At 46.7% G+C, this 144179-nt stretch overlaps 1 protein-coding gene across 1 annotated transcript; it reads left to right on the top strand.

Annotated features, from left to right (window-relative positions):
* The first annotated feature begins 58397 nt into the window (after positions 1 to 58397).
* On the top strand, positions 58398 to 116898 carry LOC138283631 (gamma-crystallin-2-like). The gene is made up of 4 exons (XM_069221570.1): positions 58398 to 58428; positions 112368 to 112418; positions 113889 to 114127; positions 116569 to 116898. The coding sequence occupies exons 1-4, from the start codon at positions 58398 to 58400 to the stop codon at positions 116839 to 116841; spliced, it is 594 nt and encodes a 197-aa protein (XP_069077671.1). The 3' UTR covers positions 116842 to 116898.
* Positions 116899 to 144179: the final 27281 nt, after the last annotated feature.

Raw genomic sequence — 144179 nt, 5'->3', positions numbered from 1 at the left:
TAATATTTTGCTAACCTGGATTGAATGAAATACCTTGATGATTAACTGATGTATTGCTTTTGAATATTCTTATTACACAGTATGTTTAGTGACTATCACATGAATAACCTTTTTGTCGTATTACAGTGCTTCACAACATCCACCGAACTCCCAGGACTCCATGGCTCCAGTGATCGTGGATGTCAGCCAAGCATCAGTCAAACTCTTGAGTCCAGAGAGAAGAGAAAGAAGAGAGCGAGAGAGGGAGAATGATGTGGAGGAATGCTCTAAGATTTAGTGCGAGCAGACAAAGACAATCTATTTCTGAATCATCTTTCGCACGAACACCATTACATTTTTATTCATAGAACGTTGTAAGTTAGTAAAGGTACACCTTGAATAATGCATATCTTCTTATCACAAGCTTAATACAATCACAGGATTTTATGTCTTACTAACTCATTCATGACCCCACCATTCTAATGTTTTGCTAACTTGAACTCATGGCATAGTCCCTGAAATGGAAGTCAAAATACTTCAGCATGGCAATTTCCAGAGATGAAACCCAAGGGCGTCCCTCAAAGCAAGGTGCAGTATTGTTGAGCTCCCAACAAAGCTGTTCTTTGTGGTGCCAAATGCTCATCTTGGAACAGAGCTGAATTCTGTAGATGCTGAGGTCGGTATAGAAGTTGGATAGATTGCACGCTGCTCGTCTGTCTGAGAGGTGTACCATTTTGATGCATTCCCAGGTATGCAACTCTTTGTAAATCTGGGAATGTGCCAAACTCTATGGGTGGTTAGGTGGGACCCCCCACACTCCAACCATAGAACAACTCCCTGCTGACTCCCTGCTGCAAGGTAATGTAAGGGAGCCTAATGCACTATCTTGTGTTACGTTGAATTTACTAAACCACACAGATATACGCAAGGGCTTGTAAATCTGGCTCCCATTCTCTTTCTGGCCAGGTCTCCTGCTGGGCTGAATCCACTGTGGTGAGGTAGACCATCTTGATGTTAAATGTTCTTCTACATTTTGTGTCCATGAAGTAAGCAGATAGGAGGCCAATCACTTGACCATTGGAGAGCAGTTCCAGTCCCTAGGTGTCAGCAGTAGTCCAGAGTCAGGCATGTTTTAGTCCTTGAGTGACTCTTCTTCTTTCAGCAGAATTATAATTCTTCTTTCTTCCAGCAGGTCCTTCTTCTTCATATGTAGTCATTCAGATCCAGAAATGTTCTGAGAAACACAATATAATACAACCACTACTCATTACCAAACTCCCACCAATTTTTTTTTGTGTCAAGCTCCCTCTTGGCGCTAAGATCCTCATTGTACCTAGGCTAGTGTGGCCCAACAAAATGTATTTCCACCGGCCTAATAATGTTCATATTACTGAACAATACCACAATGTTTTCTGGGTGTGTCTTGTAACATATGCTGTCACAGATGATGAAAACCCCTGTCCATGTGTCAGTATTGGTGGGTACTCTGGAATGCCTAGCCATTTCCACTTCTTTAGCTTTGGATGCCTTTTTGCTCTGTGGCTCCCACTACAGCAGTTTTAGTGTGCCTACATACTCACTAGTCCAGATCTTGTCTCTTATGCTTGTCAGCAAGTGGTTCCCAAAGAAGTGGCTGGCCCATCTGTCCATGTCTTCTGTTTGTTTGTATCCTATGTTTTAGCCTGTCCTTTTGTACCTCCTACTTACTGTCCTTGCCACACTGCACTTCGTGACTGCCACTCATCACCATGCACTCCCATCACCCCATCTATGCTGCCCTAGGCTACGTTGTCCTTCCTCACCTGCATTACACCACCTTGATTGCTCCCTTGCTCTGTCTCTGATTCACCTTGTTCGCCAAAGTATTTCCTACCATTCCCACCAATTTATCTCTAATCTGTCAGATGAGAAAGCACCACTGTCTTACTCTTCATAATTCTTCCATTCCTGCTCCCCCTCTTCTCTCTTCTTTTGCCACTCTGCCCACCTTCATATTCACACCTGATGCTCAGCACTTCATAGCTGTAAGAAAATGAGGTATTATTTAAGGGGAGTGTTCACCTGCCTCAAGTAATAATTACAACCCTTGTCAAGGTAAAGCACTAAAGTCACTAAATTAACCTGAAGTCAACTCCATGGTAAGTAAAATGTCACAAAAAAATAAAATAAATAAATAAAAATAGCACCAAAAAAGCATTAAGAGAGACCGTGGTCAGCTGAGCGTGGTAGACAGGGACTTAGGCATGACTTGCTGTCAAACGCAATAGAATGCAGGTTGGCTACTGCAACCAGTTTCAACCTGGTCCGCAGTTTTATCTTGGGACGTAGTTTCAAAAATGGAAGTCCAAAATCTTCAGCCAGGTAAGACAGCAGCTTGTAACTGAGGAGCACTCCACAAGGTCTATTAGTTGTAAGATAAGATTGCAGTGAAGCCATTGTTTTTTGGCAGGAAAGCTCGGACTAGGAGAATTTCGGATTGGGTGCCTAACGAAGGTCCCTCACAGCTTACACTGAGTCAAGATTTGTTCATTCATGCTTAATCACTTAAGTCATTTTTAGGAGCTTGGATTGTTTCAGCTAGAAAATGCTGAAGGCTGTAGCTGATGAGAGCTCCACGAGGCTGGATACTTAGCAAGAGGCACTTGAATCTTCAGGCTCATGACACTGCGCTTTGATCAGATCTGTTTGGAGGGTTTGTCCTAATCCTCTGGAGTTCTGTGAAGCCAAAAATATTCTAAGTCTCAAGTTTTCAGGGTTATAGGATAAATTCAGCCAGACAGCCAAGGATTTCAGGACCGCAGGAAAAGCACTCAGGGGTCACGACTCACTACAGCAGAGGCCACCACCAGTGTCCAGGGCAGGTCCAGTTGGAACTGGTCAGCAAGCAGTGGAAGAAAAGGGGTTTTGTTGTTTCCCTGTAGCTTGGACAGGATTTCATTCTTATGACCCTTGGAATCCACTTATATGTTTTGCGTACAAGAGCAAGCAGGTCCAGTTGTTCAGGTCTCTCAGGTCACAGAAAGCATGTTTGGCCCTCTTCTGATCTTCTACATTTCCAGTTGTGTTAGGAAAAGTGAACATGGGTCAGGGGATGCCATATATATGCCTTCTACCAACTGGTGAGTGGTATGACTTCTGGCTCCTTCCTAAAGAGCGATATAAAGTAACTGGGGCTTACCCAACCCACTATTGTCACATTTCCTGTGTACTGTACTGTAAACAATCATCCCACAATGCCCCTGTCTACCTCTTCCCAGATGGTTAAATCCTCCTCCACTTAATCAGAGCCTTTATGCCTACCCTTGAGGTGTGCTCAGGGAAATGAGAAAAACATCCCCTGTGTTCACTTCAAACTATGGAGGGGGGGAGTCTTCTATTAGGACTGGAACCTGACTGACTGGCGGAACAAAGTAATAGGCCTGTTCAGGTGTCATCTGATATCTACATTTGGTTGGGAAGTTAATTAAGTTCCTGGGCACTACCCAAATAGTCATCCTGCCAGAGGAACTGAAGCACCTCCCCACACCCAGGCCTTTGTCTCTGCTTTGGGAGTATTTTGCACACCTCATTGAGGGTTTTTCATGGCATCAACCTCCTCTAGGGTCTTGGATGTTTCTGCCTGTCCTGTCTCCATCTCCATTTTGGTCTACTCTCTCTATGTTGTGCATGTGCTTTCCTGTCCCACCATGGGCGTTCCCCTGTGCTTGGGGGTCCACCACTGTGGCCCTCCTCCTTCTTTCTTTGGTGCTGTTAAGCTCACCTTACTCATGTTATAAAAACTGTGGTCCCTTGAATCAGGGGCCTAGTCCGCCCCTCATTCCCAGATGTGCACCCCCCAATGAAGACCATTTCCTCTTTGTAGTTTTGCTCACCCTGACCCTCATCAATTTTCCTCCTAGGGGACCTGTTGCTGGTTCTGGAAGTCCACCAGTCCTCCACCTCCTGGGGAGGTGACCGAAAGCAAGCCTGGCATAACAACTGAAGACACTACAACTAATGACACCATCTTGAATCTTGAATCTCCTGACCTACACAGACACCAGGGTGGAGCCACTGCCAATCATTGGCTATCTCCTTGATGCTCTTAGAACTTCCTTGGTGGCCTGAACTGCCTTTTTCAAAGGAATAGAATTTGTGGATGCCACACTCTTCATTGTGAATGAAAGGATTTGTAAATAGGTTCTGTGCATGTGTCCTTTAGCAGTGACAGTGTGACAAAATGGCTACCAATGTCAAACACTTGGCATCTTCCTTTTAGAAACTGCCTAAAACCTGCTCAGAGAGGGTTGTTCCCTTCCTAGAACATACTTGTTGAAACCATATTAGGCCCTACATTTCATCATCCCTCCTTCCTTACCCATGACAATATATTATTGAACAATGGATTTGGAACATTATATACATTTGTTTGAACTTATTTTAATAAAAAAAAACAGTGGACATTTACTGAAAATAGTTTCACTAAACCCAACAAAGGCAAAGCATGGATACATCAAAGTATGGTTGTGATTTAGTTTACCAATTGAACCTTATTTCTGGAAAGTGTGGACTGTTGCAATGTGGATGTGAATGAATGTGTCTGCATTAGTAAACACAGAGATGAGTGAACTGATATTTGATCCTCTTCTGAGTTATTTTGAGGTCTGGGTGGAACTCGCAGAGTTGTGTTCTGCATAGTTACGTGGAGCTCCTTAAAAAACTCTGCAAAAATCTGCCTAACTCCTTGAACGGGTGGAATTTTGCTCAACTGCCCATTCATGCTACTTGGTGCCAGTAGCGCATTCTGTGTTGCAAGGTTAGTACAAATGGCAGTGTCAAATGACTCAGTCATCATAGCTTTGCCCCTTTGTTAAGTTTTTGCTTGCCTACCTGGTTTTTCGAACATTGTCAACGAACAAAATGCCCAAAGTGATATTTGCAATTGAAGAGAAGATACTGTTAACCGAAACCTAGTGAGGGGCCCTCTGCAATCCGTCTCCTCCAGCCTTTATATGGTGGGGCTACCACCATGTAATCACCACTGGAGAAGGGACTTGTAATTAGGGCCACCAGTGGAGGAGAAGTGGTACCTTGAGTGGAGAAGAAGTGGCAGCCCTGGCAGTCTTAAGAACGTCAGAGTCATAATGAGGCCCAAAGTGTGTTCCCCTTCCCTCCCAGTGGCATATCAGTGACCTCTTAGTAGTTCTCTCCTTTATTCTTTCCAAAGTTCTGTCCCAGCCTACCAAAAACAATGAAAAACCCATTCCTGGCATGTGCCATATTTTTATGGCCAAGTGGTTCATATTTTTAATGGCTTTCATAATGGATTCACACCTGTTCAATATTTTCCCTTTTGACTTTTGTCAACTACAGCGGCTGACTAAGCCAAAGCTTAGGCATATGATGATGATCAGTGACACCCCAGATTTCTATAGCAAAACCTCTACCTACCCAGACTAATTCCGCTAAATTACCCTGGAGTAGAGTAAGTTAAGTTTCCTTTCCTTACTGCTAATGAAATATGTTTGTTGAAAATAATTTGTGTTGGAGGGGGAGGCTAGGATTGAGTAAAGTGGAATTAAGTGTCTGATTTCATGTTTTTGCGGATGTGATACTCTGTGACAAACATGTCTAAAAAAAATCGATATATCCTGTTCCTTTACCAGTTTTGCAGTGCATTGTTTTTCCCACTGTCTACTTACAGCAGACACAGTATCCATCATCTGCATGTCATGCAAAACATGTGTGACATATTACTCATGTGCCTCTTTTTATTTAAGGTAGAATTGAAAGGCATTTGTAGAAGATCATGACCATTGGAATTAAAATAGGATAATTGTCCATTTCAGCTGTGACAGCTGCAGACTGCAGAGCGTAGCAAAGTAGTACCTGATGTGCTACCTAGCATGCCTCCATTAATTTAGCACAATAAGAATACCTGTACTCTATAGTGAATGATGCCTTATACATAAATGAGAGTTAATTTAGTTTTATTTTTCCACATAAAGTATCCGTTTGTTTCTTTAGGAAATCCTTGACAAGAAAAAACAATTCACTCTGTTTTTTTTAAATCTTGTGTTATGATGCCTTAGTTCCTTTCAGCCAGTCAATGATTTTATGTTTGGCATGCATAGGTAAAATCATGTCCCTGTAACTCTCCTAATCATCACATAAATAATCCAATGGCCCTAGGGTGCCAGCAATGTACTGCTACTGTGCTACTATATTATTGTAAACAATTGTTTGCACAAAGCATGGTTTACAATTTGTCTTTTTTATTGTTTTCCTCGATATAGTTGCTCCTGCAGGTCCACCGCCACCACTGACACTGCAGGAGATAGCAGCCCAGCTGTTTCAGCATATATGGGAGGACACTCAGGTAGAGTATCAATTGCTGGAGGAAAAGGAATGTGAGGCACATGCACCCCCAGTTCCTCCAGCCACCTGAGCCTCCATCCTTCAGGGCACATCAGCGCCAGCACTACTGGCAGCCACCTGCTCCATTACCACCACTGCTGCCCCTCCTCAGGCTGCCTGTTACATTGCCGCACGCTGCGTGAGCTGGTGCACTTAGACTGACGGATGGCACGTCTCGAGGCTCAGCTACAATAACTGTGGACACTCATGGAGAATGTCCTCTTTTGAGCCCTTTTTTATTTTTTGTTTTGGTGAGAGGGAGTTTGTTGGGAGTGGAGAGGGTGGGCATTGGGCAGGGCAATTACTTTTGGACTTTTCCTTGAACATTTACTTTTGGACATTGGTTGGGGTGATATTGTTTGGGGAGAGGGGTGGGCCTGTAGTGGATGGAAAGGGTGTTATGTACTTTTGTTGTTTGTTGTTTTTGTTGGGTAAAGGGAAAAATGTCTATTATACTTCATGCCTGAAGAAGTTGTTTTGAGTTTTACTTTAACTTTGCACGGATGCCTTTTCGTGCAGCCTGTTTTTTAAAGTTGCTTCTTAAAGTGTATACCAGGTATTATTAATGCTAGACGTCATTATGCCTCTACATGTAACAAAAGCAAACTTGAGTATGAAGAGGGGCTCTGGAGCAATTTACTTGAGGCAGCTACAGTCCACGACTCCAAACGGTTCTGGCTTCTGGTTTCTTGCAGCGATCAGAACCGAGCACCTTATCTGGAGTCTCATATTTGTCCTGACACCTGGCTCTCTCATTTCAAGGAACTGTATGGCCTTCCACCGGCCAGTGATATTCCAACCCTGGGGGAGTCAACAACTCTGGGTGAGCCCATGCCCTCCTTGCCTCCCTTTTCATTGAACGAAACTGTGCTGGCCATCACTGCTCAGAAAGCAGCAAAGGCCCCTGGGTCGGATGGGATTCCTTCCGACATGTTTAAAGTGGACCAGAACATCTGGGGTCCATATATCAATAGGCTCTCCAATGCCATTTTGACTACCAGAATTTATCCTGATTCATGGAAAGAGGCAATTATTGTGCCCATACACAAGAAAGGAGAGAGGAACATCCCGGGAAATTACAGACCTATCAGCCTCCTCGACAACCTTCAAGAAATATTCTGCCATCAGTTGTTGAGCAGGCTGAATAAATGGATAGTAGAAAACCAAATCCTAAATCACCTCCAAGCGGGTTTCAGAGAAAAAACTAGCACAATAGATCAGATATTCCGCTTTATTTCTATTAAATGGAAAGTTGTCGATGTAGACTTAGGTCATCAATATGTAGCATTCGTTGACCTAAAATCGGCCTTTGATCTAGTACCCTGCCACAAACTGTGGGAAGTCTTGTCCAAAATAGGAGTCCCTTGCTCTAATTTAAACATTATCAGAGATCTTTATACTGGCAATTATGGAAGAATCAGATGGGGCTGCCAAGGCGAATTGACTGAAATTTTTTTTACCGCTCGTGGTGTAAGACAAGGCTGCGTGCTTGCCCCTATTTTATTCCTCCTTTTCATAAACGCATGTATCCCTTATCTTATGGAGTGTTCCAACGATGCCCCCAAACTAGGAGGGCAGAAGATTCCCTGCCTCCTATTTGCCGATGACACCCTGCTGATATCCCAAACAGCCACAGGTCTCTCAACTCTGCTTTCGAGGTTCATGGATTTTTGCAATGACCATGGCCTTGAAATTAATCAATCAAAAACCAAGTGTATGGTGTTTGGGGACAAAAAAGGCAGGATGCGACGACCTATCTATCTAGAGGGTGCTACGCTGGAAAGAGTCAGCGACTTTGACTACCTAGGCTTGAAATTAGAAGACTCGCATAAGTGGCACTGTCATATCCAGAAGGCCACCCTTCGATTGAAACAGCGAGCGAGTGGCATTATAATATTCGCAGCTAGATCTCCTAGCTTTGCCATGACGCCCGCTGTTGAAATCTACAAATTACAAGCAAGAGGGGGGGCCATTTATGGAGCCGAACTGTGGGGCCACTGTAGCTTAGATGATCTGACAAAGGTGGAAAACTCCTTTTTAAGGTCGTTGCTAAGAGTTCCTTCCAGCACCCCAATGCTCCCAATACAAATGGATTTAAACCTGCCCCCCATTAGCCAGATCGTCGCACTTAGGCCCTTGTTATATTGGATTTGCTTCTGGTCATTAGATTCTCTCACCCCCTATAGATGTGGGCTAGCTAATGTGATGGCCAACAACACCAGTCCAAAAATTAAGTGGTGTGTATACGTAGCACGGACCTTTTCACTACTTGGCTTGGGGTCTTATTGGAAGGACCCGCTATCTATCCCAAAAAATGCAACACAGATATTAAAGGATGCATTTTGGCTCTATGTCCAACTTTTACAATTGTCTGCTGTCTCGCCATCTTCCATGACGGGCAACTTCCTACAATTCAAAACCCACTATGAATTTGTACAATATATGGACATAGTTTCTTCCCCGTATGCACGTGCATTATATATTAGATTTAGGGTAGGCTCTCTTCCTCTGCGTACCCTTACATATAAATGGTCTAACTCTAGTTGCACTTCTAAGATGTGTCCGATGGGCTGTGCCAGAGAAGAATCTATAACCCACATCCTTTTTCAATGCCCCTCATACCACAAACAAAGAGTCCGCTGGATTATTCCTCTATGCAGGAAAATGGGTTTTAAAAACTGTTCACTGGCTCTGAGAATTTTTAAATCTGACTCATCTGTTTTAGTGGCTTGCTGCCTGGCAAAATATCTAGATTCAATCTGGCACATTAGACTGAATACGCTTAAAAAAATTGAGGAAAAGTTAACAACGGATGTGGGGAGCAGTCATTGATGAACCTATTTTTGTATGCACTTACTATTTTACATTGCCTAGATGCATCTCCTCTCCTCCTTTTTTATTTGTTTTGTTTAGATACTTTTACACTTTTAAACAGAAATGTTTTATTTTATCTGATATGTTTGGCCAGGTCTGTATCAGATTTTTAATACCTACTATGTATGTTTACGTAAATCTATAATAAGGTGTGAATTTCCAGTAGGGAAATGCTTATGTCTAAACACTTTCTTAAATCTTTTACGACCGAAACTGTCTTTTATGCAGTCTGTTGTTTTTTTGTTTTTTTTTAACTATGAAATTGTCAAATGTGATGTGCTTTTATGGTATTTATATTTACCGAAATAAAGCTAATGAATGAATGAATGGTATACCAGTTAATTATAGTTAGCTATACCCTTGTCCTACTACCCTCTGTAGTGATATTGACTGGTAGGGGGATATGCTGCCATTCCCTATATTTCTCACAGCATCCTAGATAAACAAGCACTTATCTGCAGTAGACATTAGTTACTTACTAACTAAACCAGTTCACTTCACTCCTTAGTTTTCTTACCTGAATAGATAAAGTGATGGCCGCTACCACTCTCAATCTTCTAAAATCTTATTTTAAGGTTTCCCATAGTGCCTTCTTAATGTTGGTGATAGTGCGCTAACAGGGAAGGTATCATAAGTGAGGTCCTATTCCCACCTAGGTGAGCTCCAGCTGTAGGATTAACCAAAAGGATTATCCATCACAGACAACTAAATTGAAAGAAAAACACAGAGTTAGTGGTTTATACATTTATATCATAGATTTAGAAAGACTGAGACCAGACTACTACCACCATGACACAGCAATGAATACCAAATATTATAACAAAAACTAGCGTTAGTAAATTATTCTGAGCAATGGGGAGCTTGAAATGTAATAAAAACTGAAGTTACAAAATCCTCAATTCAGGAAAAGTGTACTCTAAGTCGGGTATGGACAAGGTTGAGCATTTATGCAACACAATGCCAGAATGATGTTGTTCTTCTACATCTAAAATATATGGATCACTTTTATGTGTGGTTGGGTAAGTGGGCTGGTGTATAAAAGAAGATCCCACAGTGAATTGGTGCCTCATTTAATCACATCTGTCCCACCAAGTGGGTGATCCATTTGGTGTAAATTAAGTCACACCTCAATAAATCTCACAGCCCGGGAGAAGAGGGTTAAGGTTTGATGAATGGATGGGAAAGTGGATTTGGGGAAAGGAGTGACAAAGACAAACACTATACAACACAGCAATAACATTCGTTAGTGCCATGAGAAGCACATCATCATCAATATGTTGTGTAAGGAAATGAAGGAGTGAGTATGACACAATTCTAATAACTGCATTGCAAACAATCCTTCAACTCCAGAGACCCCAGTAATCATTAGATATCAAAATGTTCTGTCATCTAGGTTTGAAAAATACAAATTATGGAGGAGTGAAGGCAACCCACACAGTTCTAAATATTGTGATTGTCAAAAGAAAAATTATTCGGTATTGACTAAATGGGTGGTGCATCTGCATTTTTCTGGGAATGCCTGTCACTCTTGGGTACCTGGCTGAGCTGGTCAGGTAGGTAAGTAGGAGTGTTGGGCTTTTGCCTTTCATGCAGGAGAGGAGAAGGCCTACTGATTGAAAAACAGAAACAATATTGTAGAAGGTAAGCTTCGTGAGGAGTGTGTCAAGAAGACTCAGAGGCAGAGCAAGAACATAAGAGGAATTTCACATTGAGCCAGAAGTGCAGCATACAGACTCAGCAGCATTTCCAAAATCAGTGCATCTCTCTCCAGTCCATAGAGCTGAGAGGCCTCAGAGATATCATCTTCATGGTTTCCCTTTGAAGTAGATAACTTCCTTACTCTGGCTGTTGGGGTAGTCCCACCCTGAGTCATTTCATCCTTCTCCTGACTCTGAGTAACTTCCTCCCACTCCCAACCCGTACGAGATAGACCTGCAGTGCACTGCTGTTGAAGAACAAGTAGAGAAAAAGAATTTGAGTAGTTTATTTAGATTTTGTTTGTTAACTAAAGTGATTTGTCTGGTCTCTGAAGAACAAGAAAAAAAAGGAGGATCCAGCAGGTAAATTTGAAAGGGCCGGGCACCTTCAGGAAAAATTATCAATCATCAGGCCCCAAGCGTTGCAAATCATCAAAATCAAGTTTACAAAATAGTTGAACACCCCCCCACCCACTGTCTGCTACCACATAGACCATCAATCATCACTCAAAATCACTCAATGATATATCATCACTCATTGGTGCAATAGTTAACTCTTCCAATCAAAGCATGGTGGTAGGTACACAATTGTATCTCCTATTTGATGCAAGCGACACTTTGGAATTTGGTAGGCTTAGAAATCAATGATCTTCTGGGGCAGCCCAGCTAAGCGAGAAAAAAAACTAGGCATGAGAGGAGATAGGTATTGTCTCCGATGCCCTGAATGGAATGGGGAGGCTTTTTCACTGCACACAGGTCCAACTCCAATTTGGCAGTACATGTGCCTAAAAACAGTGGGGCAGCATAAGTCAGATACAAACATATTTTTCCACTAGCTATATCTTTTTTTTCTTTAATATTTGTCAAATAAAGAAGTTTGATGATAAATAAGTAAAAGTACTATGGTAGTCTTCTCAGTCAGGTAGACTCAACTCAAACTGAAGTGGTTGACCCAGACGTTGATCAGCTAAGACATTTGAGCCTGACTTATTCTCCTCTTTCTTCTCCTTTGTTTTTTTAGGAACAGTGTACTTTTGCGGAATGAAGTTTTGGTTCAGTTTTCTAATGGTCAATCTCTCAACTTTGTGAGGTGAGAGACTGGTCCTCCTCATTGCAACAACTGCGCCTCACTGTGACAACTGTGCCAGCTGTGCTGAACACATGCTCAGCAGACCCACTGGCTACCAGACAAGCCAGATACTTTATTGTCACCCTGCTGAACACTGGCAATTTGTGCATCTTCGCATACCAATACATCAATAGGTTTTGATCCACATACAGTATACCTTTTTTGGGTCATCTGGATACTCCTTGAGCATCCTCTCAATGGTCATTTGTGCCACTTGCTGAATCTCTTTTGCCTTCACCTCTGCACTGGACCTAAGACCTGCCACATGATAGCAAGCCAATGCAGACATTTGGGCGAATTCTTCTGTTCCTGTTATTGTGGTTGTTGTCAGTGTTCTTGTTGTTAGTGTTGGCTGCCGTGAGACAAGACTGTACTCCCTGGCATTAGAAGGCGGGATGCTAGAACTTCTGCCTAGGAGTGGGACTTTAATTTCCAGCTGTTCTTCTTTCAGGTCTCTAGCTTCCACAACAATCCACATCTAGTATTTTGAAACATCTCCTTCAGAAAAAGGAATGAAACTGGCAGCAATCTTTTGTACTGTGGATCAAGTAATATGGAACATATATACTTTTGGGCAACATGGTGTCTCTTTGGAGCCTTGTATTAACAGCCAAGTGAAGGATTAAGCTCTCAACCAAGGCATGCACTTGTGCATTTTTGTCCTCACCTGTGAACCTTTCAGACACCTTTTTAAACTGGTCCTGTGGCTGATGCAACAACGGTATAGCTTAGCCCATTGCACTGTCCTGCTTGCTGTATTCCCATGTGAAAACCTCAAAAAGTAAGTAGCATCTATGTCAGGCATTTGACTAGGCCCCATTTGTGCGCATTCATGGTCATGTTTTTCTCAATTGCATTCTTCCCTCTTCTAATGATTATTGATCTTTCTTTACTGCTCAAACAGATGTTGCAACATATAATAGGTTGAGTTCCAATATTTTGGCACCTCCTGTATGAGGGCTTTAACTAGCACTCTATTAGCATGCTGAATGAGCCTCAACTGCATCAGGGCTTTAGAAGAATGGCTGAAATGACTGCAGATTCTTGTGTAGGTGGCCAATATGTTGCTGACCATGTCTTTTTTTTCGAGAATGTCCTGCACAGGTTAATGCAATGTGCCAAATACAGGACCCTGAAATAGCCACTGTGGCCTTAAATATATCACTGCCATTGTCCGTGGCAACAACTTCTGGGTCACAGCCATTCACACACTTTGCTGTTAAAGTCTTCCAAGATGCTTGCAGCTGTTATGGATTTCTCTGTGGTGGACATGGGTATTGTTGCAATCCATTGAACTCCCTTAAAAGTATCTTCAGCACTGAGACCAGTCATTATCTGCTGCCTAACTCTTGCAAAAGAGATTCAGTGTGCAGTTATACACATGTAATCAGTTGCTTGACAAATGGACCACATGTCTTTTGTCAGATGGATTGCATGAAATCGTCAGGTGGATAGTGTGAACAGCACTTAGCTGCAAAGATTGTTCAACCAATTGCAGCATATCATGATGGAGCACTGGAAGAGCAACAAGGGCAAAACCAGTCAGACAGGTAATCTTCCATTTCTGGCAGGTGGCTGCCACAAATTCTAAAAATCCTACTCCTTCCACAAATGAAAAAGGTAGGAGGTCTAGCACTAACATTTTACACAGCTTCTAATTGTACAAATGTTCTGTAGGGTCGATGCCGTCATAGGGCATCTCCTGCTCAAACATATCCATAATAGTAGCTTGGATTTGTTTCTTTTCTGGGGCCACTGATGCAGCCACATTCTGAGAAGCAGGCGGTGGTAGACTGAACGTGCACCTTGGAGCATTCACAGTATGCTGCGCTGTCTCCATTTGGCTCTTCTGCCATTTTGAGGTTGCTAAGTTAGGTGATCCTGGCATACTGTTGGGGTCAGGACTGCTTTGTTTAAAGTTGTTACCCTTTTCTTCCCTATCACCTTCACCTCCTACGTGATCAGAGCTGATTCACACTCTCCTGACCTTCAATTTTTTTAAGCTGCTCCTCCCACCAGCTTGTGTGATGTTTTTTCAAATGGGTTGTTTAGCCTCCAGTACCACAGTGTGAACAATGTTTGGCTTGATGAACATTCGCATGGCAAATGTAGCATATTTTAATGTTATATTCTTACTTGCTAATAATAAAATAGTCCCAAACTGGGGAGTAGAACTGTCTCACTGTGCCAGTGCCAATGACTGAAGAGAAACTGGAGGTAGGTAGGTATTTCGTTGATTGCCTCTCTGCAGAGCATACTTCTACTGAGGTAAGGGTTGATGCAGGTAGCAGTGGGGGCCTTACAAATATGGAAGCTGGTGCTGGTTGTGGTACCAGTGGCACATCCCTCGCAGCACATTGAATCGGAGGGGTAATGTCAGTCTGGGCCAGCTTCCGTGACAATGACTGGCTCCTCCTCCTCCTCAACTACTTCCATAATTCTAAGGCTTTCAGGAACTTTTCTTTTCCATTGACTCTCCTGGCGCGCCTCAGGCTCTGCTGGGCTCCATTCATGTCTAGATCATCAGAAGGGGTGCTTGTAGAAGATGTGGAGTACACTTCCTTTTATTTGCTGGAGCTCTGGGAGCCAATGATTCTAAAATAAGAGATTCTTGCTCGACAGGAAGTGCAACCTCCTATTTTGGTCCTACTTCAGGACGATCTACTGTTGCTGGCTGCGGCTGCTGACCACGTTTCTCAGTTTCATGCAAAGATTGGGTACTACTTTGTGAAACGGACAAATCCAATTTGATGTCACTGCTTGTCAGTGTTGCCACAATTGCAGTGGCTGTCTTCTAACAGGCATGGGCTTGGGCTTAGGTTGGAGTGATGCCGTTGATGTGGGAGTACTGCTCCCAGCTTCCTCCCCAGAGGCTGGTGTGGGTGGCACAAGCTTCCAGAAAAATATTGTGGTCGGAACGCCCGTGGTGTAAAGCCACTTCTTCTTATTGGCCACTTTCTTGGCAGTACCTTTCTTTGGGGCCATCTTGAAGCTGTTAGTTGGCAGTGGCACTGATCTGCACAAGCATAAGAGGTTGGAGTACTCATGTCATGTGTTGTGTGGTCACAAGTCTTTACAGACCCTCTGTTTGGCAGTTCTGTGGGTGATGTCCCTTCTCTTGTGCACCTAAAAGTAAACAAGCAAGAAAAACATTTAGTGTAAATGACATATACAACCATTTTAAAGTCAAACCACAGCACCATAACATAAATTATTTCCAATCAGTATAACAACATACAGATGTTACTCTTTGCTTAGGTGCACCTATTCTAAGGGAGACACCTGTGGCAGTCAGGAAGGTGCATGGGAAAATGGAATAATCCTTACAAAATGAAGGCTGGTGTGTGTCTATGGCAGGCAAGGGAGTCTGTCGAAATGGAATAATCCTTAAAAAACATAATTATACTAGTGTGTGTGTGCAGTGCACCTACTATAGCAGGTAGGGGGTCGAGGGAAAATGGAATAATACCTAAAAATATGAATGCTGTTGTGTGTCAGTGCACCTATGGCAGTCAGGGGGTGGATGGATGGAGGCAAAATGCAAAAAAATAAATGAAATACAAATTTTACAAAAAAATACATAAAAAAAAAAAAAAAAAAAAAATTTAAATTAATCAATAAAATAAAAAAACATGAAAGTGAAAAATGTAACAAATATATAAAAATAATAAAAAATAAAATTAATCGCTTATGACGTAGTACATGTAAAGCATGAGAAACCCTTTGGAGGCAAGGAGGTGCAGGTGAAAATGCAAATAAAGCATGTTCATCATAATCACATCCATAACATACATATACTACAATGATCTCCAAGCGTATTGATAAACTGATATCAGGAAAAAGTAAAAGAATAAACAAAAACAAAAAGGCATAGTCCTCTCCTATAAATATACCTAGAAAATGGCTTTGAAAACTGTAATAAAAGGTGGCTGCACAAAATGGCCACTGTCCACATGGTCAAACCTCAACAGCAAGCAAGGGGGCATGGAGAACAAGGAACACATGCAAGCCTATGGTATAGCATAGTGGCTCACTACACAGAATGGCCACTGACCACAATGTCAAGCAACAAAAGCAAACAAGGCATGTAGAACAAAGATCACATGCAAGCCTACGGCAAAAGCACACTGACTGGCTGAACAGAAGGTTGCACAAAATGGCCTCTGGCCACATGGTCATACAACAACAGCAAGTAAGGAGGCATGGAGAACAAAGATTACATACAATACTATGGCAAAAACAACTGACTGCTTGAACAAAATGACCACCAACCACATGGTCAAACAATAATAGCAAGCAAGGAGGCATGGAGAACGAAGAACACATGCAGGCGTATGGCAAAAACACACTGGCTGGCTACACAAAATGACCACCAGCCACATAGTCAACCAACAAAAAAGGAGGCATGGAAAACTAAGAAAACACTCATGCCTATGGAAACCGACTACACAAAATGGGCCCTGGCCACATGGCATGGAGAACAAAGACTAATGGTGGCCTCTGGCAAACACGCTCACACACTGGCCAGACAAAGAAGACATGGCAACACTGAAGTAATTACTACAATTAATTCAGCAATACCAAACATGAAAATTAACTGAGCTACAAAAAAATTACAACAACACACATCCTACCATGGCGTCAAATAATACCCCACCAACACAATTTCTACAGAAAGAGAATATGAAATACAAACAATAAACCACATTTTTAATTTGATCCAATGCCATTCCTGCCGTAATTTTGTTTTTTTATAAATCACATATACCACAGAAACACAAACTTCATGACTAGTACTGGGCCTACTGGCTGGAAGGCTCATTGGTAGACTAAGCCACATTGTGAAATAAATGAATATTTCAAATGTAACAAACAAGGAGAAAATGTACTGAACTGTGCAGCATTTTCCTTTACAAAAGATGAAAAATGAAATTAAAAACTCCAGCCCACCCACCACAATGAAATTTGAAAATCAAATAAAAGTACAAAGAAGCACTGGTGCATGCCCTATCAAACAAGCAACACCCTTCTACAATAGCTTTTGTACTGCCAGCCATGCGATGGCTATGACCACCACATTACGAGTTAGGCTGGCGGACCCAAATGAAGACCACAGTCCTCGCTAGGTTCATAGATCCTGATGGGGTGACAGCAGTTTTGGTTGTAGTCCGCCAGGACAGCACTAAACTCAACACTTCCTGGCTGATTGCAACCTTGTTCTCTGACAGCCTTTTAATGGCAGAGACCCCACCATGAAGAGGCTGGTGGAGAACAAGTGCTGGAGGCCACGGGGAGGCACCTGCACTGCCTATGGCATGGGCAGTACAGGCTCCCCCCTGCCCAGAACCCTGTTACAGTTTGCATTCCTAGAAGATAGCACTCAGCTACTTTAAGGGAGCCAAATGCTATCTTGTAGCACTGTACCCTTTAGTCTGACTGGGACACAGTGCTTTGAGAACAGTCTATTTCAAGGTTATCGCTGGTCAGACCAGTAGAAACCCTGTAATTGGGCAGGTGCACCACTGCCATAGCAGTGGCGTCCTCCCCACAAGGTTGGCGGTCCTGTGGTGGAACCGCCAAATTCCTAATGAGGCCGAAAGTCTTTAAATCTACTGGTAAATAAGTAGTAGACAAGGAGTATGATCCTTCCACCTCAAAAGCCAAGTGAAAAGTGACCCAGAGATGGACAATGCACTGGGAGGCGCCTAATAGACAGGAACAGGAAGTTGGAGTATCTGGAGCACTTCCTTCCTGTTGAAAAAAAAGTTCTAAAAAGGCTTTGTGTACTAAAATCAACTTGAACAGTCTGCTGGAGTAAAATGTTCTCACAAAAATATCCTTTCTAGTATATTTAGCTGCTTCTCAAGTAGAGAACTGATTTGAGGTGGAACCGTGGTCACTCACAGTCACTTGGTCTTACAGAGGCACGAAAAAGGCACCAGAATCTTGCGCTTGCAAGTAGCCTAAAAGTATTGTTGCGCTCACCAGTGTGCATCAAAACAAGTCTTGCATGCTCCAGAGGGGAAAAAAAAATCCGACACACACTGGATGGGGGACTTTAACGGGAATTCTGCCAACTTTGCAAGCGGAATTATTTTTTCTGCCCATCTCTAGTTATTTTATACTCAAGAATGTAGAATATGAAACATTCAGAGCTTTGTGGTCTATATTCTAACCGTCTTTTAAAAATGAAGGTAGTGATTATTTTCACTCAAGACTCTAAATAGAGCTAAAACTTGGATTTCAGAAATTAATTGGAGCATCCCCATCTACTGATCATTTTCAGTGAGTATCTCCCATCCACAGATCAGTGTCTTGTAAAACTGTGAAAGTAAACCATTGTTATTTTTAATGGGTAATTTGAAACATAAGAAACTGAAACATATTACTTTAGTAAATACTTTATTGATGTCTCAATGGAGCCAACTCTAGCATTCTAATTTTAACTTATTGTTTTGAAGGAGGCTACCTTGGGGCTTTTAGTACACCAGTCGCTATTTCTTTTGTACTCTCCAGCCTCAGTGGGTACTGACGTCTACTGTAATTGGGCTCATCATAAAAAGGTTCTGTGCCCATCATACACATGGCAGGAATCACTATCAATGAAGTGGAATTGGTCATACACTGTTCTGCAGACATTTGTGAAGTCATCATCTAAGTACCAAAATCACATTTCGCCTACAGCCTGATCCTGAAGAGCCACAATGCTAAGAAAAACATCAAGAATGTAATTAAACCTTTGAACAATTTCTGAACTAATACATGGCGTCTATATCAATTTTCACTTATTATATTATTAGTGTCATCTGCATGTTGCCTTCTTCATCTGTTTATCTTACATTCCTGTACATTACATACACACATATGACATATAACATAAAGAGGGTCATTATGAACACAGCTGTGTTTACCGCCGTGTTCAAGCTGGCGGTCATTTCACTGACCGCCAACCCACCTGGGACCCTGCCGGCTGCATAATGAACATTCTGCTGGGCCGGTGGGTGGAAATATTGTTTCCACCCACCGGCCCAGCAGAATGCTTGGCCGGGACATTGCCGGCGGCTCCACATGGAGCCGCCGTCAATGCCTCTGTGCGGCGGCTGCAGCTGCACCTGTCGCGCAGATCACTGCCTGTGAATCAGGCAGTGACTTGCACGATGTGGCACTGCACAGGGGCCCCTGCACTGACCATGCCAAGTGCATGGGCAGTGCAGGGGCCCCAGAGAGGCCCCAGAGCACCCCTTTCGCCAGCCTTTCCCTGGGAGTGGAACCCGCCAGGGAAAGGCTGGTGGCAGAAGGGATCATTATCCATGACGGCAGCCTGGCGGTGGAGGAGGGCCGTATATGGTGGCTCTCCCTGTGCTGATTATATGGCGGTCCAGACCGCCATGCCGGTGGTGGTCTTTTCAGCCGTCACCGGCATGGCGGTGTGAACCGCCATGTACATAATGAGGGCCAAAGATCTGCCAGACAGAAAAACTCTCCAAAGGCCCATCATGGTATGTGAGATAGCCTAAAATGCACTTTTTTCCCTGCTGGTGACATCCTTCCTATTGAGCATGTAAAACCAAGTAGTGAGCATGCCAGGAGCAGTGCAAATCTTGTACTCTCGATCTGCTTATGGGAGCTTTTTGATGCAGTCATATGGACTCTCGCAAAGTAACAAGTCTACTGGAATTGGGGTGGCATCACCTCTGCATTGTAGACAACTGACTCCGTCCTTCACCAGGTGGCAGCTGTTGGCCCAACCCTCTCGGCTCACTTGCAGTACCTCACTGAAGCCCAACCGGCAAACGTAATTGGTAGCAACCTTGCATGGACTCTGCAAACCTCTCAAGGAAATCATGGTAGAAACAAGTCTTACCCTTTTCTCTCCACATACAAGTCTCTTACATACACACAGGTAAAAAACAGATGCAGGACATTTTTCAATACATTCATTGAAAGGACTGCAATCTACGATAAAGTGCATGAGCTGCAATGATTAGGATAATGAGAAGTAACAACATTAGTATTGTGAAAATTAGAGATGTGACTATAAACAACCTCAACATATTTGTAATAACATGAATACACAATCCCTACCTGAAATTCTAGCCCCTATGCAAAATCATGGTGATGTAAGCCAAATATGTCTGTTCAGTGTCCATGAGAAGCACACACCACTCCTGTTACCTTGGTACAAGGTCCAGCCAGCCAGTCTCCAGATCAGGATCTTTGCAGACACAAAGGCTGAGGTCTACCAAAAACCGGCATACAGAATGGATTGAAATCCTGTCGGAAGCCCCTCAAATGCCTTTTGTCTTACAAGATGTTTTCATAGGGGACATGTTTATGTTTATGCACAGAAGCCTGACACGGGTTTGTACCTAAGCGATTGACTGTTTATACAGTCTTGGGGCTGTCAATACAAAATATTATTCTGTGTGCCTCGCATTCTGTTCTTGTAATTTTGAGGAAAGAACATGTTAAATAAAAGCATAGCTAAAAACTTACATAGGAGTCAAATTTCTAAGTTGACAAGCCCAGCAGGCCAACTGACAAATTAAAAAGCAACTTGGTGTCATGTTGTAATTTTGAGAAAAAAAACAATGGTACATTTCTTTTTTTACAATAATTGTGTTCCTGCAAAAAGCCTACAATGTCATCAAGGGAGATCGACGTCAAGAAGGATTCCACTTCGGCAGATGGCAGATCAAAGTATTGGCAGAAGGATCCCCGTAGCTTCAGTGTGCAGGAGCCTCCGGTGCAAGATTGAACTGCAAAGGTAGCACTATCTATTGTGCCAGAAGTCATTGGAGCCAGCAAATCCACAAGAGGTGGCTCAGAGAACGCCTCACGAATCAACCGCAGTCTCAAGGGGCATGTCCTTGAATGAACCCTCATTGTGAACATTAACAGAGCCTTATCCACAGGAGGTACATGCTGCACAGCAAGTACATTGGAACAGTCACCAGATGCAATGGAAAACTGACTGGACACATGTCAAGATCGGTCTGACTGTCAAAGACCAATCTACCTCCAGCTCCCAAGCAAGGAAGCTCCGAAGTATTGCATCATGCTTTCACAATACAGCTGGACTGATGGTAGCTCCATCACTCCATTTCACTGTGAGAGAATAGCCACTGCACATTTAAAATAGCAGCCGCAGAATTCTGCCAATTAATGCCAAAGTTATGGGGAACCCACCAAAGACACTCAAAAAGAGTGTGTATGACTGCAGTTATTACTCCAAACACGATCTGGAAGGTGCTAACAAATCCGAACGCAGCATCCTTAAAAAGTGCACAATCCATGCAGTATTCAATGCATTGAATATTCTGCTGACCAATTCACTAAAATGCTTTGGGAAGTTGGTATTTATTGGGATCATACCTCAGCTGGTGATCTTGCTGTCTGGAGGTCTTACGTCAGTCTGGCCCATGTCAGGGCCACATCTTTTTTTTTATAATAACACCTTTAGTCTGCTGAGCTTGTCAAAGTTTACACTAAAAGTATGAATGTGGGGCCATAAGTCTGCCACTTTTATCTCTTGTGTGTGTGCGTGTGTGTGGGGGGGAATAAAACATGGCTGCAACAAGTTACCATTTGAGTAACTGAAAACACATAAGCAATTCCTGGCCTAATTCCGCAACAGCTTTGATTGTTAAGAACTACATTACTTCCATTAGAATATATCTGAAATACTGTGGAAATCAAAGAGACAGGAGTACCCTTTAGAAATTATGCCAAATTGGCAACCACTGCATTGCACAGGCCATGCAAGGACACCTACTTGCATATCATAAAATGACTAACAGTAGTATCACATTAGCTTCCGCTAAGAAAGACATTTCGTGTATGTAGCTGTCTCCTAGCTGCTCAAATCTGCCTACTGCAAAATGCTTTAAACATTTTGCGAAATGAAATGTGGAAATGGGCAGATTTTTTACTCCATGTATTAGTGATACAGGCGAATGAATTTGTGCTACAGTGAAAGGCAACTTTCTCAGTATTAAGCATGACGTAACTCGCTTCTTTTAAGCCATTATCTGTTGTTGTCTGGACAAATTAAAAGTGAAAAACAATTGTGTAATGTGAACATGCTTCCACGGTACGCAGCCACTTTTGCAAACCTGTAGTGTCCGACTTAATTGCATGATAGAGCGCAGCTGGCTTTGTCCATGTTGTATAAACAGAACGTCATTCTGAATGATATAAATTGTGGATGACACAATATTGTTTGAGGTAAAAATACTGTTGGACAAAGTGTTCATGCCATTATCAACAATAGCTAAAGCCTTTTACATGTTTTACTTATCAATCTGCCTTAAACGTGCAGCAGCTTCTATCTGGGATAGCTTCCGGATCTTGTTATATATGGCATTTAGGAAGAGCTTTGAGCGTGGCTTCCAAGGACCTAACAGGAAATCTTGCAGAAAAATCTTGTAGATTGACTTCCTCGAACAGGAGACTAAGGGGTTCATTTACAGATTTTAAGGTAGAGGAACTCAGCCATCATTGGCAGTGTTGAGTTGAGATAAAGCAAGAATCTGGTTGGCTTTTTAGTGAAATCCTCAGAGGAGTTAGCAAAATGTGCCTGGCACTCATCTGTGTTCACTGGCCACAATAACTACCTGCCAGGACTGGAAAGTGAGGAATTAAAAGTACCATTCTAAACCCAAGCAGTTAGATGTTCTTCAGTGAGATTTACAAATGTTTGCCAATTGTGAAATTTAACAGGTGAGGGGATACTGGGTGTGCTCAATTGTTTTTTTTTTTTTTTAAACCTAACAGGATGTTTGTTGGACAGTGTCATTCAAAAATATCTCTACCCAGTATTTCCAAATCTTTTGTTCCCCATAAGCTTTTTAATTCCATAGTGTTTTCCACTATTCACAGCCTTCCATAGCAAGACGAGAAACAAAGGAATCTGAGTACATTAATTTTGTGTCGGTTAGCAATAACTTCCTCATTCTGGAAGGCAGCAGTTTAAAATAATACGATACAGCATTGCTGGTGTCATGCCCAATAAAGTATGCACACTTATTTGCATATGTTTTGGGACTCCCAACTGCGTTTAATGATAAACTAATCTTGGCATACTGGTTCGGTGCAAAAAGGAATGTCGATAACAGTGGTAACAAAACATTTCCCAGTAATTCACTGTGTTCATATACACATCTTCACTTTCAAAAACAGTGCAATATCCCAGATCAGATAGCATAGAATCAACTGTTTTAACATCCCAGTCATCGGAAACAATATCATGTGTAATTACATCAGTCATTAAAAATGTAAACACATATGGAATTTGAATGACCTCAGTAGGACAGTATTTTTCAAATAGTTATTTGTCCCATACAATCCCATCTGGAATTAGAACTGTTGAAATGTTCACAAGGGACAAGTCTCTTCATACCTTATGGGAAGATAGGTAACGTGTCAAAACCTCATTCACTGGCTCAATGGCAGAGCATCCACAAAGATAATGACCATTTATCAGAAGGAAAACGACAGTGAGAAAACCAATCCAACGCAGAAAGGCAAGCAATGTCAACAGTATCCACAGATAAACACAGGATCCGGTGCAGATGTGGTGGATGGAACCATTTCTGGTGGTTCATAGTAGACAATGTCATCCGTCTTGGTCAAGTTGGAAAATTAGCATTCCACATCTCGGACGGTGCTGACAGAAATCAGCAGAAGCCCATTCTTCACCTTCCCCATGCACGAGGAGGCAACTGTTGCATTGGTTCTGGCAAAGATGTTGTTTACTGCTTGTAGAGGTATATCCTGTTGGGTAGTGAGAGATGAGCAGATGCTACCCAAAGGACCTCTAGGTCTTCTGTGCAGAATCGCCACATGGTGCAATTTGACATTGTCAATAGAAACAAATCTGTTCTCCCTGGAACCAGGCAGCGATGGTATGATGGCAGTTCTGATACCTTGTATCCCAAGGAATGGAACTGGTGCTCTGTAGGATAGGCCACATTCCTTTTTCACAGCAATCTTTTCACATACTTCACATACTAGATCCCCTTCTTTAGGAATCCAGCCTGTAGATGTTGTTGGCAAATCCCTTATTCTCAAGGTGGCTGCACAAATGGATAAATTCTCATCACGAAAATGCTGCAGTTCCTGTAAAACAGTGACACATTCATTTATGTCAAACAGTGTTTCTGCCACCGCCGCGCCAGTACTATCAAGATCAGGGACATACATAGGTATCCCGAAGAGGACCTCATAGGGGGTGCAACCTCCCGAAGACAATCTGGGCCGATTACATTAGTACTCTCTAGACACCATAGAGGTGATAAAGAAACTACGACCTCAACCTATAACTCTCGCTGTTAAGGACTGCTTTAGGTCTTGATTCTTCCTCTCCACTACACTTTTTCCCTTTGGATGATAGAGAGAGGAATAATGAAGCTGAACATCCATTGTTCCCATAGTGTCCCTGAAAGCCCTTGAGGCAAAAGCAGGGATCTGGTGTGAGTGTAATGCTGAAACCGCATATGTACAGATAAAAAACAACACATCTTTAATAACAGTCACAGCGTCAGTCAACCATTGTGGCCATTCCCACAGTAATATAGGACAAGAATCAACAGTGACTAAGATGTATTTGTATGCACAATCAGGTTGTAAGGGACCACAATGGTCCAGGTACACACATTGTAGTGGCTTATTGGAAATTAGGAGGGATGTCTGCAGTGGGCGTTTACCAATGAAACCTTTAATTTGTTGACAAATGTCATAGCAAAGGACATGTTTTGTTTTCTTGAAATTGAATGTCTAGCCCTGGGTGGTGAATCCTAATACAAACCGATCCACCCTGGTCAGATGTATGTTGACATCGTTACCTGTGAGATAATTATCATCCACATCTCATGTAGTATTGATATTACTTGTGCTGAAAATAATCCAGGGCTCTTCTCACACCCCTGAGGTAATCGGTAAAAGTGAGGTTGCAAACCTAAACATCTAAAAGCGCTTAGATCCTGACCTTCATGCCCTTGATTTTGACAGAAGAAAACATTGGAACTATCTAAGGTTGTTTCGTATTTGCTCGCTATGTTGTAAATTAGTGCTGTGTACATTTTGTACTGCATAAGTGCATATGTGACCATTTAAGTGTCTGTAATCTAACACTAATCTGTATGAATGAGCTGGTTTAGCAACAGGAAATAGCAGGTTGTTCATTGCAGAGACAGGGTTTAATTACTGCCTGGTACTCACGTTGTGTGAGAATCTCTCTCTCTGGAGCTTTGGTCTCCTGTTTAATAGGATATTTACTAAGGTTGAGGCTGTGGTGAAGAACTGATTAGTATTACATGGTAGGGGGAACCTTTATCACGTCCCACATGGTTGTGATACAGCACAGGAGCCTGTGTCAAAGCCCAATCGGTGGCATAGGCTTCATTTACCGCGTCTGGAACGAGGACTGAGGAAGAAGGCAAAACGTCATCTTTCTCATGTGGGAGCTTGCAGACAAACTCTGCTGGCCAATCATTTTCTGCCAGTAGAGTATCACAGTTTAAATTTCCCAAAATATTGCTTCAATAGTGCGCTCTATGTCTCCCTCTATTAGGATATTTAATTCATAAACCCTGTCAGGTGGGAAAACGCGCCTTCCGCTGTCTCTTTGATGAGAAAAACATTAATTGCTGTCACATGGTCTATAAGACTCTGACAACAAATTGTGCCTTCTGCTGTGCTGTGTAGCAGAGTTGCTGCCCATATCCTTTTCTTCAGCAATGTACTAAGCATGACTGGCATTTTTGACTGAAATTGCAGCCACCTTTTTCTTTTTGAATTGGGGTTTCTGTTGAGGGGATCTGTTCTCTTTTTTAACATAGGCTTCAGAGGAACATTGTAAGTCCTTCTTTGGCTTTGTGTAGTTACTCCGTGTTTCAGACCATCCCAATGTCTCACTCCGTTTGTCTGGTGTGTCCTGAAAGGAACGAGAGGAATGTGTATCAGTATATTGGTATCTATCAGGGTTTTTTAAAGTTTCTCTATTTTAAAGATTATGGGCCTCATTATGATCTTGGCGGTCTGGGCCGCCATGCCGGCAGTGGAGTTAAATACCGCCATCCGGCATGGCGGCACAGACCGCCATATAATGACCCGCCCAAAACCCCACAGTGGAATACACTGCCAGCGGTAATGCTGGCAGGGGCGGGGCGGTGTACTCCAATCTAACAGGGCAGCGCTGCCCTCCAGATAATGATACCCATTCTGCCAGCCTTTTCCCAGTGGTTCACACTGCCAGGGAAAGGCTGGCGGAATGGATCTCTTAGGGCAATTTGGGGGCCCCATGTGGGCCCCTGCACTGCCCATGCTCCTGGCATGGGCAGTGCTGGGGCCCCTACGCAGTGCCCCATAGCGCAGGTCCCTGCCCGATTTATGGGCAGTGATCTGCCCGACGGATGCAACTGCACCCTCCGCACAGAGGCATTGACGGCGGCTCCATGTGGATCCGCCGGCAATGTCCCGGCCAGACATTATGCTGGGCCGGCAAGTGGCACCAATCTTTCCGCCCGCTGAATGACCGCCAGCCTGAACACGGCAGTAAACACCGCCGTGTTCATAATGAGGGCCTATATCTTCTTGCAGAGGTCTCTGGATGCGGAGAATCTCCTCTCTGAATTTGTCTGTCTTTATTTTGTTTGTGTTTATCCCAGCATTTCTTAGAACCTTGTTGAGCTTGTTTGGTACCTCCTTTAGGAGTGGTACTCTGTAGCTGTGGTTTAGTTGGTCTGACCTCCAGACTATCCCATCCTATACTAGTGTAGATGTCGGAAATAATCTTTGGCAGCTCACATACCTGTTCCTGTTGAGGAACTTCTCAGAGTTGCTGGTGAATAGCAAACACTAGGAAACTGTTAAAAATTATGCATCAGTTTCATCCCAAATTCCAGGGCTGTGGTAGCCCCATGTTTGTTCTTAATTTGTCTCAACACTTCTGGTAAATTGGCAAGCATCGGGGTACCATGTGTGGTAGTCTAAATTGTGGTGAAGACTGAACCCCAAGTTTATTTTTATATCTGTTCATCAATATTCCCCTCATCCTTACAGCTAGTTTCTTAAAGCGGCTCAGATCGCTACTTATAACACTTGCCTAACGCACCACAGGAGCGAAGGTGCATGCAAGCTACCTGGCATTCCCTGTCGTGCCACTGACATTCCAAGCACTTGAATTACTGTACAGGGCCTGGCGCCCCATAGGCTTATCACCGGTTTGTATGCCAGTATGCAGGCATCTGCACCCTTGGCGATCCACACGTCTAGGTCGCAATGGGAGACGGACCTGGGTGAGGTCCTCCCTGACGATGTCTGGAGATATTGTTTTGCACATATGTGAGACCTTTACCCCCATTACAGACTGCGTTTAATCCATTTTCAGTTCCTGAACCACATATACTATTCCCTGAAGCGTCTTTGGAGGATGGGTGTTAGAGCGGATGCAAGTTGCATTAGATTCTTGGCACCGGATGCGTATTTCCTGCACTCGGCGTGAGCTGCGGTGGGTTGAGGAGCTATTGGAAGGAGGTGCTGGGCTCAATTGAGGAAATGACTGACACAAAGTCACCACGCAGCCCCAAATTCGCTGTCCTAGGCTATGTAGAGGAGATTCCGCCTGAGTTCAGGAAGTTAGTGGGCTTGCTGTTGGTACTGGAGAAGCGCAGAGTGGCTATGAGCTGGGGAAGGAGTCAGGCACCTTGCAGGATGGACTGGTTGAGAGATGCAGCGTACTGTCAGGAGCAACTGATGGCTTATTGGGAGATGATACCACCAGGCTCTCATCTAGTTGATGTGTGGGCACCCCTCCAGATATACCTTACGACTCTAACTTAAACCTGTGATTTAGCAATCGGTGCGGAGATGTGCGGTCCGCCATGCTGGATCTTTCCTGAGTGATGGGCTAGTGGTACACCTCTTGTCTGATGTTGCTGGCAGTGTGGAAATCCGTCACACCCCTCCTCCCTTCCCTTAACTTGCTAGATTTATCCCTTTTTATTGCCTTGTGCTATATGGAGTACTGTTGCTGGAGCACCCAGGTTCTGGACTAGATACAGATGTACAATGTCATTTGAAGCATAGGGTGAACTGCTGCAATGTTGTAGATAATGTAAACTTACCTGTGAATATTGGTCATGTGTTGTTGTTTTCTTAGCAAAAAACTCAATAAAAAATAATAAAATAAAGAAAAAAAAGACTGAACCCCAAGTGTTACAGTCCTCTATTGAGGGAAACAGAGAACCATGACAAACGGCTAGCACATGGTGAGAATTCTCTGTTTGTCCTGGGGTCCCACATGGGAAAACACAGCTTCCAACTGATTTGTTTTTTGTACAATCCAGAATGGAATCTTCTCCTGCTCTCTGGGTGCTTTTCCCATTTTTGAGTGTACTGTTAGTGGATTAATTCCTGGGACAGCCAACTGATGAATAGCTGGAGCAGCCCTTGCTGAGGCAGTGTTCAAGGGCACCATTAAATAGGTTTTGATGTTCCTAATGAGAGAGAGGTATCTCCAAGTATTGGTAAGCTCTGTACTGTTGTGGTACATTTGCTATTCTGTATGCAGGAAATGTATATCTATTTGCATCTACTTCAAGAAAGTTAACCAAGGAGTGCAATATTTCTGTCTGATATATGTTTTGGGCATCCACGATTAATGTGACATCCCACCGTCTTCTGTTAAGCCATTGGCAAAAAAAAAAAAAAACTATGTGAACAATTGTCTGCAGTTATCCCTGATATTCACAGGATTTGCAATATTTGAGAATAGCTGTTCGGGATCACCAACGGGGGAAAGACCCTTTTATGGTTCAAGCCTGAACAACCTACAGCCTAGATATATGCTCTCTATTTAGCTGAGGAGGATTACCCATAAAGCCAAGAATGTTTCTGTGTAATGGTACTTAGGGTACTTTTAGTGTGTGGGAGACAGAGATACTCAGGAAACTCGAAAAATTAGTGCTGGCACCATTGTTGGTGGTGCCTTGTCATATGGACTCTCGCAAAGTAACAAGACTGCTGGATTTGGGGCAGCAGCACCTCTGCATTGTAGGCAACTGAGTCACTCCTACACCACATGGCAGCTGTCAGCCCAACCCTCCCAGCTCACTAGCAGTACCTCACCAAAACCCAACCAGTAAAGGTGATTTGTAGCAGCCTTGCATGGACTCTGATAACCTCTCAGGGAAATCGTGGTGGAAACAATTCTTTTCTCTTCACACACATAGGCAAAAAACAGATGGAGGAGAGTTTTCAATAGATTTATTGAAAGGACTACAAATTAAGATAAAATGCATGAGCTGCAATGATTAAGATAATGAGGAGTAACAAAATCAGGATTGTGAAAATCAGATATAGTTGTAATAGCATGAATACACAATCCCTTCCTAAAAGCCTAATCTCTAGCCCATAAGCAAGAGCATGGTGATGTAATGCAAATCTGTCTGTACTGTGACCATGAGAAGCACACCCCACCCCGTTACCTTGGCACAAGGTCAGGCCACTAGTCTCCAGATCAGGATCCGTGGATGCACAACAGCTAAAGTCAACAGAAAACCGGAATGCAGCATGGATGGAAATTCTGACTGGAACCCCCACAATGCCCTTTGCCCTAAAAGATGTTTCTATAGGGGACATGTTTATGTTCATGCACAGAAGCCTAACGCGGCTATGTGCATAAGCGCTGGACTGTTTACGCAGTTTTGTGGCCAGCAGTACAAAACATTATTCTGTGTGTCTTGCATTCTGTTCTTGTAATTCCGAGGAAAGAACATGATGCAAAGTATGTCATCCATAGCACTGATAATGACGCTTTTGCAGAATAGCAGGTGATAATAACATTAAAGCAATGCCATTAAAGAAACAATATTAAAATGCCTAAAATTGAATACAGAAATACAAAGCATGAATACTAGATAAAAAGTCACAGGCCGCACGCCTAAGTTAAGTGAGTAAGTGTGACCGGGAAATATAGGCCCTCATTATGACATTGGTGGTAAATCCCACTTACCGCCATGCTGACTGCCGCCAACATACCGCTGCCGCAGCAGATTACCGCTACCCATATTATGACCCACACATAGCAATCCGTCACTATTTAGCCCCACACATATGTCTGCCAGCCCAAAGGTCAGTGATAAACTAATGGTAGCAAAACACACACCGTTACGCCAACAGAACTACGCCCACGGCATTATGACTCACGAACCACTGCGGCGGACACTCAACCACGGTAAACCATTGGCGGTATATACCGTTGGCTCAAAATACATACACACACATATAAAACAACACCACATTGGACAATTCAAACTACACACACCTGAAACACATACACACACCACACCCACACACCCACACCACTATAAAACACACACCTGCAATACCCACAACTCTTTACGACTAACAAAAATTGCCACTAGAGAGAGATACAGCAAGAGCACCCACACAACCAGAGCCACAGAACACCATCACCCATACATCATCCACGCACCTCACACCCCACACCCCACACCCCACACCCCAACACATCACCCCACACACCCTCACACACACCACTCACACTACACCCATGGCACCACAAAGACACCCCAGGTTCTCAGAGTAGGAGCTAAGGGTCATGGTGGAGGAAATCATCCGGGTAGAGCCACAGCTATTCGTATCACAGGTGCAGCAGACATCCATCCATCCAGAACAAGGGATGACATCAGGAAGAGGTGGAATGACCTATGGGGAAGGTACGTTCCGTGGTGCTGCTGATGGTGGGGCTGATGGCAGAGCAGGTGTTGGTACTGCCAGTGGTGGGGGGAGGCTCCCGCCCCTCGTCTGAAGCCTCGGATGGCTGAACCGCCATGGTTGGTGGTGGGCGCTCACATTCTGTCACAGCACCAGGCCTCCTGTTCCTCCTGCCTGCAGGGGCAGGCCGTTTGCCCTTGCCCTTGCTGTGTTGTGGTGTCTCCTTGCCGTGTGGTGGTACCTCCTTACCCTTGCCGTCTGGTGGTCCCTCCTTGCCCTTGCCGTGTGGTGGTACCTCCTTACCCTTGCCGTCTGGTGGTGCCTCCATGCCCTTGCCGTGTGGTGGTGCCACCTTGCCCTTCCCCTTGTATGCTGGTGGTGCCTCCTTGTTCTTGGCAGCTGGTGGTGTATCCTTGCCCATCCCCTTGGCAGCTGGTGCAGGCACACAGCCAGTGTGCCTGCACCAGCTGACAGAGAGAGAGAGAGACAGAGGGTACACTTGGTCAATGCCAGCAACATCACCCCCTTCGACATACACAACACACAGGGAACAGCCCTATGCACTAGGACATGCACTACCAGTTACAATGCTAGTCACCAGGCCATGGAGAACAATGCCTAACGGCAATAGCAGCACACCTGAAACCCGCAGGACCCTGCCCAGTAGTAGATGCCCACTAGCATGTTTGGGTCTGGAGTGCATCAGACCCTGCACAACATGGAACCTACCCTGCCATGTTCGTCCTGGCCTAGGGTCACCCACAGGCCCACATCCCCCACCCAGATAACAACCCACCACACACAATTTGCTGAATTTGAAACTGTACTCACTGCCTTGTGGCTGCTGTGATGACTTCAAGCGCCCATTCAACTCCGGATAGGCTACCGCCAGTATTCGGAACATCAGGGGGGTTACGGTTCGACGGGCACCCCTTCCTCATTGGGAGGCCATCCCCAGCTGGGCCTCTGCCATCTTCCTTGCCCAGCTGCGCAGGTCCTCCCACCGTTTGCGACAGTGGGATCTCGGCCTGCCATGGACCCCCAGGGTCCCCAGGGTCCCCACGTCCTTGGCGATGGCACGCCAAATACCCTTTTTCTGATGGGAGCTGACCTGCAGAGAAAGATACATAGAAAAAGGTATCAGCTATACTGTCCGGCCTGTTACACTCATGGCCCACCATATCCCTCCCATCCCCTTACGCACATGCATTGACCACCATACATGTAGCACTCTGCCCAGCCACCCTCCCTTACATGAGGCTTACACACACAGCACTCCATGCATTCATGCTCCATGCATCGTGCTCAAAGTGTAATAACCTGTTGGTCTGGAGGACCATAAAGCAAACGGTACTGGGGTAGAACCCCATCTGCTAGTCTCGCCATCTCCTCCGAAGTGAAGGCTGGGTCCCTTTCCCCAGAGACTCGAGCCATGGTCGCTTCCAGACACAGGTCACAGGAGCACTTGCAGTGTAGGTCCTCTCCTGTTGAAGGTCAGGTAGCAAGTGAGTGAACAGATAGAAAATGGTGGTCACATCCGCGGCGGTGCATACCGTCACGCCGGCGTACATCACCATTGCCTACTGTAACCCATAGGGCCCAATGATAACCAATGAGGAGTTGCATGGCGGTCCTCGACCGCCTCCCGCAACGGCGCACGTCAGCGGAATTACCTCATTTCCACTTGTATCTCCACACAGGTTAGGCGGCCGCCATTTCAGGAGGGAGCAGGCTATGGCACCTAACCGCGTCACAGCAGACATAGGCACATTTACGGGACTACACGTTAACATACTGTTTCTGTCACAACATGCAAGGCATTTTACTCTGAGGATATGTTTGAATATGACCAGCTGCTCACCGTTTTTCACCCTGGAGTACAACCACTGAGGATGAATAGGAGATGGAAACATACCCCTGTGTACAGACCCCTGGTGGAATTGGCAACAATGGAGGACAGGCACATTATCCTTGCCTACAGACTTGATAGGGCCACAATCCAAGAGCTGTGTGCCCAATTGGAGCCAGACCTGATCTCAGCTATCCGTCACCCCACTGGGATCCCCCCTCTTGTGCAAGTCCTATCAGTGCTTCATTTCTTGGCAAGTGGCTCCTTCCAAGTGACAGTGGCCATGGCAGCAGGGATGTCACAGCCTATGTTCTCAAACGTGCTGACTAGAGTGTTGTCTGCCCTGATGAACACATGCACAGCTATAACGTTTTCCCCCATGTGGAAGATTTGGCCACAGTGAAGGCTGACTTCTATTCAATGGGACATATCCCCAACATCATTGGTGCTATTGATGCTACACATATTGCCTTTGTCCCCCCCCCCCCCCCCAGATAAATGAACAGGTGTACAGAAATCGAAAGAGCTTTCACTCTATGAATGTAGATAGTGTGCCTAGCGGACCAGTACATCTCCCATGTGAATGCAAAGTATCCTGGATCTGTGCATGATGCCTATATTCTGAGGAATAACAGCATACCATATGTGATGGCTCAACTCCGGAGGAACCAGGTGTGGCTAATAGGTGAGCCCATGGTCCATACCCAGTGTATGTTGGTATATGTGTGTGGGGTTGGCCCTAAGGGTGAGTGTCTGGCTAACAGGTATCCCTCGATATTTGCAGGTGACTCTGGTTACCCCATCCTCTCATGGCTACTGACCCCAGTGAGGAATGCCAGGACAAGGGCAGAGGTATGTTACAATGAGGCACATGGGCGAACAAGGAGGATTATTGAGTGCGCCTTTAGCCTCCTGAAGGCCAGGTTCAGATGCCTCCATCTGACAGGTGGATCCCTGTGCTACTCACCCAAGAAGGTGTGCCAGATCATCCTTGCATGTTGCATGCTGCACAACCTAGCCTTGAGATGCCAGGTGCCTTTTTTGTAGAAGGATGATGCTGGAGATGGGCATGTGGCAGCAGTGAAACCTGTGGACAGTGACAAAGAGGAGGCAGAGGAACAGGATGTGGACAACAGAACAACTATCATACAACCGTACTTCCAGTGACACAGGAAAGACACTGTAACCTCACCTTCCATTGCTGTTTTATGTAGTGAATTGTATCTGGCTGGCTGCTGTTCCCACTACTATGGCCACTTATTGTACCCTTTAACATGTCTATTTGCAGATATTTGTGCCCAACTGTGGATCCTGGTATATTGACTGCAGCACATTACAGGTCATAACTATGTATACATAACTGTACAGTCTATTTGCAGTGTCTACAGATTGTTAAATGACTACATCCTTCAATCATTTGACATACTCCATAGTTGTATTTTCCCAAGGGTGTTTATTTCATTGCAGAGAAGTAATTGGGGATGTACAATGGGCTTAGGTGATGGTGGAGGAAAGTCCAGGATAGAGTCCAGTCTATCTGTATCACAGGTACATTGTCCAATGGGGCGTGGGAAGTGGAGCAATAACAGTTCATGGTGGACAGGGTGAAAGAATGGGACACAAGGGTGACAATCAGGAGAGTCTTAATTCCTGGTGGGGGTCTTGGCAATGTTCTCTGGCTTCTGCCTGGATCGCAGGGACCGTTTGCGGGGTGGTTCTCCTTCTGCAGGGGATGGGGTGCTGGTGGCCTTTTGTTCCTGTGGCAGGGTCTCCTGTCCACTAGCGTCAGTGGAGGTGGAAGGCTGTTCATCAGTGTGGCTAGTGTCACAGGCCCGCTGGTGTGCCACTGCCTCCCTCATGGTGTTGGCCATGTCTGTCATCATCCCTGCAATGGTGACCAGGGTGGTGTGGATGGCCCTCAGGTCCTCCCTGATCCCAAGGTACTGTGTCTCCTGCAGCCGCTGGGTCTCCTGCAACTTGGCCAGTATCTGGCCCATGGTCTCCTGGGAATGGTGGTATGCTCCCAGGATGTTGGTGAGTGCCTTGTGGAGATTCGGTTCCTTGGGCCTGTCCTCCCCCTGTCATACAGCAGTCCTCCCAGCTTCCCTGTTGTCCTGTGCCTCTGTCACCGGAACCGTGTGCCACTGCCACTGACCCCAGGTCCTTGATCGTCCTGTGTTTGTGGGGTTTCCTGGGGTCCCCGGAGTGGTGGGCACACTGCTGATTGACGTGTCCTGGGGACAGTGGTATGGGCCCGCTGGATGGGTGCTGTGCTGGTGTTTCCAGAGGTGGGGAGGCTCTGTGGTGGGATAGGACTGTGCCTGGGTAACCGTCTGTCCAGAGATCCCTGATAGGCCAGGTTGGTCATCCAGATCCAGGTGTACAGAGCTGCTGTCATCACTGTGGGCCTCTTCTGAGGTGGGACTGGATGTTGCTGCCATCTCATCTCCGGTGACGTTGTGTGGGGGTCCTTTGGGAATGTAAATTCAGTGTTATTGTTTCTGCATGTGACATCTTGTGCATGGGTATTTTGCCCTCTAAGATTGTTGTTACCATGGCAGCTTTGCCTTGTGTGTGAGTTGTTATGTGGTTGGCTAAGTGATTGTCTCTAGTGTGCATGCAGTGGTGATGGTTTTCCATGCAGGTCTGTGATAGGTGTCTGTGCATTGGTGCTGCATGCAGGGCTTGGTATTGGGATGAGAGGGTTATGATGGTGCTAACGCGTCCCTTTATGATAATCTATTACACATCAGGACTCGTTTTAGGCCAATGAATCTTTTGACCCAGTTGAGAGACACCGTAGGACAAGATAGCTAATCAATATATCAATCAATACATCAATAATGTCATCAATATTTATCACAACAATGCATTTCACTTCAGTCAAAGTCATTAATCAATTTGAAAACGCTACCATGACCTTTCAGCCATGAATGACCACACCTTGTTTAGTAGATTTTTATGAATTGTATTCCCTATTATTTACAATCTAATAGCAAATGCGTTAATCTCAACACCAAGAAACATAATAGAATAGTCACGATATGGTAACTTTGATATGATTTCATTAAAGCGAGAATCACAAACATCAGAACATAACACGGCGTGAACATAGATCAAGTTTAGCAGAATATCAATATTGCGTCAGTTTCAACAAAGCATAGTCTCGGTCGTTTGTCTAATATTGCGTCAGTTTTGGTGAGCACCTGTCCTAACCACTGATTAGCATTCGCATGTTGGGCGTCATGCAAAACAATTTAGAACACCAATTTGGAAAACATTTAGCTAAGGTCTCTGTCAAAAGCAAGCAGTTGGTACCTAGAAAGGAAAAGCAAACAGACAAATCACAAATGTATTGTCATAATTACCCTCCAAGGATTAGGTCAGCACACAGGCTCAGTCTTCGTCTTCAGGACATCAGTTGAATCGCCATCAGTCAGAACTCAGCTCTGGGGCAAAAGGGCACTTCCCTCATAAGGAGGTAAAGTGTAAAATGGACAATCTAAGAGCGAGGATGGTTTTAAGTAAACCACCAAGTCACCAAACAGAGTGACAGAGTTTCTGGATAAATCAATAGCATTCCCTAACCCACCTAAGTGACCTCCCTGTGACATGGGTTTTTATCCCTTTTTCATAGTACATTCCCCCAAAATTCAATTGGACATTTGCTATACCCCACTATCTTTAACCTATCAAATTGAACATTAGGTATTCCTAATCTTCACCCCATATTGGTTTACAAGTCTTTGATTGGTCTTCATAATTGACGTCTTCAGAGGTGGCACATCCGGTGTGACCTCATCCCTTTGTAATTCTTTGTGCATCTTTTGGTCAGCAGTTCCATTGCCTTCTCCGATTTGAATGACCTTGTACATTATGTTGGAAAATGGGTTATTGGTAGGGCAGGTAGGTACCTACACCTAGCAACAAGCCACTAACCTCCACATAGGTACAGTTAGGTCTCAGTAAATTAATCCCAGCTCAACCCTTGGTAGCTTGGCAACGAGCGTCAAGGCTTAACTTAGGAGACAAAGTGTAAAGCATTCAAATATCACAAAACAGTAATTAAATAAAACACAGGAAACAGTTTAAAAATCCAAAACCAATTTATAAAAATAGTTTATATTTTTATCTTTAAAATGACACAAAAACGAATAAAATCGGATAAAGGGAACCGGAGATATGAATTTTTAAAGAATTATTACTTTTCTAGCGCTTAGAAACAAAAAGCGCCAATCGGGTCATCTGGTTGCACCTCGACTGGGGCAAAGTCAAACTTTCAGGCCGACCGCGATGGAGCCCTGCTCGGCTACAGGTCGCGGGAGGCCTCGGTTAAAAAGTTACCTTCTGACTTAGGTGGTCATTCTGACCTCGGCGGTAAAAGGCGCCTACCGCCGGTCAGAAATCCTCCATAATCCCGCCGCGGTCGCGGAAACCCGCCACGGTCATTCTGACCCGCAGAAGGCAAACCTCCGAAAATCCGACCGCCACAACAGACCGCCAGACCAGCGGTCGGCGGAAAGGTGGAGGTGACCAAACCTCCACCGCCACGCCAACAGAAATACGCCCATGCCATTACGACCCACGAATCCACGCGGCGGTCATTCAAACGCGGTATTCCATTGGCGGGACACACCGGCGCGGTCAGAATACACACAAACGAACAAAACTCACCCACATTGGACGATTTGAATCCCACACACCTGATACACATACACACACCACTCCCACACACACAATACAATATAAAACACCCACCCACATCACCCACAAACCCCTACGCTTAAAAATTCGTAAAGAAGACAAGAGCGAGACACCAGCATCCAAAACATAACAGCCACAGCCACTCAACACCATCACCCACACACTATCCACACACAAAACAACACACACCACCACACTCAACTCACTTAAATACACATACTCCACCCCACACATCATACACACCACCCCATGGCACCCCAAAGACAACCCCGCTTCACAGACGAAGAACTCAGGGTTATGGTGGAGGAAATCGTTCGGGTAGAGCCCCAGCTGTTCGGCACACAGATACAATACACCAGCATTGCCCGGAGGACGGAGCTATGGCAGAGGATTGTCGACAGGGTGAACGCAGTGGGACAGCACCCCAGAAATCGGGAAGACATCAGGAAGCGATGGAACGACCTACGGGGGAAGGTGCGTTCCATGGTATCCAGGCACAACATCGCCGTGCAGAAGACTGGCGGAGGACCCCCACCTCAACCCCCACAATTCACATCATGGGAGGAGGAAGTCTTGAACATCCTGCATCCTGACGGCCTCGCAGGAGTCGGCGGAGGAATGGATACTGGTAAGTTGAAGCTTCAATACTGCTTCCCCCCACCTGCATGCCAAATCAGACCCCAACCCTCACCCCCATCCTCGAACCCCACCCTCACCCCCACCCCCATCCTCACCCCCACCCTCACCCCCACCACCATCCTCACCCCCACCCCCAGCACACCTATTCCCCGCCAATGTCTCACCATCACAACCCACACATCCCAAAACCTAGGCCTGCATGCGTCCACTAAGCATGGACACCCATCACCAAAGCATGCCCAAAGCATATACACATCCCCCCCACAAGCCACCCTCACCAAAGCCCCCACACACGAATGCCAGCACTTGGGGACACGGGAACCCACAGATACACCCATATGCCACACATTGAAACTATAACCATACCTCTATACCCCTGCAGGACCCGACCGTCAACACACCGCGGCGGAGGGGCCAGAATTATCCACACCCCCCACCCAAGAGGCCGTCAGCGATGACAGCAGCTCTGTCGATCTGGACACCGATGACCAGCCCGGACCATCGGGGACCTCTGGACAGTCGGTTCCCCTCACACAGGCACAGGCCACTATAGACCCTAACCCCTCTGGGAACACCAGCACAGCTCCCACCCAGCGGGCCCATGCCTCTGTCTCCAGGGCGCGTCAATCTGCGGTGTGTCTACCACTACAGGGCACCCAGGATAACCCACCACCCCAACAACAACAGGGACCTGGGGGCAGTGGTAGTGGGCACACCGGCCAGGGGGCAGAGGCCCAGGGAAACAGGGCAACTCGGCGGGCAGCTGTGCGACAGGGGGGGGAGGAGAGGCCCAGGGAACCCACTCTCCACGAGGTCCTCACCACCATCATGGGAGCATACAACCGCTCCCAGGAGACGATGGCGACGGTACTGGCCCGGTTCCAGGAGATCCAGGTGCTGCAGGAGGAACACTATCGGGGGTACAGGGAGGACATCAGAGCCATCAACACCACCCTGGTTACCATGGTAGGGCTGCTGCAGGACCTCGTAAACAGCAGGGCGGACACTGAACAACACCCAAGGGCCCCTGCCACTAGCCTGGACCAAGAACAGCCATCCACCTCCGCCGGAGCTAGTGGACAGGAGGCCCCCGCACAGCAGCAGCCCACCAGACCCCCACCTCCTGCAGGAGAAGAACCACCCCGCAAGAGGGCCCTGAGATCTCGCAAGAAGACAGAGTAGGATGTCAAGACCCCCGCCAGCAAAGGATACCACCTGATGTCATCCCACTGTCCCACATTGTCACCCTGTCCATCCTTGAACTGCCCATGCTCCATCTCTCCACAGGCCTCTGGACAATGCACCTGTGTGACTGTTACTCTGGACTCTGCCATGGACATTCCTTCACCATAGCCCCCACCCACTTGAAACCACCCATCCCATTTTGAGCACTTCAATAAACACCTATTTTGCACCAAAATATCAGGAGTCTGGCTGTGATTTCAATAGATTGTAATTGACATGACAGTGCAAATATGTCCTTGTACATGGTGAAGTCAACAAACAGCTGCCACAAAGCTGTAGTCCATGGGGAAACGAAGCACAGGACTCGTAGTGGGGACCCCAGATCTGAAATAGGGAGGGAAAAGCCAAAACTCAGTCATCATACACTGGGGCAAATAGACAGGCAGCAGAGATGCTGCAGAGTAGTTAACATTTACTAAATTATCTTTGAAATGTTACCTGTGTCCTATTGGAAGTACTGTTCAATGATTCTGTCCCTGTTGTCTGTTTCAGCCCCGTCGTCTTCCTCCTCGTCACTCTCCTCAGGTTCCACCGCTGCCACAACACCACCGTCTCGACCATCCTCCTGCAGGAAAGGCACCTGGCGGCGCAAAGCCAGGTTGTGAAGCATGCAGCAGGCCACGATGATGTGACACACCTTCTTAGGTGAGTACATTAGGGATCCACCGGTCATATGCAGGCACCTAAACCTGGCCTTTAGGAGGCCAAAGGTGCGTTCGATCACCCTCCTAGTATGCCCATGGGCCTCATTGTACCGTTCTTCTGCCCTGGTCCGGGGATTCCTTACTGGGGTCAGTAGCCACGACAGGTTGGGGTACCCAGAGTCCCCCACTAGCCATACACGGTGTCTCTGTAGCTGTTCCATCACGTAAGGGATGCTGCTATTCCTGAGGATGTAGGCGTCATGCACTGACCCTGGGAATTTGGCATTTACATGCGAGATGTACTGGTCAGCCAAACACACCACCTGGATGTTCATTGAATGGTAACTTTTTCTGTTCCTGTACACCTGCTCCCTGTCTCTTGGGGGAACCAAAGCCACATGGGTCCCATCAATGGCACCAATTACGTTGGGAATATGTCCAAGGGCGTAGAAATCACCCTTCACTGTAGCCAATTCGCCCACCTCAGGGAAAATGATGTAGTTCCTCACGGATTTCATCAGGGCAGACAACACTCTGGATAACACCTTCGAAAACATGGGCTGAGACATCCCGGAAGCAATTCCCACGGTTGTCTGAAATGACCCACTTGCCAAGAAATGTAGTACTGACATGACCTGCACCAGAGGGGGAATCCCTGTGGGTTGGCGGATGGGGGACATCAGGTCGGGCTCCAGCTGGGCACACAGTTCATGGATAGTGGCACGGTTAAGACGGTAGGTCAGGATAATGTGGCGTTCTTCCATTGTCGACAGGTCCACCAGCGGTCGGTACACGGGAGGATTCATCCGTCTCCTCGCCCAACCCAGCGGACGGTGCCTAGGAAGGACAACATGGAGCACACAGTCAGGCAACCCACAGGTACGTACTCACAGCTAGCACAGTATACGATTCTCTATGCAGTGAATGGCGTGTCTGAGTGGCTATGCAAGGCCTAGGCCTGTGTGACGCAGTTGAAATTGAGCCATGTGGGCCCTGGAAATGGCGGCTGCCTGACCTGTGAAGTGTGACAATGGGATGTGAGGTCAATGCGCTGGCGTGGCACACCGCGGCGGGCGGCGGGCGAAGACCGCGGCGCGAAGCCGCATTGGTTAACATTGAAGCCTATGGGTTTCAGGAGCCAATGGCGAAGGGCGCCGGCGGTGGCGGGACGCACCGCTGCGGTACGCACCGCCGCGGACGTGACCGCCATTTTCTATCTACTTATCCACTTGCGACTTGAACTTTCACAGGAGAGGACCTATACTGCAAGTGTTGCTGTGACCTCGGTCTGGAAGGGACAATGGCTGCTGCGACTGGGGAAAGGGCCCCTGCCTTCACTGGAGAGGAGTTGGAGAAACTTGTGGATGGGGTCCTCCCCCAGTATGCGCTACTCTACGGTCCTCCAGACCAACAAGTGAGTTTAATTCAATATGGATTTGGGGCCACTGGCTGGCTTGGGGGCCTGGCGGGGATGGGGGGCATGTTGGGGCTGGCGGGGGGCCTGGCGGGGGGCCTGGCGGGGATGGGGGGCATGTTGGGCATGGCGGGGGGCCTGGCGGGGATGGGGGGCATGTTGGGCATGGCGGGGGGCCTGGCGGGGGGCCTGGCGGGGATGGGGGGCATGTTGGGGCTGGCGGGGGGCCTGGCGGGGGGCCTGGCGGGGATGGGTGGCATGTTGGTCCTGGCGGGGGGCCTGGCGGGGATGGGGGGGCATGTTGGGCATGGCGGGGGGCCTGGCGGGGGGCCTGGCGGGGATGGGGGGCATGTTGGGCATGGCGGGGGGCCTGGCGGGGATGGGGGGCATGTTGGGCATGGCGGGGGGCATGGCGGGGGGCCTGGCGGGGATGGGGGGCATGTTGGGCATGGTGGGGGGCCTGGCGGGGGGCCTGGCGGGGATGGGGGGCGTTGGGCCACTGGAAAGGAAAATGCTGAGTAACTTGAACGTGGTATTTCTCCCTCCCTGTACGTGTCACATAGGTCCGCGCCCATGAGAAGATCGGGATTTGGCGTGCCATCGCCAAGGAAGTCCGGGCCCTGGGGGTCCACCATCGACGGGGCACCCACTGCCGCAAGAGGTGGGAGGACATCCGCCGCGGGACCAAGAAGACCGCCGAGTCTCTGCTGGGGATGGCCTCCCAACGTAGGCGGGGTGCCTGCCGTCAACTGAGCCCCCTGATGTTCCGGATCCTGGCGGTGGCCTACCCTGATTTGGATGGGCGCGTGAGGGCAGCACAGCAGACACAAGGGGGTGAGTACAAGCATTATCTACTCTGTTGTCGCGCAGTGGAGGTGTCTGGGTGGGGGAGGAGGGCTGGGGGTCCCCCTAGGCCAGGGCGATATCTGTAGGCTGGGCACCCCCGTAAGCCCCTGTGTCCCCAGCCACCACCCTCAGTAGTTTGTCAGTACAGCCATCCCTGGGCCGTGTCATCCATGGGTGCAGTTGTCAACTCTAGGCGTGTAGGGCATGTTCCACGGAATGCGTAGCGTACCCCAAGTGCGCAACTTAGTGCAGGGGGCATCTGTGTCTGTCATGTCCGCTAACTGTACCGGAGATCCATGTACTCAATATCCCTTTATTTCTCTCTCCCCCCCCCTTTTTGTTTGTCTTTCTGTGCTTGTGTGCATCAGCATCATCAGGCGGAGGAGAAGTGGCATCGGGGCAGGAGGGAGCTGCATCTCACATGGCCCAGGAGGGCCATGCCACAGAGTCAGACTGGACCAGTGAGACGGAGGGCGAGGGGAGCTCCACGACGGGGACAACTGGAGCCTGCAGCGACACGGACACGTCCTCGGAAGGGGGCTCCCTTGCGGGGGTGGCACCATCCGTGCCCCCGCCATTACAGGTACAGCCGCCACCCAGCGCACCATCTCCGCCCTCCCAGCAGCCCCTCCGCGTTCGCCCCGTGCCCGCTCTGCCAGGAAGCCGGGCATCTCCTTCGCCCCAGGCACCTCAGGCCCTGCCCCTGTTACCCCCGCTGCCCTCAGTGAGGAGGTCATTGACCTCCTCCGAACGCTCATTGTTGGGCAGACTACCCTTTTGAATGCCATCCAGGGGGTGGAGAGGGAGGTTCATCGCAGCAATGCGTACCTGGAGGGCATTCATTCGGGTCAGGCTGCCCATCAGCGATCGTTCCAGGCTCTGGCCTCAGCACTGACGGCAGCCATTGTCCCTGTCTCCTGCCTGCCTCTACTAACTCCCTCCTCCCAGTCTCCTGTTCCTCTGCCTGTCCCACCCACACCATCAGACCAGCCTGCACACACCTCAACACCCAAGAGAAGCTCATCCAAACATAAGCACCACAGATCACGCAGACATTCACACACGCAACATTCCGATGCAGACATGCCAACAGTCACTACCACCTCTGTGACCCCCACCTCCTCGTCTCCCTCCTCCCTCCCTGTGACGTCTACACTCACACCTCCATTCACCTCACCATCAGCCAGTGTTTCCATCACCAGCACACCCTCCACTCCAGTCCGCACACGTGCAGTCACCACCCCCACTGCCATTTACACGTCCCCTGTGTCCTCTCCCACTGTGTCTGTCACCCCCTCTTCCACACCACACAAACGCAGCCACCCACCCACCCAACAGCCATCCACCTCACGACAGCCTATCCCTCCTGCACCTGCACCCAAAGACAGCAAACGTGACTCACCTACAACCACATCCTCTCCCTCCACTCCCATTCCCACTGTACCTACCACTCTCCATTGTCCCAAGAAGCTCTTCCTCGCCACTACTAACTTCTTTCCTGACCCTGAGCCCCCCCTCCTTCTCGTCGGGGTAAGAAGAGCACCTCAGCCACCACCAGCCCTGCAGCCCCCTTGACAAGGGTGCAGGGGTATTGGAGCCCGCCAGCCCGCATGTCTGGATCTTCGCCCAGCAGCAAGGGGACAGCCAGCCCACCCCCTGGGAAGAGGAGCAGAAGGCGGAAGGGGCGCCGCAGGAGCCCGCCTTCTACATCCCCCCCGGACACCACCCAGAGACAGTCACCAGCCACAGCTCCAAAGGGAGGAAAGGGCCACAGGCCGACGACCAAGGAGGGCAAGGGCAGCAAGTTGGAGAGGTCAGGCAGCAGGCCTGCTGCCCAGGAGGAGCCCACAACCCCCATAGCCGCTGCCCCGGGAGGAACCGGCACAGCTGCCCCGGGAGAGCCCACCAGCCCCATAGCCGCTGCCCAGGGAGGACCCAGCCCAGCTGGCCAGGAGGGCCCCACCACCCACAGCCCAGGTGGGCAGTGAAGGAGCACCATCCCCGCTGCCCAGGAGGGCACCACCAGGCATTTAGCAGTTGGCCATAGACCGTCCGCCGTCTCAAGAACCGCTGAACTGGGCCCTTCAAGGCAAGAACCGATGAACTGGGCCCCGCCGTCTCAAGAACCGCTGAACTGGGCCCTTCAAGGCAAGAACCGCTGAACTGGGCCCTTCAAGGCAAGAACCGCTGAACTGGGCCCCGCCGTCTCAAGAACCGCTGAACTGGGCCCCGCCGTCTCAAGAACCGCTGAACTGGGCCCCGCCGTCTCAAGAACCGCTGAACTGGGCCCCGCCGTCTCAAGAACCGCTGAACTGGGCCCTTCAAGGCAAGAACCGCTGAACTGGGCCCCGCCGTCTCAAGAACCGCTGAACTGGGCCCTTCAAGGCAAGAACCGCTGAACTGGGCCCTTCAAGGCAAGAACCGCTGAACTGGGCCCTTCAAGGCAAGAACCGCTGAACTGGGCCCCGCCGTCTCAAGAACCGCTGAACTGGGCCCTTCAAGGCAAGAACCGCTGAACTGGGCCCTTCAAGGCAAGAACCGCTGAACTGGGCCCCGCCGTCTCAAGAACCGCTGAACTGGGCCCTTCAAGGCAAGAACCGCTGAACTTGGCCCTTCAAGGCAAGAACCGCTGAACTGGGCCCCGCCGTCTCAAGAACCGCTGAACTGGGCCCCGCCGTCTCAAGAACCGCTGAACTGGGCCCTTCAAGGCAAGAACCGCTGAACTGGGCCCTTCAAGGCAAGAACCGCTGAACTGGGCCCCGCCGTCTCAAGAACCGCTGAACTGGGCCCCGCCGTCTCAAGAACCGCTGAACTGGGCCCCGCCGTCTCAAGAACCGCTGAACTGGGCCCCGCCGTCTCATGAACCGCTGAACTGGGCCCTTCAGGGCAAGAACCGCTGGCCCTTTGGCAGACGTGGCAGGGCAGGATCTATCTCGGGCAGGGCTGCAGGATGTCCTCTGGCCAACTTGCCTCCTCCAGTGGCAGTGGGGTCTGTTATGGACTGTATGGACTGTGGCTTTGCTCTCCCCAGGATGGCCCAGTGGGCAGGCCACCCACTGTATGGACTGTTTGGACTGTGGCTTTGCTCTCCCCAGGATGGCCCAGTGGGCAGGCCACCCACTGTATGGACTGTATGGACTGTGGCTTTGCTCTCCCCAGGATGGCCCAGTGGGCAGGCCACCCACTGTATGGACTGTATGGACTGTGGCTTTGCTCTCCCCAGGATGGCCCAGTGGGCAGGCCACCCACTGTATGGACTGTTTGGACTGTGGCTTTGCTCTCCCCAGGATGGCCCAGTGGGCAGGCCACCCACTGTATGGACTGTATGGACTGTGGCTTTGCTCTCCCCAGGATGGCCCAGTGGGCAGGCCACCCACTGTATGGACTGTTTGGACTGTGGCTTTGCTCTCCCCAGGATGGCCCAGTGGGCAGGCCACCCACTGTATGGACTGTGGCTTTGCTCTCCCCAGGATGGCCCAGTGGGCAGGCCACCCACTGTATGGACTGTATGGACTGTGGCTTTGCTCTCCCCAGGATGGCCCAGTGGGCAGGCCACCCACTGTATGGACTGTATGGACTGTGGCTTTGCTCTCCCCAGGATGGCCCAGTGGGCAGGCCACCCACTGTATGGACTGTATGGACTGTGGCTTTGCTCTCCCCAGGATGGCCCAGTGGTCATGGAGTCCCCTCGTGGATCTGGCGTCGTGTACTCAAGTGGCTGAGGTTCCCCCCCTTCCCTTCCCCCTGAGGTGCCTGTCCTATTTTCTTTCTGATGCCCCTGCAGTGTTCTCTCCGTGGAGTTCTTGTCGTGGGACTGGGCCTTGCCCCTTTGCACAGGACCCCTGTGATCCACGGACAGTGGTTGGACTACATTTAGTAGCTGTATATATTTTGTACATAGTTTATTTATTTATTGGGATTAATGGCGTACATATTTCAATATATCTGCCCGTTTATGATCTCTTCTTTTGGTCTTTGCATTATTTCGGAGGGGGGTGGTTTGTGGGTTGTGACAGTGATCTGTGGGAATGCATTGATGTGTGTGTTGTAGTGGGTGTGGGTGGGTGGGTGTGTGCCGGTAATCTTTTCCCTCCCCTGTGTCGTAGGTGCAGTACTCACCGATGTCTTCCGCGCCGCCGGGCGTGCTCCTGGTATATGAGGAGGAATAGGAGTGCGGGGATGACCTGTAACTCTGGCTCCATACTGCCGGAATCTCGCGTGGAGTGCGTAGAGGTGAGCGTTTTCCCGTTCGTAGTCTGTTTCCGCCGTGTTCTTATCGGCGGTGCTCCCGCCCCGGAAAAGGTGGCAGATTGGTGGGTCGTAATAGGGTGGGCGGTACTTTGTCTGCCGCCGGGCTGTTGGCGGGAACCGCCGCGCTGTTTGTTTGTACCGCTGTGGCGGTCGGAGTGTTAAGTTGGCGGGCTGTGTTGGCGGTTCCCGCCAGGGTCAGAATTGCATATTTTAGACCGCCGGCCTGTTGGCGGCTTGGCCGCCGCTTTATCACCGACCGCCAGGGTCAGAATGAGGGCCTTAGTCTTTATTTTGAAGATTTTTCTTCAGCGGGACGAACCTGCCAGTCGAATCCGACCTCCTGGAGCCCTTGTCCGGATACGCGATGTGGGTTTCCTCGGTGGAGACTTTTACCTTCGGACTTAGTCGTTTTTTCGAGATGAAAATCCTTCGACCGGGGTAAACCTGGATCTTGATCCGACGTCCATGGAGCCCTTCTCGGATACGATGGCTGGGAGGTCCCGGTCAACTTTTTACCTTCGGACTTAGTCTCTTTTTCGGAGATTTTTCTTTACCGGGACGAACCACCAAATCAGGCTGGGTCGCGTTGAGGCAAGCCGGCTAGAATTTCCGCGGCGGGTCGGTCCCTCTATGGAGCTTTTTTTCAAAAATTCTCAAATCTTCTCCAAACTTCTGGGGCTTCACCCAGATGTCCTTTTAAGGTTCTTTTGGGGTCCACAGCTCACCCCAAGGGTCCAGAAGTTCTGTGATGGTCCTTGGGGGGTGCGGACTTCAACTCCCAGAATGCACCTGGCGCAAACTCCTTTTTGGCCACTGGACAGTGGTCAGCTGGTCGCTTTCTTCAGGAGTTGGTGCAGGGGACTCTGGTTAGCAATTTTTCACCTGTAGCAAACAGGGAGTCCCTCCTTGAACCAGTTGAAGCCAGGCAAAGTCCTTCTTGTGGTGAAGCCCAAGTGTGCAGCTGGTGCAGTCCTTCTGAGTGCAGGGTCCAGGTGCAGGCCAGGGGTCCAGCAGGGCAGTCCTTCTTCTTCTTTAGTTCCTTTCTTGTTGAATTCTGGAGGGGATCTGAGGTGTGGGTGCAGGTCTGCCAGTTTTATCCTTGCTCCTGGGTGAAAAGCAGGGGGGCCCTGGTTCTCCGATCAGGGACAGGGTCGTCCCCCTGTGATGACCACTTCCTGGGAAGTGTGGCAAAAATCCATCCCAGAAGGCAACAGTCTCCAAAAATCCAACATGGATGAATCTGATTTTTGGAGGTTACATCTGGCTGAGCCCACCCACTGGTGTGGCTGAAAATCATAAACACACCCCTCTCCTGCCCTCTCCTAATCTAATCAAGGGGGCACCTAGCTGTCTGGGGTTGCAGGATGTGGGGGTGTTGCTGGGTGCTGCAAATGTCCTTCTCTGCCTTTGAAGACCAGTTTGGCAGCCCTCCCCCTTCCTGCCTCACCATCTGCTGAGGGGAGATTCTCTCCCCCAAGCACATTCCTTTGTGTGAAGCCTTGCCACTTCACACCTCATCAAGGCAGCCTGGCAGAAGCTGCTGCAGGCTGGCCAATCAGAGCACAGCAGCAAAAACAATGCAGAGCTGAAATTGGCAACTTTTTAGGTAAAGTCTAAACTTTTTACCTGAACTAGTTATATTAAATCCAACAACTGGAAGTTGTGGGATTTATTACAACAATCAATTTGATACCAAATTCTTGGTATGCAACATTTAAGGAGACTTTAAAATTTAAAATAAAGTCTGCCCATTCTAGCCTATGAAGGCCATTTACTTCAATGAGGGAAAAACGAATTTGGCTGTTTTTACCTCACCAGGGCTTATAAATCTATTTTTATAAAGTCCCTGCTTACAGTTACATGGCACCCAGCCCTAGGGGCACATAGGGCACACCTTAGGGGTGACTTATATGTAAAAATAAGGTAGTTTAAGACTTTGGAAGTACCTTTAATTCCAAAGTCGAATTTGCATATAACTTTAATTTAAAAGCAGCCAGCAAGGCAGGCTTGCTTTTAAAATGACACTGGGCACCTCAGCAGTGCACCTAGGTGTGCACCACCTATGCTGTGGTCCCTAAACCTACATGCCCTACCATATACTAGGGACTTATAGGTAGGTTAACTTAGCCAATTATAATTAGCCTAATTTGCATATCCATTTTACACAGAGCACAGGCCCTGGGACTGGTTAGCAGTACCCAGGGCACCATCAAAGTCAGGAAAACACCAGCAAAAAGAGGAAAATGGGGGCAAAAAGTTATGGGGCCTCTGCAATCAGCCCTGTTTTCTCACACATTAGATTAATCTACACTGTTTCAATTCATTTATAACATTTATTTTGCAAGACGATGAGAAGCAGTGGGAAACTGATCTACATGGTTACATTCATCTTCCAAGTTTGAAGAAAAAGAACAAGCAGGGTCATGGCCCCTTGTGAGTCAGCCCACTGAAAAATAGAAAAATGCATTTAATATGAGAGCAAAACAGCTAAGCTGCAGCTCATGCTAACTTAAGGCCTATGAGGTTTTCAATACAAATTTAATAACGCAAATGTTAGTATAAGCTCATTTGAACGCAACATAAACATTTTGATCATCATTATTAGTTTGCGTATACATTGGTGGCCACTCTTTGTGGTCACAATTCAAGCGCACGTCTAAGCAAAATTGCTATTATTATAGTTTTCTATGCAGCAGTATCACACCTTAATTCATAAATATTTCATGTTAATATAGATTATATAAGCTAAGCTCTCTCAATGGTGTGGTATATGGGAGGTGGTGAAGTGATGGGAGTGAGGGTGACGGTGAGGGTGACGGTGGGGGTATGTGATGACCTGCAGGTAGGGGGTTGAAAGTATTAAAGATTTGACTTACCAGAGTCCAGTCCTCTTGCTACTCCTGCCAGGCCCTCAGGATGCAGTATTGCCAAGACTTGTTCCTCCCATGTTGTTAGTTGTGGGGGAGGAGGTGGGAGTCCACCGCCAGTCCTCTGCACAGCTATCTGGTGTCTTGCAACCACGGAACGCACCTTCCCCAGTCAGTAGGTAGTTCCACCTCTTCCTGACGTCATCCCTCATTTTGGGGTGCTGTCCCACGGCATTGACCCTGTCCACGATCCTCCGCCATAGCTCCATCTTCCCTGCAATGGATGTCTGCTGCACCTGTGATCCGAATAGCTGTGGCCCTACCCGGATGATTTCCTCCACCATGACCCTTAGCTCCTGCCCAGAGAACCTGGGGTGTCTTTGTGGTGCCATGGGTGTAGTGTGTGTGGTGTGTGTGAGTGTGTATGGGGGGATGTGTTGGGGTGTGTGCTGTGAGGTGCGTGGATGGTGTATGGGTGATGGTGTTCTGTGGCTCTGGTTCTGTGGGTGCTCTTGGTGTGGCTCTCTCTCTGTTGTACATTTTTTGGAGTTGTAAAGGGTTGAGGGTAATGTGGGTGTGTGTTTTATAGTGGTGTGTGGGTGTGTAGGTGCGGGGTGTGTATGTTTGTCAGGTGTGTGTATTTTGAATTGTCCAATGTGGTGTTGTTTTGTTAGTGTGTGTGTATTTTGATTGCGGCGGTATGTAGCGCCAATGGTTTACCGCAGTTGAATGTCCACCACGATGATTCATGGGTCATAATGCTGTGGGCGTAGTTCTGTTGGCTTAACGGTGGGGGTTTGGATGCCGCCAGTTTATTTTTGGGCTGGTGGACCTGTGTGTGTCTGTATAGTGGCAGATTTCTATGTGTGGGTCATAATACGGGTACCGGTATACCACCACGGTCACGGTATGTTGGCGGCAGTCAGCATGGCGGTAAGCGGCACTTATCACCAATGTCATAATGAGGGCCTAAGTGTCTTTTGATACAAGTGCCTATCACTCACTGAAAAAATACCAAAAAATAGTGTCCCAAGAGAATTGAAACCACTGTGACCTACCAAACCATAATGCTAGTGGCAGTTCAATGACCATCATAAAATGAAAGTAACAGTATTACATTCTGCCTAAATATTCCAAGGTGCACTCAATGCTCTGTGTGTTGTTCAGGTGTTCTAGATTTTTCTTTAACACGCATGTCTGATAAATGATAAATTATGTTGACATAGACAGTGGATAGTCATTGTGCAATGGACATCTCTCTATGGCTATGGACTGTTCCTGACTAATGATCAGGGAATGTATTATCCCCAGACTATTTCTTTTAAAGAACAATGTAAACAACCATCAAGTTGTTGATCCTGACAATATGCCAGTGTTTCCACTGCCACAGTATATTGAGAACCATAGCAACACCAATTTTCACTATGTCTCTGTAAGTGAAGGAATACCCGAGGATAGCTAGTGTCTATGAAGAACTACTATGTAAAGCAGCATAGCCACATCAGTTTTTTTTTAAATGACGCAATAAGCAACAACATTATCAGATGAGTGTCATTTTTCGAACCATTATACCTATTCCTGGATCCATATGGTCCCTGTGAAATAAAATGCCCCTTTTTGCTTGGACTTCCCCTCTATTTTTTCTAAATTTTATTGTTTGTGTTTGGACCTTGCTCACTATGAAACTGCTGTCCAGTTCCCAGTGCATTTGCTTTGACACCTAAAACATGTTGAAAATGGATATACTCCTAATTGGCATATTTAACATACATTCAAGTCACTAGTGTATGGTACAAAGTGTACCCAAGGCATGCAATCTAAATATCCTTAGTGGACTTCAGCACAATAGTGTTATTTATGAAATTGTTGAAATGTGTGCTTTTAGCAGTGGGGAAATGTTTTGGGAGGATAAAAATGAATATATTAATGTATATTTAATGTTCATTATTTTAATGTTATGCAAAATAATACTGTATAGTTAAAAAAAAAGTTTTACATTAATAACTAGTAAAAATAATACATAAACAAAATGTATTACAAATATAATAAACGTAAAAAATATTATTTTATAGTAAATATATAAACAATATTTAAATTAAAAATACAATTACAAATATTTTAAAAGTAATTTAGTGAAGTAAAATATTTTCAATTATTAAAAAATTAAAACTATAATTTGAATAATTTGGCTGAATTTTTAAAAATAGCTAAAATACTTTTAAGCTTTTTATGTAGGAATTTGTAATTTAAAAATGGGTTTTATTTTTTGTTATTTTGTCATTGTTAATTTTGGATTATGATTTCATTTTTTATTTTATGTTTTTAAGTTTAGGAATGATAGTAAATATTTAAAATATATTATTTACTATTACTAATAAAATATACTTTTCTATGTTAATGTTTAATTATGAATATATAACTTTGTATTTATGGTTTGTGACATTTTATGTAAATTTTAGTTTATTTTATAGATAAAAAATTATGTGTGAGTATGCAGTAGTAATTGAGACTGTCACCTTTTAGTGTCCAACACCTTCCCCAACTTTGTATAGATTGGAGTGGGAATAATAAATATTACTGCTTTAGTACCCAACACCGTCTCCAAATTGGTATAGATTGGAGTTCGAATAGTAAATCCCTTTGTTGTCCAAGTGTAATTAGTAATTATCACCCTTTTAGTGTCCAACAACTTCCCCATATAGGTATAGATTTGAGTGGGAATAGTAAATGTCACTCCTTTACTGTCCAACCTTTTCTTCAAATTGGTATAGATAGGAGTGGGAATACTAAGGGTCTCATTCCGAGTTTTGCGGTCCAAGGACTGCCAGCAGGCTGGGGGAGAAGAGTGCCAAATTATGGCATAGTTGATGATGCATACAGAATCTTGACAAAGCACAGCCGACATCGCCAGTGTGGTCAGACTGCCTAGGTTGATTGGAGCAACCATCAGTCCAGTGGAGACCATGTTTCTGCTGGACTCAGTGGGAAGTTGCACACCGTTGAGATTTCTGCCACGGTTGGACTACAACGGCGCACCAGGCAGAAACGAACAGTATAAAAGGAGACACTCACCTCAAGGAAGCAATACTCGTCTGGAGCTGCCATGGAACCACAACTAGACATCATCTCGCTGCTCCTACTTGCAGAGTGACAACGGAATCATCACCGACAAGGATGACAACAACCGTACGAACACATACTCACCTGTTACCTTTGTAAAATAGATAAATTTGAACTGTTACATAACATACCATAGGGAGGGGGGTTCAAGAGCTATACTCACATGTAATAGTAGAGTGACACATATATTCACATACAGCAACAAATACACCCACACAAACACAGCATGCACACTGCACCCAGCACACATACACCAGGCTTCAATAACACACAGTTATGCACAGCATCACAGCAGAAGCCCACCTTCAACAATTTATATACAACATACAAACTCGTAAAAACTACACTCACAACCGACACTGGCCAGGGACTCCACACACATACAACACAATATACAGCCATCTGTGATAAAAACCACACAATTACACCATCATACCTACCAATCGATAATCATATCGCACACACACACACACACACACAGTACCCCAAACCGATTATGCCATGAACAATACACGCAGACTCGAACAGTCTAAACACACAAAGCCACACTGCACTACAACAAACACAAACCAACACTAACACAACACACCACCATGACAACAACATTTCAGATACATACACATAGCCTTCACACAAAACACACCCTATCCCTTTGGGATAAAAGCACTGCACACAACCTCACAGACTGCTCGTACAATACCGGAAGCATCAAGCATCACACGCGCACAAATACTGCCACACAACCAATGTCAGCCAGGGACAACTAGGAAAGGAAAAGCAGGACAAAGTAACCAGAAAACAAACAATTGGTTGGTTTAATTTTTTGAAAATAATGGAATTGAAAAGATTGTCCAATGCCATAGGCCATTCCATTGTGCTGAAATACAGCACCAAAGGCACTAAATGGTGCCCGTGCCTGACTCCTGAATGGCATGTAACATCCGAAAGTAGGGACATCAAGGGAGCAGGCACCTCAGAGATCCGTGAGGGGTGGATTGGGGGATTTTGCTTAGGCTTGGGAGGGAGGGTTTAGGCTTTGCCTTGGAAATGGTTTGGATCTTTTTAGGAGGGGTGGAATTCTTTTTGGTGGAGGGAGGGGCATGGGTATTGCCAGGGTGGTAGGGGAGGCCTTGGAGGTAAAAGGGATGGCGTTGCGGAGGGAAACAGTTCTTTCAGGTGTGTCATGGGGGGAGGATTTGGGAAAAGGTCAAACTGAGAAAGGGAAATTGTTTTATACCCGGGGGTGGTCATCAGAAGGGGGTTTGGGTGAGGAGGGTGAGGGAGTGGTTGTCTGATGTTTATGTGTGGATTTTTTGAGTGCATGTTTGTGGAAGATGTGCTTGTGGGTGAGTGCTGTGGGATGCCATGGAGGGTGGGTGGCTGCCTGTTGAGGTGCTGACTGCGGGTAAGGTGGGTGTGCTGCATATAGATGTGTCAGTGGTTATGGTGTCTGCGGGTGTGGTTACTCGGTGGATGTCTGAGGGTCTGCTGGGGTGCTGTCTGCAGGTAGGATAGGTGTGGTGTGGTGGCTGGATCACTGAATGTTGGTATGGTGTCTGCAGGTGTGTCAGGTGTTGTGTCTATGATGCTGGGGGTAGTGCCAGGGCAAGTTATGACTGTTGCTGTGTCTTCAGGTGGATGTTGACTGTGTGTGTACCGGAGGTGTATCCTGTGATACTTATGTTTGTCTGCGCTACCCTTGGATGTTGAGGTGGATGCTTGCCTGTCTTTTTGTGTGCTTTGGCTGGGACGGGGGGATTCGGGCTGGTAAGAGGAAGGTGGGGGGGGGGCCGTAGACAAGCAGTGACTGACTGCCGTCAGTGTGGAAGCCACATCGTGAAATGATTTCTGTAGGCCAGACAGTGCACCGTGAATGCCCTCCATGAACGCATTGGTCTTTTGGATTTGAGTTGCCAGTCCCTGGATGGCATTCACGATGGTCGACTGACCCACAGACATCAACCTCATGAAGTCAACAGCCTCCTCACTGAGGGCAGCGGGGCTTACAGGGCCTGCGACGAAGGAGACGCCCACCCTCTTGGATGGGTGGGCACTGCCAACTAGGTGGGGAGCTACAGGGCGAGCACTGATGGAATGCGGGGTGGTGGACAGAGATGGTACTGGGTTAGTCCCAGATGGGTCCAACACCACTATGGAGTGGCCACTAGAGAAGGATTCCAAAGAAGAAGTACTGGATCCAGTCTGCCCCGGGGCACACCCCTTGCCCTTCGGGCCACTAGGTCCCTATCTGTCAGTGTTCTTCTGACTGGAGGTCCCGTGGCCAGAAGCCTCCCTACTTGGCTGTGCCCCATCTCCTTTGCCTGCCGGTGCTGATGCTGAAAGGCCGAAAGTCAGGTATGGTCATGACATTCACAAGGTAACACTTCCATCATACAGTACACATAAGTCTCATTACATCCTGTGCACCAATACCCCCAGGTAGTACCAGTAAAGTACCTACATCATGTCATAACAAAATAAGATGTATGTCCCTCAAAATGAACTCTGTTAAACACCAGCTAAGCTACCTAACTTAAACCTTCAATACCATGAATGACGCTGACACATCACACTGGCCATTCCCAAACTTTTTGCCTCCCTCCTCCTACTTGTCCTGACCTTTTTATGTTGGCTTTTGAACTCTGAGCACTTTACCACTGCTAACCAGTGCTAAAGTGCATATGCTCTCTGTGTAAAGTGCACTGTTAATTGATTTATTCATGATTGGCATATTTGATTTACTAGTAAGTCCAGAGTAAAGTGCACTAGATGTGCCCAGGGACTGTAAATCAATTGCTCCTAGTGGGCCTGCAGCACTGGTTGTGCCAACCACATAAATATCCCTGTAATCATGTCTCAGACCTGCCACTGCAGTGTCTGTGTATGCAGTTTTAAACTGTAAATTCGACTTGGCAAGTGTACCCACTTGCAAGGCCTAACCCTTCCCTTTTCCTACATATAAGACACCCCTAAGGTAGGCCCTAGGTAGCCACCTGGGCAGAGTGCAGTGTATTGTTAAGGTAGGACATATACTAATGTGTTTTATATGTCCAGACAGTGAAATACTGCCAAATTCGTTTTTCACTGTTGCAAGGCCTATCTCTCTCATAGGTTAAGCTGGGGGCTGCCTTTAAGCATGATTAAAGCGTAGCTGCCCTTTGGGAGCAGATAAACATGTGGAGTTTGGGACGTCTGAACTCACAATTTAAAAATACATCTTTTAGTAAGGTTGATTAGAAATTGTGTATTTGAAAATGCTGCTTTTAGAAAGTGGGCATTCACTTGCTTGAACCATTCTTGTGACTCCGCCTGTTTGTGGATTCTCTGTCTGGGTTAGTTTGACAGTTGGGCTATTTGCACCTCCCTCCAGACAGTGACACAAAGGGGGCTGGGGTGTAGCCTCCATAGTCCAATGAGCCATCTGTGCTAGGAGGGAGGGGAGGAGTGGTCACTCGCACCTGGATGGGCTGCGCCTCCCCTTACACAATGCAGACTCCAACCCCCTGGTGTGTGTCTGAGGCCTTGCCTGGGCAAGGCAGGATTTCACAATCAAGTGAGACTTTGCTTTGAAGTAAGCCTACTTCAATGGCCAAAATGGGCATAAGAAGAGGGCCCAAAACCACAGACTTTAGACACTTCTTGGGGAAGACACTCTACCTCACAGACACTTCTGGACAAGAAACCTGCTGGTGAAGAATCCCTGAACTAGACCTGCCAAGAGGAACTGCCTGGCTGCCCAAAGGACTCACTGGGACTGCTTTTCTGACAAGGGCTGCTGCCTTGCTTTTGCCCTCTTCCTTGCTGCTCACTGGCTATGCTGAGAAATGCTCTCCAAGGGCTTAGATAGAGCTTGCCTCCTATTCCCTGAAGTCTCAGGACCAAAAAGACTCCACTCCTGCAACTGGACTCCTTGTGCGGTGAAAATTCGACACACAGCGTGCTAAAAAAGATGCACAGCCTGCCCCGTGGTGAGAAATTCACTGCACACCGAACTGGAACGACGCAGCGCTACTTCGCAAGGAGAAATTGACGCGGTGCCTGCATTGCAACCGGAACTTCAACGCATGGCCCACCGGATGGACGCACAGCCAACCTGGGATGACGCAGCCTAACTTCCAGGGAGGAATCGACGCAGCGCTTGCCGTGCGGGGGAAATTTCCACGCAATGCCCACTGGATCGACGCAGCGCTTGTGACATCGCTCCACAAGCCCAGGATTCCACGCACAGTGCCCAGTGCCCCAGTAATCCCCGCAACCCGAAGGGGAACAAAGTCTGCATGCCGGAAATCGACGCAAAGCCTTCCCCGGTGTGGAAAATAACGATGCAAGTCAGTGTGCGAAGGTGCGAAACCGACGCACACCTCCCCGTTTTCCACGCATCACCTCCTTGCGGTCAATTGTGGAGATTTTGAACGTGAACCAGGTACTTTGTGCTTGCAAGAGACCTTTATTGTTTTTTTGAGAGAAAATGATTTGTTTTGCAAAGACTTAAGACACTTTATATCACTTTTACAGTGATATCTCAACATATACTTATTGCATTTTAATCGTTTTGACCTGTATCTTATCAGATAAATATAATATATTTTTCTAAACACTGTGTGGTGTATTTTTGTGGTGCTATATGGTGTTAGTGTAGGATTTATTGCACAAATATTTTACTCATTGCCTTCTAACTTAAGTCTGACTGTTCAGTGCCAAGCTACCAGAGGGTGGGCACAGGATAATTTGGATTGTGTGTGACTTACCCTGACTAGAGTGAGGGTCCTTGCTTGGACAAGGCGTAACCTGACCTCCCACCAAAGACCTCATTTCTAACACTTACCGAATCATGCAATAAGTCCATCAATAGGCCACTGACTGATTGGATATATCACTACGTACACATCAGACATGGCAAGCCTTACATCTGCCTGTGGAGGTTTCTTAGGGCCAAAGCACATGTGTTACTTACACAACAGGTACACCTACTATGATGCAAGCCACAAGCCTCGATACACTTACAATACTACTCACATGTGTACGTGAACTACCAGACCTGCACCACATAGGTGTCATTGCCAACATTAGATTAGGTCTATACTTACTCTCCGTGGCTGCTGTACTGCCTTCAAATGCCCATCCAACTGAGGGTAAGCCACTGCCAAAACGTGGGCCATTAGGGGGGTCGTGGTCTGATGGGCACCCTGTCCTCATTGGAGGGGGTATCCCCAGCTGGGCCTTTGCAGTCTTCCGGGCCCAGTGTCTCAGGTCTTCCCACCTTTTCAGATAGTGGGTGCTCTGCCGGGTGTGGACCCCAAGGGTCTGCACTTTTTTGGCGATGGCACACTAAATCTTCTTCTGATAGGCATTGACCTGCATGGATGACATAGATAACAAAGTATGTCATGTCCACATGTACTCTACTAAAACAGGCAGGGTTACTAACTAGTTAGCACAACAAGCCAAACATGGACTGTCTTGAACATCCCCTCCACTGAAAGATAGGCATATGCAGTCTGGCCAGATGTGAGGTGGAAACAGGCAGACAACATGCATCTCCAGCACCAGCTGTCATGTTATCACATTTGACTAGAGAGCAAACAAATTTGCAAATATGGTATTTCAGGAATGGTCTGCTAAACCAACTCCACTGACCTTGTGCAGCAGTCATAAGGTGGATCAGAGAACATACATCAAACACTTACCACAATGTCTCAGGACTCAAAATCTGTCACCAAACATAGGTGCATGATGAGGAACTCATCCCATTCTATCACAATTTTGGCACTGTACAGACTTTAAGGACACAACCAGAAACATTGGCGAGTATAGTAGAGCTAATGAAATATTTGTGCACATGGTGCACTTACTTGCTCCTCTGGTGCACCATAGAGCTGTGCATACAGGCAAAGGACCTCCTCCACCAGCTTCTCCAGCTCCTCAGGTGAGAAGACAGAGACCCTATCACCTGTAGGAAATGACATGATTGCTCCCAGAGGCAGTACTCAGCAGCTCAAGTAATGGATTACTGGCAGCAGTATCAGGAGTCAAGTGAGAGATGAATTATGAAATCACGGTCATGTCTGCCACGTAAGAGACTACCACCACTGGCAGACATCACCGTTGGCCCAAGACTACCAAAGGCAGCAATGTGTTTCAACAGCAATATCCACTATGGTAGTATCCGCCTACCACCATGACAACTTTCTCCAGTGGATATAGGCCATTTCCTAATGTCCAGTACAGTAGGTCAGGCATCTGCCATTTTGAGGTCCTTAGATGGTCGGAAAGTTAAATTAAAGATGTGGTACGAGGTCAGAAACATATCCACGTCATAGTTTTCAGTGCTGGCTTTGAGCAACCATGTATTTAAAATCCGATTTTATAGACATGTTGTAATATTCATGATATGTGAGTAATGTATCATTAGTGGTATAGCCCGCACTGTCATGGCAATTGGATAGATGGTATTTCTGTCTATTATATGTGAAACATGGTAAGAATGTCATTTTCACTGAGACTTTCAGTGACATGCGTATCCATTTCATAGTCATAATCAAGGTAAGGGGATGACATTACAGCAATTAGCCATTATTTCCATATGTATGTCCTGTGCATCATGTTTAACTATTTCATATGGCATGTCCAAGCATCATGTGTGACATATGCAGTTTCACACTTTCAATGGACACATTAACTGATAGAGATACCTTCTTGTATTCCTTCATCTTGTTACAATGGAATGAGAAGGGTCAGACAACCTCCAGTGTACCGTCCACTAGCAGACCTGCAGACCATGGAGGATCGACATGTCATCCAGATCTACCTCCTGGATAGGTAGAAAATCATGGATCTCTATCTTAAGTTGGAGCCAGATCTGATGCCTGTCATTCGTCATTCCAATAGCATTCCACACATTGTACACATCATGTCAGTGGTGCACTTCCTGGCCACAGGCTCCTTTCAAAATACCGTGGCCCTAACTGCAGGGATGTCACTGCCTATGTTCAGTTTGGTCTTTAAGGATGCCCCCTCAGCACTGTTGAAACACCTGGACAGCTACATCCGATTTTCACACCATGAAGATTTGGCCCATGTGAAGGCTGATTTTTATGCATTGGCATACATTCCACATGTGGTGGGAGCCATTGATGGTACCCATGTAGCATTGGTTCCCCCAAATGGCAAAGAACAGGTGTATCACAAAAGGAAGAACTTCCTTTCGATAAATATCCAAGTAGTCAGTTTGGCGGACTTCTACATCTTCCAAGTATGTGCAAAGTAGCCAGGTTTAGTTCATGATGCCTTCATCATGTGGAACACCAATATCTCACTGCTGATGACACAATAGTACACAGAGAGAGCCTGGCTGGTTGATAAGTCATATATGTGATGTGTCAGTTTCTTATGTTTGCTGGCAAATTTAAGGATGTCCAAGATTCATGTTTGCAAATATGTAGCAATTCCTTAAAGGGTATTCTGTTTACCCATTCCGTCCCTGTTTGTTGAAATCAGTGAACCCAAACACACATGGGGAAGTTCGCTTCAATGAGACCTAGGGAAGGACAAGCCATGTCATGGAGCTTACGTTTGGGCTACTAAAGGCTAGATTTAATTGCATTGATAAGTCTGGTGAAGCCCTCCTCTGTTCACCCACCAAAGTGTGTCAAATCATTGTCTGCTACATGCTCCACAACCTCGCCCTGAGACATCAGATCCTATATATACCAGAAGAGGGGGAGCCAGCAGTTCAAGTGGGTGAGACAACAGAAATGCCAAGTGAGGATGACTGAGATGAGGAAGAAGGAGGAGACATCCGGGCAACTCTCATAAATCAGTACTTCAACTGACTGTAGTTATGTGTTGTTCTGTAAAATACTTGACTCATTGGGTTATTGGGGGGATAAGAGATGTTTGAGAAGTGTCTTTATATGACCATCAGTCAGCTCATTAGTTGCTTAGAAGTAGATAGCTCAGGTGTGCATAATTGTGACTATTGTGATGATCCCCTTTGTTAATGTTTATCACACTGAACAATCAGTGTTTCTATTGTACTTAGGACATGTCTTTATAGGCCTTCAGCACCATTACCTGCTTATACCTTTTGTATTACATTTTTACTTTGCAGATTTCTTCACAAGGTCATCCTCCTGTGGTCAATTCTGAATTGTGTCACAGGGAGGTGGGATTTGCATGTCTGACATGTGAAGTGAACATGGATAGATCCAGGTACTCTAAGGACAGTGGGATGGTAGTGTTCTGTTCGCACAATAGACATGCATGCCATGTTATCTGGTTCCAATGGTGTCATATGTGTAGCCTTCTGTCACTGACACATGTCGTCCTGTGAAAACTATAACTTCAACCTCCTCATTGTATGTAGCTGTCACTGTTTCCTCATTGCGGCCATTGTGCATGTGTGTCAAGACTGACATAGGTGAGTACCATGCCTATAGATACCTGACCATGGTAAGTGGAAAGTTCCATGACTAGGGACAGTTGTACATACCTCTTTCTGTATTATGGGTTAAGGTAATTTGGGAGGTATAGTATGGGTATGTGATAAGGCTTTAGCTGATAACAAATTGAAACAACCTGTTTGCCTATTTGAATAGACAAAGACTGACATGTCCCCAACTTCGTTAGTCTATGGGGTGCTTATTATTCAAACATATGCTGAAGCATTAAATTGTGAAGCTGTACTGCACTGGATGATATTTGGCATTTTGACAACCTATGTGCAAGAAAGTGCAATACCTGGGAATAGGAGTGTGTCCATTTGTATAATTGTACATATATTTGACCCAGATTACACAGTACATGTGAGATGGGACTGAACAGATTTGGTACAAATGTGAATATCATGTGTAAGCTTAATATTTCACAGATAACTTTTCAATACAGCTGAAAAATGAGTTTCAAACATGATATGTGGTTTAGTTGTGTTTATTTACAAGTGCACAGGAAAATTCAAGGAATGGGATCAAACAATACAGTGCAAACAGTGAAGGGTTCAGTCATGAAGAGTGTAATCATCAGGGTAGCTGTTACAACATTTGGAGTCTCAAGTCAAGTGTCCTTGTGCCATTGGAAATTGGAGAGTAGTTGTAAAACAGTCATCAGGGTGTATCTGCGACACACAAGGGGAACCAATGAGTAGGGGATCATTTCCTGGCAGTGGTTGAAGTTTTGGCATCTGCTCCTCCTCGATGTTTCGATAGACGTCCACGTTTGTGGGGGGAGTTCTTCAGCTACAGAGGCTAAAGTTTCAGAGGCATGTCCTTCCCCTTGCAGGGACTCAATTCCACTGGCTGCCACAGATGTAGAAGTGGCTGATGTTACATGGCCAATAAAAGGGATATGCTGTTGTGGACAAAACCTACTCAGGGTGGTATTAATGTCTCTCAGCACCCCTGTTAGGGAGTCCATGTTGGCATTGTGAGTCTCCCGCTTTTGCATGACTTCCTGGTGGTTGTCCCTCTGCAGCTGCTTCATATCCCCGTCATAGTAGGTACCTGGCCCATCACGCCTTAGGACTGTTGCTAAGCTCCCAAGACTTCAAAGATATTAGCCCTCATTACAACCCTTGCGGTTGGTGATAAAGCGGCGGTAATACCGCCAACAGGCCGGCAGTAGAAAAAATTGAATTATGACCACAGGGGAAACCGCCAACACAGACAGTCACTTTAACACACCGACCGCCACGGAGGTAGCAACAAGCACCGCAGCGGTAACAACCAACAGCCAAGCGGAAGACAATGGGCCAGATGTAGGAAACGATTTGCGACTCGCAAACGGCAAAAATTGCCGTTTGCGAGTCGCAAATGTGAGTTTCCTATGCAGAAATGCATTTTGCGAGTCGGGACCGACTCGCAAAATGCATTTCCGACTCGCAAATAGGAAGGGGTGTTCCCTTCCTATTTGCGAGTCGGAGTGGTATGCAATACCATTTGCGACCGCGTACGCGGTCGCAAATGGCATCGCAGTTACCATCCACTTCAAGTGGATGGTAACCCACTCGCAAATTGGAAGGGGTCCCCATGGGACCCCTTCCACTTTGTGACTGGACCCACAAATATTTTTTCAGGGCAGGGAGTGGTCCAAAGGACCACTCCCTGCCCTGAAAAAATACCGAAACTAAAGGTTTCGTTTTTTTTTTAAGTGCAGCTCGTTTTCCTGTAAGGAAAACGGGCTACACTTAAAAAAAAAAAAAAAACTGCTTTATTTAAAAGCAGTCACGAACATGGAGGTCTGCTGACGACAGCAGGCCTCCATGTTTGCGAGTGCCTATACTCGCTATGGGGCCGCAATTTGCGACCCACCTCATGAATATTCATGAGGTTGGTCATTGCGACCCCATAGCGAGTTGCAGTCGGTGTCTGAGACACCGTACTGCATACCAATTTGCGAGGTGCAAAGTGCAAGTCGCATGGACTCGCACTTTGCACCTCCCAAATTTTAAAGTTGCTACATTGGCCCAATGTTCCGCCCACTGTATTATGAGAGGCCAATCCACCACCTTTTCCGGGGCAGTACCAACGGCATCAAAAGCACTGCGAAAACAGTACACAGAAGGAAGAAGAACACTCAAGGATCAACCACGACTCCATGGAGCCCAAACTACAGTTTTTAACGATGCTGGTCTACCTCCTCCTACACCAGGAATACCAACACCGGCGAAGACGACCACAGTGAGTACTGCTACCTAGCACAGCACACAGAGGAGAGGGGAGGAAAAAGAGAGTGACACACACACGCAACACGCAACCCCCCCAACACCATACACACAAACAGATGCAGTAACATTACATTTACACTCCGTAGCCCTCAGGAATAATGCAAGGACAAAATTATTTGAAGAAAGTGAGTGTTATACGTAAAAATACTATGAATAAGTGCATCAAAAAGCAAACGTATATACATATTTACAAATGCGGGGACACTGCCCAGTCCATAATGACCGTGGGCTACAGGGCCATATCACAGAGGCCAAGGCCCCACTTGACTCCTGCCTCAATACGGAGAGAACACTGCTGGGGCATCATGTTGAAAATACACAGGCACCTCAGGGGGAAAGGGAAGAGGGGCACCTCAGCAGGAAGATGGTACAACGCCGCTGCTTCTGGAGGGGGCTACATGCCCTCTGCGATGTCCTGGGGAGTGCAAGGCCACAGTCTCTCAAGTGGGTGGTATGCCCACTGATTGGTCCTGGGGAGTGAAAAGCCACAGTCTCTCAAGTGGGGAGTTTGCCCACTGCTTGGTCCTGGGGAGTGCAAAGCCACAGTCTCTCAAGTGTCATGTTTGCCCACTGCTTGGTCCTGGGGAGTGCAGGGCCACAGTCTCTAAAGTGGGTGGTTTGCCCACTGCTTGGTCCTGGGAGAGCAAGGCTACAGTCTCTCAAGTGGGTGGTTTGCCCACTGCTTGGTCCTGGGCAGTGAAAAGTCACAGTCTCTCTAGTGGGTGGGTAGTTTGCCCGCTGCTTGGTCCTGGGGAGAGCAAGGCCACAGTCTCTCAAGTGGATTCCTTCTTCCACTGGTGCTGGAGGGGGCTTTATGCCCTGTGTGCTTCATCCTGGCAAGGAGGGGATGAGTGGATGCCTTCTTCCACTGGTTCTGGAGGAGGATTTGTGCCCAGTGTGCTTCATCCTGGCAAGGAGGGGGTGAGTGGATACCTTCTTCCACTGGTTCTGGAGGGGGCTTTGTGCCCAGTGTGCTTCATCCTGTTAAGGATGGGGTGAGTGGGTGCCTTCTTCCACGGGTTCTGGAGGGGGCTTTGAGCCCTGTGATGCAGCACTCGGGGAGTGCAAGGTCACAGTCCCTCACCTGGGGGTCAGACCTAAGAGGTTTGCAGTGGGCAGGATGCATGACACTCCATGGAGGCAGGACTACAGTCCATCCGCTGGCGGTGATGGCTGCACATTGGTGGTAGTGCCTGTGCTGGTATTGGTGCTGCCAGTGGTGAGGGGAGGCTCCAGCCCTTACCCTGCAGCCTCGGATGGCTGCCCACTGGGGCGGTTGGAGGTGTTTGTCTGCTGTATTTGGGTGCAGGTGCATGGGCTGGATGTTGTTGTGAGGTGGATGGCTGTTGGGTGTCTGAGTGCTTGCGTTTGTGTACTTTGGGTGAAGTGGCCACAGACACAGTGGAAGAGGACACAGGGGACGTGTGCATGGATGTGGGGGTGGTGACTGCCAGTGTGAGTGGAGATGCTACTGGGAGGGAAGTGGACAATGAGGAGGGCGGGGATACAGTGGAGGCAGTGGATATTGGCATGTCTGATTCTGGATGGTGTTTGTGTGAGTGCCTGTGGGATGATGTGTGGTGCTTGTGTTTGCCTGAGCCACTTTTGTTTGTTTTCTTGGATGCATGCTGGTCTGATGGTGTGCTTGGGACAGGTTGGGGTTGAGTGGAATAGAACTGGGTAGAGGAAGTTGGAGGGGGGAGGCTAGAAACAAGGGACAATGGCTGCCATCAGGGAGAAGGCCAGAGCCTGAAATGCTCTCTGTTGGGCCGCCACGCCAGAGTGAATGCCCTCCAGGAATGCATTTGTTTGTTGCAAATGCCATGCCAGCCCCTGGATGGCATTCACTATGGTTGACTGCCCAACAGAGATGGATCGCAGGAGGTCAATAGACTCCTCACTCAGGGTAGCAGGGCTGACTGGGGCAGGGCCTAAGGTGCCTGGGGTGAAGGAGATGCTCACCCTCCTGGGTGAGCGGGCACAGGAAACTCACTGAGGAGCTGCTGGGAGGGCGGTGCTGGTACAGGTGGTGGCGGCTGTACCTGTAGTTGGGGTGACCACAGAGGTGTCCGCCACCACCAGGGAGCTTCCATTGGAGGAGGTCTCACTGTCCAAACTGTCCCCCTTGTCTCCGCCGTGGTGCTCCCCTCACCCTCCGTTCCACTAGTGCCCTCACCAATGGTGGATTCGGCCTCATGGCCCATGTGGGATTATGCTCCCTCCATCGCCGGTGCCTCTGCTCCTCCGCAAAATGATGCTAATGCACACAAGGACAGGGTGACAAAACAAAAGGGGGGGAGAGAGAGAATACACTTGGCCAATGCCAGCAACAACACCCCCGTTGACATACACAACACACAGGGAACAGCCCTATGCACTAGGCAATGCACTACCAGTCACAATGCTAGTCACCAGGCCATGGAGAACAATGCCTAACGCCAATAGCGGCATACCTGAGACCCACAGATCCCTGCCCAGAAATAGATGCCCACTAGCATGTTTGGGGTGGTGTACATCAGACCCTGCCCAACATAGAACCTACCCTGCAATGTCCGACCTGGCCTAGGGGCACCCACAAGCCCATATCCCACACCCAGAGAACACCCCACCACACGCAATTTGCAGAATTTGAAACTGTACTCACCCCCTTGTGGCTGCTGTGATGCCCTCAAGCGCCCATCCAACTCCGGATAGGCCACCGCTAGTATGCAGAACATCAGGGGGGTCAGGGTTCGATGGGCACCCCTTCCTCGTTGGGAGGCCATCCCCAGCTGGGCCTTCACCATCTTCCTTGCCCAGCGTTTCAGGTCCTCCCACCGTTTGTGACTGTGGGTGCTCTGCCTGCCATAGACCCCCAGGGTCCACACATCCTTGACGATGGCACACCATATAGCCTTTTTCTGATGTGTGCTGACCTGCAGAGATATGAATATAGAAGAAGGGATCAGTCATACCGTCTGGCCTGTTACACCCATGGCCCACCATATCCCTCCCATCCCCTTATGCACATACAATGCCCACAATACATGCAGCACTCTGCCGAGGACCCCTCAATCCCCCCCTTACATGAGGCCTTCACACACAGCACTCCATGCATTCATGCCCCATGCATTGTGCGCACAGTGTACTCACCTGTTGGTCTGGAGGCCCATAAAGTAATCGGTACTGGGGTAGGACCCCATCCACCAGTCTCTCCAACTCGGCAGCGGTGAAGGCAGGGGCTCTTTCCCCAGAGACTTGAGCCATGGCCGCTTCCAGACACAGGTCACAGCAGCACTTGCAGTGTAGGTCCTCTACTGTTGAAGGTCAGCTAGCAAGTGAGTGAACAGATAGAAAATGGCAGTCACGTCTGTGGTGATGTGTACCGTCACCGCCAGCGTACATCACCATTGGCTACTGTACCCCATAGGGCCCAATGATAACCAATAAGGAGTTGCATGGCGGTCGGCGACCACCTCCCGCAACGGTGCACAATGTCAGCGGAATTACCGCATTTCCACATGTCCCTCCACAAAAGACGTGCGTCCGCCGTTTCAGGGGGGGCAGGCCATGGCACCTAACTGCGTCACAGCAGACATAAGCACATTTAGGGACTACACGTAAACATACTGTTTCTGTCACAACATGCAATGCATTTTACTCTGAGGATATGTTTGAAAATGACCATCTGCTCACCGTTTTGCACCCTAGATTACAACCGTGGAGGGATGATTAGGAGATGGAGCCATCCCCTCGTGTACAGGTTCCTGGTGGACTTGGCAACAATGGAGGACAGGCACATTATCGTCACCTACAGACTTGATAGGGCCACAATCCAAGAGCTATGTGCGCAATTGGAGCCCGAACTGATCTCAGCTGTCCATCAGCCCACTGGGATCCCCCCTCTTGTGCAAGTCCTATCAGTGCTACCATTTCTAGGCAACTGACTCCTTCCAAGTGACAGTGGCCATGGCAGCAGGGATGCTCCAGCCAATGTTCTTAATAGTGCTGACCAGAGTGTTGTCTGCCCTGATGAAACACATGCGCAGCTACATCGTTTTCCCCCAGATGGAGGATTTGGCCACAGTGAAAGCTGACTTCTATGCAATGGGAAGTATCCCCAACATCATTGGAGCAATTGATGGTACACATATTCCCTTTGTTCCCCCCAGGAGAAATTAACAGGTGTTCAGAAATCGAAAGAGCTTTCACTCCATGAATGTGCAGATAGTGTGCCTGGCGGACCAGTACATCTCCCATGTCAATGCAAAATATCCTGGGTCTGTGCATGATGCCTATATCCTGAGGAATAGTAGCATCCCATATGTGATGGCTCAACTCCAGAGGCACAGGGTGTGGCTAAAATGTGAGCCCATGGTCCTCACCCAGTGTATGTTGGTATATGGGTGTGGGGTTGGCCCTAAGGGTGAGTGTGTGGCTAACATGCATCCCTCGGTACTTGCAGGTGACTCTGGTTACCCCAACCTCTCATGGCTACTGACCCCAGTGAGGAATGCCAGGACAAGGGCAGAGGAACATTTCACTGAGGTACATGGGCGAACAAGAAGAATTATTGAGCGCACCTTTGGCCTCCTGTAGGCCAGTTTCAGGTGCCTCCATCTGACAGGTGGATCCCTGTGCTACTCACCAAAGAAGGTGTGCCAGATCATCGTGGCATGTTGCATGTTGCACAACCTTGCCTTGAGACTCCAGGTGCCTTTTCTGCACGAGGGTGGTGCTGGAGATGGGCGTGTGGCAGCGGTGGAGCTTGTGGACAGTGATGAAGAGGATGCAGAGGATGATGATGTGGACAACAGAACAACTATCATTCTACAGTACTTCCAGTGACACACAGGTAAGACACTGTAACTTCCATTGCTGTTTTGTGTAGTGAATTTTCCCTGGAAGGCTGCTGTTCCCACTTCTATGGCCCCATACTGTACCCTTTTACATGTCTATTCACAGATATTTGTGCCCTACTCTGGCTCCTGGTGTATTGACTGCAGCACATTACAATTCATACCTATGTATATATAACTGTAACGACTAATTGCAATGTCTACATATTGTTAAGCAAATACATCCTTAAATCATTTGCCATACTCCATACTTTTATTTTTTCAAAGGGTGTATATTTAAGTGCTGAGAAGTAAATGGGGATGTGCAATGGACTTGGGTGATGGTGGAGGAAAGTCCAGGATAGAGTCCAGTCTATTTGTATCACAGGTGCATTGTCCAATGAGGAATAGGAAGGGGAGCAATGGCAGTTCAAGGTAGACAGGGTAACAGAGTGGGACACAAGGGTGACGATCAGGAAAGTCTTATTTCCTGGCGGGGGTCTTGGCAATGTTCTCTGGCTTCTGTCTGGATTGCAGGGACTGTTTGTGGGGTGGTTCTCCTTCTGCAGGGCGTGGGGTGCTGGTTGCCTGATGTTCCTGTGGGGGGGCTCCTGTCCACTAGCTTTGGTGGAGGTGGAGGGCTGTTCATCAGTGTGGCTAGTGTCAGGGGCCCGTTGATGTGCCACTGCCTCCCTCATGGTGTTGGCCATGTCAGCCAGCACCCCTGCAATGGTGAACAGTTTGGTGTTTATGTCCTTCAATTTCTCCCTGATCCCCAGGTACTATCCCTCCTGCAGCCACTGGGTCTCCTGCAAATTGGCCAGTATCTGGCCCATCGTCTCCTGGGAATGGTGGCATGCTCCCAGGATGCTGGTGAGTGCCTTGTGTAGAGTCAGTTCCCTGGGACTGTCCTCCCTCTGGCGCATCAGTCTTTCCAGCTTCCCTGTTGTCCTGTGCCTCTGTCCACTGAACCGTGTGCCCACTGCAACTGTCCCCAGGTCCCTGATTGTCCTGTGTTTGTGGGGTGTCCTTGGGTCCCTGTAGTGATGGACCCACTGCTGATTGACGTGTCCTGGGGACAGAGGTATGGGCCTGCTTGGTGGGTGTTGTGCTGTTGTTTCCTGAGGGGGGATGCTCTGTGGTGGCACGGGACTGTGGCTGGAGAACCAACTGTCCGGAGGTCACTGATGGGCCAGGTTGGTCATCCTGATCCAGGCTGCTGTTATCTTCTGTGGGGGGACTGGATGATGCTGGCACCTCCTATCCGGTGACATTGTATGGGGGACCTGTGGGGATGTAAATGCAGTGTTATAGTTTCTGCGTGTGTCATCTTGTGCATGGGTATGTTGCCCTCTATGGTTAATATTGCCATGGCAGATTAGCCTTAGTGTGAGTAGTTATTTGGTGGGCTAGGTGTTTGTCTCTAGTGTGCATGCAGTGGTGATGATTGTCCATTCAGGTCTGTGAGTGGTGTCCATGCCTTGGTGTTGCATGCAGGGCTTGGGATATGTGGTTGTGATGGTGGTTTGTATGTGAGGTGGTGGAGTTATGGCAGTGATGACATGCAGGTCGGGGTGATAGCAATAGAGAGTTGACTTACCAGAGTCCAGTCCTCCTGCTACTCCTGCTAGGCCCTCAGGATGCAGTACTGCCAAGACTTGCTCCTCCCATGTTGTTACTTGTGGGGGAGGAGGTGGGGGTCCACTGCCAGTCCTCTGTACAGCTATCTGGTGTCTTGCAACCACGGAACGCACCTTCCCCCGTAGGTCATTCCACATCTTCCTGATGTCATCCCTTGTTCTTGGGTGCTTTCCCACTGCGTTGATCCTGACACGATTCTCCGCCATAGCTCCATCTTCCTTGGAATGGATGTCTGCTGCACCTGTGATCCGAATAGCTGTGGCTCTACCCTGATGATTTCCTCCACAGTGACCCTTAGCTCCTCCGCTGAGAACCTTGGGTGTCATTGTGGTGCCATGGTTGTAGTGTGAGTGGTGTGTGTGAGTGTGTGGGGTCATGTTTTGGGGTGTATGCCGTGTGGTACGTGGATGGTGCATGGGTGATGGTGTTGTGTGGCTCTGGTTCTGTGGGTGCTCTTGGTGTCTCTGTCTCTCAGTTGTACATTTTTTTAAAGTCGTAAAGGTTTGTGGGTATTGTGGGTGGGTGTTTTATAGTGGTGTGTGGGTGTGGTGTGTGTATGTATGTCAGGTGTGTGTAGTTTGAATTGTCCAATGTGGTGTTGTTTTGCATGTGTGTGTGTATTTTGAGCGCAGCGGTATGTAGCGCCAATGGTTTACCGCAGTTGAATGGTGTAGTTCTGTTGGCATAACGGTGTGGGTGTTGGTACCGCCAGTTTATTACTGACCGTTGGGCTGGCAGACTTGTGTGTGTATCTGTATAGCGAAGGATTGCTATGTGTGGGTCATAATACGGGTAGCGGTATACCGCTGCGGTTGTGGTATGTTGGCGGCAGTCAGCATGGCGGTAAGAGGGACTTACCGCCAATGTCATAATGAGGGCCATTGTCCTGGTCAATTGTATCCGTGCAGCCTCAATCCGCTGGCCCATACGATCCCCCCCACACACCCTACCTCCATATGCCTGTGCCGTTGGCACAGTTTGCCCACTTCTCTGGTGCCAGGTCCTTCATTGTCAGGGTTGTCTAGTGGTGACTCCGGTACCTGTACTGGGGACACATGATGGGTGTAACTGTCCTTGGAACACAGGTATGGGATAAATGGTTGCTTGGGCTGTAGCTGCAATGGGGCTGAGATGCGTCTATGTGTGCAGGGTGAAGCCGACAGTTGTACACCAGTCAGGTGTCCCAGATGGGCCAGAGTCATCCTAAATGTCCACACATCCAGAGTTGTTCTCCTCATTAAGAGCTTCATCTGGGGGGGAAGTGGCTGTCTCAGGTGTCCTGTCCATGGTCACAATGGGGAGTTGACCTGTTGAAGAAATGGAACAGACTGTTACAGATTGTAATGCAACATGTGGTATCAAACTTTGACAGGTAGATATGGTTTGAGCCATGTACAGAAAGGCTTTACTTTATCCCCTCATATGACAGTGACACTGGCTTTCAAATCTGGGGTACAGCTTTATGAGATACAGGGAATTCCTATATCATAAACCTTGCTATAGGATATCAGATCAGCTTGGCAGTTGGATGTCCGTTGATAGACTCTTAGCTTGTCTGCTGTGTAGCTTTATAATGTTCATGTTACCTCTCAGTTAGCAGTAGTTCAGTATTGAGTCACCAGACATCTGCAGAATGTAAAGTGGAAACTGACCTGTCCATCAGCTTAGGAGTAACCATTCTACCTGGCCATATATATCAGGTTATACATAGTACATCACACCGCAGATATGTGTGTTCCCCCAGTGATGATGGCAGGTAAAGGGCCATTTTATCAGAAGACACAGCTGTACCTGTGTGTTGGTGGCATTGTACTGGAAGATGCCCATAGCATTGATGTCATTACCCTAGACTGTAAAATTGTGGATCATTCAGGTGGGTTTAGTCAATGCAAGGCTACTTTCATTATGGTACACTGTGCTGGTTTTCTTCATAGTAGAAGTGTCTGCTGGGAGATGTAGAGCTGTCAGTCCCTGTACTACCCACGCATAGACAGACTCTGTGCCCCAAGGTGAGTTTAGTTGACATGTGGTATGCCAGAGATGGGTATTTCGACATTTGGACACAGGGGTGGTGAGTGTGTTGGCTGTTAAGATGTCAAAAGGTGATCAATGAACATGCAAGACAGAACTTTAGGGTGACATTTTCAGTGTTGTGACATACTTGACTCCACTCCCCCATTTATTCCTGTCAAGCCCTCAGGATGCAGGATGTCCAAGACCTTCTCCTCCCATGATGTGAACATTGGTGGAGGAGGTGGGGGCCCACTACCAGTCTTGAGGACCACTAGCTGCTGTCTGGCAGCCATGGAATGTACCTTCTCCCTGAGGTTGTTCCGCCTCTTCCTGGTGTCCTCCCTTGTGCGTGAATATTTTCCTACAGAATTTACCCTGTCAACTATATTTTGCCACATCTCCATTTTCCTGGCAATAGAGGTTTATTGGAGTTATGCTCTAAATAGGTGTGGCTCTACTCTGATGATTTCGTCCACCATGACCCTCAATTGATTGTCTGTGAAGCGGGGATGTTTTTGTGGAGACATGTTAGTGGTGGACAACACAATAAGAAGAAAATGGGTAATGGGGTGTGGGTGATGTGTTGTGAGTGGATGACGGGTGGTGTCTGATGAGTGTACCACAGATAGTGTGATATGTATGATGTGCAGGTGTGGGATAAATGGTATTTGGAGTGGTGAGGGTGCCTATTCTATGGTTCCTAATTTCTGTGTGTGGCCTCTATCTTGATATGTATGGTGTTTTTGATGCAAAGGATTGTGGGGTGTTTAATAGTGCAGTTTGTAGGTGTGTAAATGTGTAACAGGTGTTTGGAATTCAAACTATCTAATGTGGTGTAGTGTATTATTGTGTAGACAGCCAACCGCCGACATTCAAACCTCATTGGTTTTTCACCATGCAAGAACCACTATTGTGATTTGAGAATTGTAATTGGTTCAATGGACTATTGACGGGCTGGCGGGGCTAGTAGGGGAACTGCCTCTTTCCCATCCTCCAGAGTCCTGGGGTGTCAGCATTTTAGCTTGGTTTATTTGGTTCTGCCTATGTAACTCGTATTGCGGGGCTCTGTGTGACTGCCATCATGGTGGTCTTTTGGTGGTCGCCACTGCGGCAGTCTTGCCGAATGACCCCCAAATTCGTAATGAGGCCCTAAATGTCATCTCCTCGGTGTCCTCCACCTTCCTCAAACTGATTTCAATTGGAGTGCCAACAGTAAATGTGGACCTTTAATTATGCAACACCTTCCCAATTTGGTATAGTTTGGAGTCAGACTAGTACATTAATTTAACCCCTTTGGTGTGGACACCTCCTCCAAATTGGTATAGATTGGAGTGGGAAAAGTAAATGTCATCCTTTTAGTGTCCAACACATTTCCTAACATGGTATAGACTGGAGTGTGAATGAGAAATGTCACCCCTTCAGTATCCAACATCTTCCCCAAATTGGTATACATTGGAGTGGGATTAATAAATGTCATCCCATTAGTGTCCAGCATCTTCTCCAAAGTGGTATAGATTGGAGTGGGAAAAGTAAATGTCACCTCTATAGTATCCAACACTTTTCCCAAAGGTTAGTTATAGTGTTGTCTGTGGGTTTTTACCCTCTAGTTATATTAATAGTAGTGTTTTTCACTAGTGTGTAGTTTGGGGTTATCATGCACTGTTTTACTAATGTATTGTTATGTTATTTCATGTTACATTGTGTAACATTGCTTATTTTGTGATGGATCAACTGTAACGTAGGTGTATTTTTGGGATTGTAATTTGTTTTTGGGTGCAATTTCCTCGTTTACTTTACAGGTTTTTTAAACAAACGTGTAATGGACATTAATACAACAGGTTGCAAAAATAGACTCTGTAGCAACACACAAGGGGACGTCAGCCTTTTAAATACGGGACTGCTAGCTTCTGCCTCCATACGCATCCACTCAACACATGCGAGTCAGAATCAAACTTGCATGTGTTAACCTGTTTTATTATTTAACAACACTGAGTCCTGATGATGGTCTGATGGACCTCTGACTGCCACCACAGGCCAAAACGTCAACATTGCCTTCTCTTTTGACAAGCTGAATTGAAAGTCCATGATCTTGCTTGAACTGGGACTGAAAACCAGGCAATTATTGTGCAGGATTGTGTCATGAGGAGGGTTATAACCCCTTCCTAGATCATCTGTTGGGATTCTATCCTGGAATCTGGGGGACTATATATAGTGTTGTTGTTTATGAGATGTACATTCGGTGGATTTGTTGTACATTTTTTTTTTAACTTCCTGAGTCCTATTGAGTAATATATTGGATTTTAACAGTATGGAGTTGTATTATTCATTAATTGAAGACTGGATCATATGTATGCATACTATAACTAAACAATTCCTCTGAGAGAATTTATTAGTGAGACATTGTCTGTATCCAGTTCCTAGGGAAATGCTGGGTTGACCCTAAGTGTGTTCACTATCAATTTTAGAAAGTGGACATTTCTCTGCTCTTTCAGCTCTGTGTGCCTGCAGCCTTCTTCCAATACACGTCGGGGGGCTCTGGGACTGATGCATTACTGCCAATGCATGGAGAAGATCAACGCATTGCTTCTACAGTGTGGAGAAACATGGTGTATCGCATTTGGAACCGCTGCACTTCAGAATCAATGCTTCGTTCATAGACCCGTTGCATTATCACAGTTGCGTGGAGAAATTCAATGTAGCACGTCACCTGCACCTGCATGGGTACCAGCGATGCACCTCACTGTTGTGATCAGGATCAAGGTACTTTTGCATCAAGGCCTGCATGGCCTTCGCTCCATTGTAGGTGGCCTGACCCTTGAGCTTGCCCTGGTCCAGTGTGGCCCATTAACTCTTTGAGCGATGTTTGCTTCTAAGTGCCATATTTGCATTTAATATTTAAAAATTCATCTCTCAACTTCTACTGGATGGATTTTTGCCGTCTTGCTCTTGTTTTATTTACATCCTGACTTATTTTTCTAATTTGGTGTGGAGTCTTTTAGTGGTGTTTCCACTGTGTTAATGTTTACGTAGTGCACAAATACTCTACACATTGCCTCTTAAGTTAAGCCTAACTGCTCTGTACCATGCTCTGTGCCAAGCTGCAAGAGGGTGAGCACAGGTTAATTTAGGGTGCGTATCTGACTTACACTGAGTAGAGTGGTTGTCCCTACTTGGACAGAGCATACTGTTATCAACTAGAGGACCCATTTCAAACAATGTTGTACATTCTTTTGGTGTGTTTGCTACATTTAGGTGCAATTTGGGTTACAGATTGTGTCATTCGTAGTTGTTGGTATCTTTTCTCTTTTTGTAATGCCTCTATACATTTGAAGAGTGTAGAATTGGTTCTGGATAGCACCTTGGGACAAGAAGCCAAATCAAGCAATGCAGTGGAAGGATGGCACAATACCTTCCAATTGAAATTCCATTGACAACCCTCAGGATGCAGGATGCCCAAGAACTTTTCGTCCCTTGATGTGACTGTTGATGGAGGAGGTGGGGGCCCACCGCCAGTTTTGAGGACCACCAGCTGCTCCCTGGCAGCCATGGAACGTACATTCCCCCTGAGGTTGTTCCACCTCTTCCTGGTGTCCTCCACTGTTCGTGGATAGCTGCTTACAGAATTTACCCTGTCAACTATATTTTGCCATGCCTCCATTTTCCTGGCAATAGAGGTTTGTTGGACTTATGCTCCAAATAGATGTGGCACTACTCCGATGAGTCCATCCACTATGACCCTCAACTGATTGTCTGTGAAGCTGAGATGTTTTTGTGGGGATATGTTAGTGGTGGACAAAACAATAAGAAAAAAAATGGGTAATGGGATGTGGATGCTGTGTTGTGAGTGGTGTCTGATGTGTGGCAAAAAGACTGTGTGATATATGTGAAGTGCAGGTATGGGATGAGTGGTATTTGGAGTGCAGAGGGCTGCCTTTTCTATGAGTCCTAATTTCTGTGTGCAGCTTCTATCTTGCTGTGGATGGCATTTTTGATGCAAAGGATTGTGTGGTGTGAAGCGGTATGTTTAATAGTGCAGTTTGTTGGTGTGTCAGGTATATCGATGTGTGTCACATGTGTGGAATTCAAACTATCCAATGTGGTGTAGTGTATTGCTATGTAGATCGCCTACCGCCCCTGTTCGCAATGCCATTGGTTTACTGCCATGGAAGAACTGCTATTGTGTTTTGTCGGTCGTAATTGGTTCAGGGGATTTTTGATGGGCTGACGGTGCTTGTGGTGGAGCCGCCTCTTTCCAACCCTCCAGAGTCCCAGTGGTGTCAGAATGTTGTCTGGGTTTAGGCAGTCCTTCCAGTGTATCTCATAATAAGTTGGTCTGTATGACACATAATGAGGAACCTTTCTTTTCAAAGGATAGGCACTAAACAATGATGAACAAATCCATATATTCTCTACAACAGAAAACCAGCTAAAAGTAAGCGAATGTCAAACCTTGATGATGGATGGGACCTTCAAAATGTGTCACAAACCATTCATACAGATATACATCATATGTGGTGAACATCAAAACATGAATATTCCTTTTATATATGCCCTTACTACCAAATAAACAAAGCAGCACTAACTATGACCTATTAAAAATTAAATAAATAAATACTACAGACAAAAAGTAATCATAGATTTTGAACAAGCTAATTCAAAACCATTTTGAAAAATGACCGACATGCAGCCAAACAAGGCTGCTACTAGCCTTTCAAACATAGCATGTGGGGAAACGTCAACAATTTACACTAAGGGCCTTATTATGAGTCTGGCGGTCTGCAGGTCGCCAGACTTGCAGTACTGCTCCCAACCGCCATGGTTTTGACTGTCTGACCATCAAATTAAGAGTTTGGCAGTTGGACCACCAAAAGACCGCTATCTCTGACAGGATCAGTGATCCCAACAGGATGACAGCAGTCGTGGTTGTAATCAGCCACTGAGGCACCGAAGTCAGTGCCACTGTGCTGATTACAGCCTTGTTCTCTGCCAGACTGGCGGTTCACCCACCATGAGAAGGCTGGCGGAGAACAAGTGCCAGGGGCTACAGGGGGGCCGCTGCACTGACCATGCCAAAGGCAATGGCAGTGCAGGGGTCCTCCTGCCCAGCACCCTTGATATGTGCACAGTCTGTGGTGCAGACAGTGTGCATTTCAAGAGTGCTGGTGCACCCTGCATGCAGCAGCATTGCACTGTCTTAATTATGAGCTGGGAACAATGCTGCTGCACCTTTCCCACTTGGCTGACCAGCAGAAACCTTGTTTTCCACAGGTCAGTCCAGTGGGGAAGTTGTAACAGGGCTGGTGGGTAGACCTCAAGCACTGTGACGGTCTCTTCATTGGTAGTTTGGTGGATGGATGTTTCCGTCCGCCAAACTCTTAATGTGCCCCTTAGTGTAGAATATGTTACAAACAGCTAATTTGCCTTTGAAATAAAAAACAATTATAGCAGTAGTCTATGTCCCTGTCACAGAGGTAGCTGACCACTACAATTTACTGATAAAAAGCCCTTTCTATCAGCAAAATGAAAACAAACTAAACCCCCTAAGGAATTGCTTCGAAGACACTTGGATTGGCAGACTGCATTGCTCTGGAAACAGACGCCAACTCAAATCCTGGAATGTCAGTGACAGCACCTTGGCACAAGAAGCCAAACCAAGCAATGCAGTGGAAGGATGGCACAATGCCTTCCAATTGAAATTCCATTGAAAGCCCTCAGGATGCATGTGTCCATTGAAAGCTACTTACCTAGGGGAAGACACATATCTGCTGTGTGCTGTAGGTGTAACCTGATATGTATGGCCTGGTAGAATGGGGACCCCTAAGCTGATGCACAGGTCAGTTTCTACTTTACATCCTGCAGCTGTCTGGTGACTCAATACTGAACTAATGCTAACTGGGAAGTAACATGGACAATATAAAGCTTCACTGCAGACAAGAGATGAGTCTATCAACAGACATCCAACTGCCAAGTTGATCTGATATCCAGTAGCAAGGTGTATTTTATAGGGATCCCTTGTATCCCATATAGCTGTACCCCAGATTTGAAAGCAGGTATCACTGTCATATCAGGGAATCAAGCTAAGCCTTTCTGTACATGGATCAAAGCATATCTACTTGTCAAAGTTTGATACCATATGTTGCCTTAAGCAGCCAATTCCCCCCTGGTTGAAGTCTTCAGTGAGGAGTACACCCCTGGATGTGAGGACATTGAGGATGAGTCTGGCCCATCTGGGATACCTGGTTAGTCTACACCTGTCAGCCTCACCCTGCCTACATGGCCCTCTCGCAGCCCTGTTGCATCTACATCCCAAGCAAACATTCACCCCAAACCTGTGTTCCAAGGATGGTTATAACCATCATGTTCCCCCCAGTACAGGTACTGGAATCACCACAAAAAAAACCCTGACAATGTAGGACCTGGCACCAGTGAGAGCGGGCAAATTGTGCCAAGAGCACAGCCACGTGGGGTAGGGTGCATGGGAGGGATGGTGTAGGCCAGCGGATTGAGACCTTCCGGGTTACAACTGGCCAGGGCACTATCTCACAAGCCTTGGGAGCCCACCAACAGTCCCAAGGTTTGATGGGCCAGGTACTTGCCATGATGGGAAAGATTAAGCAGTTGCCGAGGGACAACCACCAGGAAATCATGCAAAAGTGGGAGGCCCACAATGCCAACATGGCCTCCCTAACAGGGGTGCTGAGAGACATTCATACCCTCAGGAGGTTATGTCCTCAACAGTAGACCCCTTCCATTGGCCCTGTAACATCAGGCCTTCTATACCTGTGGCAGCCAGTGGAATTGAGGCTCTACAAGGGGAAGGACATGCCTCAGACACCCCAGCCTCTGTAGCTGAAGAACCACCCCTGCAAATGTGGATGCCCACCAAAACATCCAGGAGGAGAGATGCAATGAGGAAATACAGTAACAGCTATATACAAGATAAATAGCATCATGATCAAACCATTGAGAAGGTAGAGGTTATGGATTGCACAGGGTGACGTGTGTCAGAGACACAGACCACATGTATGACATCCTTGGACCCAGATAACATTGCATAAAGGTCAAATGTGTGGAACAGTACAATACCATCCCACTGACCTGAGAGTCTGGGCATGGAACTCATATACCACCAATATGATGCCGTATAGTGCCTGGATCTATTCATGTTCACGTCACATGTCAGACCTGCAAATCCCACCTGCCTGCGACACAATTCAGAATTGACTGCATGAGGATAACCTTGTGAAGAAATCTGAAAAGTAAAAATGTAATACAAAAGGTATAGACAGGTAATGGTAATAAAGACCTATAAAGACATGTCCCAAATACAATAGTAACACTGATTGTGCAGTGTGACAAACATTAACAAAGGAGATCATCACTATAATCATACCTCCAAGTACAATTGTGCATACACACCTGAGCTATGTGCTGCTAAGCAACTAGTGAGCTGTCTGCTGTCTGATGGTCATACAAAGACCCTTCTCAAACATCTGTAAGCTTCCCAATAACCCACTGAGTCAAGTATTTAACAGAGCAATACACACCTACAGTCAGTTGAAGTACTGATTTTTTAGATCTGCCCAGCTGTCTCTACCGTCATCCTCATCACAGTCATCCTCACTTGACATTTCTGCCTTCTCACCCGCTGAAACTGCTGGCTCCCCCTCTTCTGGTATATATGGGATCTGACGTCTCAGGGCAAAGTTGTGGAGCATGCAGCAGGGAGCAATGATTTGACACACTTTGGAGGGTGAGTAGAGGAGGGCTCCACCAGACTTATCAGTGCAACAAAATCTAGCCTTTAGGAGCCCAAACGTCTGTTCCATGACACGCCTTGTCCTTCCGTGGGCCTCATTGAAGCGATCTTCCCCTGGCGTGTTTGGTTACCTCACTGGTGTCAACAATCAGGGACAGATTGGGTAGCCCGTGTAAGGTATTGTGACGTGTGCAAACATTAATCTTTGGCATCCTTACATTTGGCAGCAGACATAAGATACTGGCACATATCACATATGTGACTTACCAACCAATCAGGCCCTCTCTGTGTATTGTCATGCAATCAGCAGTGGGATATTGCCATTCCACATGATGATGGCATCATGAACCGATGCTGGGTACTTTGCACATACTTGGAAAATGCAGAGGTCTGCCAAACAGACTTCTTGGACATTTATGGGCTGGAAATTCTTCCTGTTCCGATACACCAGTTCATTGCCATTTGGGGAAAGCAATGCTAGATGGGTACCAGCAGTGGCTCCCACCACATGCGGGATGTGTGCCAAAGCATAAAAATCTGTGTTCACATGGGCTAAATCCTCACTTTCTGGAAATCGGATGCAGCTGTCCTGGTGTTTTAACAATGCAGAGAGTACATCCTAGTACATCCTTCAAGAGTAGAATGAACATATGCTGGGACATACCTACAATTAGGGCCACCATATTTTGAAAGAACTCTATGACTAGGATATGCAGCACTGACATGACTTGTACAATGAGTGGTATGCTATTTGGATGACGAATTGTAGGCATTAGATCTGGCTCCAAATGACGACACAGATCCATAATTGTTTGCCTTTCAAGCCGGGAGATCTGGATGACATATCCATCCTCCATGGTCTGCAGGTCTGCTAGTGGACGGTACACTGGAGGTTCTCTAACCCTTCTCATTCCAGGGTAAGTAGATGAAGGAATACAAGAAGGTATGTCTATCAGTCATTGTGCACATTGTAAGTGTGAAACTACATGAGTCACACATGATGATTGGACATGCCATAGTTAAACATGATACACAGGACATACATAGGGAAATAATGGCTAATTGCTGCAATGTCATTCTCTTACCTTGATTATGACTAGGAAATGGATATGCATGTCACTGAAACTCTCAGTGATAATTACACTCTTGCCATGTTTCTCATATGATAGACAGAAATACCATCTATCCAATTGCCATGAGGGTGCGGGCTATGCCACTAATGATACATTCCTCACATATCATGAATATTACAACATGTCTATTAAATCGGATTTTAAATACATGGTTGCTGAGAGCCAGCACTGAAAACGATGGTGTAGATATGTTTCTGACCTTCTGACGCATCTTTATTTTAACTGTTCCAACCATCTAAGGACCTTAAAATGGCAGCTGTCACACCTACTGTACTGGACATTAGGAAATGACCCACGTCCAACAGTGGAAGTTGTCATGGCGGTAGGCAGATATTTCCGCTATTGATATTGCCATTGGAACACATTGCTGCCTTTAGTGGTCTTGGGCCAATGGCGATGTCGGCCAGCAGTGACGGTGTCATACGTGGTGGACGTGACTGCCATTTCATACTGCATCTCTCACTTGACTCATGATACTGCTCCCAGCAAGACGTCCACGGCTTGAGCTGCTGTGTACTGCCTCTTGGAGCTATCAAGCCATATCCTACAGGTGATAGGCCCCTGCCTTCTCACCCAAGGAGCTGGAGAAGCTGGTGGAGGAGGTCTTACCTCTGTATGCACAGCTCTATGGTGCACCAGAGTAGCAGGTAAGTGCAACATGTGCACAAACATTTCTTTAGCCCAACTATACTTTGTGAAACTAAGCAAAGGCTGATGGGCAACGTTTCTGATTGTGTCCTTAATGTCTGTAGGGTGCTAAAGTTGTGATTGAATAGGATGAGTTTCTGGTCATGTACTTATGTTTGGTAACAGGTTGTGAGTACTGAGACATTGGGAGAGTGTTTGATGTATGTTCCCCAACCCACCTTGTGACTGTTGCGCAAGGTTAGCGAATTTGGTATACCAGACTCCTACTGAAATAGCATATTTGCAAATGTGTTTGCCTTCTGGTCATATGTGATAATAGATGAGATGCATGTTGTCTGCCTGTTTCCATCTCACATCTGGCCTGAAAGCATATGCTCATCTATCTGTGGAGGGGGACTCTGTGTAATGCTTGCTGTACTAACTAGTTAGTAACCCTGCCAATTTTAGTATGGTACATGTGGACATACCATACTTTTTTATCTAGGTCATCCATTCGGGTCAATACCTATCAGAAGAAGGGGATTTGGTGTACCATTGCCAAGAAAGTGTGGACACTGGGGGTCCACAGCCGGTGGAGCACCCACTGTCGGAAGAGGTGGGAGGACTTTTGATGCTGGGCCCAGAAGTCTGCAGAGTCATCCCTACGAGGATGGGTTGCCCGTTGGACCATGACCCCGCTAATGGCCCGCATTTTGGCAGTGGCCTACCCTGAGTTGGATGGGTGTATGAAGGCAGCACAGCAGCCACAAGAGGTAAGTACAGACCTAACTCATGTTTGCCCCTTTACCCGGTGATTGGGTGAGGGAACAGAATGTTGGTTCTGACAATGTGGTAAGTGCAAAGTGTCACAGATCTCCTGTGTGCACATTGCACAGTAGCCATCTATAGCACACAGGTGTGCACATACAAATATATTTAGAGGCATGTTACTCAACTATGTTGTCCCCTCAGTACAATAGCACATAATGGTGCACATATGACTGTCATATGTGTACCACTATACAGCATTTTCTACTCTGGTGATTGCTAATACCCACCAACAGGTCAATCCTCCCAATGTCAACGTGGTAAGGTGTGTAGGTCCTTGATCTCTGTCCTCTGCAATGTCTCAAGATATACTTGTTTATGTCCAACTTAGAGCCGGATACATTCTATTCATCACTAGTTTTCTAATGCGTTCTGATATGTGACAGCAGCATGTGAGGCTGTGAAGTCCATTTGAAATGTCACATGACATAAAAGGTTAACATCTTCACACCTGTTACAAGGTAATCCCCCTTGGTAGGACAGGGATGTACATAGACATGTGTGAAGTCTCATCAGAGTACACAACATGCATGTTGGATACCATTGAGGCGTTCCAACATTTCTCTGGGCAAACATGTATTGTTATCAGCAGCTAGGAATGTTACAACCTTGCTAATGTTCTGTTAGTGGAAAGTGGGCACACAGCATTGTATTTTTCTGAATATGGTTGTAGGCATAACACATAGGCAATGGTAGCCTCTTCACAGTTACATTCTTGACAGATATGTATCAACATCATCTATCAATTGGAAGGTTACATAATGAATCAACACTGCAAATAGTTATGTCTACTGCTGTTGTTATGAAGGATGTGGCAAATGAGTCCTGGCTGTTTTTGAGCCTAGTGTTAGCAATTATACCTATGTGTTGCAGGTATGGTAGTTCACATACATAGGTTAGTAGTAATGTAAGTGTATTTGGGCTTGGGGCTTGCATTATGATAGGTGTACCTGTCATGTTAGCAACACATGTGCTTTGACTCTGAGAATCCTCCACAGACAGATGTAAGGCTTGCCATGTCTGATGTGTGTGTAGTGATATACATACTCAGTCAGTGGTCCATTGATGGACTAATTGCATAATTAGGTAGGTCTGACTCTCATTTTCCTGCACAGTATAGTAGTCCATATTTCAGGTACAACTCTTTGTGACATCTTGAGGTTGTGTGTGGGACATAGGTCAGAGCTAACTTGGCTCTTAATTAACTGATGAAGTTTTTTTTTCAGAAGACCAATGACCTAGATGACTTGGTCCACATTGTACTTCCAATTCTTGATACATAACTATTGGTGCATGTGTGTGACATGTGCTCTGAATCATTTACCTTAAATTGAAATGTATGGCAATTTGAGTTGTTACAGGTTTGCATATGTCCATTGAGTATGGTTATAAGTATGTGAAATGAAGAAATTCTGGCTTGCCTACACTAGGCTTGCTTGCCTTTGCTTTACAAGAGGTGTCATAGCCTGGTACATGACATCAGAGTAAAATATTTGTATGTGTTGAGTTTGTGTTTTTGATTAGTGATAGGCAATTTCACATTCCTAAACCATTGCTTCATTGGTGCTTGACCATGGTATTGTGGATAAGGAATTTGTATAATGTGAAAAATTCACCTTGTAATGATATGGTCAATGTGATTGGTCAACTTCAGGTATTTTAGGTGTCCGTTAGGTACCTGAGCTGGTCTTTAACAATGTTAATATTGAGGGACATACATCATATTTTGTTGTGACATGATATAGACACTTTACTGGCACTATCTGTGGGTGTTGGTGAACAGGATGTAATGAGACTTATGTGTACTGTATAATGGAAGTGTTATCTTGTGAATGTCATGACCATGAATGACTTTCTGCTTTTTAGCATCAGCTCTGGCAGGCGAAAGAGACAGAGCACCGCCGAGTGGGAAAGCTCCTGGCCAAGGGACCTGCAGTCACAAGAACATGGGCAGCAAGGGACCCAGTGGCCCGGAGGCCAAGGGCAGTGCCACAGGGGAGACAGGGTCCAGTACATCTTCTTCGGAATCCTCCTTTAGTGGCCACTCCCAATTGGTGGCGGACCCATCTGGGACCACCCCAGTACCATCTCTGCCCACCCCTCCATTTTATCACCACCCTTACCCATCCAAGAGGGTGGGCATTTCCTTTGCCGCAGGCCTCTCTGCCCCAGCCACTGTTAGCCCTGCTGCCCTCAGTGAGGAGACTATTGACCTCCGGAAGTCAATCTCTGTGGGTCAGTTGACCATTGTGAATGTCATCCAGGGATTGGCAACTTAAATACAACAGAACAATGCGTTCCTGGTGGGAATTCACAGTGCGTTGGATACCCTACAGAGATAATTTCAGGCTCTGTCCTCCACAAATACAGCAGCCAGTCACCCTTTGTCTACCGCCCCCCCTCCACCTTCCTCTACTCAGTCCGAATCCCTCCTTCCCCAACCCAGCCAAAGCACACAAACAGATATTCATCTACCTTAACATACAAGGGTGGCACAGACAAACATAAGCACCACAAGACACACTACCTACACACACACAGATAGCATCCACCTGCAGACACAGCAACAGCCAAGACTTTCCCTGACACCCCACCACCCACAGCATCACAGACACAAAACCTGGCACACCTGCAGATACACACCAACATTCAGTGATTCGGCCACCACACCTATCGAACCCACAGACAGCACACCAGCAGACCCACAGACATCCACCCCAGTCACCACACTTGCAGACACCTCAACCACTGACATGCCTACATGCAGCACATCCACCATATTTGCAGTCACCATCCCAAAAGACAGCCACCCACCAAGTGCACAACCCAGCACCCCCACCCCAGCCCATGACACATAAATGCTCTCACTCACCCACCCAACAGACATCCACCACCCACAAGCACATCTCCCACAAGCATGCACCTAAAACATGCACACCAACACATCAGACAACCACTCACTCACCCTCCACACCGACACCCCTTCAGATGACCATCCCCGAGTGCCCAAAAAAACTTTCCTTGCCGAGTTTGACCTTTTCCCTACTCCCCTGTGATACCCCTAAATGGTCTGTTTCCCTCCCCAAGGCCATCCCTTCCACCTCCAAGGCCTCCCCTACCCCTGGCTACATCCATGTTCCTCCCCTGCCAAATATAAGTCCACCCCTCCCAAAAATATCTGACCCCTTCCCAAGCCAAAGCCTACCCCCCCTCAAGCCTAAGCTGAACCCCCCGCTCTTCCACTCCCCCAAAGGATCCCTGAGGTGCCTGACTGCCCACTTGATTTTCCTTCCTGTGGAGGTTGCATGGCAGTCAGGTGTCAAGTAGGGGCACCATTTAGTGCCTTTGATGCTGTTTTTATCCAGCAAAGGACTGTCCTATGGTCATGGACATTTTTTTATTTAAAGTATTTAACATAACATTTAACCAACAAGTTGATGGCTTTCAGGTTACATCTTTGTCCTGCATTTCTATTCATAGGTTTGAGTTGTCCCTGGCTGACATTGGTTGTGTCGCAGTATTTGTGTATGTGTGTGGCTTGATGCTTCTGGTATTGTCTGAGCAGTCTATGAGGTTGTGTGCAGTTCTTTTATCCCCAAGGGATAGGGTGTGTTTGGTGTAATGGGTATGTGTATGTAGCTGAACTGTTGTTGTCATAGTGGTGTGTTGTGTTAATGTTGATATGTGTTTCTTGTAGTAGTGTGTCTCTTTGTGTGTTTAGACTGTTTGAGTCTGTGTGTATTGTGCATGGCATAATAGGTTTGGTGTACTGTGTATGTCGATTGCTAGGTTGTATCATGGTGTAATTGTGTGTGTTTCATCACAAATGGTTGTATATTGTGTTATATGTGTGTGGAGTCCCTGTCTAGTGTGGGGTGTGATTCTGACATATGTTCATATTTGTGCAGTTGTGTTGTTGTTGTTATGGGTTTGTATGTTCTATGTGAATTTGTCAGACTGGGCCTCTACTCTGTTGCCGTGCACAAGTGTGTGTTCTTGATGTCTGGCGTGTGTTTGTGTGGGCTGGCCACAGTGTGCGTGCTATGTATGTGTTGGTGTATTTCTTGCTGTATTTGAGTGTGTGTGTCACTGTACTATTGCATGTGAGTATAGCCCTTGCACCCCCTCCCTATTGAATGTTATGTACAGTTCAAATTTATACAATTTACAAATGTAACAGGTGAGTGTCGGTACTTACGGTTGTTGTCTTCCTCATTGGTGATGATTCATTGTCTTTCTGTGAGCAGGAGCAGCAGGATGATGTCTAGTTGTGGTTCCATGGTGTCTCTGGATGAGCATGGCTTCTTAGAGGTGAGTGCCTCCTTTTGTTCTGTTGGTTACCACCTGGTATTCTGTGGTGGTCCGACTGCGGCGGTTATGTTGGCGGTGTGCAACCTCGTAATGAGTCCAGCTGAAACATGGTGTCCTCCGGACTGATGGTGGCTCCAATCAACTGCGAAGGTCTGACCGCACTGGAAGTGCCGACTGTGCTTTGGTGTGATTCTGTATGCATCTCCACCAAGATCATCATTTGCCAGTCTTCTCCGTCAGCCTGTTAGTGGTCGGACCGCCATCGCCAACATGGCCACAGGACCGCCAAACTCGTAAGGAGGGCCTATATCTTTTAAGATTTTGGTTTGTGGGTTGTGCTTGCCTCTCTTATATCCTGCAATACATCCTTTACTTCTATTTCTGTCACATTTGGGAGGTGGCTGTGTTCTATTACATGAATTACAACATCATCTTTTGTAGTGATCTTTCCATAGCATGCATTCGAATAGTATTTGGTAGATTTCAAATTCACATTTTCTGTCAATGCATTTTCTTGGTTGTAGGTGTAAACCATGTGACTCAGTAATTGCTTTCCTTTCTAGGATGTATTGTATTTGGCTGTCTCTGTCATTGTAGCTGAAAGTAGACTGATAGTACGAATAAATAAAATGTGTAAATGTTTATACAATTGTTATTATGTATAAGAATATTAACTAGTTTTATTTTTATATACTTACATGTATATTCTTTTTAGATGTATCAACCTGTTTTGTAGCTTTTCCATTGGAGGTGTTCTAATCTAGAGCAGGTGACCTATTTTCTGTTTCATTTTAAATGCTTATTTGTTGGTAGTTTGTAGGCTGCTAGGTTTATTTTTACTATTGAAGTGAGTTGATATTTTTTATGATTTATACCTACATTGTTATATCTTTTTCCAGGTTTGTGATAGGTGTTTTTTCTGCCAGCTTTCCAAAGTCGTAGTGTTTTAATAATTTAGAAAGTATATGTAAAGAGATAGAAGTTGGAGATGTTTTGTTAATTTATTGCTATTTTACTTTTTTAGGTTTATTTGCAAGTAAATTTTAATCTGAATATAAGGATTACTTACTTGGAGACATAGTAAAATTAACAGCAATTCTCTATTATACATCTTTTGGTAAATCTGACATTTTCAAGGTATGATTTTCGATAATTGCACAAATGACACGCCTTCAGCTCACTTTCAACTCTCTTGCCAAGATGAGGCAATTAAATTTTGTCTCATGCGTTTGTTTAGTGCAACAATTCCATGATGTCATTAATGAGCCACTTCAATTACTTGTTGTTGCAGACTTTCTGGTATGACAATGCTTGAACCCCATAAGACAATACCTTCTTGAGTAACACAGTTTATCTTTTACATTTTTGAGCTTCTGATATTCACTGTCACATGTGAGAGGAGAGTATGTTGTGTCCAGGATTGGTGTGCAATAATGTTTTTCAGTCTCAACATGTTGCTGTCTTTATTAGTTGCAATAATAATTTTTTCAAAAAAATAGCAGCAGAGGTGCTGGACTTTATAACGAAGTTAATGTGGGTTTCAGCAGCTTTGGAAGGGGTAACATGACACTGTACCAGCACTCTTAAAATGTAGTCAGCAGGGTTTTTTTATCTTTCACTGGTCGGTGCACATTTGTGGAGTTATATTCCTGTCCTTGTAAACCTTAACTTTAAATTCTGGACAGCATCTTGGCTTTCGAGTGAAAGTTTTTCCATATAAGAGTAGGTGGCAGTGCCGTACTGCATCATAAAAGATATGTCCAAAGAATGTCCAAAGAACTTGAGTTTTGATTTCATTAACTCACATTTCTCAGCATTCAGAGTTATATCTGCATCAGCAAGTAGGCAAGACACTTGGGTAAGAGTTTTATCATGCTCCTTTTGAGCAGCTTCGAAAACCAATATGTCATAATTGTAATTCAAAGTATTCATGACAGGTTGTATGATACATCCAATGAAATCTTGAAAATACAATCTTTGGCAGTTTATCCTGCCCGCACCACCTGTACTTTATCTAAGACACCAACTGGGGTGAAACTACGTCCCCCCCAGCGTTATCAGCATCAAGGAGGGGCCTAGTAGCAGGTGACATGCTTAAAAAATGCAGGACTCTTCCCTCAGCGCGGGATAAATCTTTGGTAGTTTCTCCTGCCCACACGACCTGCACTTTATCTAAGTCACCAGCTAGGGTGGGGCTATACTCCCCAGCTGTCTCTGCACCATGAGAGGGCCAGTAGCAGGACTTTAGAAATGCAGGACTCTTACAACCATGATGGTCACATATGGGATGTGCCTGGGTGTATGCCCGGAGGAAGACCTGGCCAAGAGAGGGCCCACCTGCACGTGTCAGTTGCTGAACAAGGCTGGGCTGGGCCACCCTTGTTGGCTCCTGTGTTTGCTTCCATCTTAACTAGCACTTCGGGCTGGGAAATAATTTGAACTAAAGGTGGGAGCTGATGGAGAAAAGGAAATCCACAATGCTACCTCCAAGGAGAGCCCTTTAACTGCCAGAATCACAAGTTTTCTCACAACTGCAATGGGAGAGCTCAACAGTGAGATTGAATGTGGTCGGGCGAAGAAAAAAGCTCTATTAACGAACCCTACTGTTGGCATCATAGTAGGTTCCCCCCCATCAAGTCCTATCCTGAGTAGTTAGGTCAATCCAGTAGTTTCTATCCCATGTGTATGTAATGTCACCTTAGGGATTGATTGTAATAACACCCAGAATGATTGTAATGAAAATGCAAGCCCTATCACAACAACAAAAAGTTAAAGGTAATACTAAATCTACTGCTACTCATTCTAAAAAACTAGCAAGTGTCATTAAAGCTGCTGTTGCACCAGGGTCCACTATGGCCCCCTTAGATGGTTGTGGTAAGGGTTACTCTGGGCTGGGGAAGAGCCATCATATGTGATGCCTACTAATATCTTGGAGACAGCCTTGAAGAAAATCTTTGACCCAGTACTTGCGGTTCTTAAGAGTATAGACTCCTTATTAAAACTCTGATTGGTCAAGGGAATAAAAAGGGGGTTGATAAGGTTGATAAGGATAAAGACCCAACTCTCTGTCCACAAATGCAAAATTCTGGAACCATCTATGATGGACCTGCTGCTGCGACAGGGGGTGACCATAGGGGCAACATTGTCTACATGGGTCCCACCCACTTTGACGTATTAAGCAAAGATGCCTCAAATATAAATGCAACTACCTCTGCAGCAGCAGATCAACCGAGATCTGATTTCTGCCCTGGAAGCAAAGGCCAAATTAGGACAGATAAAGACGGTAACCAGAAACAGAGATTTGATGCAAGATGGGCTCTTCAGCTACTAACTAAAGCCATTGCGCTGGTGATAGTTCTAAAAAAGGTTCCACCCCTTCAATCCTAACAACTTCTAGTTAAAAAATAAAATAGTTTACTGGTTGGTGAAATCGGCACATTTGTACAGCTGTGAAACCCTATTTGGAAACATAATTAACTTGCAACGTGTTTATTGAGTTGGATCAAGCCCAAAAGAGGGATCAGGAACTGCATTATTATAAACTTCAAGAATTAACTTGTTGCTGGGTCACTGTTGGAAAGGCTGTCCTCTATCTAATGTCCTCCCAGAAGTATTATTGCAGTACCCCTGGGCTATTTCTATAAACCAGTTGCCACAATGATGTCCAAGCACACTTTTTATGAGGTTCCTCTTTTTAGAGCGTATCAAACATCAAAATGTAATTGTTTCCCGCATTTTGAACAAGTTGACTGACTGACTCATACAGGGCTGTCTTTGGGTCATGGTCCATAGTATGGGCATCCCCAGGGAACAGCCACAGTGTTTGACATTAGAGAAGACACCTCTTTTCTCCCCTAAGACCTTGTAGCAGCTCTGAAAAGACAGCAGAGCCCCTGAGAATGTAGAAATTTAGCATAGCCCCTGTTGTGGTTGAACAGCTAGAAATGTTATCTGAGTACACCAACTCTGTCAAAGCTTCTTGCACAGGGTCAATGTAAGATATCACAGTACAACCAATAGAACCCACATATGATTTAATACCAGATCTTGGTGTATAATCTACTGAACCTAAATATGATTTTTAAATGTATGTGTTGGAATGTGGCTGGCCTTCTCAGCAAGATGGAGATTATCGATTGGAATTACTTAATTAAGGATCGTAATATTATCCGTTTACAAGAAACTTGCTACCCTGAAACAGTTCACGTAGATGGGTTTTTATCAATTCATACCCCAGCAGCATTTTCATGAGGAGGGCATCAACGAAGCGGCTTGTTAACTTTGATCTCAACTTCTTTAGACAAGAAGATTATTAAAATGCACCTTGACTCCCCTAATTTCCAGATTATTAGCCATAGGCATAGGGAAATGCTTGTCATTGTCAATTTTTATCATAAATTCACATATTAACCCAAGCAATATAGACATATCTGTTTCCCCAGAAAATACCCTTAATAAGATCTTGAGTGAGCCCAATATGGACTTTATTCTGTTTAAGGGGGTGGGGCGATTTCAATTGTAGGCTATGCCCAATTTCTGAAAATTCTGTCTGTGGGTCGATGGGATGTGACATTGAGAACTAGTATAATCTCTTTGGAAATATTTTTAGTTTTATTTTAAATAAGTTATCTCTCTATCTCACCATTGACTTTATAGCCCACTCTGCAACAGGATATGCTACTTACACAGGAAGAAGAAAGGGCAGTCTTATTGATTTTATTGCACTTTTCCAGCACTATAAGCCTAAGGTCTTGAATTCTCAATCCTGCAAAAAGGCTTAAGTGATCACTATCCCTTAATTATCTCATTTTATATGGGCAATGAGGAGTACCATGATAGATCTGCCATTATGCCAAAAGTATATAATAAGAACAAGGAAGTCCTAAGTGTGGATCCCAGGGCTACATTGGAGGAATTAGAAGAGAGAAGCAGGGAGCAGGTAATGATTTGTTTAGATAGTGAATTAGATCTCAAGAGTATGCTGCAAGCTTTTGCCAAAATCTGTCATACTGTCACTGACATCTTGGCAATCAAGGGAAGAGACAGAAAGCCCATGCTTCAAAGGTAGTCCAATGGGGTTTGCTAGGAAACACATAAAAATCATATTCGAGCAATGAAGCAAGTGCCTCAGGATGTGAGGGTGAGACTCTGTAAGCAAAAATGCAAAAAAAGCCATTTTGCATAGGAAGGAGGGTATTAGGCATGAAGCGTGGGAAAAACTACATGAAGCTACCATAAAGAATAATAAATGCCTTTTCTGAAAAACAGCTAACACCCCTTATTTTTGTGATAATTACTACATACCCATTAATCCTACTGTTTTACCACATAAGTGGGGTAAGCATTTTTCCAATGTGTATGGCAGACATGTTGAACCTGATGACCACCCAGAGACAATACTATGCAAACCGTCCAGGGATGGTACATTGCTAGCACTACCCAATCTTAAAGAGGACAGGCACACATTAGAACAGTGTGCAGGAGACAATGGGGTCCCAGTATTGATCAATGGGCTTTATTACTTATGAATATACTGGGGAGTGCTTGTATTGACAGCCCGCCAAAATCATGGTCAAACTCCATCATAGTCCTCACTTATAAAGGGCAATAGAGCAGACCCCTATGCTACCACCCGATTTCCTTAATCAACACAAAAGTAAACTCATGGGCAAGATAATTTTGGGATCAGTTGGAAACCTGGGTGGTTGAGAAGGGAAGCTTCTCTGATGCACAGTATGGATTCAGAAATGGCACAGGTACTGATGAGCAATGCCTCTATTTCCACTTGGTCATTATTAAATATACAGTGGCAAAGAATGACAGTCTTTCATGGATTTAACCTCAGATTTTGACTGGTTGGATAGAAAGAAAGTCTGGCACAAATTGCTAGAAATGGCATTAGTTCACTTCCTAGCCCAGCTGCACAAATATGTAACCAGGTGCATAAGGTATGGGGCAAATGGCAAATTAACTGCTTATTTTGCCTTTATTAAAATTATTTACGACATTATTTAGATCGTGGTGGAGGGGAGTAATCATCACAAATGTGTCAGATATCCCATCCACTGAATTAGCACCCCATTATATCCTATGAAGATCATAATACAGCGGACGGGATATCTGTCACGTTTGTGACAGAGTATTCCATCCACCGAGATCTAAATCAGGCTCTTAGATAGATGCCTTAACCTTGGGGAGGCAGAACACTGAAGGTGACTCTAGAAAACTTTCTGCCCTGCTTTATGTGAACAACTGTGCCATAATGTCAAGAACTAGTGTCGTATACATACACACACTATAGAGAGAAAGTAGTAGGACTCGAGAGCAAATTCCATGTCTTTCAGCAGATTGAGTACTTCTTTAGTGCCTTTCAAGTAGGTTGTGCTGTGTGCAGTGTTACATGATTTTGGGTGTCTTTCGGGTCCACGGGAAACGTTTTTAACTTAGCAACGTGGAGAATAATCTTGATACAATGATCTTGTCCTTTCTGTTTATGCATAATCCTAAGAGATGCCTAGAGGACCAGGTAGGAATTAGTTGTACCTAGTTGCATGTATAAGTACTCAACATGTAACGGACTGTAGGAAATTAGGCTAAGACTTCTGCCCTGATGAAGGTCACAAGACTTGCTTGAGAAAGGACTCTTCCGAGCAAATACCTGTACAGAGGCCGAAGCATGTTGGCATTTACATAAGATAAGTGATTAGGCTATACTGATTCATTGAGATCATTGTTACACTCCTGGCTTGTTTTTTACCCTGCCTCGTGCCGTCATTAAAAGTAATATCTGTAGACAGGCACAGAGGTATTTTTAATTATCTTCTATAACCCTGGTTCTTACTAACCAGAATAAAAACGTATTCTGTTCTCCCTGTCCCAATAGGAGCAGGCTCTCCTGTGAGGCTACGGTTGAGACCGCTGAGACAGTATCATCTTGGCTTGGCATGGCCTATGATGAACCATCTTAATATTAAGTGGGTGAGGCCTTTCCATCCATAAAAAAAATATCTTTTGGTGAGAACTGAAAACACATGGGTGACTAACTAGTGGCAGCTTTAACCCACTCCACTGTGTGATGGGTTAAGAACTGGTGTGGGCCTACAAAAACTGTTGAACAGGTTTGTTCTATTTCATAGTAACCTGGGCCTAAAAACAAATACAGCTAAATCCCACGTCATGGTAGTAGGTAACACTCATTCAAGCTTGAGGCCACACTACATCAATGGCGAAAAACTTCATTGTGTCACAACATTTACTTACCTAGGCGTATCGTTCGATCAAAAAGGCACATGGGCACACCTCAATTAAGGTCAGGAAGCAACATTTTGACAAACTTTTGAGGCTCTCTTTAGATTTGCAAGGAAGTCGGGCTTCAAACCCTAGGATGTTAAGATTAATATTTATACTGACTGTTGTTGCTCCACCATTAGGGATACTGGGATGCTTCCAGGTTACAAGTGGATGAAAATCTACTTTTGAGAAGGCTTTTATCTGTTCTGAATAGCATACCCACATTTCCGTGTCACACTCAGTTAGGGATGGCAAGTTTAGAGGATGGTATTAAGCTAGCACTTGTCATGTTTTGGCATTCAATCTGGTCTAAACATGAGACCTTTCACAATCAAGAAATTATTAATGACTGTCTAAGCCTTAGTAATGCACACAGCATCCCAGGGCTGAGATGTGTAAAATTCCAAATTGCAATGCTAGGGAGAGCTGGCCGTTTTCATACGTCAGAGCATATTGCCTCATCTCAAAATCCCAGTTGAAAAAAAGATTTCCTAGCTGCATGTAAAAGGCATAGGGAATGTTCAGAGATAGGAAAGAAGAGGCTATCTGGTTACCTCCCTCTAGTAATGGCAGATTTCGTCGAACCATATCTTCTTTTCCCATTCCAACACTCACAAAGATTTTGTCTAAGAAGGTTTAGGTTTAACATAGCTCATTATTTGGTGTGTACACTAGGAATGCATTTCATGATTCTGTACTTGATCTTTGCTCGTGTGACTCCTATTCAAGACAGTCAATATTGCACTTTTTCTTTTTTTGCAAATTATATGCTGCACCAAAAAAATAGTTTTTAATTCTGTTTTTGAGGACTATGAACATTTGAAGCTGCAGGCCAGCATTGTTTTATTTGCAGCTTTTACAGGATGAATATATTTTAATATTGATTTATAAATTCATTGCTGCAGCCATGAAACTGAGGAACCTAGTGGGGAAATAGTAATGAGGCAATATGCAGTAGAGAATGTTGATCACATCTGTCAAACCCAAAATGTTCTATTTGTATCTCATGTTTTTGATGAAGAGATTGGCTGTTTGGTTGAGTTTTGATGATCACAAAACATTGTGACTATATTAGTTATTTTTATGTGCATAAGGCACTTTTTTGGAGGGACGGGTCGGTTGCATTGTTACTGAAATAATTAGGAATAGTATGATCATGTGTCTGTTCATATTTTCACATAGCAGTTTGAGGTCTAAAATACTGAGATGGGCAGGTTGGGGAGATGAAAATGCTGAATTACTTATGCACTATGAATTTAAAAAAGACTGGTGTGGGAGGCTGGCCTGGCTTATAGTGGGTACCTGATGGTACTTACACCTCGTGCCAGGTCCAGTTATCCGTTATTAGTAGATTAGTAGTGTTCTAGCAGCTTAGGCTGATAGAGGTAGCTATAGCAAAGCAGCTTAGGCTGAACTAGGAGACATGCTCCTACTATACTACTTATATCATATAGCACTATATCATAAGAATCACAATACTCAGAGTTACTAAAATTAAGGTACTTTATTTTAGTGACAATGTGTCAGAAATATCTCAGAGGATATACTGCATTAGGAGCTAAGTAAAATACACAAAATATACACACAAACCAAAATCAGGTAAGTAAACAGTTAGAAAAGTAGTGCAAACACTGTAGAATACAATAGGATGCAATAGGCCTAGGGGCAACACAAACCATATACTAAGAAAGTGGAATGCAAACCACTTAGGGACTCCAGGCCTAGTGTAGTGTATAGAGGATCGCTGGGAGTGTAAGAAAACACTAAGGGAGTCCAAGATACACCACCCCAAGACCCTGAAAAGTAGGAGTGAAGTTATCCTACTTCCCCAGAAACGCACTAAAGTCTTAATAGGAGATTCTGCAAAGACCACAACTGACTGAAAAGCACTGAAGATGGATTCCTGGACCTAAGGATCTGTAAAGGAAGGAGACCAAGTCCAAGAGTCACGAAAGTGTCACGAAAGTGTCCAGGGGGGGCAGAAGCCCACTAAATCCCAGATGAAGGTGCAAAATGGCTGCCTCCGGGTAGAAGAAGCTGAAGATTCTGCAACAACGGAAGATGCCAGGAACTTCTGCTTTGCACAAAAGATGTCCCACGGTGTGCTGGAGGATGCAGAGTTGTTTCTATGCAGAAAGACCGCAAACAAACCATGCTAGCTGCAAAGGTCAAAGTTGAAGAAAAAGGGTGCTGCCCGGGCCCAGGAAGGATCAGGAGGTCGCAACTTGGACGAGGAGAAAGAGGGGGCGCTCAGCAACACAGAGAGCCCACGCAGAAGCAGGCAGCACCCACAGAAGTACTTGAACATGGGTTCAAGAAAACTGAGCACGGCGGTTGTCTCAACACTGCAAAAGAGGGTCCCACGAAGCCGGTGGTCAACTCAGCGAGTTGAGCAATGCAGGACGGATGGGCTGTGTTGTGCATGAAGGATTCCTTGCAAAAGTGCACAGAAGCCCTAGCAGCTGCAGTTCACGCAGTACACAGGATTACTGTCTGGCGTGGGAGGCAAGGACTTACCTCCACCTAATTTGGACAGATGGACCACTGCAATGTCGGGGTCACTTGGATCCAGCTCCTGTGTTCCAGGTACCATGGTCGTCACAATGAGAGTGGACCCAGAGGACCGGTGAAGCAGAAGTTTGGTGCCTGCGTTAGCAGGGGGAAGATTCAGTAGACCCACGAGAGAGAGAAGGCAGACGGCCCCAAAAGCATGTACCACCAGGAAACAGTTGAGAAAGCCAGCAGGATTAGGCGCTACAATGTTGCTGGTAGTCTTCTTGATACTTTGTTGCAGTTTTTCAGGCGTCCTGGAGCAGTCAGCGGTTGATCCTTGGCAGAAGTCAAAGAGGGAGATGCAGAGGAACTCTGGTGAGCTCTTGCATTCATTATCTGAAGAGAAGCCCACAGGAGACACCCTAAATAGCCCTCAGAGGAGGATTGGCCACCTAGTCAGGTCAGCACCTATCAGGAGGGGTCTCTGACGTCACCTGCTGGCACTGGCCACTCAGAGGCCTCCATTGTGCCCTCACACCTCTGGATTCAAGATGGCAGAGGTCTGGGCAGACTGGAGGGGCTCTGGCCACCAACCCTGGGGGGTGATGGACAGGGGAGTGGTCACTCCCCTTTCCTTTGTCCAAATTCCCGCCAGAGCAGGGGCTGGGGGGTCCCTGAACCGGTGTAGACTGGTTTATGCAAGGAGGGCACCATCTGTGCCCTTCAAAGCATTTCCAGAGGCCAGGAGAGTCTACTCCTCTCAGGCCCTTAACATCTATTTCCAAAGGGAGAGGGTGTAACACCCTCTCTCAGAGGAAATCCTTTGTTCTGACTTCCTGGGACTGGGCTGCCCAGACCCCAGGAGGGCAGAAGCCTGTCTGTGGGTTGGCAGCAGCAGTAGCTGCAGTGAAAACCCCAGAGAGCTGGTTTGGCAGTACCCGGGGTCCATGCTGGAGCCCCGAGGATGCATGGGATTGGCACCCCAATACCAGATTTGGCATGGGGGCACAATTCCATGATCTTAGACATGTTACATGGCCATATTCGGAGTTACCATTGTGAAGCCAATATAGGTATTGACCTATATGTAGTGCACTCATGTTTTGCACTCACAAAGTCTGGGGAAATTGCCCTGAACTATGTGGGGGCACCTTGGCTAGTGCCAGGGTGCCCTCACACTTAGTAACTTTGCTCCTAACATTCACTAAGTGAGGGTTAGACATATAGGTGACTTATAAGTTACTTAAGTGCAGTGTAAAATGACTGTGAAATAACGTGGACGTTATTTCACTCAGGCTGCAGTGGCAGTCCTGTGTAATATTGGTCTGAGCTCCCTATGGGCAGCAAACGAAATGCTGCAGCCCATAGGGAGCTCCTGGAACCCCAATACCCTGTGTACCTGGGTACCATATACTAGGGGATTATAAGGGTGTTCCAGTGTGCCAATTAGAATTGGTTACAATGATCACTAGCCTGCAGAGACAATTGTAAAGGCAGAGAGAGCATAAGCACTGAGGTTCTGATTAGCAGAGCCTCAGTGACACAGTTAGACACTACACAGGGAACACACATTCAGGCCACAACTATGAGCACTGGGGTCCTGGCTAGCAGGATCCCAGTGAGACAGGCAAAAACTAACTGCCAAACAAGTCAAAATGGGGGTAACATGCCAGGCAAGATGGTGCTTTCCTACAACTGGCATATGGATTTGTTATTTTAGCATGAAATAATTTGTTGTGATGTAATTTTACTGCTGAATAAAGATTGCTTGATGATGATGATGATGATGATTATGACATCTTCAAAAAGTTCTGCAGCCGATGGCCCACTGAAACTTAAATGTTTATATCTTAACAAACCAATATGAGTAGAAAAGGTAGTAATATAGCTGAAATTTTCACTGAGTTCTAATTGATGATATCCTTTGTTCAGATCAAGGCAAGATAAAAGTTAAACAACACAACAAAGCCTGTCTATATCATGCATGCCTAAACAATGCGGTCAAAGTCACACCTGCATCTTTACCACTCATGCCTGTACCACGCTTGCCTTTACAATGAATTTCATTGTAAAAGAATGATTGGTAAAGGAATCCTCCTACTAACTCCTGATACCACAACCCCGCAATCCACCCCACCCTAAGCCCTAAAATTGACCCCCTCTGCCCTTAAACTACCCGAGCCGCTGCTCTGAGCCCTACAACCAACCAGTCCTTCTCTTACAATTACCCCTTCCCCTCTCCCACCCTAAGGTCTAAATTCCTGCCCCTCGCAAAGAACCCCCACCCTGAGCCCTAAAACTGACCCCCAACCCTGAAAACTGCCCTTTCCCGAGCTGCCCTGAACCCTAAAACCCAACTTTAGCCCTTAAAACTACCCCGACCCCCACCACCCTGAGCCCTAAAACTCATCCCCCGGTCAAAAAATACCTATCCCGACCCCCACTCCTGCCCTGAGCCCTAAAACTCACTGCTAAAAGTTACCCGGCCCTAGCCCCACTTACCTCTCCCAGTCCTTCCTGTTCATCTCTTTGCGCTCTGGCTGCCTTGCTAAAAACTACCGCAGCCCCCTGCCCTCAGCCCTAAAACTTACCCAACTCCTGAAAACTGCCCCTTCCCCCTTAAAACTATACAGACCACCCACCCAGAACCCTAAAACCCTGTCCCCTTGTCAAAACAACTACCCCGACCCCCCACCTACCCTGAGCCCTAAAACCTCCTCCCACCCCTCAAAACTACCCCCCAAACCCAGCCTCAGCCCCACTTACCTATCCCAATCCTTCCTGTTCTGTTCTTCTCCACTCATTGACACAACTAGACCACAGAGTTCTCTCTGCCTTAACTAAGCATATCTTTGGTTTAGGCATATGCATGGTTAAGGCAGGGATCTGGGGAGTTGTAGTCCAGGCAAGTGTTGTTACGCATTGTGTTGAAATGGCACGCATTTCTTAGCCCGCGTTGTTAAGGCTGTTTCCCCAAGAGAAGACTTTGGCACCATTTAGCTGTGTGATCATGTCAGCAATGTGCAGACTGGGATATTGTTCTCTTTCAATTGCCTTGTAAGCTTGATGGATATCAACACAAATGTGTACAGCTTCTTCACTGTCCTGTTTGGGCACTACCACTATGAGCGAAACCCATAGAGTTGGACCAGTAGATCTCTCAATGATATCATGCTTTAACAAGATCTCAAACTCGTTCTCAAAAGCTTCTTCTAGATGAAAGGCAGTTCATATATGTCTTTGGTGGTCTTAAGTTTTCCCAATCCATGAAACAACAGAAACTGACTTACTATTTTGCAGTTCACAGATATCAACCCCATTTCAGTAGCAGTATTGAAACAGAGTAAAGAGGCACTTGGCACAGTCCCTTGAAGTATGTCAATGAGTGCTCGTACGTTTGTCTTTTTGTGTCCCATGGTTGCTATAAATGAACCTTTACTCTTTAATGGTGCAGATGTAGCTCATACTCTTCAACGGTGTGAAACACAGCAATGGAGACCATTCATTGTATTTCTCCTCAGGCATAATGTTTATCGACGCACCGCGGTCAATAATAAAAGGAATGAAGAAACTGTTTACTTTCAATGTAATCTTTGGACAATGTTTGACTGACTTTGCAATTTCTCTCATTGATGTTTATTTGACTCAAATTCTACTTTTTCATGCGAACAGTCTGACATGCACAAATTTTTCTTAAGTAAATATCGACATATCATAACTGTCTTCCTCACTGTCACTTGACAATGAAGTTGAAATTCTGTTGATGATGATCAACTTAGGTTAGTGTTGATTTGCCTCAGCTGATGTTGCATTTTGGCCTTGTAGGAGTGCATAGAATGTTGCTTCTGGAACATTCTGGCGTCTATTTGTTTCCTCTCTTAGCTTTTCCTTCACCGTGCAAACTATCACAAAATGGTTCTCCTTTCCACACCCTTTGCATACTTTTCCAAAGGTGGGACATTTACCTTTGTGTAGAAAAGAAAATCCACATCTGAAGCACAGTTTCTTTTTCTTTGGAGACATCATTTTGTGGCCTTCGGCTTTGTGCTTCTGCTTAATTTTCATGTTCATGACCAGCACCTTGAGACCTTAATGGGTGATTAGCCACGCTCAATAAGAACCATGATTGATTGACTGACTGATTCTGGGCACCTCGGGCCTCCATGTAAGCATGCTTGTTGATCAGCAAGTTCATCAGATCTGGCAGCAATGGGAACTCAGGGTTTCACTCAGCATTTGTCGCCTGAATGAATCTGACAGACATGTATCAATAATCTGGAGATGTATGCCTTCTTCATCATTGAATTCATTCAACTTACAGTGTTTTACGAGCATATCAAGTCTCACTATGAATTTGCCAATTGTTTCACCAACTTTTTGTTGTTCCTGACTGAAAATGTATCTTTCGTAATCGACATTCGGCATTGGATTGAACTTGAAAATTAAACTTCTTTGTTTTGCTGGTATGTCATTTCTTCAGTTTGTGGCAGTTTCTTTATTACCTCCTTTACTCCTTCACCAGCAAGACTTTTGAGGTATTTGACAATTTTTCTGTTGTCTGTTTCTTCCATTGCATCCATGAAATCATCAAACTTTTCCATCCAATATTCTGGTTTTTAGTGTTATCAAAGGGAGGTGGTGTTTGTAAGAATGTGGCTGCATCATAACCTGTGGAACTTTCTGCTGTCAAGAGTGGATATCACTCTGGCAGCACCTGCTGTCCGCTTGTGCTTGCACCATAATCAAGCACTGACCATGTGCTACCACCTGGATAGTTGCTCTTGTTCTCTGTCTGTGAGGTGCTGTCTTCTTATTTAGCAGTGAGTAGCAACTTTGTTTCTTGCACAGATTCTTCACCCTTTTCCCCTCTCTGCATTGTATTTGTTTCTGCTCAAAGTGTTCTCTTTCATCTGGCTGTCGCTTCTTGTTGAATTTTCTGTAACTGGTTATTACTGTCTTTAGCATTTCTCTTTGCCTGGTTGTCGCTGCCTTAAGCATGGTAATTTATAATTTATAGCTCTATGTTGCATGGTGGCACACCACCTCTTTCATAGCCTTACTAACAAGTTTCTGGCCAACAATGCGTAAACTTCTCAATTATGCTTTTGTTATCTTCAACCACTTCACACTGGCTGGAGTGGTGCTTTGATTCCATATATGCCCATGTCGATCTTCACTTTAACTGAGGCACGTGTGGCACGCACAAGCATTTTGCTAGATCATGGCAAACTCTCTGGAAGAGCACTGTCGATCTTTGGGATACATAACCTCCATCTCGTCACCAGTTGTAGCATCCTTCCCAGGCTGGGTATTCAGAAATTACTACACACACGGAGCTTGGTCTTATATGTCTTTATTGCTCTACGTGTAACCACAAACTCAGCATACTAACATGAAATCTATTCACCACACCTGAACACTTACATCACAGTTCTATGGAGTCCATCAGGAACCAAAAGGGTCCTGTCATCACTAATAAACAAAAACTCCAGTCTATAGTGTGTGAATTGATATTATTGACAGATTATGTCCCTCATTACGACCCTGTCAGTTGGTGAAGACAAAGTTCCGCTCACCATTATATGATGCTACAATCCATCACCTTTTCCCGGGGCAGTACCAACGCCATCAAAAGCCTGGCAGAAACAGAGCACAAAAGTCAAAGGATTCACTATTGGAGACACAGTGAAGAACCACACCGCCATGGAACCAGAACTGCATGTTTTCCCGATGATCTTCTACGTCATGCTCCACCACAAACACCAACGCCGGCGAAGACGACAACGGTGAGTACAGCTGCCTAGCACACAAGGGAGGGGTGGAGGAAAACAAGAGTGACACACACACGCACAACACACACCCAACACACACACGATACACACAAGCTGATGCACAAGAAAATCAATTTGTCCACGAAACCAGAAAAATTATGCAAGGACAACAGGAATTGACTACAGTGATTGTAAAAAGATCAACCTTAAAAATAATAAGTTGATGTGGCAATGCAACAGATATGTACAAATGTACAAAAAAGGGACACTGCCCAGTCCATAGTTCACAGGGGCCACATGGCCACAGGGCAAAGTCCAAGGCCCCACTTGATTCCTGCACCAATAAGGAGAGAACACTGCAGGGGCACCAGTTGGCAAATAGGCAGGCACCTCAGGGGAGGGTGGGGCACCTCAGCCGGATGCGGAAACAAGATGACTAATTCTGGACGGGGCAAAATGCACATTGCTTTGTCCTGGGGAGTGCAAGGCCACAGTCTCTGAAGTGGGGGACTTGCCCACTGGTTATGGAGGGGGCAACATGCCCTGTGCTTGGTCCTGGGGAGTGCAAGGCCACAGTCTCTCAAGTGGGTGAATACCCACTGGTTCTGGTGGGGGCAACATACCCTGTGCTTGGTCCTGGGAAGTACAAGGCCAGTCTCTGAAGTGGGTGACTTGCAAACTGGTTCTGGAGGGAGCAACATGCCCTGTGCTTGGTCTTGGGGAGTGCAAGGCCACAGTCTCTCAAGTGGGTGAAAACCTACTGGTTCTGGTGGGGGCAGGCCGCACAGCAGCCCATGGAGGCTGGACTATACGGCGTCCGCCAGCGGTGATGGCTGCACTGTGGTGATGGTTGTGGGAGGCTCCTGCTCAGCCCCTGCACCCTCTGATGGCTGCACTGTGGTGGTGGTTGTGGGAGGCTCCTGCTTAGCCCTTGCACCCTCCGTTGGCTGCACTGTAGTGGTGGTTGTGGGAGGCTCCTGCTCAGCCCCTGCACCCTCTGATAGCAGCACTGTGGTGGTGGTGGGGGGGCTCCTGCTTAGCTCTGCAGTCTCTGATGGCTGCACAACCACGGCTGGTGGTGGGGGCTCTGTAACAGCTGCTGGTGCAGGCTCCTTCCCCTTCTCTGTTGCTGGTGCAGGCTCCTTTCCCTTCTTTCTGGGTGGTGCAGGCCCCTTCCCCTTCTTTGTGGCTGGTGCAGGCTCATTCCCCTTCTTTGTGGCATGTGCAGGCTCCTTACCCTTCAGTATTTTTGGCCTGGAATCCTTTCCACCATGAGTAGGTGCTGGGCCCATGGACTGTTTGGCTGAGGTGCTTGGCTGGGTACTTGATACCCTGGCCATACGTGTAGGATGGGAGGGAGGGGTAGGGAAGAGGTCAATCTGGGAAAGGAAAAGCTTATCAAGGACATTGGGGCGGGAAGAAGGAGGAGTAATGGGAGTGGATGATGAGGGAGTGGTTGTTGGAGGTGTTTGTCTGCTGGATTTGGGTGCAGGTGCATGGGGTGTATGCCGTTGTAAGGTGGATGGCTGTTGGGTGTCTGAGTGCTTGCATTTGTGTACTTTAGGAGGGGGACACCGACACTGTGGGAGAGGACACAGGGGACGTGTGCATGGATGTTGTGGAGGTGTCTGGCAGTGAGGTGTGAGTTCTGCTTGGTGTGGTGATGATGCAGGTAGTGGATGATGATGTAGTGCATGCAGGTATGAGTATAGATGTAACTGGGTGGGAGGTGGAGGTGGAGGAGGAGGGGAGACAGCGGAAATAGTGGATGTGGTTGTGTCTGCAATTGGATGGTGTTTGTGTGAGTGCCTGTGGGATGAAGTGTGGTACTTGTATTTGCCTGTGACACTCTTGGGTGTTATCTTGTGTGCATGCTTGTCTGGCTGTGTGCTTGGGATGGGTTGGGGTTGAGGAGAATGGGACTGGGAAGTGGAAGTTGGAGGGGAGACGGTTGAAACAGGAACAATGGCTGCCATCAGAGAGGAGGCCAGAGCCCATATCGATCTCTGTTGGGCCGCCAGTCCACCGTGAATGCCCTCCAGGAATGCATTAGATTGCTGCATCTGGGCTGCCAGCTTCTGGATGGCATTCACAATCGTTGACTGCCCTACCAAGATGGATTTCAGGAGGTCAATAGCCTCGTCACTCAGGGTAGCAGGGCTCACTGGGGCAGGGCCTGAGGTGTCTGGGGCGAAGGAGATGCCCAACTTCCTGGGTGAGTGTGCACAGGCAACTCGCTGAGGGGCTACTGGGAGGGAGGTGCTGGTATGGGGTGGCGGCTGTACCTGTAGCTGTGGTGGTCACAGAGGTGTCCACCACCACCCGGGAGCTCCCATCAGAGGAGGAATCTGAGTCTGTGTTGTCCCCTCCAGCCTCTGCCGTGGTGCTCCCCTCAACCTCCGTCCCACTGGTGCCCTCAGCGTCGGTGGATTCTCCCTCAAGGATCCTGTGGGATGCAGCTCCCTCTGTCGCTGGTGCCTCTGCTCCCCCGCCAGATGATGGTAATGCACATAATGACGGTATGACAGAACAAGAAAGGGGGAGAGAGACAAGGGATACACTGTGTCAATGAATGCACCAACACCACCCTTGGTGTACACAGCACCCTCACACACAGGGTTCAGGCCTATGCACTATGCATTGCACTACCAGTGATATTGCTAGCCACAAAGGCATGAGGAGGAGCACACACCGCCAACTGCAGTACACCTGGGACCCACACAGCCCTGACCAGTAGTGGATGCTAACAAGCTAGATAGGCAGTATTTCCCATTCAGACCCTTACCCACCAGAGGACCTACGCTGCTATGTCTGGCCTGGCCTAGGGGCACCCACTGACACACAAACCACCACATGTATACCACCCCACCAGCCGTAAGTTGTAATGATAGCCACTGTACTTCCTTGTGGCTCCTTCATACCCTCAGGTGCCCATCCAGCTATGGATAGGCCACTGCCAGTATGTGGGCCATCAGGGTGGTCAGGGTCCGACGGGCACCCCTTCCTCGCTGGGAGGCCATCCACAGATGGGTATCTGCGGTTTTCCATGGCCAGTGTCTCAGGCCCTCCCAGTGTTTCCGACAGTGGATGCTCCGCCTGCCCTAGACCTCCAGGGTCCGCACCTCCTTGGCAATGGCATGCCATGTGCCCTTTTGTTAATGGGCGCTGACCTGCAGAGTCAATACAGACAGGAGAACACCATTAGACAAACAGCCCAGCCTGTAACACAAATGTCCCACCATACCTGTTTCCATCACCATTGGCACAAACATACCCCAGCACACAATGTGTACACCGCCAAAAGGACATCCACCCCCCCTTACCCGATGCCTTCACAAACAACTCCATGCATTCATGCCACATGCATCGTGCCCACAGTCTACTCACCTGTTGGTCTGGAGGCCCATACAGCAGTCTGTACTGGGGTTGGGCCCATCCACCAGTCTCTCCAACTCCTCAGAAGTGAAGGCTGGGGCCCTTTCCCAGGTCACACAGGCCATGGTAGGTTCCAGCCACAGATCACAGCAGCACATGCAGTGTAGGTCTTCTCCTGTGGAAGGTCAGGAAACAAGTGAGGAATATGATAGAAAATGGCAGTCACGTCCATGGTGGGGCATACTGTCACCGCCGGAGTAGATCACCATTGGCCACTGTACCCCATAGGGCCCAATTATAACCAATGAGGAGTTGCATGGTGGTTCCCAATTGCCTACCGCCACGGCGCACAACGTCAGTGGAATTACCTCACTTCCACCTGTCCCTCCACACAGGACAGGCGGATGCCATTTCAGGGGGGGAACAGGCCTAATGAAGCTGCTGCGTCACAGGATAAATAGGCACATACTTGACAAATTGCACTGTCCCATTACATGTTTACAGATTGCGGACTACTGTTGTGGCTCCATTTTTGAGTTTGTGACAGCCTCCTCACTCTTTGGTCCCTTAGATACTTATCCGCTGCGGATGAATAGGAGATGGAGACATACCCCCATGTACAGACCCCTGGTGGACTTGGCTACACTGGAGGACAGGCACATTATCCTCACCTATAGACTGGACAGGGCCACAATCACAGAGCTGTGTGCCCAATTGGAGCCTGACCTGATATCTGTTATCCATCAGTGCACTGGGATCCCCCCTTTTGTGAAAGTGATATAAGGGCTCCATTTCCTGGAAACTGGTTCTTTCCATGTGACAGTGGGCTTGGCAGCAGGGATGTCACAGCCAGTGTTCTCAATAGTGCTGACAAGAGTGTTGTCTGCTCTGATAAAACACATGCGCAGCTACAGTGCATTCCCCCAGGTTGAGGATTTGTCCACTGTGAAGGCCGGGTTTTATGCAATGGGACATATCCCCAATATAATTGGGGTCATTGACGGAACACATATTGCATTTGTGCCCCCTCGCCAGAATGAACAGGTGTTCAGGAATCGTAAGAGTTTCCACTTCATGAATGTACAGATGGTGTGCTTGGCGGACCAGTACATCTCCAACGTCAGTGCTAAGTATTCAGGTTCGGTGCATGATGCCTTTGTCCTGAGGAATAGCAGCATCCCAAATGTGATGTCCCAGATAAAGAGGCACAGGGTGTGGCTAATAGTTGAGCCTAGGTTTCCACTCAGTATATGTTGGTGTATGCCTATGGTGTTGGCCATACAGGATAGTGTGTAGCTAGATGTTGTCCCTCAATATTTGCAGGTGACTCTGGGTACCCAAACCTATCATGGCTGCTGACCCCTGTGAGGAATGCCAGGAAAAGTGCAGAAGAACGTTATAAGGAGACACATGGGTGAACCAGAAGCATCATTAAAAGGACCTTTGGCCTCCTGAAGGCCAGGTTCCGGTACCTCCATCTGACAGGTGGATCCCTGTGCTGCTCACCCAAGAAGGTCTGCCAGATAGTCGTGGCATGCTGTATGTTGCACAACCTGGCCCTCAGACTCCATGTACCTTTTCTGCAGGAGGAGGAGACTGGAGATGTCCCTGTGGCAGCAGTGGACCCTGTGGACAGTGAGGATGAGGAGGCAGAGGATGAGGGTGTGGACCACAGAACATCTGTGATTCGTCAGTACTTCCAATGACACACAGGTGAGACAGTGCAACTTTACATTTCAATGACTTTGGTTGTATTCTGTGTGGCTTTGGCATGCTGGTATTTCCCACTTATATGCCCACTTACTGTTACCTATGGCTATTTATTTTGCAGATGTTGGTGATTTGACAAATACTCCTGGTGTGATCACAACAGCCAGCTACAGGTCATTGATTCTATGCTCATTCTATGTACAGTTCATTTGCAATGGTTGAACCTATTTCAATCAATACATAATTTGGAATACATGACATACTCGAAATCGATTTATATCAAATGTGTATATTGTAGTGCTAATATATAGAGGGGAAAGTGCAATGGGATGGGGTGATTATGGAGAAAAGTCCAGGGTATTGTTCCAGTCTCTTCGTAGAACAGGTGCAGTGTCCAAGGGGACATAGGAAGGGGAGCAATGGCAGTTCAAGGTGGACAGGGTGACTGAGTAGGACACAAGACCGACAATCAGGAGAGTCTCATTTCCTGGTGGGGGTCTTGGCAAGGGTCTCTGGCTTCTCTCTGGATTGCAGGGAACGTTTGCGGGGTAGTTCACCTTTTGCAGGGGGAGGGGTGCTGGTGGCCCGTGAGTCCTGTGGCGGGGCCTCCTGGCCACTAGAGGAAGTGAAAGTCTGTTCAGATGAAAGGCTAGTGGCAACGGCCCGCTGGTGTGACACTGCCTCCCTCATAATGTTGGCCCTGTCTGCCAGCACCCCTGCTATGGAGATCAGGGTGTTGTTGATGGCCTGGAAGTCCTCCCTGATCCCCTGATACTGTCCCTCCTGCAGCCGCCTGTTCTCCTGCATGTTGTCTAGGATCTGGCCCATCGTGTCCTGGGAATGTTGCTCGGCTCCCAGGATCTCAGAGAGCGCCTCCTGGAGAGTCGGTTCCCTAGCCCTGTCCGCCCCGTGGCACACAGCAGTCCTCCCAGTTTCCCTGTTGGCCTGTGCCTCTATCACCTGAACCGAGTGCCCACTGCCACTGACCCCAGGTCCCTGATTGTCTTGGGGGCGAGGTGTAGCCTGGGGTCCCTGTACAGGTGGGCACACTGTTGATTTACGTGTCCTGGGGACAGAGATTTGGTTACGCTGGGTGGGTGCTGTGGAGTTGTTTCCAGATTGGGAAGGCTCTGTGGTGGTCTGTGACTGAGCTACGGTAACCGGCTGTCTAGTGGTCCCTGATGGGCCAGGTAGATCGTCCAGATCCTGAAGACAAGAGTTACTGTCATCACTGTGGGCCTCTTCTGTTGGGAGACTGGACAGTGCTGCACCTCCTCTCTAGTGACATTGGCAGGGGTACCTGTGGGGACATAAATGTTGTACTATGCTTCATGTATATGACATATTGTACATCCCAGCTTCCCCTCTATGGTTGGTGTTGCCCTGCCAACTTTTACTTGTGTATGTTGGTGTATGGTGAGATTGTTAGTTTCCCTATGCTGTGCATGCTTTAGTGATGAGTGTCCATGCTGGGCTGTGAGGGATGTGTTGCATTGGTACAGCATGCAGGGCTTGGCATTGGGATTAGTGAGATGTGATGGTGGGATGTATGGGATGGAGTGGAGTGATGGGAGTGAAGGTGAGGGCATGTGATGGCATGCAGTTATGGGGAGTGATAATTGATGGAAGTTGACTTACCTGAGCCCAGTCCTCCTCCGACTTTGGCCAGACCCATGCTTTGAGTTGTGGGGGAGGAACTGGGGGTTCACTGCCAGTCCTCTGGATAGCGTGCTGGTATCTTGCTGCAATGGAAGGTACCTTCCCCCGTAGGTCGTTCCACCTCTTCCTGATGTCGTCCCTTATTCTGGGGTGCTGTCCCACGGTATTGACCCTTTCCTCGATTCTCCGCCATAGCTCTATCTTCCTGGCTATTGATATTTGCTGCACCTGTGCTCCAAATAGCTGTGGCTCTACCCTGACGATTTCCTCCACCATGACCCGTAACTCCTCCTCAGTGAAACAGGGGTGCCTTTGAGGTGCCATGGGTGTTATGTGATGTGTGTTGGTGAGGGTGTGTTGGGTAATGTGTTCGGGTGTGTGAAGTGGGGTGCGTGAGGGATGTATGGGTGTATGTGGTGTGTGTGTCTAGTTGTCGCAGTGGTCTTGGTGTCAGTCTGGTGGCACTTATTGGTATTCGTAAAGGGTTGTGGGTACTGTGGGTGCGTGTTTCATAGTGGTGTGGGTGTATGGGTGTTAGGTGTGTGTTGTTTGAATTTTCCAATGTGGTGTTGTTTTGTTTGTGGGTGCCCATTTTGAGCATGGCGGTATGTACAGCCAATGGTTTACCGCCATTGAATGTCCATTGTGGTGACTCGTGGGTCATAATGTTCGTGGGTCATAATGTGTTGGGCGTTGTTCTGTTGGCGTAACGGTGTGGGTTTTGATACCGCCACTTTATCACTGACCTTTGGGCTGGTGGATTTGTGTATGTGGCTGTATTCTGTCGGACTGGTGTGTGTGTGTGTTATAATATGGTGAACGGATATCTGCCGCCGCCACGTTGATTTGGTGGCCGTCAGCGTGGCGATAAGTGGGATTTACCGCCAATGTCATAATGAGGGCCTATATGTTTATTTAAAGGGGACAATATTTTTGTCTCTGATATTTGTGTTTTCAATATAAGTAAAAGTACATATTTTTAACAAAGATATTTCTGTTCACAATATTTGTGATTTTGCTAGTTAAGTTTAGGAAGGCAATATTTTTGTTAACAATATTTATTTTCTAAATTTTTTTATTTTGATATTGTATGCAGTGGTGTTATGTCAGTGATCCTTCAGGAGTGACCCAAAGCAAGAGCACATCGGAAAGAGATGGTCCCCAACTCAACTGCCTGTTAACATGTGAGGGATAGCTTCTCCGGAATCAGGAAGGGACAAGAAGGACTCCCTAGGCTCAAATGGATCATCTCTTAATTGCAACAACACCCACTGTTTGAACTACTGAAAGAGATCCCTAGAATGTTCTTGGGAAGTCCTGTAATTTGGCTTTCTGTGCTCTCCTATCAAGCCTCCACCTTAGGAACTTTACACAAGAGGTATTGTTGCAAAATGGAACTCACTGTGACTCTAGCCACATGCACTGCCTTGCACTCCACTACACATGCATTCTTCAACGCACATGTAACATCTACACTTCTGTAGTACATGAGCACACAGCATCCATTCCTCAATGATGGGTTAAGAACCTGGGCATAGAGGACTGGGAGCACAGTTTAATTTCAGGAGAGGCTGGTAGGTTGCACCCCCAAAGCAGGCAACAAGGCAAAAGGCCTCCATGTACTATAATTATTTTATTGCCACCACTGCAGTCCTCTACGGGCTGGAGAGAGAACAGTAGTGACTTTCCTAGGAAGGAGACCCGCTTTGAGCTGCACTCGGCATCACAAAAAAGCCTCAGCACAAACTCCTCCTGATAGTGGTCTGCTGAGACGGGGTGAGAAACCCTACAAATTGCACGCTCTCCTGAGTCATACATGGGAGCTTTCTCTAGCTCAGCAAATGGCCATAGTAAAAATAAAAAATATTGCAGTAAGCAAGCGCTATTATGTAATTGATAATTACTCATGGGTCAGTGACCATCGTGCTGCCTTAGGTTTATATTGTTATACTATCACCCTTTACATGTATGAGTATATAAAAACAAGTGTTTACTCCCCAAAGATGTACAGTCACCGTCTGATCTAGATAACGAATGAAATTGACAACATGACCTTTCACTGCGTAAACAGATTACCAACTGCATTTTAGTATTGTAGCGCTTCCCACAGTCTGACATCATTGAAGCTGCCATTTACCTTTCTAAGCACATTAATCGGTGGATGGGAGCGACCTATCTGTTTTTCAATTGATAAAAAAGAAACCTTCAGAGTGGGAGATCCTACCATGACAGCATGCCCTGCCTCTGGCCAGAGGAACTAGATGTCACATTGAATCCTGCCAAAATAGGTAAACGTATGATTTGATTTGGACCAATCCAGCAGTAACCAAAAAAAACAATTATCATCTTAACCTCTGAATTGACATATTGTGTATGCTATAGCACTGTATAACGATTTCGATTCCGAACAGACTGCAAAAGCAATCAGCCAGGCCTTGTGTCAGTGTAGGAAATCATCTCACATCACACCAGCCCTCAAAAACCTGATTTGGCTTCCATTCTACACATAGAATAAAGATCAAAGTAAAGTTTGGACCTTCCAAAAATATCTTTGATTGCTACTCCTAAAACATAGACTGAATTGCAGCTTCAGATCCAGTTAGTAGGATATCCTAACGCAGGTCTGTTGAAACTGATGGCCATATTTATGTCCTGGTTTGCGTTGCCCCTGCACCATGCAGCATGGTGCAAGACCGAGGCATGCCTTAAGTGGAAATTATGAAGTCAAGCAAGGCCACCTTGCGTGGGCCTGTGTGCTTCATAAATCCAGAGTAATGCAATGCAGCATTCGTCCTCGCCAGGGAGGCAATTCAATGGGTGTTGTGTGGGTGTTTTCACCAACATCCATGGATTTTGACGCATTCCCAGATTTACAACAATTTGTAAACCTGCACATGTGCCAAAAAGATACACCTTCACAGGAGGAATAACAAGTAAACATATGTTTATTTCTCTTCATTTTTTCCTCTTTCTGTGTATGCTGCATTCACCAGCACAAAGAAAAAGAGGAAAACGCCTCTCAGGATTGTTTTTGTGCAGGAAGGTGCCCCTTCCTGCACAAAAAACATCCTGCATGCAACACAGGCACCCGTGCACCATGGTGAACGGTGCCTGCATTGGAGCTGGCTGCCTAAAGCGTGCCAATGCAGTGGGAAAGGGCAGGAGTGCACCATATTGGATAACTGTAGTGCATTCCTGCCCTTTCGCTGTGTGTCTCATGGTCTGAAACTAATCTGTGTTGCAGGACCTCCGCTCTGGAGTTCTTGGTCCCCATTTCATAGGAAAATCATGGGAATCAATCTCATTTGGCATGAAACCTATTAACACTTCAGATTACAACTACATAAATGAGTAAATAAATAAATATAATTGATTAACCTATAGTTTATGTACTAGTTAAAATATCCTGCAAATTACTGATTATAGTATGTGTTGATTCGTGGTCAAAGTGTGGTATTAATTAAATGCAACTAGGTTTAGAGCACTTTCCCAGCAATGATGTAAACTATGGTATTGAGAATAAACATCATCCTGAACTAAAAAAGGCAGTGCTCAATAATGGCTAAGTTCAAATTGACCGACATGTTGTCAGCAAATAATGCACAATGGCACGTCTGTCCCCTGTTCTGGAGTGCAGGTTTCGTCCTACAATATCATTGAGCTATCACCACTCCCCTTTATAAACACAAACAAAACCAATACATACAAAGTAAAAATATCTCCATCACAATGCAGGATGAATACGGACATGCATTCTCTGTAGTAGGCAGAAATGTAAACCCTGTTGAGCTTGCATTCCTAATGTTAGTGTTTGTGTATATAAAGGATTCGTCCATGCGAAGCGAGGTACCACGTCCACCAGACAACATGGGAAAGGTAAGGAGGGAGCAGTGTGTATGTGTGTGTGCGTGTGTGTGTGTGCTTGTGTGTGTAATTAATGAACACAGAATTTCCACTTGGAGAAAATTTAAGGCGCACATTTACTAGACAATGACGGAGCGCAGCACTGTGCCAAAGTTGGCAGCGCTGAGCTCTGTCATTTTCAAAGCATGGTGCAAGGATGGCTGTGTTGAGGGGGAAATTGTTTTTGTGCAGGAAGGGAGACCTTCCTGCACAAAAACGATCTGAAATGGTGATTTGCTTTTGCCATGTGTGTTGCAAAAGCAAAAAATGAGGAGAAATGAAAGCATTTCTCCTTGTTGTGCCACTCCAACACCACCCCTGGGGTGGTGTTAGATTTTGGCGCTGCCTCAGGTTTACAAAATATCCTAAATCTGAGGCAGCATCAAAATGCAATGGGTGTTGCTGTGGCACACACACAGCAGCACCCATTGCACGCCCCTTCCATGCACAGTGCTGCATGTGAAGGGGCGTATTTACAAGGGGGCCACAAAAAGTGGCTTAAAGCCACCTTGTAAATACGGCGCAGGGCATTGCGCCACCGGAGCATCACAAAAAGTGATGCTCCTGTGGCAATAGAGCCTTGTAAATCTGGCCCTAAGTTTGTCACAGATGGGTTGCTTCTGGGATTTTTTTGTGAATCCAATCTAAAGGCTTCAAATGCAAGTTTAGTCCTCCTCAAACATATTCCTCACATTCAAAGTAAGCCCTCAGTGAATGGACCCCAATGTGTGCTGTATTGTATTTCACCTGACACTGTGTGTTTTTTTACACAAACTTAGGGGCATATTTACAAGAAAGTGGTGCATTGGTCCCGATGCACCACTTTTCTTGTGCAAGGGTTTGTGCAAGGGTTTACAAAGTGGCCCAATGCAAGCACGGAGATAGGCCTCCTTAACGCCACCTTCGCATAAACAAATGATGCTAGGGCGGCCCAAGTGTCACTAGGGAGATGTAAATATGCCCCTTAATATAGTCATCTTGGAGATGATCGGGTTAATGGTCCGTTCAAATGAGCGTGGTTACAAAGCACGTGGGCCAAGTTGCATTCAGCTTGTTACACATTGTGGCTAATAGAAAGTAAAAATTTAAAAAGACTTTTTCATATTTGTGTTAGGAAAGGATTAAAAAGTTATGCAATTATAATTTGTATTTTTCCAAGGACCAAAATACGAAAACATCGTGACTCAATCAATGCAAACGTCAAGTAGTTGCAGTCTATAACCAGCGTCATTCCCCTTACTCAAGGAATTACAATTAATATATGGTTTCCAAAATTTCAAAAACAAACATTTGCAAAATGAATTGAACTTTATAGTGAAACTTGAATCAGAACCAGCACAAAACATTCAACATTTTTGACTGTAAACATCGCTCATGACTGACGAATATAGCGACCTGTGATGTAAGTAATTTTCCAAATCTCACTATAATTTTTTCCTGCAGATCACCTTGAGGACCGTAACTTTGGTGACCGCTGCTATGAGTGCAGCTCTGAATGTGCTGACCTGCATTCCTATTTCAGCCGCTGCAACTCCATCAGAGTGCAAAATGGTTGCTGGATGCTTTATGAGCACCCAAACTACAGGGGGCATCAATACTACTTAAGAATGGGCGAGTACCCCGATTACCTACGGTGGATGGGCTACAATGACTCCATCGGGTCTTGCCGGGCGATCCCAGAAGTAAGTTCCTTTATATGATCTCTTATTCCATGATTTTGTTTCCCATCAATATTAAGTAATGATTTTCTTATGCATTAATTTCTTCACAAAGGCACTGATAGTCTCAGTTTTGGGCAGAAATACTGAGTAGTTATCATGTGTTTTTCTTGAAAGGTAAGTCACTACTTTATTAACTGCTCCATCACAAAACACAGAGCAAAACCACTTTTGCACTGGCCCTCTTTTTGGGATTAAAGTGGACTCATGCCCAAATTTCCCTAGCGGGTGTTATACACAGAAGCCGCACCTAATCCCTGCGTGCAACAATATGACAATTTATGAGCACAGAATAATCAATTCTATTTTCCAAAGGCGCAAGCAGACACAGTGCACATTGACAAAATGCGTGTCAAGGGCTTGTTACAAAGATGCAGTCCATATGATAACTATCTTGCAAAACTTTGCCCGTGATCGATCAATTTGGGATTGCACCTGCTGCACAGGTGAACCAAGCATAGTTAACTTAAAGTGATCTGTAGCAAAGAAGGCTTCCATTTGACATGTAATTCGCAAAGTACAAACAATAACGCCAGCTAAAATACCAAAATAATGAGTAATTTCCTTCTGCACATTTATGATTTGTGGATGAGAACTTGTGGAAGATAATGCTTAGCTAATTAATGCATCATATCTAAGATGGAAATCTTTGGACTCTTTTACTTAACCTTGCATATCAATGTAACATATTATGTTTTTGCGCATTGGTGCAGTGGCCTTGTTTTGTATGCAACTACAAAATGTAAAAGAATATATCCTCACTCCCTCGCTTGTGGAATTGAAGATAACTAGAAGTGTTTTTGGTTTTATATCTACAAAGTTTGAAAAATGCAACAAAGTGCTAACGCTTAGTTTTTCTGTGAATTCTATGGTTTGTTTAACATAAGCTAAAATCCCAATACCTTACCTAACTATGTCACTTTAACCTTTGGGTTTCTCAGTGAATTTCTGAGTTGTTTAAAAGGATTTATTCCCAAACCTAACTGTAACCTTTGTTTTGTTCAATTAATTTCTAGGGATATTTTAATTTAAAGTACTTTATCATGACATTTTTGATTTTACAGCGAATTTTCTCTGATTTTCTGTGTTTATTGACCATATTTGTTCTACCCCTAGCCACACACAGTCTTCTGCCATAGATGGCATGGGGTGGCGGCAGGGAATGGTCTGAACCCCCTCTTAGATGACCAACACCCACCACGCACAGCCAAAAGCTGTACACAGTGGGGGTTAGCCACAGGGCCTGGAATGCACCCAATCCCCAGAAGAGGGGCAACTCCCTGCCACACATGGCCTGAAGGCACCCATGGCAAGGTCCTGTCCACAAAACGTCTGCAGGCACCCAACCTCCTCACCAGGCTCTATGCCCAACCCCCCATGGGCAGCAAACTGCCTGCCATGCATGACTTTTTAGACCCTGCACCCAACCCTCTGCAGGCCACTTCAGCTGTTCACAGTGTTAGGTTGCCCCCAGGGCCAGCCTACAGCCAGGGCCTGTGACTAACTCCCATGGTGTTGGCTGCAGAGCCAGGCTTTCAGCAAGGCACCCCACCCAACCCGCCTCATACCCCCCACAGATAGCTAACCCGTGTGCACACAGCCTTTGTTAGTGTGCATCATTGGGTTTTCCTTGCCTTTATATTTATTATGTTTTTCATCATCCAGAATTATTAGTGATTCATTCATATACCTATCGGGTGTTATTTAACTTGTTGATAACTGAATCTGATAGCTTTTCACAATTTAATTTATAGTGTCTGTGACATGTTTCAGAGTTGTGAGTCAATTCCATACTCCTCCTAAGTGCATCTGGCCTGTGTGGGCTATCAGATAATATGGTACCATTCATCGCAATCAGTATTATTTGTCTCACTACTAACACACTTATCTAGATATCTAACTTCTTGTGTAATTTCTTATCACATGCTTGAATTGAAATCCATGTACAGTGCTTGACAAAGATCCATGTCCCACAACATCGCCTTATTAATCATGTGGGGGGTGACTGATACCTAAACTCTTAGGGTTCTCTGTAGATTAAGTGAGGAACACATTACAACTAGATATATTTACTTATCCGCATGAGTCCATGCAATTTGGAAGATAAGGACAAACTGTCCTTGCTTCAGAATCAGACACTTCTTTTTCACCGCAGTCCATTTTTGTGTACCAGTGTGCCCAATGAATGTAGATAGAGGAAAGTGCTTGACAGACGCCACATGTGACCTTCAAAAGTGCTTAAAAGAAAACACCAGTAGGGAACTTTGGAGGGAATGAGGATGACAAGGGCAGATGCATTAAAATAGGACAGTAAAAGAAATAAGTTGATTAAATTAAAACCATTATTCTTCTAAAGTCTAGCAATAGATTTAAAAGGTATTTTCATGTTCTATTTCTTTCCACAGCATCGGGGTTCATTCAAGATCAGGCTTTACGAGAGAGACAACTTTGAGGGTCAGATGATGGATTTCACAGATGACTGTTCAAACGTTTCTGAGCGGTTCCACTTCAATGACATCCATTCCTGCAATGTGCATGATGGGAACTGGATATTCTATGAAGAGCACAATTACAGAGGACGACAATACTACCTGACACCTGGCGAGTACAGGAGGTACACAGATTGGGGAGCCATGAACCCCAGGGTTGGCTCTTTCAGAAAAGTAGAGCATATCTAAACTGCAAACATGCATCTGTTGTCATTTCATTGAGAAATAATAAATACAATATTTTAATAAAGAAGCAGTCTCTTTTTTATCTTTCAGAAGTAAAGTTTTATTCTTATATCAAACAATGGTTAGGTGAAGTAGGGGAGAGTCTCCATGCAGGGATGTCATGATAGGCGGATAGAAAGAAGAATGACTATCATGAAGGGTATATGGAAAGAAAGATTTACATAGAAGAAATGAAGGAATGGAATGCAGATGAATGGGTGGAAGGGTAGAAAGATAGCTGGGCAAGATAGCTAGACAAGATAGATAAGATAGACGGGAAAAAAAACAAAGAAGGATGGAGATAAGGAAGGATGAATGAAAAAGACAAGACGAAAGATGGATGAAAAATGACTAGATGGGTGCAAGGAAGAGTAACTATATGATGAAAAATGTACGGAAAGGATGGAAAACTTAAAGGAACAGAAGATGGAAATAGATGATAGGATGGAGACAAGGAAGGTAAAAACATCTGAGAAGGATGGCGCACAAGAAAGAAGGACATTTATCAATTTCAACAACTTCCTTCCGGGGGAGCAAACTCCTGATTTACTGCCAGATTCGCTTGCCTCAACACTTAGCTCAGAGCTTGGGACATCCCTCCAAGTGGAAGGAATTGTATTTGTGCATGTGCGTGTGTGCGCGCCTGCCATTACGCTTGCTTGGGACTAAATGATAAGAAGCCAACAATGGAAACAGTGTACCCTTAAAATATCAGAATATTTTAACAAGGTTTCAATACAAATTTTATCGAGTCATTTACATTACATAGTGTTACCTCGTGATTTTGTCCTAATGTTTGTCAGCAGTCAACACATATTTTTTCCAGTTAGGTTTGAACAAGGTAGTAAGCATGCCTGCACTGTGCAAACACACTTTACTAGCAATGCAATGATCCTTAAGCTCCCACCTCTCACCCTCGTGAGCAAAATCAAAATAGGTGGTTCACAAAATGGAAAATTGGCAATCACAGTAAAGAATAAAAACAATCAAAACCCCAAAAAACCTGTTGCTCTAGCACAATGAGGCCTAGAGTTTTTAAAGATTTATGTTGACCTTTCATGATGCATGTCGTCTCAATGCAATGCAAGTCTTTAAATGGGATTTACAAAGCCAGACACTGGGCTATTTACACGGCCTTGTGTGACTTTGTAAAGGACTGTAACACTACGAAGTAGCTCACACTGCGTTGCATTACATTTTTGTTGTTGTAAGCATTCCATGGGTGTAGCATGGGGGTACCCATACTTCCATCTATTGAATTTGATGCAGTCCCAGATTTTATGAAGGTAAAAAACCTAGGGCTGCACGTAAATGGTGCACCTATGACAGAGAGGTGTGACCAAGTGAAATATATTTATTTGTCCCTGTTACTTTCTCTTTCTATGTGTGATGCATTTCACACCCCTCATAGAAAGACGAACATGCTTCCTATGATTATATTTTTGCAGGAAGGTGTAACTTCCTGCAAAAAAAATCCTGATCCTGAACACAGGCACCCTTGCTGCAGATCACACTACAGGTAGAGGGCTGAAGGATGCCCTATGTTACTATATATGATGCTCTTCATCACTCTCCTCTTCACAGAAACCAGAGCAGCAACTTTGCTTGCTCCCCTCAGCTACATGAACATTTAGTAAAGATGCCCCCTATTGTCAGTGAAAATTAGTACATAAGAGGTGTGTGGGCTGTGAGGTACCACAGAAAGAAATTGTTAAAAATGGGGTTTCTGGTTGGATAGGGTATGCACCTAAGCAAGGCAGAACCCACCCACTCTAGTCAGGGCCATGGAGCTACACACCCAAGATAACCCCTACTTATCCCCTTGGTAGCTTTGCAGGAGCAGTCAGGCCTATCCCAGAGGCAATGTGTAAAGTGTTTGCACAACACACGTGATGCACTATTCCCACCACAAAGGAAACACAACATCAAGTTACATAAAAATAAACTGTATTGTACACAACATCATTAGACCAGCCCCATCTCTTGCCTTGGAGGGAGACTGCACTTCCCCGGTCTTAACACACCAGGTGGGGGTGACTCTCCTACCTCGGGATCCCCCCTAGTCCAGAGTACAGCACGCCAGTCCCTGTAGGGGCGGAGGACTCCGGCAGGGGAATCCTATTCCTTGTCACCGGCCTCCCCGCTGGGAGCCAGCTTCCTCCTTCTTTGTTGCTCAGCTGTGGCACCCTCAGGCTCCAGGAATGGATGCCTGCTTGTGCCTCAGGGGCACTCCTTGATGGGCTCCCGCACCTGGGGGTACCAACAAAGGAGCTCGCTGATTCCTGGCTTCACTTTCGCGTGCCCCAGGGGCACACAGCACAGCACGCTTCGGACACATTTCGGAAATACAAGCTGCCTCGGCCACAGCAGTGATTCTCCCTCACAGGAACAAAGAAAGCGCTCTTCTGGCGCTTTAGGAAATAAAAACAAGGTGCTCTCAAGGCACTGAGGAAATAAGTAGAGCGCTACTCCCTGTGCTCTAATGAAATAAAGGGAAGTGATCCTCAGACACTCTGCTCCACTACAGAGGCCTTTAGGAGCAGCACTATCCTCACGCTGAGAAACATATGGCTGCAAAGGGCAGGGGTCACAGCACCCAGCCCCTGGAGACACAAGTGAAGCACAGGGCGGCAGGGCCCAACAACAGGCCAGCAAAAGGGGGATTCAGTCAGTGGCAGTTTTCCCTAGAGACCCAGCAGGTCACAGGTCAGCACAGCAGCAGCAGTCCAAGGTGTCTCCTGGTGAGTCCCTCCAGCAACATTCTGTGTTCATTTTCTTAAGATGTTTCTTGTGCGTTTTTCATGGGGAAAATCCCCTGCACTTATACTCAGTTTTGCAAAGCAATTTCAAAGAGGGGGAGAAGAGGTTCCAACCACTTACGATTTGTTCTAGTAGTGTCCCCTCTCTCCTCCAGCACAAGCTCCAGACATCACTTGGGGGTAAACAAGCCCTTTGTGTGAGGCCAGGGCACAGCCTTTACAAATGCAGGTGTGCCCTGTCTCCCTTTCTCTCAGCCTAGAAAAACCATTCAGTATGCAGATGCACCTCTGTGACACCTCCACCCTCCCTATATACAGGCTGTCTGAAAAGTATGCACAAAGCCCAGCTGTCACTCTGCCCCAGACGTGGATTGGAGACAAGCTGCAAAACATCAGAGACATAAGCACAGAGAAATGCTCACTTTCTAGAAGTGTCATTTTATATTGGTAATCAAAAAATCCACCTACACCAGTAAGCATAATTTTTCACTGCCATTACAACCATACCAAACATGCGTACGCTACCCCTCATAAATCAGACAATACCCCCTAGACATAAGGCAGGGCATTTCCAATATGATACTATGAGCAGGGCAGCACTCACAGCAGTGAGAAACCAAATAGGCTGTCTGTCACTACCAGGACAGGTCACACAACCAGGCACATGTCCTGCCATCTACATACATAGCACCCTGCCCGTAGGGCTAGTTAGGGCCTACCTTTGGGGTGACTTGCATGTAGTAAAAGGGGAGCTCTGGGCCTGGCAAGTAGATTTAGATGCCAGGTCCCTTTGGCAGTAAAGTGCACATGCAGGCCCTGCACTAGCAGGCCTGAGACAGGTTGGAAAGGCTACTTCTATAGGTGGCACAATCAGTGCTTCTGGCCCACTGGTTGCATTTAATTTACAGGCCCTGGGTATAGGGATGCCACTGTACAAGTGACTTACAGGTACATTAAATGTGCCAATTAGGTGTAAGCCAATCATACCAACTTTAGTAGGGAGAGCACCTGCCCATTAGCACTGATCAGCAGTGATAAAGTGCTCAGAGTCCTAGAGCCAACAGCAAGAGGTCAGAAAAATAAGAAGAAGGAGGCAAAAGGTTTGGGAATGACCCTTCAAAAAGGGCCAGGTCTATCAGAAGTCAACATAGGAAGGGCAAAACCACATTTTGAGCACTAGGGCTTTTCATTGTTGTGTCTGATTCATCGTTTGTCTCAGTTAATCCAATATAAGATGCAGTTTACACTTAAAAGGGATCGCAGATTAATGTGATTAAAAAATATGCAACCAATACTTCAATGTTGCAATATTTTAATTATGCTAACATAATTTGGAATGGGAAATGAAATGTTCTACACTGTACTACAGTGACAGATGGAACCATGTTGGACACAACACCTGATTGCTCTTTTCCCCAATGAAGAAGCAGCAAAATGTGTTTGTTACATTTTTGCACGCTACAGTATAATGCTCATTCTGACTAGGTAGTTTGAGATACGGCCACTAAAATATTCCTAAATTCCCAAAGCCTAATTAGAATACAGTTTTTTTAATTCAATGCTGACATAGAAAAAGGGTAAAGATTGATCTTTGTTAGACATTTCTAGTACTAATTTTCTTGAAACATTGTTCTTTAAATAGCATCAGTTGCTATAAGAAGCACTACACGAAGTAAAACGAAAACGTTGAGTACGATGCATGCAACTTGAAAGTACATTTCCCAGTATGATGGACTGTATTCAGAATTTGGTGGGAGGAGCAGAACTGGTCCAGTAGCAAGCAGCAGTCTCTCTCCTGTTGGGGGTCAGACGGGGAGAGGTTCACTCTCTCTACTGATCCATCTTGCTCTTTTAAGGAGAGGAGATTCGGGAGAGGTTCACTCTCTTCCTCCTCACCTCTATCTGTAGATAGAGAGTATAGTGGTCTCGGACCTCTCAAATATTTGTTTGAGGCAGTTAACATGCAAAACCATTAAAGAGTTCCTGGGGGTCTGGAGATCCACCAGCTAGGTGCTCTTCCCCTTGTGTTCTTTTTCCTCATATGGTCCAGTCCATTCATCCAGCAAGGCACGGGCTCCATTGGCTCCATTACCCATACCTTCTGACCAGGTTGAAATTCAACTAAAATGGCCTTCTGTTCATACCAGAGTTTCATGACTTCCAGACTGGCTGATAATTTCTCAGTGGTGGTCTTCCATTCCATAGCAGCTTCATATGGGATCTTATTGCAAACATAAGTGCTTACTTTAATCTGGTGGTTTCCAATGCTCAGCAGTGGCATTTAATTGTCAACATCGGCATTTAGGACAGTCTGCCACATGGTGGCTCCATTTGTCTAAATTAGAGATTAACACAACCAAAGTTATTTATTAATTCAAAATACATTTAAAATGACTAACAACCACTTTCCAAACCGTTCTTGTTGTTTTGGGGCCTGGAATAATCTGAACTGTCACATTTGTAGGGTTTGATGGCCAGTACATGTGTTGACTCTGTAACTGGCAGGATTGACAGGGGCAAAGGGTTGTGCAAGCTAAATTCACCCTGGCACGTATTTCTTTTTAGAAACTAGGCACTAAGCTGACTACATCAGGGGCGTGCTAGGGAGCTTCCTCCCACCTCTCTTTCACAAGCATTTGAAGCCATCTGACTAGGTGGCCAAGCAGAAGCTTGAAGTGGCTGAACCCAACTCCCTTTCCTATGCACCTCCTTGTAAGCAAACAACAGGCATGGAAAGAGGATGTCCCAGTTCCTCCTTAAAGGCTCTAATAGATCAATGATCATAATTTTCAGGGTCTTGATGAGTCTTTCAACATCTAATTGGAATGGGGATGATAGGGCGTGGAGAACTTGAAGGTTACTTCAGCCTCCTTCCACATTGACTTCATGTTTGCAGTCATGAAGTTGGTGCCTTGGTCAGGCATGACCTCCTTGGGAAAACCCAATCTGGTTAAGAGCTACATCAGTGCCCTGCCCACAGTGGGCACAGTCACTGTTCTCAGAGGGATTGCTACCGGTTACAGGTGGCACGGATAAAGGATAAACCGGTTGCCCAGATCTATCCTGGGGTCTGAAGGCCCCACAATATCAACACCCACCCTTTCAAGGGGTGTGCCAACAACATTAAGGGGTTTCATGGGGGCATACCTCATCTGTGTTAGAAGGGTATCCCTCCACACCAAGGGCATATGTTTCCAGAGACTCAGCCCGAGTCCTTTACTGGGACCTTACACATCCTAAGGCTATCCTGTAAGCTGAAAAACATTTTTCAGTGTCACCCCACCACATAGATAGGCAACAGGTTTTTAAGAATGTGGACTCTCTTGTCCCTACTGGACACTGCACTTTCACCTCCACAGTTGTTTCAGTTCCAGCTCTTGTTTACCCATTTCATGAGCCAGCAAAAGTTTATTTTCCTTTAGAGCCCTGTCAGCCTCAGAACTCTCCCTTGCCAATGCTATCTCTGCCTCGGTTTTTCTCTCAACCATTTTCTGTTTGTCCATCAGCAACCTGAACACCCTTTCTTCTTTCCTGTCCACCAGTTTCTCAGGGGACAGGTTTTGATGGTACGCACTGCTCCCTGTTCAGACAGAGAGCTCCATTCCTGTGAGCAAGTTGTCCTCCTCCTCCTTTGGGTGCTGCAGTTGAGGGACAGTGGCCAAGCTCTCTTTCTCCTCCTCCTCTAAGTCCAACTGTTCCTCTTAAGGGCCATCCTTTTCCTGATTCTCTGGGTTGGTTTGCATCCTCTTGACTTCCTCAAGGGCTCTGTGGGCTACCTGGAGTTCCATTTTGGTGGCCTTCCACTTCACATTCGGCCACCTCTTCTTGCAAAGCCTTTGCCGCACTGCTTTGCTGAGGTTGTCCACATTGATCTGAATTGTAGCAAAAAGGAGGTGAGGCTAGACTTAAATTCGGGAAAAAGGACAAAATAGCCAAATCCAAACTAAGGGAGAATTTAAAAAGAGGTTGAATTTGATGTCACTGCACACATACAAGTGATGGATCCCACCACTAAGCACCAATGTAGGCAATTGGGTTTTATTTGTGAAGGATGAATACTATCCTCATATAGTAACCACAATCCCTGTCCGGGTCAATCACAAAGTCAGTAAATTAACCTATGCCTAACCCTTTCGTAGCTTGGCACAAAATCAGTCAGGCTTAATTTAAACGCAATGTTTATGCAATACACAAACAGTAATAAAGTAAGAGCACAACACAAAAACAATCTCATAACAATTTAGAAAAATAGAGTAAATCCAATTAGTAGAACCAGAGATATGAAATTTCAAGGTTTTAGGTAAGTAAATCACATAAGAGCGTAAAGCGCCACTCACAATCATCTGGTCGTGCTAGTCAGGGGGAAAGTCACAAGTTTAGGCTGACCAGGATGGAATGCAGGCCAGATAAGGGGGACCAGATTAGTCCCACTGAAAAAGTTATCATCTCACTGTGAACTGTTGCTGCTGTAGCATGAATTGCAGATCACGCTTTGCTAGTTGTTGCTGGCAGTGACAAACAGTTGGGTTCAATGGAGCTTCGGGTTTGCGATCTTCGTAAGCAACAGGGTCTCAGTACAAATAGGCCCTTTAGCAATCGCAAGGAGTCCAAAACTTAATGATCTCTTCCATCCAGTTGCAGCAGGTCAGCTGGGCAATTGCAGGGAGGTCTCTACAGCTTGTTGTGTGCCTGTAGCTCAGAACAGGGACTAGTCAGATAGCCCTTGGAGCCACTCTGATGGCCCTGGTTTCAAAGAGCAGGTCGAGGATTCTTTCCTTAGTTTCCTTAGGCAGCAGGACAGTCATTCTAGCAGCAGAGCAGTTCTTCTGAGTCTTCAACTGGTCCAGAAGTGATCTGATGATCAAGAGGTGCAATATTTATACCTTATGCTGGCCTTTGAAGTGGTAAACCTATACTACCCCCACATCTAGTTCTGGAAAGTTCCTTCAATACGTTATCAAGACTCTAAGTACTCTATGGTGACAAATGGCTGGTATCATGTTCCAATGTGTGTGTGCTGTGGCAGCCATTTTAAAATGTAAGTGGTGCAGGGAACTACTCCACTCAAATGATCCTGATAAGGTGGCCTATGCTGCCAATACTTAGTCCCCCTTTATCTCACTGTCTAGGAGGAAAATACAAAGGCCAACAGCTCAGCTAACCCAACTCAGGTGATAAGGGATACTGGCAGAAGGCACAAATCATTAAGACAAGATAATTCCAGCTTTCTAGAAATGGCATTTTCAGAACTGTGACTTAAAATATTTTTCATTAAAGAAGGTTTTAAATTATGGTTCATTTGAGGGTAAACATAATTTTTCTATCTGCTCCCAAACTTAAGTTATCACTTTTTAATGTAATAAGGTAACCCAGTATGATCCCATTGGAGAGATAGGTCTTGCAATAATGAACAATGACTTCAGGAGTTTTTCGCTATCAGGACATGTAAAACCTAAACCCACATGTCCTTCCTTTGAAATACAATGCACCTTGCCCTTTGAGCCTTTATAACCTACTTTAGCCTGGCAAATTAGAGCAAGCATATTAGAACTGGTTAGATGTGGTAAAGTGCACAGTGCCCTAAAGACAACAAGAACAAATTTGGCAAAATAAGAGGAGTGAAGGCATAAGGTTTGGGGGACTATCGCTCAAGGGTGGTAGGTCTAACAACCCCCAAAATTCCTCTCTGCCCTATTTAGCATGGAGTGATGCCTATGCTTTCTAGAAAGGGTTGTTGGGACACCCCCTGCTCTTTGGTCTCCTTTTCAACAAACTCTTAATGATACCCTGTGTCTTTCTTTGAAATAATCAGATATAAAAAAAGTATAAAGATGTCATGCATTTATAAAGGCGTGTCTGCTGAGAAGGCAGTGATGATGTTTCAGTCAAGACATTTTCTATTCGTTGTGCGGAAGAACCGAGCTACAATGTACAAAAAAATGCTTCGCATGCATGACATTTGATAGTATTATGTTTAGTGAAAGGGGCTAAACATGGTGAAATATTTGTAATGGAAACACAAATATGTTCCAGCTCTTCTTCCCTTCTGATCCCCTTCTGAGTAGACCAGCGAATCAGAGGTGTTCTTACCATGTTTGAACAAAATATTGAATAAGTACCAGGAGACACAAATATCAGAAAAAAATATCCTGACACAAAAATATTGTGATGCAAAAATATTGTCAAGAACATCACCCTTTAGGAAATACCATTTTCTAGAATATAGTTTTGGATATTGTTTTCAATAATAGATTTGTAAAAACTATCATTTTTTAATTATTATATGTTTCACTTATATATTAATTTTCTGTGTTACTATTGTTTGTGTAATTGTTAGTAATCATTTAAATATACTTTGTCATTTTAAGTGATTTAGAATTTTTATTTTTATTCTCAATAGTAATTTAACTGAGCCATAGTGTTTTTTTAATTCAAGTGTTGATAGTAATTTATAGTTTTGCAGTGGGTTTTTGGGTTTGTAAGGATACAGGGTTGGAGGTTAATTAGGCAAAAACTAATTATTAATATGTTAATCATTTTAAATGAATTATGTGGTTGATATTAATTATGTAAACTAATGTAATACTCATTTATTTTAGTTATATTTTAGGGACAGATTGTTAAGATTGCGGGGATATAGAGGGGAAAGTTAATTAAATCATAATTAATTAACAGTGAATTATTATTTTATTAAATCTTTTGAATGTATTATTAATTATATAATTTGTGTAATAATTATATATTTTTGTTATTTTTAGGTGTGTGCTGCTGCATTTATAGGGGTATAGTGTGAGAAGATAATTAATTAACAAGTCATTATTAATTTCTAGTTATTTATTTAATTGATTATATATTATGGAAATTGTGCTACACCTATTTATCAAAGTTGCATTTTATGTGTGGGTTGCTAGGTTTGTAGGGGTGTAGGTTGGGAATTGAATTAACTAATAATTACTTACCATGTAGCTATGATTTAATTATAAATGTTTATTTGAGTACTAATTATGTAAATTGTGAATACATATGTACTTTAGTTATGTTTGAAGTAATAATTACTTAACAATTAATTATTAATTGTCAATACATTTTTTAATTGATTATCAATTATGTAAATTGTGCTATACCTATTTGTTTTAGATATAGATGAAGGTTGTGAGTTTTTTTAGGTAAAAATAATTAACAATTACCAATGAATGATTAATTTATTAACAATTTTTGAATGTATTGTTGATTATGTAAATTGTGTAAAAATTATGTATGTTTGTAGTGGTATAGGGTGGGAAGTTAAATAATAATTAAGGGCCTGGTTACGAGTTTGGCGGTTGGCCCTCCGTATTATGATGCATGCAGTTCCATAGACAAAAGACCGCCGCAGTCCCGCCGGCACTGCAGCCACCGCAGACTGCCAATGAGTTTGTCGAATCCAGGGTTTCCACCGGATAGATTATAATGTTGCCTGTGGCAGTCCATCCACCACGTCTCAGCTGGTGGAAACAGAGGCATAAAAGGCAAGAACTCACCTGTAGGAAGCGTCACACAACCTATGCTGCCATGGAGCTGATCATACAGATCCTGCAACTGCTGTTGCTCATACAAGAAACCCAAAATCCACGCCGCCATAGATGCAACTGACGGTAAGACAGAACACCTACCCGTGTTCCGAAACTCAACAACAGATCGATGACCCCCGGTTCAGCTGATATGTGGGTTATGCTCCGTGGACCAAGTGCCCATTTTTATGTCCCAGTCGGAGTAGTTCACAATGAATGACCCATACACAGCCACATGGTGCCCCCTTAGGGCGAGTCACTGACTGCACCAACACACTTCACAAAACACACATGCTTGCTCATCCCAGTTTCAGGGACAGTGAAGTGTACAGAACATTGTGCCACATATACCCACATCAACATCACACATAATGAAGCAGACATCCTCACGTTGCGCACATGCCATGGCCTGTCATGGTTTTGAAGATGCATATGTGTGGATGTGTCATTTAACCCAAACACACCTTCCATGTAACATCTTTGTGATAGACCCACACATATCGCCCACATTGCAACACAATGGAAGGTCAATGGGATGCACAATATTTTGTGAGACAAATATCCAAAGCTCACAATGTAAACAATACCTGCACAATATGGATGGCAACATTAGGGACACTCCAAGAAGGATGCTGCCCTCGGATACATTTCACTTTGTACATGCCCCTAAAAAACGATTTGCACAGGAACAGGCCCTTCATGTAGTCAAGAAAGCAAATACAACAGAAACAGCATTTGTCACACATGTAGATGAAGTAGCTGTAATGTACACACATGAAAATGGGCAGATTGTCAGTCAAATGTATAGGAAGGTAGCACAATTGAACACCCTCCATGTATGGACAAATACAACTTTAGCTTGCACACATGAGACAAATGTCCAATCTACATCAGGGGGGACTAATTTAACACAATACATGTTGACATTGGCCAAGCTAAGATGAAACACTTACCATATCAAACAAAACTCAATGCAATGACACCCCATTCAGACCACCACCCAGAGATCCATCCAGTGAACATCTACCTTTGTCCTGGTTGACAACAGCACTGCCCCCAAAATCAGATCTTGACAACCACAGCAAATAGATCAGCAATCAGGGTGCATCATATACAACTGTAGGCATACAACACAAATTACTCAGTAACAACAAAAAGGTAGAAAAGTAATGGCAGGACAAATGTGTTCCCAAAACAACACCTTGGGTTTATTAACAAAATAATGATGTTGATCAAAGGCCTTTGGCCAGTCCATAAAAAAGTCTGAGCAAAGTACTGGGCACCAGCGTGACTCAGATCACTGCCAAATTACCTCCACAGGAAGGGGCATCAAATGGGCGTGCAGGCACCTCAGAGATCATTCTTGGTTGGGGTTGGGGTCAGATTTGAGATGGTTAGTTTATGTATGAGAGGGGAGGTCTTCACCTTTGGAGGGGTAGACTTCTTTTTAGGAAGGATGGTCTTCTCTTTTGGAGGGGTGGCTTTTTTTGGGGTGGGACCGATTTTAGGAGGGCAAGTGTGACAGGGATGGGTTGGGATGTGGTTCTTTTGGATCTTTTGGTTTTCAGAGGGGTTGGGGATCACAGGGGTAAGGGCAAGGTCTAAAAGGAAACTTTCTTGGGAAAAACAGGTAGGTTCTTCTGAAGGGATTAGGGGTTGGCAGGTTGAGGAAGTGTTTGTCTTGCCTGTGGTGGTTGTTGTTGCTGCTAGTGCATGCATGTCTGAAGTATGCTTGGGATTGGGTGGTATCTGTTGCATGTGTGAGTGTGGGCATTTGTGTTTCTTTGGGGGTTGTGAGGAGGGAGTGCGGGTAATGTGAGAGTGATGGCTGTGTTTGTGGGTGTTGGGGTGGTGTCTTGGGTATGGTGAATATGGTGGCTGTGTCTGTGGGTGTTGAGGTGGTATCTGGGGATATGGTGTGAGTGGTAGCTGTGTCTGTAGGTGTTGGGGTGGTGTCTGGGGTATGGTGGATGTGGTGGCTGTGTCTGTGGTGTTGGGGTGGTATCTGGGGACGATATGAGTGGTGTCTGTGAGTGTTGTGAATGTGCCTGGTGGTATAGTGTGAGTGGTGGCTGTGTCTGTAGGTGTTGGGGTGGTGTCTGTGGGTATGGTGTCTGTTGTGTGTGGGTGTTGAGGTGGTATCTGGGTGTATGGTGGGTATGGTGGCTGCATCAGTGGGTGTTAGGGTGGTGTATGAGGGTATGGTGGGTGAGGTGTGTGGGTGGGTTGGGGTGGTGGTGGTGTCTGTGGAAATGGTGGCTTTAGTGGTGTCTGTGGGTGACTGTTGAGTGCTTGCATGCCGGTGTGTCTTGTGGTTCTTGTGTTTATGTGTGATGCTTGTATCTGTTGAGGTGGGTGCATGCAGATGTGTCTGTGTGCTTGGGACACGTAGGGGAATCAGGAAATTGGATGGGGAAGAGGTAGGTGATGGGAGGATGACTGCAGAGGTTGTGGATGGGTGCCATCAGTGAGGAGGCCAGAGCCTGAAAATATCTCAGTAGGCCAGACATTGCACTATGAATGCCTTCCAGCTGGCTGCCCTGCAGATGGATGGTACTCAGAATGGCAGTGTGACCCACAGACATACTGCTGAGGAGGTCAGTAGCCTCCTCACTCAGGGCAGCAGGGGTAATGTAGGCAGGAGTTGAGGTGCCTGGGGCAAAGGAGACACTCACCCTCTTGGGTGAACAGGCACACCTAATTGCATAGGAAGCAACAGGGAGAGTGGAGATAGAACTGGAGGTAGCGGGCAAGGCTGGAACCAGAGCAGATCCTGATGGGTCCGCCATCACTAGGGAGTGGCCACTGGAGGAAGAATCTGAAGATGATGACATCAAACCTGTGTCCTCTGTGGGACTCTACTCACCCTTCAGGCACTGGGTCCCTCCGTGTCAGTTGTCTCATGACTGGAGGAACTGTGGTCAGCTGCTTCCCCACTTGGTTCGGACCTGTCTTCTCCACTTGCATGGGATGATGGTAAAATTACAAATAGGGTCAGAACATTTTCCCGATCGCCCCTGAACAACAGCTGTGATCAGCAAACATTACCATGATGTACAGTAGCCTCCAGCCACAGTCTCCAGCAAAGTGGCTCCAACATTTGCAACACCATAAGCATGCATGCATCATAAATTGTCAAACGTTGCCCACAGGAAATCCAGAAAAACAGACAACTCAAATTGCATAGGTGAAGTTGTGCAATCACAGTACCCATGGAGCAAGTAGGAGACCATATCACATTGAATGGTTTGCCTCTTGTAGCATCCCTCAGTAACCTGTTGTCACAAAATAATACGGCAATGCCAAGTTCAATTCCACAGATCCCACACAAGGTCATGTATCTAGCTAATCTTCATATACCCAATGCCTCATCATGAAGAAAGGATGGCCAAATAATCCAAGGAAATCACCTCTCATTATTGGTAATCCTGAGAATACCCTACTCAGATTGTGAAAGTAAAAGCCAATAGTCTTTTGCATGTTGTAGATGCCTAGGGATACTCAAGTACCTGTAGAAGGCAATTAACATGTTGCTGAATGGAAATTCACATCACTGTCCCTTTTTGTCAGGCAAGCGCAGATTCCCTTGGATGAATGGTTGTACACAACGACATTTGATGCCCAAATTACTACAAGTCACCACCTGTCAATAGTTAGGCAATGACCCTTCAGCACTTAACATGTGCTAAGCACTTTGCCAATTGCTTTTATATCAATGGCATGGAAATGCTCATTTAGAGTAAAAATTGTAGTCCTACCTGTCATGTCCTTCATTGCTTCTGCATTTCTACATGCCAAATTACATGGAATGACTTTGAGGGTATTTGTGAGCCACCAATCAACTGTGACACACTCTTGTCTGGGGCAGCACATGAACTGAAGCCCCATTATGGATGTCCAATTCAAAACACATGTTGACATGTACACATTTGTGAGGGAATCAGACATCATTCCATGAACACAGATAGACCATGCATGAAACAGCAGTGAAAATGATATGGCAAAAGTCAAAGGTACACATGCTAACTGTTAGAAATGGGGTCTTTGGTTGGCAGTCAGGTTACCCCCGTCCAAGCAAGGACCCTCACTCTAGTCAGGGTAAAGGAGAATTACCCTTAGTTAACCCCCGCTCACAGGGGGCGTGGCCTGACCTACAGCGATGGCGTACGCGTGAGTGATCTGCTCCGCCTAGGCCTCCCAAAAATCCTTCTTATATCACCCTAGCGGGGGTCAGAGATGGTCACCAGCTGCAGGGAGGAACGGGGAAATGACCGAGAAGTCTCTGACATAGATCGGAACCGCAGCGAGTCAGCCGTGGGGACGCCAGGAGCCTGGGGAGTCCGCAGTGGCTGATTCAACACTGTAGGCAGCTGACAGGCGTACAAAGGGGAGCGGCCGAGCCACGTCGGACCAGTGCGGCCTGGAGGGCTTGAAGGCACCACCTCCTCTGCGGTAGGGGGGCACACAACGGGGGACCACTGAGAGCACTGGGGCCCTGTGGGGCGGCATGGAGGGAGTGCGGCGTCCCCACTGCATTTTAAAAATGAGCAGCGACGGAGGGCCTGAGAGAGTCGGTGTGCACCGGAGGAGGAGCTGGGCCGGAATACTCGGTGTATACGCCGCATGGTGAGGCAGCAGGAGAGGCATTCCCAGAGCACTGGCCGGCCGGGCGCAGGATGGTGGCATGGGCTGGCAGGGCCAGAGATGTAGTGAAAACTGTGTAGATTTTGGAAGAGACCCCCCCTGAACGTGCCCCAGCTGGGGACCATATGTGCTCGGCACCTGAGGACTACATGCTGCCACTGTGAATTCCCACAGAGACAATAATCAGGCCTATAGACATTGATGGCCTTGGGCTGTACCTATACTCCCACGCCCCTGGCTGACACATTAGAGCGGAGTAAGTGATGAACTACAGCTGGTCGCCACTGGCGATAGCCCCCCCGATACTGGACTCTCCGTCAATTAGCCCTGCCCCGGGGAGAGGACAAGTGACCCTGAGAGAGGCCGCCGGGACCACTGCCAAGCTCTTGTTGAAGCTACCACAGGCCGAGCCGCATGACTACCGAAAACCAGAACAGTGCGAAGTCACAGGGGATGTGCCAAGACAGTGACATGGCCCAAACGGGCATGGCGAACCCAGTTCTGCACTCTTTAGAGACTACACTGGACAAGATCCTGGGAGCCATAGAGGAATCTAAAACAACACTTCAGCTGGAAATTGGTCAGTGTCAGTGGAATTGGGCCTGCTGAGAGGGGAACACCAGAAGTTACCAGACAGGGTCCAATGCACTGAGACTGCACATCAGGAGATTAAATCCACTGTTGTGCAGCTGACTGTTTGTATCCATGCGACTGGAACGACGGGCCAAAGATGCTGAAGACCGAAACCGGAGGAACAACATGCAAATTATCGGGCTTATGGAGTGTGTCGAGGGCACCAACATGGTGACTTTCCTGGAAAAGTGGCTGAGGTTGGAGGTCGCCCCGGAGCAACTCACCCCCTTCTTTGTATTGAGAGGGCCCACAGGGTACTGTCGAGACTACTTGCCCCGGGCCGGCCCCCACAAGCGGAGGTGGCTAAACTGCTACACTACAGAGACAGTGACATACTATTGCAGTGAGCCAGAGAAGCCGGGCCCTTCCGTGTGGAAAATGGAACAATGACCCTCTTCCCAGACTTCACGGCAGAAGTACAGTCCAGATGGGCCTCCTATGCAGCAGTGAAGAGGGCATTGCGGGATGCGGACATTCAGTACTCGCTTTTGTTCTCGGACAGGCTGAGGGTGAACACAGAGGGGCATACTACTTGTCTTCAAACCCCCGAGGAAGCATGGGAGTGGCTGGAAGCACATAAAGTAGGAAGGGATCCCGCACAACAATGGGATTGTCACCACAGTGAGGACACAGGAGAGTAAGGAGACAATGGAACAGATCCTTTCCGAGCGCAGCGCCGACCCCAGCACAGAATGCACTGGACAGGCGGGCTGCCCTAGAGGCAGTGGTGTCACTAAGACAGGCAGAACTGACTGGCGATGTAAGCGGAGATCACCAGACTCACTACACAGACTCAGACTCTCACCACTCTGAGTAGGCTCCAAGAGCGACCCCCCAAACTGCGGACAATCTGGGATGATCCTTACCTGATGACACCGACCTCATGGCGAGGGTTCTTGTTTGAAATTGGGGCTGTGATGGCCACGGACCCTCATCCAGATTCTCGGCCACTGTTAATTGAATGGCGAGAACACAATGGCCCTCATTATGACATTGGTGGTAAATCCCACTAACCGCCATGCCAACTGCCACCAACATAATGCTGTTGCGGTGGATAACTGCCAAGCATCTTATGACACACACATACCAATCCGTCACTATACAGCCACACACAGAAGTCTGCCAGCCTAAAGGTCAGTGATAAACTGGCGGTAGCAAAACCCACACCATTATGCCAACAGAGCTACACCCACAGCATTATGACCCACGAATCACCACGGCGGACATTCAATGGCGCTCAAAATACACACACTCAAACAAAGCTACACCACATTGGACAATTCAAACTACACACACCTGACACCCATTCACACACCATACCCACACACTCACACCACTATAAAACACACACCCACACTACCCACAACCCTTTATGACTAGAAAGAATTGATACCAGACAGAGAAAGCAAGAGCACCCACACAACCAGAGGCACATAACATCATCACCTATACACCAACCACACACTTTACATCACACACCCCAACACATCACCCCACGCACCCTCACCCTCACCACTCACACTACACCCATGGCACCACAACAACACCCCAGATTCTCTGAGGAGGAGCTGAGGGTCATGGTGGAGGAAATCATACGGGTAGAGCCACAGCTATTTGGATCACAGGTGCAGCAGACATCCATTGCTAGGAAGATGGAGCTATGGCGGAGAATCTTGGACAGGGTCAACGCTGTGGGACAGCACCCCAGAACAAGGGATGACATCAGGAAGAGGTGGAACGACCTACGGCAGCAGCTGGCCAGAGTAGGAGGAGGACTGGACTCTGGTAAGTAAACTCTTTACTACTATCACCCCCACTACCTGCATGCCATCACAAACCCCCACCCCTACTCTCACTCCCATCACTGCACCACCTGCCACATACCCCATCATCACAACCCACTCATCCCAATACCAAGCCCTGCATGGAACACCAATGCATGGACACCCCTCAAAGACCTGCATGGACACCTATCACCACTACATGCACATTGGCGAGAATCACCTAGCCCAACAAATAGCTACTCACTCAAAGGTAAATCTGCCAGGGCAACAACAACCATTGAGGGCAACACATCCATGCACATAATGTCACACGCAGAAACAATAGCACTGCATTTACATCCCCGCAGGTCCCCCAGCCAATGTCACCAGAGAAGAGGTGCCACCAACATCCAGTCCCTCCCAGAAGAGGCCCACAGTGATGACAGCAGCTCTGCTCGCCTGGATCTGGATGACCAACCTGGCCCATCAGGGACCTCGGGACAGTCGGTTATCCAGGCACACTCTCACACCACCACAGAGCCTCCCCCCTCAGGACACACCACCACAGCACCCACCCAGCAAGCCCATACCTCTGTCCACAGGACACGTCAATCAGCAGCGTGCCCTCCACTACAGGAACCCCAGGCCACCCACAAACACAGGACATTCATGGACCTGGGGTCAGTGGCGGTGGGCACTCGGTTCAGGGGACAGAGGCACAGGACAACAGGGAAGCTGGGAGGACTGCTGTGTTACAGGGGGAGGACAGGCCCCAGGGAACTGATTCTCCAAGAGGCACTCACCGCGATCCTGGCAGCATACCAACATTCCCAGGAGACGATGGGCCAGATACTGGACGAGTTGCATGAGAACATGCGGCTTCAGGAGGGACAGTACCTGGGGATCAGGGAGGACTTGAAGAACATTAACACCACCCTGGTCTCCTTTGCAGGGGTGCTGACAGACATGGCTAACACAATGAGGGAGGCAGTGGCACTCCACTGGGCCTCTGCCACTAGCCAAACTGATGAACGGCTCTCCACCTCCCCTGCCACTAGTGGACAGGAGGCTCCGCCACAGAACCAACAGGCCACCAGCATCCCTCCCCCTGCAGAATGAGAACCCCCCACAAACATTCCCTGCGATCCGGGCAGAAGCCAGAGACTATTGCCAAGACCCTGCCAGGAAATAAGACTCTCCTGATTGTCACCCTTGTGTCCCACTCTGTCACCCTGTCCACCTTGAACTGCCATTGCTCCCCTTCCTATGCCCCCTTGGACAATGCACCTGTACTACCAATAGACTGGACTCTACCTTGGACTTTCCTTCATCATCACCCCAGCCCATTGCACAACCTCTTCTACCTCCTAGCAATTAAATAAACAACCTATGTAAAAATATGGAGTATGTCAAATTATTTAAATATGTATTAGTTCAACGAGGTTTACACATTGAAAATCAACTGTATAGAAATGTAAACATAGGAATGACCTGTAGTTGGCTGCAGTCAACACACCAGGAGCGATAGTGGGGCACAAATATCTGCAAATAGAGATGCCAAAGGCTACAGTGAGTGGCCATAGAAGTGAGAAAAACAGCCTGCCAATGATAATGTCACACACAAAAATGTCAATTAAATGTGAAGTTACACTTACCTGTGTGTCATTAGAAGTATTGATGGATTATTGCACTTCATCTTCACTGTCCACAAGGTCCACCGCTGCTACACGGCCATCTCCAGCCTCATCCTCCTGCAGAAAAGGCACCTGGCGACGTAAGGCTTGGTTGTGCAACATACTGCATGCCACGATTATCTGGCACACCTTCTTGGGTGAGTAGTACAGGGATCGACCTGTTAGATGGAGGCAACAAGACCTGGCCTTCAGGAGGTCGAAGGCCCTCTCTATAATTCTTCTTGTTTGCCCATGTGCCTCATTGTAACGTTCCTCTGCCCTTGTCCTGGGATTCCTCACAGGGGTCAATAGCCATGAGAGGTTGGGGTAACCAGAGTCACCTGAAAATATTGAGGGACAACTGTTAGCCACACACCAACACTAAGGGCCCACACCATACCCATATACCAACACCCACTGGGTGGGAACAAGGGCTCACCTATTAGCCACACCCTGTGCCTCTGGAGTTGAGCCATCACATAAGGGATGCTGCTATTCCTCAGGATAAAGGCATCATGGACAGACCCAGGATATTTCGCATTGATGTGGGAGATGTACTGGTCCGCCAGGCACACCATCTGCACATTCATGGAGTGAAAACTCTTTCGATTTCTGAACACCTGTTCATTTTGCCGGGGGGGGGGGACAAATGCTACATGTGTACCATCTATTGCCCCAATAATATTGGGGATATGTCCCATTGCATAGAAGTCAGCTTTCACTGTGGCCAAATCCTTCAACTGGGGGAAAACGATATAGCTGTGCATGTGTTTAATCAGGGCAGACAACACTCTGGTTAGTACTATTGAGTACATTGGCTGAGACATTCCTGCTGCCAATCCCACTGTCACTTGGAAGGAGCCAGTTGCCAGGAAATGGAGCACTGATAGCACTTGCACAAGAGGGGGGATCCCAGTAGGGTGATAGATAGCAGATAGCAGGTCAGGCTCCAATTGGGCACACAGCTCTGTGATTGTGGCCCTATCCAGTCTATAGGTGAGGATAATGTGCCTGTCCTCCATTGTTGCCAAGTCCATCAGGGGTCTGTACACGGGGGTATATCTCCATCTCCTATTCATCCGCAGTGGTTGCAATCTATGGGGCAAAATGGTGAGGAGCTGGTTAGCATCTCTTATTTCCAACCACTACAGTTTAATGCATGTTGTGATTGTAACAGTATTTTGCAGGAGAGGTCCAAATGGTGCATATGTGTACTGTGACGCAGTTAGGAGCCATGACCTGCCCCCCCCAAATGGCGTCCACCTGTCCTGTTTGGAGGGACAGGTGGAAATTAGGTAATTCCGCTGACGTGTGCCATTGCAACTCCTCATTGGTTAACATTGGGCCCTATGGGTTACAGTGGGTGTAGGAGGCTGGACTGGCTTGTAGTGAGTACCAAGGGGTACTTACACCTTGCACCAGGCCCAGGTATCCCTTATTAGTGTATAGGGGTGTCTAGCAGCTTAGGCTGATAGAAAAGGTAGCTTAGCAGAGCAGCTTAGGCTGAACTAGGAGACGAGTGAAGCTCCTACAGTACCACTAGTGTCACTTGCACAATATCATAAGAAAACACAATACACAGATATACTAAAAATAAAGGTACTTTATTTTTATGACAATATGCCAAAGTATCTCAGTGAGTACCCTCAGTATGAGGATAGCAAATATACACAAGATATATGTACACAATACAAAAAATATGCAGTATAGCAATAGAAAACAGTGCAAACAATGTATAGTTACAATAGGATGCAATGGGGGCACATAGGGATAGGGAAAACACATAACATATACTCCAAAAGTGGAATGCGAACAACGAATGGACCCCAAACCTATGTGATCTTGTAGAGGGTCGCTGGGACTGTAAGAAAACAGCGAGGGTTAGAAAAATAGCCCACCCCAAGACCCTAAAAAGTGAGTGCAAAGTGCACTGAAGTTCCCCAAAGAGCACAGAAGTCGTGATAGGGGAATTCTGCAGGAAAGACCAACACCAGCAATGCAACAACAATGGATTTTCAGACGAGAGTACCTGTGGAACAAGGGGACCAAGTCCAAAAGTCACGATCAAGTCGAGAGTGGGCAGATGCCCAGAAAATGCCAGCTGTGGGTGCAAGGAAGCTGCTACAGGACAGTAGAAGCTGAGGATTCTGCAAGAACGACAAGGGCTAGAAACTTCCCCTTTGGAGGATGGATGTCCCACGTCGTGAAGAGTTGTGCAGAAGTGTTTTCCTGTGGAAAGACCGTAAACAAGCCTTGCTTGCTGCAAAACTCGCGGTTAAGGTTTTTGGATGCTGCTGTGGCCCAGGAGGGATCAGGATGTCACCAATTGCGTGAGGGGACAGAGGGGGTGTCCAGCAAGACAAGGAGCTCTCTCAGAAGCAGGCAGCACCCGCAGAAGTGCCAGAACAGGCACTATGAAGTGGAGTGAAATGATGCTCACCCGAAGTTTCACAAGAGAGTCCCACGCCACCGGAGGACAACTCAGGAGGTCATGCAATGCAGGTTAGAGTGCCGTGGACCCAGGCTTGGCTGTGCACAAAGGAAATCCTGGAAAAGTGCACAGGAGCCGGAGTAGCTGCAAAAGACGCGGTTCTCAGCAATGCAGTCTGGCGTGGGGAGGCAAGGACTTACCTTCACCAAACTTGGACTGAAGAGTCACTGGACTGTGGAGTCACTTGGACGGAGTTGCTGAGTTCAAGGGACCTCGCTCGTTGTGCTGAGAGCAGACCCAGAGGGCCGGTGATGCAGTTCTTTGGTGCCTGCGGTTTCAGGGGGACGATTCCGTCGACCCACGGGAGATTTCTTCGGAGCTTCTAGTGCAGAGAGGAGGCAGACTACCCCCACAGCATGCACCACCAGGAAAACAGTCGAGAAGGCAGCTGGATCAGCGTTACAGTGTCGCAGTGGTCGTCTTTGCTACTTTGTTGCAGTTTTGCAGGCTTCCAGCGCGGTCAGCAGTCGATTCCTTGGCAGAAGGTGAAGAGAGAGATGCAGAGGAACTCTGATGAGCTCTTGCATTCGTTATCTAAGGACTTCCCCAAAGTAGAGACCCTAAATAGCCAGAAAAGAGGGTTTGGCTACTTAGGAGAGAGGATAGGCTTGCAACACCTGAAGGAGCCTATCAGAAGGAGTCTCTGACGTCACCTGCTGGCCCTGGCCACTCAGAGCAGTCCAATGTGCCAGCAGCACCTCTGTTTCCAAGATGGCAGAGGTCTGGAACACACTGGAGGAGCTCTGGGCACCTCCCAAGGGAGGTGCAAGTCAGGGGAGTGGTCACTCCCCTTTCCTTTGTCCAGTTTCGCACCAGAGCAGGGCTAAGGGGTCCCTGAACCAGGGTAGACTGGCTTATGCAGAAATGGGCACCATCTGTGCCCATGAAAGCATTTCCAGAGGCTGGGGGAGGCTACTCCTCCCCTGCCTTAACACCTTTTTCCAAAGCGAGAGGGTGTAACACCCTCTCTCTGAGGAAGTCCTTTGTTCTGCCTTCCTGGGCCAAGCCTGGCTGGACCCCAGGAGGGCAGAAACCTGTCTGGGGGGTTGGCAGCAGCAGCAGCTGCAGTGAAACCCCTGAAAAGGCAGTTTGGCAGTACCCGGGTCTGTGCTAGAGACCCGTGGGATCATGGGATTGTGCCAACAATGCCAGGATGGCATTGAGGGGGCAATTCCATGATCATAGACATGTTACATGGCCATATTCGGAGTTACCATTGTGAAGCTATACATAGGTAGTGACCTATGTATAGTGCACGCGTGTAATGGTGTCCCCGCACTCACAAAGTCCGGGGAATTTGCCCTGAACCATGTGGAAGCACCTTGGCTAGTGCCAGGGTGCCCACACACTAAGTAACTTTGCACCTAACCTTTACCAGGTAAAGGTTAGACATATAGGTGACTTATAAGTTACTTAAGTGCAGTGGTAAATGGCTGTGAAATAACGTGGACGTTATTTCACTCAGGCTGCAGTGGCAGGCCTGTGTAAGAATTGTCAGAGCTCCCTATGGGTGGCAAAAGAAATGCTGCAGCCCATAGGGATCTCCTGGAACCCCAATACCCTGGGTACCTCAGTACCATATACTAGGGAATTATAAGGGTGTTCCAGTATGCCAATGTAAATTGGTGAAATTGGTCACTAGCCTGTTAGTGACAATTTGGAGAGAAATGAGAGAGCATAACCACTGAGGTTCTGGATAGCAGACCCTCAGTGAGACAGTTAGTCATAACACAGGTAACACACACAGGGCACACTTATGAGCACTGGGGCCCTGGCTGGCAGGGTCCCAGTGACACATACAACTAAGACAACATATATACAGTGAAAAAATGGGGGTAACATGCCAGGCAAGATGGTACTTTCCTACAGTGGCCAATGGTGATGTACGCCGGTGGTGATGGTATGCACCGCCGTGTTTTGACCGCCATTTTCTATCTGTTCACTCGCTTGCTACCTGACCTTCAACAGGAGAGGACCTACACTGCAAGTGCTGCTGTGACCTGTGTCTGGAACTGACCATGGCTTGTGTCACTGGGGAAAGGGCCCCTGCCTTCACCTCAGCAGTGTTGGAGAGCATGGTGGATTGTGTCCTACCCCAATACCGATTGCTGTATGGGCCTCCAGACCAACAGGTGAGTACATTGTGAGGAGGATGCATGGGGCATGAATGCATGGAGTGCTGTGTGTAAAAGCCTCATGTAGGGGGGGTTGGTAGATAGGCCCTGGGCAGCATGCTGCATGTATGGTGGGCCATGTCTGTGCTAATGGGAATGGGAAGGGGCATGGAGGGCCATGAGTGTAACAGGCAGGACGGTCGGACTAATATCGTTCCCTGTGTCCATTTCCCTGCAGGTCAGCGCCCATCAGAAAAAGGGTATAAGGCACGCCATCGGCAAGGACGTGCGGACCCTGGCGGTCTGTGGTAGGCAGAGCATCCACTGTCGCAATCAATGGGAGGACCTGAGATGCTGAGCATGGAAGACGGCGGAAGCCCAGCTGGGGATGCTCTCCCAACGAGGAAGGGTTGCCCGTCAAACCCTGACCCCCCTGATGGCCTGCTTACTGGCAGTGGCCTATCTGTAGCTGGATGGGCAATTGGGGGATCACAGCAGCCTCAAGGGAGTGAGTACAGTGCCCCAATATACAACTTGCGCCTGGTGGGGTGGTATCCGAGTGGGGGATGTGCACCTGTGGGTGCCCATAGGCCAGGCCTGAGATAGCAGCGTAGGTCCCATGTTGGGCAGGGTTCTGATGTAAAATACCTCCAACCAAGCCAGTAGGCATCCACTACTGGGCAGGGCTCTGTGGGTCTCAGGTATGCTGCAAGTGGCATTAGGTGTCCCTATCTCTGGGCTGGTGACTAGCATTGTGACTGGTAGTGCATTGCATAGTGCGTAGGGCTGTTCCATGTGTGTGCGTGTCGTGTACGCCAATGGTGGTGTTGGTCCGCCATTGACCAAGTGTACCCTTTGTGTCTTCCCCCCTGTTTTTGTTTTGTCACTCTCTTCTTATGTGCATTAGCGTCATCTGGCAGAGGAGCTGAGGCAACGGCGACGGAGGGAGCTGCATCCCACAGGGCCCAGGAGGCTGAATCCACCGACGGTGAGGGCACCAGTAGGATGGAGGGCGCGGGGAGCACCACAGCAGAGACAGGAGGGGACAGTACTGACATGGATTCCTCCTCCGATGGAAGCTCCCTGGTGGTGGTGGACACCTCTGTGCCCACCCCAGCTACAGTTATAGCCGCCACACCCCGTACCAGCACCGCCCTCCCAGCAGAGCCCTGAGCGTGTATCCCGTGCCCGCTCACCCAGGAGGGTGCCTGGGGCGAAGGAGATGCCCACCCACCTCAGGCCCTGCCTCAGTTAGCCCTGCTGCCCTGAGTGAGGAGGCTATTGACCTCCTGCGATCCATCTCTTTTGGGCAGTCAACCATTGTGAAGGCCATCCAGGGGCTGGCAGCCCAAATGCAACAGACAAATGCATTCCTGGAGGGCATTCACACTGGCATGGAGGCCCAAAAGAGAACAATCTAGGCTCTGGCCTCCTCTCTGATGGCAGCCATTGTCCCTGTTTCTAGCCTCCCCCCTCTAACTTCTTCTACCTAATCCCATTCCCCTCAACCCCATCCTATCCCAAGCACACAGTTAGACGAGCATGTACCCAGGACAACACACAAGAGTGGACATGGCAAACACAAACACCACAATTCATCTCATAGCCACTCACACAAACACCATCCAGATGCAGACATTTCAACATCCACTGCCTCCACTGTGGACCCCTCCTTCTCGTTGCGTCTACACTCACATCTGCATGCACTACATCCTCATCCACTACCCCCATCAGCAGAACACCTATCAGCACACGCCCCTCACTGGCAGTCACCACCCCCACATCCATGGACACGTCCCAGGTGTCCTCTCCCAACCATGGTGGGTCAGCTGTCTGAGGCTGCAGAGGATAGGCTGGAGCCTCCCCCCACCACTGCCAGCACCGCCACCAGCACCACTGCCAGCGGCAGCAGCCCGAGTGGGCAGCTGTCCGAGGCTGCAGGGGAAGGGTTGGAGCCTCCCACCACCACTGCCAGCACTGCCACCTGCACAGCCAACAGCACCACAGCCAGCAGCAGCAGCCTGAGTGGGCAGCAGTCCGAGGCTGCAGGGGAAGGGCCTGAGCCTCCCCCACCACTGCCAGCACCGACACCAGCACTGTCATCACTGAGCAGCCGTCACTGCCAGCGGACAGTGTGTAGTCCTACGTCCATGGGCTGTAGAGCGAGCTAGCCCCTGCAAATCCTGTGGGTCTGACACCCAGGTGAGAGACTGTGACCTTGCACTCCCCAAGATCTGCATCACTGGGCACAATGCCCCCTCCAGAACCAGTGGAGAAGCCATCCACTCACACCATCCTTCACAGGAAGAAGCACGCTGGGCACAATGCCCCCTCCAGAACCAGCGGAGAAGCTATCCACTCACCCCATCCTTCACAGGAAGAAGCAGAACCAGTGGGGAAGCCATCCACTCACCCCATCCTTCACAGGAAGAAGCACAATGGGCACAATGCCCCCTCCAGAACCAGTGGAGAAGCCATCCACTCACACCATCCTTCACAGGAAGAAGCACACTGGGCACAATGCCCCCTCCAGATCCAGCGGAGAAGCTATCCACTCACCCCATCCTTCACATGAAGAAGCACACTGGGCACAATGCCCCCTTCAGAACTAGTGGGGAAGCCATCCACTCACCCCATCCTTCACAGGAAGAAGCAGAACCAGTGGGGAAGCCATCCACTCACCCCATCCTTCACAGGAAGAAGCACAATGGGCACAATGCCCCCTCCAGAACCAGTGGAGAAGCCATCCACTCACCCCATCCTTCACAGGAAGAAGCACACTGGGCACAATGCCCCCTCCAGAACCATTGGAAGTAGTCACCCACTGGAGAGACTGTGGCCTTGCACTCCTCAGGACAAGTCAGTGGTCAAATAACCCACTTGGCCTTGCACTCTCCAGGACCAAGCACAGGGCATGTTGCCCCCTCCAGAGCATGTGGGCAAGTCACCCACTTGAGAGACTGTGGCCTTGCACTCCCCAGGACAAAGCACAGGGCATGTTTCCCCCTCCAGAGCATATGGGCAAGTCACCCACTTCAGAGACTGTGGTCTTGCACTCCCCAGGACAGAGTGATAGGCATGTTGCCCCCTCCAGGACCCGTGGCGTTGTACCATCTTCTGGCTGAGTTGCCCCCCCATTCCCTGTCCCCCTGAGGTACCTGTCTATTTTCAACCTGATGCCCTTGCAGTGTTCTCTATGTGTTGTTGCAGGAGTGAGGTTTGGTCTTGGACCTTGTGATGTGGCCCTGTGGCCCACGGACACTGAGGACTGGGCAGTGTCCCTTGCATTGTAAATATGTATATGTTTTGATTTGCATGCATGTATTACTAATATATTTATCTCATTACACTCACTTTAATCAATTCCTTTTGTCCACGCATTATTCCTCAGGGGTGTATATGTTATGTTACTGGGGGTGTATATGTTATGTTACTGCATCTGCTTGTGTGTATGATGAAGGGAGTGGGGTTGTTGCGTGTTGCGTGTGTGTGTCACTATCTTTTTCCTCCCCTGTGTGCTAGGAGGCAGTACTCACCGTGGTCGTCTTCGCTGGCGTTGGTGTTCATAGTGGAGCAGAAGGTAGAAGAGCATGGGGAAGACATGCAATTTGTGTCCATGGTGGCGTGGTTCTTCCTTGAGTCTCCAGAGGTGAGTCGTTTCCCTTCTATGCAGTG

Source organism: Pleurodeles waltl, chromosome 3_1 (genome assembly GCF_031143425.1).
Source record: "Pleurodeles waltl isolate 20211129_DDA chromosome 3_1, aPleWal1.hap1.20221129, whole genome shotgun sequence".
NCBI lineage: Eukaryota > Metazoa > Chordata > Amphibia > Caudata > Salamandridae > Pleurodeles > Pleurodeles waltl.
This window is presented reverse-complemented; position numbering and strand designations above follow the sequence as displayed.

Coding starts and splice junctions, on each gene's coding strand:
- LOC138283631 (XM_069221570.1), top strand. CDS start 58,398: ATGGATTACTGGCAGCAGTATCAGGAGTCAA. Junction 112,419..113,888: donor CACCAGACAACATGGGAAAG/GTAAGGAGGGAG, acceptor TTTTTCCTGCAG/ATCACCTTGAGGACCGTAAC. Junction 114,128..116,568: donor CTTGCCGGGCGATCCCAGAA/GTAAGTTCCTTT, acceptor TTCTTTCCACAG/CATCGGGGTTCATTCAAGAT.